Below are 132,053 nucleotides of genomic sequence, written 5' to 3' on the forward strand. Positions count from 1 at the left end.
GTGTCTGCCCTCTGATGCCCCCTCGCAATACCTACCGTCTTATTTGGGTTTCTGCTACCTTGGGCGTGGGATATCTCTTCACAGCTGCTCCAAGAAAGCGCAGCCGCTGCACCTTACCTTTGATGAGGGGTAGCTCCTCAAGGCCGCCCCTCCTGACCTTGAACGTGGAGAAGCTCCTCTCGGCCCTCCTGCGCCCGCTCAGCCACCTCGTATTGGACCTGGGGCAGCTCCTCTCGGCCGCTGGCCCTGGCCTCAGGCGTGGGGTAGCTCCTCACGGCTACCCTTCTTTGCCTGGTCGGTTGTGCAGGGCCGGCATCTCTCGCGTCTGAGGCGCCGGGGCGGGGCCGGCGTCTCTCGCGTCTGAGGCGCCGGGGCGGGGCCGGCGTCTCTCGCGTCTGAGGCGCCGGGGCGGGGCCGGCGTCTCTCGCGTCTGAGGCGCCGGGGCGGGGCCGGCGTCTCTCGCGTCAGTGCCGCGGGGGCGGGGCCGGCGTCTCTCGCGTCAGCGCCGCGGGGGCGGGGCCGGCGTCTCTCGCGTCAGCGCCGTGGGGGCGGGGCCGGCGTCTCTCGCGTCTGCGCCGCAAAGAGGTTCGGCCGTTAGGTGCTACCCCACGCCCGAGGCGGGTTTTGGGAACAAAGTCTTCTCTGATTCTCCTGAAGGAAGAGATGGATTGGAGGTATGATGTGACTTCAGTCATAGAGGGCTGTGCAGTTACTCCAAGAATCAATCCCCTTCCAGGACCTCCCTGTTTGTATTATAGATCTACCCTTTCTCATTTGTGGTTGAGCCCTGTGAGTCTCAAACTGGTGTCTCAAGCAGGTGTCTTGATGGTTAACTTAGGTCCAAGAGAAGCCAGAGCAGAACATTCCTTAGCTCTACTCAGGGTTGCATCAGGGAGTTGGATCTAAGATTTTCTGGTCTTGACAGAGGTACAGGTATTTTAGCACAACCCATTTCTTGTCCCTCTGTCCCATTTGTGAAGGAGTTTCATGTCAATGACTTATCAGGTCATTTAACTTCCTTGTTTGAACTGCTTTGATGTTTCCCTCTGTTTACAACATGAGATTTGAAATTGGCAAACAAGGACCATTGCAATTTAGCTGTAACTATTGTTACCGTTGTTGTTAAAGTTAAAATATATATATATAGTTATAACTTTTTTATTATATTGAAGTATAACTGATTAAAAATGTTGTGATAGTTTCAGATGGGCAGCAAAGAAGTCAAGCTATGCATCTACCCATATCCATTCTTCCCCAAAGTCCCTTCCCATCCAGGCTGCCACATGATATTGAGCAGAGTTTCCTGTGCTAAAGAGTAGGTCCATATTTTATATTTTTAGTCATTTCCCCACTATTTCTTACAGAAGTCCTTGTGTCACAGTTGGATTGAATTGCTTAGACACACAGTGGAATATTGTATATTTCGGTGGGGTGAATAATTTTACCCTCTGAAATGCAGACAAAAACACTGTGAATTGATGACTACCAGTGGGAGAGTTCAGCCCTGTGGAGTGAGGATCCCAGGAGATTAACTTAATCATGCAGAAGGGAGATAACTTATGAAATGTTCTCTTTGCTTTCTTTCTTTCCTTTTCTTTTTTTGTAGCCTCTCCTGTCATTGTTTCCCCCAGCTCAAAATATTTTCTCATAGAATTCTTGAAGATGGTATTAGTGCATTGTAACAGAACTCATCGGTTGCCAGTCCATATTCCCTTTGTATTTTCTCCTCCTTTCCACTTCAGTGCAATTGCAAGCTTCTACATTTGTTTTCCTGAGAGTTTTTTCATAACTGGGAAACCTGCTTTGGCTGCCCATTTTTCTTTCTTCCAGGCTGGAAGTTAATAACCTCCACACTTCCTGAAACCCTCAACTATGGACAGATTGGAATTGGAGTTTCAGTATCCCAGCTCCTTTAGCAAAATATTTGGATAAGTCTGGAATGTCTAATTGCCTACCTTGGGATCCTCCAGAGGGATTAGCTACATTTGCTCCCAATGGGAGTTGCTTTGACTATTTACCCTTTGTTGGAAGACTTCTCTTCCTTATTTGACTTTTCTCTATCAGTCTTCCCTTCATTACCTAAATGAACTCTGCATTTGAATCATTGTCTCAGGATTTATTTTTGGGGAGACCAATAAAGACATAGGGGCTGGTATATTTGGTCTAGCCACCATTTGTGACACTTTTAGATAATCAAGTTTGTATCCAGTTTCAAACAAATTAAAATTTTTTCCCATTAAGCTTTTTAACAGCTTAAAAATTGATATTGTCAGGTGGGTGCTATTTGTTATAATGGTTCCTTTAAGAGTACTATCATCAAACAGATTAATCATTATAAAAAAATGTTTAACTCAGTCACAGAAAGGAATGATGTACTGAAATACGCTACAACTTGGGCGACTTTGAGAACTTTATGCTTAGTAAAGGAAGGCAGTCACAGAAAGTCACATGTTGTATGATTTCTTCATATGGGCCGTCCAGAGTAGGCAAAGCCATAGAGACAGGGAGCAGATTAGTGGCTGCCAGGCAATGTAGGGGGGTGAGAATGGGAAGTGACTTACTGTAACGGATATAAGGTGTTATTCTGGGGTTATGAACAAGCTTTGAAATTACAGAAGAGTGGTGACTGCACCATACTGTGAATGCACTGCTGCTGCTGCTAAGTCACTTCAGTCGTGTCCGACTCTGTGTGACCCCATAGACGGAAGCCCACCAGGCTCCCCCATCCCTGGGATTCTCCAGGCAAGAACACTGGAGTGGGTTGCCATTTCCTTCTCCCATGTGTGAAAGTGAAGTCGCTCAGTCGTGTCCGACCCTTAGCGACCCCATAGACCGCAGCCTACCAGGCTCCTCCATCCATGGGATTTTCTAGGCAATAGTACTGGAGTGGCTTGCCATTGCCTTCTCCGGTGAATGCACTAAATGCCACTAAATTGTATACTTTAAGATGGCTGATTATAAGTTAAATGAATTTTGCCTCAATTAAAAACATTAGATCCTAAAATTAATCTAAAAATAAGAGTACTATCATCAAAACACCACCTATCTGCAGTCAGGCCTTTTTACTGTGGAAGATGGAACATGCACATAGATTTTCCAGGTAAAGGAATAATGGATTCATGTGACAGGTCACTGATTTTTTTCTCTTAATTGGTTATTAGCAATAAGCTTTCTTATAAGAGAAGTTTCAGAAGATAGTATTCCACTGAAGACACAGCTTGATTAACACACCCCTTGTGAGCATAATGCTGTTGCCTCTTCTCTTAGAGAGCCCAAAAGATTGCTGTATGACTCAGTGGCGGATGTCTGAAGTATAGAACCATTTTCTCGTAGAGCATGTGCAGTAGAGATTACTTCATTCTGTAGCCAAGCCATTTGGTTTCTGAAGAGCTTTCAAGTTGTGTTTTTATAGACCATTTTCCTAGAATGTCTATACCACTGGTTAATTCAATACTATAAATGATTACAGAATGATATCACTATTTTTTTCATACTCCTGTCTGGGGTCAGATTACCCATCATCATTTTCTGGTTTTAAATCCTGATGGACAGGGAGGCCTGGCGTGCTGTGATTCATGGGGTCGCGGAGAGTCGGACACGACTGAGCGACTGAACTGAACTGAACTGAATGGTTGGTTGGAGGAGCCTGGCGGGCTATACTCCATGGGGTTGCAAAGAGTTGGACACTGCTGAGCACACACACCCACATGGTTAGTTTGAGTAAATCTTTTCCTCGTTTTCTTCATTCTTTTTTCCCCTTTCCCCTTCCCTTTCCCTTTCTCTGTTTCCCTCCTTCCCCCTCTTGTTCTCTTCCTCCCTCCCTGTCCCTCTTTCTCTTCTTCCTCACTGACTCACTTTCTCCCCTCTTTTTGTGCCTTCTTCCATGCTCTGTGGGCTTCCCTTTTGGCTCAACTGGTAAGGAATCTGCCTGCAATGTGGGAGACCTGGGTTCAATCCCTGGATTGGGAAGATCCCCTGGAGAAGGGAAAGGCTACCCACTCTAGTATTCTGTCCTGGAAAATTTCATGAACTGTATGGTCCATGATGTGGCAAAGAGTTGGACATGACTGAGAGACTTTCACTTCCACTTCCCATGCTGTGTGCTTAGTTGCTCAGTATCCTAATCTTTGTGACCCCATGGACTGTAGCCTATCAGGCTCCTCTGTCCATGGGGATTCTCCAAGCCAGAATACTGGAGAGGGTTGCCATGCTCTCCCCCAGGGGATCTTCCCAATCCAGGGATCGAATCCCCGTCTCCCTCATGGCAGGCAGATTCTTTACTGTGTGAGCCACCAGGGAAGCCCAAGAATACTGAAGTGGGTAGCTTATACCTTCTGCAGGGGATCTTCCCGATCCAGGAATGGAACCAGGGTCTTCTGCATTGCAGGTGGATTATTTACCAGCTGAGCTACCAGGGAAGCCTTCCTTCTTCCAAACATACATACATAATATATATTTATACATATTTTCTTTATGCATACATCTGTTGATGGACATTTAAGTTGTTTTCATATCTTAGCTATTGAGAACAGAGCTACAATGAACACGGTAGTGCAGATGTCTCTTCAAGGTATTGATTTCAATTTCTTTGGATTAGTAGTCAGAAGAGGGATTCTTGGATCATATGGTACTTGTAGTTTTAATTATTTGAGGAAGCTTTGGATTGCCTGTTGATAGTCCTATCTTTTGTTTATCACTTTATCTCCATCCAGTGATTAAAAGGAAGTTAATTTATAAATAAACTTAATAAGTAAATAAGTTTAATGAGTAAATGAGCTTAATAAGTAAAACACTCTCTTTTTAGATTTGTTGAATTTTGAGTTAAAGACTGCCCATAAACCCCTCTGGTGTAACTACTCCTTCATTCCCTCCCTAAGCAAAAATAGAGAATAATCTTTATAAAAATAAATGCTGATTGTTTAGGATTTAACAGTAATTAGAACAGCTTGTGGATTTTAGAAATGTTAGGTTTAATTTTACCTTTTACATAGAGGGGGCTGAGGCTCAGAGGATTTTAATCACTTTCTGACAATGCACAGCCAGTAAAAGACAAAACTGGAATTCAAATCTCGATCATGGGTGTTTGGGTCCATTGCTCTTTGAGCCTGTGTCAATGAGTTGTTGGGGCAATGACTGCATTCTTGTGTGTTGCCTGCACAGTTCACAACATATTTATCAATATTCAGTCCAACACTCTGTCCTTCTCTGGCTTCTTTTCTCACTTCTGCTTCATTTCCTTTCACACAACTGAGTGGTACTGGCTCTCTCTTTCTATGCTAATGACTCGTTCCTGAACATCTGCTGCACTATCCCAGCACGGGTGGCTCTGCGTATTCCAGTATTCTTGTGTTTGCTCATTCATGTCCTTATGTGCTTAGTTTTCATTTCTCCCTAACATTATTTATCACTTTCTTTGTGACATGGACCCACCGATGTTCTGTCCTGTACCCTCATTCCAGTCATAAATTACATATTTCATTCCTTGAGTTCTACTTCTAGGAGTTCAGTTAAAATGCAGAAAATAATCACATCATGATATTGGTATATTCTGTAGTGAAATCAGTCTCAAACCCTGTAATCTCTAACCTACTCAACAATAATCTGGATCTTACAGATCTTTATGGAATGAGAATTAATCAGAGCTCATGAATTGTCTTTGGATAGCCTGTAGCTAAGGCCACTTTTTTCTGTTGTATGGGAAAATAACCTCTTTTGACAATCCAAACTGACTTATTTTTATTCTTTATAAATCTCTAGTTATTAGTACAAGGAAAAATATTCAGTATGTGTAATAAAATTTTAGTAAAGATACTATAAGCACAAAATGAAATGGTAGAGAAAAATATTTGCAATGCACTTGACAGGTAAAGTGTTAATATCTAAAATAAAATATTTTTTTTGAGCAAAATATGAAAAATTAAAAATGGATAAAGACGTTAACAAGCAAAAAGTAGAGAAAATCCACTGGCCAATGTCATAAGGAAAAAAATGCTCAACTATCACTAGTAAAAGAAGTGGACTGTGTTTTAACCCACCAAACTGGCAAAATTTAAGGTAATTTTATTAGCTCCTAAGGGTGAATGGGTACTTATAGTGAAAACGTCATTGTGCATATCCTTGAGTGAAAGCAGTCTAACAATATCTAAATATTAAGTGTACTGATCTTTGATCCAAAAATATCAATACATTCCTAGAAATCTATCTTATAAAAATAAAGGTATAAGTAGTTTAGAATAAGGGCTTCCCTGGTGGCTCAGATGGTAAAGAACCTGCACGCAATGCGGCAGACCTGGGTTGGATCCCTGGATTGGGAAGATACCCTGGAGGAGGGCATGGCAACCCACTCCAGTATTCTTGCACGGAGAATCCCCATGGACAGAGGAGCCTGGCAAGCTACAGTCCATGGGGGTCACAAAGAGTCATGTGATTGTGTGTATAAGCATACAATTGCATGTGCATTAAGATTAATATGGAAGGATACACATTAGATTATTCATATTGATTATTTAGTTGTGAGGTAATTGTGGACAGAAGTAGGGAAAGAATAAAGGTAACAAGAGAGGAAAAGATCATGTACATGTACACCCATGTACACCCATGGCTGATCCATGTCAATATATGGCAAAAACCTCTACAATATTGTAATTAGCCTCCAATAAAAATAAATTAATTTTTAAAAATTAAGAAAAAATGAAGATGACGTGCAGAGAGGCAGCTTGTCTGTTGTGATCATATATGTAAAATTATATGTGTGTATGTTTACAATCATATGTATGTAAATCATATGCATTAATGCAAATTTTATACTCTGTCTATGTTATCCATATGCACATAAATACATCTAAAGAGATGAATAACTAAAATGTAATGATATGGAACCCTGGACAGTGGAATTGAGGTGACTGAAATATATTTATACTTTACTATTTAAAAAATGTTTAAAATGCCATAAGTGCTGGAGAGGATGTGGAGAAAAGGAAAAAGCTCTTGCACTGTTGGTGGGAGTTTAAACTGATACCACCACTGTGGAAGACAGTATGGAGATTCCTCTAAAAACTAGAAATAAAACCACCATATGACCCAGCAACCCTACTCCTAGGCATATACCCTAAGGAAACCAAAATTGAAAAGACACATGTATCCCATATGTAGTAAACAGTGCTGCTCATTGCAGCACTATTTATGATAGCTAGAACATGGAAGCAACCTAGATGTCCACTGACAGTTGAATGGATGAAGTTATGGTACATATACACAATGGAATATTACTCAGCCATAAAAAGGAACTCAAATGTGTCAGTTCTGATGAGGTGGATGAACTTAGAACCTATGATGGAGACTGAAGTGAGCCATAAAGAGAATTGAACACATATATACAGAATCTAAAAAAATGGTACTGAAGAATTTGTTTACAGGGCAGCAGTAGAGAAACAGACATAGAGAATAGGCTTATGAACATGGGGAGAGGGGAGGAGAGGGTGAGATGCATGGAAAGAGTAACATGGAAACTTACATTACCTTAAGTAAAATAAATAGCCAATGGGAATTTGCTGAATGACTCAGGAAACCCAAACAGGGGCTCTGTGTCAACCTAGAAGGGTGAGATGGGGCAGGAGATGGGAGGGAGTTTCAAAGGGGAGAGGATATATGTATACCTATGACTGATTCATGCTGAGGTTTGACAGAAAACAAGAAAATTCTGTAAAGAAATTATCCTTCAATTAAAAAATACATTAAAAATGTTTAAAATAAACAAGTATTATGTAAATAAGAAAGAGAATTAGGATATTTATTATCAAACAATTCCGTTCCGTTCCATCGCTCAGTCGTGTCCGACTCTTTGCAACCCTGTGGACTGTAGCCTACCAGGGTTCTCCGTCCACGGGATTCTCCAGGCAAGAATACTGGAGTGGGTTACCGTTTCCTTCTCCAGGGGATCTTCCCGACCCAGGGATCGAACCCGGGTCTCCCGCATTGGAGGCAGATGCTTTAACCTCTGAGCCAAATCAAACAATTACTATGTTACAAATGCATTTGAGATAAAATGCTGAATGTAAGCTGCTGTGCAAAGAGCTGAAGCAATTTTCAGCTTCCTTGCTTCCTACCCTCAGGGAAACCATATACTATACTGTTATTATATCATATTTTATATGATAAAATAATTACTTTGTCATATAATACAGTCAGATTTCTTTTGCTTGTAGTAGCAGTAAACTGTAAACCATGAGACAGGTTTTCTTTAAGCGATTCAGAGACCCTTTCTATGAATGTCTATCAGGGACACACATGATCTTTACCTTTGCCCTGTAGTCCATGAGCTATAGTTATCTGTGTGAAATACTTCATTCTCCTGCTATCTCACCACTTACCTTTCCATTGTTTGCATATACTGTTCCCCAGTTGACTCCTGTAACAACTAATCTCTCTTTTGGTCATAGCACATCTCACAGTTTTAATTTTTTCTCGTCCTACACTGTCAACTCCTTGAGGGACTGAAATGTGACTTACTGACTTATCTGATTTATTTCCTAGATATATACTTGACATATTACAAGTATTCACTAAATGCTTTTAATGAATTAGTGAACAATAAGGAATGCAAATGTAATAGCCCTGAAACTAGACCAATTAACACTTTACATGCTTGCTAAGTCGTTTCAGTTGTGTCCGACTCTTTGAGACCTTGTGAACTGTACCCACCAGGGACAGGCTCCTTTGTCCATGGGATTCTCCAGGCAAGAATACTGGAGTGAGTTGCCATGCCCTCCTCCAGAGGATCTTCCACACCCAGGGATTGAACCCAGGTCTCCCAGGTCTCCTACATTGGCAGGCGGGCTCTTTACCATTAGAGCCACCTGGTGGGACTAGGTGAACACTTTAACAAACACTTTAACAAACTTTACTTTCTCCCGCACATCTTCAGCTGTTGTTCAGTTGCTCAGTTGTGTCTGACTCTGTGACCCCACGGACTGCAGCATGCCGAGATTTCCTGTCCATCAGCATCTCCCGGAGCTTGCTCAACCTCATGTCCATTGAGTCAGTGATGCCACCCAACCATCTCATCCTCTGTCATCCCCTTCTCCTCCCGCCTTCCATCTTTCCCAGCATCAGGGTCTTCTTCAATGAGTTAGTTCTTCGCATCAGGTGGCCAAAGTATTGGAGCTTCAGCTGCAGCATCAGTCCTTCCAATGAATATCAGGAGTGATTTCCTTTTGAATTGAATGGTTGGATCTCCTTGCAGTCCAAGGGACTCTCAAGAGTCTTCTCCAACACCACAGTTCAAAAGAATCAATTCTTTTTCACTCAGCCTTCCTTATGGTCCAAATCTCACTTCCATACATGACAACTAGGAAAACCATAGCCTTGACTAGATGGACCTTTGTTGGTGAAGTAATGTCTCTGCTTTCTAATATGCTGTTTAGGTTTGTCATAGCTTTTCTTACAAGGAGCAAGTGTCTTTTAATTTCATGGCTGCACCATCTGCAGTGATTTTGGAGTCCCCCAAAATAGTCTGTCACAATTTCCATTGTTTCCCCATCTATTTCCCATGAAGTGATGGGACCAGATGCCATGATCTTCTTTTTTTGAATGTTGAGGTTTTTTTTTTTTTTCTTTTTTTATTTTTTCAAAAACAATTTTAGGAATCTTTACTTAAAAACAACCTTATCTTAAAGTGGAGTAACTTTGGTTTTACGAGCAGCAAGCAAAGTACAGAAGCAAAAATACATTACAGGAGCATTAAGTTCTACATTAGGTCACAGCGTCTAATCTGAAATCACACCCATAATATAATTTTTCAGGATATCTGGGAAATAGTTATTTCCCAGGATGTCTGAACCATAGCTACTCTATTTTGACTTTTAATTGTAAAAAAAAAAAAATTTTAATAGCCAAAGCAGATTTCACCATTAATGATGTCAGTGTTTTTCTAGGTATGAGAAGATGCAAGAATTGGAACTCATAAAACCTTTTTTCTGAAAAGATCTAACTATCTGAAGGCCTGTTCTGCTGAATGTTGAGTTTTAAGTAATCTTTTTCGCTGCTGTCTTTCACTTTAATCAAGAGGCTCTTTAGTTCTTCTTAGCTTTCTGCCATAAGGGTGGTGTCATCTTCATATCTGAGGTTATTGACATTTCTCCCTGCAATCTTGATTTCAGCTTGTGCTTCATCCAGCCTGGCATTTTGCATGATGTATTCTGCACATAAGTTATATAAGCAGGGTGACAATATACAGCCTTGACATACTCCTTTCCCAATTTTGAAATTGGAAAACATCTTCAGAGAACAAAACAATTTCCCATATTTTCTCTCCAGAACCAAGAAGTCTGAATGAAATGATGTTTGTGGGTTTTTGGATCCCGGCTCCTTTGTTTGCATTGGAAACAGCCTGTGCCTTGCCATAGATTCCCCAAGAAACCCAGGAATTGTGGGCGACTGTTTCTTAGGCTCCAGTTCTCATAAAACTTACCAGTAGAGCTATCATTATTATCTATAAAATTTTGTTTCAAAGATACCAAAGAGTGAAAATAAGTCTTTCTTCCTTCTTCAAGACATCCTCTTGTCAAATGTAACCATGGTTAGGTTTCTTATTTATCCTATGAAAGATATTCCTTTTTTTAAACCACAAGGACAAATTAATAATCTCATCAATAAATGACAACTTACATACTATGCATCATTTATTCACTTAATAACAAATATAAGTTGGAGGTAGTTCCGTATCTGTATATCTAAAATTCTCCCATTTAAGAAATGCTGCATCATATTCCATTGCATGAATGTCATACATATTGAAATATGTCTCAATAAATAGGCATTTGAGTGGTTTCTAAAAATGCATTTCTCACATATGTATGATTATATGTGTAGATTGTGTATCTAGGAGTGAGTACAATTGCTGGGATAATGGATATGTGAATTTTAAATTTTCTGAAATTGTTTGCAATGGCCTAAGTAGAAGTTGCACCAGTTTAGACTTTTATCAGTAATGCATGCTTTCCCCTCTTAGATGAAAGAATATTTGATGGTTGTACACCAGAAGGCCAAACCCTTCAATATTTTCTTATAGTTTATTATATATTTCTCTCTTTATGAGTAGAATGAGAAGTATAAAGAAGATTTTTCTAAACATTTTAAAGTTATTACCAGAGCAAATCACTCAAATTTTCCATTCTTCAGCTTTTTAATCTGCAGAATGAGGGAGTTGGATAAAGTCTCTGAGTCCTTTCTCCTAAAATTTTGGGAAAAGTACGAATAGCCATGATGAATAGGTTCAACAATAGGATGAACAATTCTCGAAGTGTTCAGTTTCAGTTCAGTTCAGCCACTCAGTCATGTCCTACTCTTTGCAACCCCATGGACTGCAGCATGCCAGGCCTCCCTGTCTATCACCAACTCCTGGAGTTTACTCAACTTACGTACATTGAGTTGGTACTCACTATTTACTTAAGATTTTTTAACCTGGAAAAGTATAAAGATAGCCCAGTTGCCCAAAGATTTCCCCTTTTGTTTTTTGACCAAGTTTCTTATTTTTGTATTTCCAGAAATTTCTGCAGGGCATATTTTGTATCTTTGTTCCTCAGACTATAGATCACAGGATTAATGAGTGGGGTTCCCACTGAATAAAACAGAGTCACAAGCTTCTGTATTCCAGCATCATGCTCAGATGTTGGGCTCAGATACATGACCATCACTGAGCCATGGAAGAGTGAGACCACAGCCAGATGAGACCCACAGGTAGAGAAAGCTTCCCTTGTCCAGCTGCTGAAGGGACTTTAATACAGCCCTCAAGACCAGAGCATAGGACCCCATGATGCAGAGGAAAGGAATAAATAAGAGGAGAGAACTTATGACTGCCCAAAAATTCCATTACTGAGGTTCTCGCACAGGTGAGTGCTAGAAGAGGACCTGGGTCACACAGGAAGTGGTCAATGATCCTGGATCCACAGAAGGACATTTGGGAGATGATGATGATGGGGACTGGGAACCAGAGGAAACCAAGTGCCCAGCAGCTGATCACAAGATTGGTGCAGAGACGTCCAGTCATGAGAGTGGAGTAATGTAGAGGCCAGCAGACGGCAAGGTATGGATCAAATGCCATAATAGCCAAGAAAAAACATTCTGTAGAACCCAAGGAGAAGAAAAAGTAGAACTGGAGAAAGCACCCAGAGAAGGAGATGAGCTTGTTGTGAGAGAGGAAGTTGGCCAACATGTTGGGGACAGTGGAGGTGACATACCAGATCTCCAGGAAGGAGAAGTTGGCCAGCAGGGTGTACATGGGGGTGTGGAGTCTCTGATCCCAGCACACAGCACAGATGATCGAACCGTTGCCCATGAGGGTCAGGAGGTAGACAGCAGAGAAGAGCACAAAGAGGAGAATCTTCCCCTCCCTGGGGCAAGGGAAGCCCAGGAGGATGAAGCCAGTGATGGTGCTGGAGGTGTTGGGGGTGTTGGATATTTTCATGAGTCTGCGAGCTGTGAAAGGTCATAATTACTGAATATCCCCGGAATAGCAGAGGAGCTTCATTTTCTTTGTCCCAACATGAAGCTGAGATTTATTTACTTGTTGTTAATTCATTATAATTGAGTGTTTACGTTTAAATATTGGGGATACAGTAATGAACACAAGAGATTAATACCCATACCTCATGGAGCTTATCCCAGTAGGAGAATGCAATGTGTAATTCTCCTTTTGAATTAAATACATTGAGTTATTGTTCTTCTTGGCAAACTGCTTCTTAAGGGTAGGCTGAAGTTACTGCTATGTCAAACAGTAGTGTCATGGTGATGACTGGGGGTGTACATGATCTTTGCATTTGGAAGGGTTTCCATAATTTCCTTATAATAAGTGGAAAACTGCATTTCCTATGTACTCCTTGAGTTGTCACCTAATGTAGCTGCTTGTAGGCAGGTACCTTGTTGGATCATGTGATTTTGAAGCAGGAAAACATGTGTGACTTTTGATGCCATTTAAAAGTTGACATTTGGCTATCTTCCAGCCTAACTTGTTGATTCATTCTCTCTAGTATCATTATCTGACAATTTCATAAGTAAATCAGTCAACTTTGATGGGGAAAATTTCCTGAAAAAATAGCATCAAGAAAGAGGTCATCTAAATAGATTTCTTGAATAATAAAATTAATATATCAATAATATGACCATGTTGAAAGAGTTCTGTCTATTCTCTGAGATAAAAATGCAGTGCTGTGCACAGCACTTTGGAACCCATTCTTCTCAGTCAAAATGAGTATTACTTGATTCTCAGGTCAAGGGGTACTCACTCATGTGTTCAATAAGAACTCCCATGATTCTGTCTATTTCTGTCTTAATGTGCATTACCTCAATGCCTTGCTGGCTTCAGCTAGAGTGAGATTGGGAGGGGAGAAGATGACTGCATTATGAGTTCCAGCGTCTATATGCTTTTGCTCAGCTTGTAAATTTATCTGTCATCTCATGCAGCTCAATTTCAAAAAACATACAACCCAATCAAAACATGGGGAGAAGACTTATACAGAAATTTCTCCGAAGAGGACATACAATATGGCCAACCAACACATGAAAAATGCTTAACATTGCTCACTATTACAGAAATGCAAATCAAAACTACAATGAGGTATCCCCTTACACCAGTCAGAATGATCATCATCAAAAAATCTACGAACAGTAAATTCTGGAGAAGGTGTGGAGAAAAGGGAACCCCCGTACACTGTTGGTGGGAATGTAAATTGATATAGTCACTATCGAGAACAGTATGGAAGTTCCTTAAAAAACCAAAATTAGAGCTACCGTATGACCCAGCAATCCCTCTCTTGGGCATATACCAGGAGAAAACCATAATTCAAAAAGATACATTGCACCTCAATGTTCATTGCTGCACTATTTACAATAGCCAGGACATGGAAGCAACCTAAATGTCCATTGATGGGTGAATGGATAAAGAAGCTGTGTTACAATGGAAAATTACTCAGCCATAAAAAGGAGCAAAATTGTACCATTTGCAGATACATGGATGGATTTAGAGACTGTTGCACGTAGTGAAGTAAATCATAAAGATAAAAACAAATATTATATCAATTTTATGTGAAATTCTGAAAAATGATACCAATGAACTTGTTTGCAAAGCAGAAATAGAGATACAGACATAGAAAACAAATACTGAGAAGGGGAAGGAGGAGTTGGGATGAACCGAGAGATTACACTTCTATGGATAAACTAGGTAACTAATGAGAACCTACTGTATAGCATAGGGGACTCTACTCAGTGCTCTGTGGTGACCTAGATGGGAAGGAAATCCAAAAAGGATATATGTATAACTATAGCTGATTCACTTTGCTGAAGTGAATGCTGAATTAAAACTTTCAATTAAAACTTTGTTTTAATAGCACATCTCTCTTTCTACTATCCTTTGTACACAGTTCAGCTGTAGTTATGTTTATTTCTAAAATACGCCTTGAGCCCTGATGCATCTGCTTCTCTCTTTCCCCAGCACCCTAATAGTTTAAGTTACCCATATTGTTTCTCTAAATTACTGCAAAGGTCTCCCAAATGATTTCTCTGATTCCTGCCTTTGCTTCTATACAATCAGTTCTCTACACAGCAGACAGACTGACCTTTAAAGAGTGTAAATAAGATCATGCAATTTCCTTACGCAAAAACATCCCACAACTCAACCTAGAATAAAATCTTTCCCTTTTATGATACATGGGCCCCTGAGTGATCTGGCTTCCACCTATTTTACCATTTTCTTCCCTTTTCCCTTTTCTGATCTGTCTTTTCCTATTCCCCCTTCTTCATTTACACAGGCTTTCTTTGTATCCTGCAATACACAACTTCTTTACTGACTGGGTTCTTTGCTTTAAATGTTCTCTTCTCCTGGAAATGTATCTGGAGCCAATTTTTCACTTTCCAGCCTAATTATTCTGTTCTTCTGAACACCTTATGTAAGTATCTCTGTCATTCTTTTGTTTGTAAATTCCTATCAAATTCTAAAATTATTTTGTTTCTTATGTGTGTATCTTTGCCAGCCAAATGAGGGCAAGAACCTTGTCTGTTGGGTTCATTGTTTTATTAAAATTGTGGCACAAAATAGTTTTAATTGTTTTATTAATTGCTTTTTTTCAAAATTATTTTTCTGATTATAAAGTTTGGTTATTATTGAAATTTTAGAAAATGTATGCATTATAATGAAGAGAATAAAAGCTTCCTTAACAATATCTATACATAAAACATATTTTGGAAGAAATAGATTCCAAGCCTGAAAACAATAGAGTTCTGTTTCCTACAGTGGAGTGGAGTCCTGGTGTCCTCACTGACTTCTCTCAGCAGCCAGCCCGGACGATTCCCCTGAGAGCACAGTCCTTTCCTTGCTGGCCTGGACAGGCTACTCCATTCAGAAGCACAGCTTCCAGAACTGGACCACCTGAGTCTGAATCCTACCTCCACCACATTATAGCCATGGATGCTAGACCAAGTAGTAACCTCTCCATGGTTTGGTGTCCTTTTCTGTAAGTTGAAGTGAATACAACTACAGAGGGCATTTTGAAGACTACAGAAAGAATAGTTTTAAAATGCCTAGCAATATATATATATATATATATATATACACACACACACATATATATCCTATTGTTTAAACTTTTTCAAAAGCCCCAAAGCTAAGTGTATTTATCCACTACTGATGAGTGGCAGGCAATTATGTTATGCTAGAAATTGTACTGAATTTGGATACAAGAGCCCAGGATTTGAATTCCAACACCTAAACATTGCATTGTCGTGGCCAATTCTATAAGCCAGTAATTTTTTGACTCTTAGTTTCCTCAGATGTCAGATGGAGATGATAACACCTTCCCCAGAGGGTTGTTATGAAAACTATTGAATGGAATAATAAATTGACAAGGTGGAAGCAGCTTCTCAATATCTGACATGTGGTAAATATTAGATGTTTTGGGTAAAACTGTGGTGGAGTTAACAGGAGACATTTTTCTCCAGAGATGTAGATTCTCCATCTATATTTTAATATTTTTCTCTTCGAAAAAGTGAATTACCAGACACGATGGCCATGAAATGGTGTCACATGGTCAGATATGTGGCTATGAAGGGACCCTGCTGACTGGAAGTTGGTACTTGCCAGCTGCCTCTATAAAGATTACCTCATGACCATTGCAAGCTGCTGACCTTCAACACCCCCTGAAAGAAGTTCAGGGTGAAAATCAGGAATGAGGCACCTGTGCTCTGAAAAAAACAGAAAAACAAAAACTGGCAGAACAGGCCATCAGATAGTCAGATCTTTTCAGAAAAAGGTTTTATGAGTTCCAATTCTTGCATCTCCTCATACCTAGAAAAACACTGATGTCATTAATGGTGAAATCTGCTTGGGCTATTAAAAAAAATTTTTTTTTACAATTAAAAGTCAGAGTAGCTATGGTTCAGACATCCTGGGAAATAACTATTTCCCAGATATCCTGAAAAATGATATTATGGGTGTGATTTCAGATTAGACGCTGTGACCTAATGTAGAACTTAATGCTCCTGTAAATGCATTGGAAGGACTGATGCTGAAGCTGAAACTGCAATACTTTGGCCACCTCATGTGACAAGTTGACTCACTGGAAAAGACTCTGATGCTGGGAAAGGTTAGGGGCGGGAGGAGAAGGGGATGACAGAGAATGAGATGGCTGGATGGCATCACCGACTCTGTGGACATGAGTTTGAGTGTACTCCGGGAGTTGGTGATGGACAGGGAGGCCTGGCGTGCTGTGATTCATGGGGTCGCGGAGAGTTGGACACGACTGAGTAACTGAACTGAATTGAATGCATTTTTGCTTCTGTACTTTGCTCACTGCTCGTAAAACCAAAGTTACTCCATTTTAAGATAAGTTTGTTTTTAAGTAAAGATTCCTAAAATTGTTTTTGAAAAAAAAACAAAAAACTGAATCACCTTCTTTCCTGAAGTAAGAAAGGGATTCTCAACTGAAGCTTCTCAGTTTTTTACAGACTTTTCTGAGTAGAAGCAGTTGTCTTTGTAGTAACCAGCTGGGAGAGAAGGTGTGAAGAGTAGGTTGGATGGGGATCAGTGAAGGTATGTGCTTTAGGATCCATGGATGATAAGCACAGCTTGTCTCGTCCTCCTTGAGGAATCATTTACTCGAGAAGGATTGTGCCAGGAGACAGGTCTATGCTAGTTCTTCCCGTGTTCACTTCCTATCTCCTCTGGAGACAGTGGTGCCTTCATTATTGCTTTTATTTTCCCCAGTGATGGAGGAAGTAATATCTTTTCCTTAGTTTTAGTCTCTTAGAGATGGCCAGAGATTCAGTCGACAGGTTCATCAGTCACTCACCAAATCTGTTCAGAACACTTCTCATATGATCAGGGGAGATTCTGTCAAACAAAACCCAAGCCAAGGTGTTCGTCTTGCTGGAGTTTGGTCTTTGGTCTTCTAATAAGTTGTCAACTGTGGGTGCTGGGGACAGGTGCTTGTCTTGCTATCGGACAGAGGAGACTGGTTTTAGGGAGTAACGAAGCTGTGCAATCCCTGTTTCCCCCAGACTATCATGGCCTTTTTCTGTAGAAAAAATAGAAATCTTGTGTTGACTCTGATAAGCATTTATCATTTAGAAAGAGTTACTTACAGTTTCAAATAAGAAAATTTAATTTTGAATAAAAATTTTTTCCCAAGAATTGACTTTGCTTTTAAAAGTCTGTTTTAGAACTTTGAGGTTTTCACCAATTACTAACACAAAAAGGCTCATTTTATTTTAAAAAATGATCAATATCTAAACTTGATTGGATCATGGACCAGAAAAATAAAATCTCTCTTCACCTTTTGCTATAAAAGATATGAGCAGTATAATTTGGGAAATTACAGAATAAGGTCTTTATATTGCATAATGGTATTATAGCAGCATAGATTTCTTAACTTTGATAATTATACGAGGTTATGTGAGAAAATATTTTTAACTCTAGAAAATACACACTAAACCATTTAGGTAAGTTGTCTTCAGCTTGTACTTAATAGGTATATATAGAGAGACAGTCAGACATATTGACAGAGAGAGGGTAATAGATATAAAAGGACACAGAGAGACTGTAAGAAATTGTGGTAAAATTTTAATGATTTGAAATCCGTATGAAGGGCATATAGACATTTTGTACGTTACTGTTATTGCAACTTTTCTGCAAAGCTGAAGTTTTGTTTGATAATAAAAAACAATAAAAATAATCAGCTCACTTTTATTTATCAAATGTGCCTTTTCCTCCCCTGGTTCTCAAGGTCTTATTTGGAAGCAGTTAGTCTTTTTAAACATCTGCAAACAAAATACAATTTTTCTTATGATTTAGCTGGGTCCTAAAGAAGATAACAAAAAGAAGAAAAATTTCCAAAAATATAGAGAAAGGTTTTAGGGAGTTATTTCAGCAGTAGTAACATATTAGCAAGTAAAGGTTATTCTGCTTTTTGCTGCATATCTTTTGTGGCTTACACCTGACTGAATATATGACTCCCAGAAATCCATCACTGAATATTTACTATGTATGTGCCACTCCTCTGGATTGTGAATGAATACGAAAATTGGAAAAACAGAGAAATGCAAAGAACATTAAAACTTGTCCTCATTTATCATGGGAATTTAACATGAATATTTCAGAAGAAAAAATACGAAAAAGTGCCACAGATATTTTATACAGTTATTAATGATAAGAACTTGGAGCGCTAAAGAACATTGACCATGGGATAGGAAATGAACTATATCTTTTTTTTTTTTGTAATTAATTAATTTTTTATTGGAGGCAAATTATTTTACAATATTATATTGGTTGGTTTTGCCATACATTGACATGAATTCGCCCCGGGTTTACATAAGTTCCCCCTCCTGAACCCCCCTCCCACCTCCCTCCTCCCTTTATCCTCCCTCTGGGTCATCCCCGCATGCCAGCCCCGAGCATCCTATAACATGCATTGACCCTGAACTAGTGATTCATTTCACATATGACAACATATGTGTTTCAATGCCATTCTCCCAAATCATCCCACCCTCACCCTCTCCCACAGAGTCCCAAAGACTGATCTATACATCTGTGTCTCTTTTGCTGTCTCGTATACAGGGTTATCATTTGCATCTTTCTAAATTCCATATATATGCGTTAGTATGCTGTATTGGTGTTTTTCTTTCTGGCTTACTTCACTCTGTATAATAGGCTCCAGTTTCATCCACCTCATTAGAACTGATTCAAATGTATTCTTTTTAATGGCTGAATAATACTCCATTGTGTATATGTACCAAAGCTTTCTTATCCATTCGTCTGCAGATGGACATCTAGGTTGCTTCCATGTCCTGGCTATTATAAACAGTGCTGCAGTGAACATTGGAGTACATGTGTCTCTTTCAATTCTGGTTTCCTCGGTGTGTATGCCCAGGAGTGCGATTGCTGGATCATATGGCAGTTCTATTTCCAGTTTTTTGAGGAATCTCCACACTGTTCTCCATAGTGGCTCTACTAGTTTGCATTCCCACCAACAGTGTAAGAGGGTTCCTTTCTCTCCACATCCTCTCCAGCATTTATTGCATGTAGACTTTTGGATAGCAGCCATTCTGACTGGCGTGAAATGGTATCTCATTGTGGTTTTGATTTGCATCTCTCTGATTATGAGGGATGTTGAGCATTTTTTCATGTGTTTGTTAGCCATCTGTATGTCTTCTTTGGAGAAATGTCTGTTTAGTTCTTTGGCCCATTTTTTGATTGGGTCATTTATTTTTCTGGAATTGAGCTGCAGGAGCTGCTTGTATATTTTGGAGATTAATTCTTTATCAGTTGCTTCATTTGCTATTATTTTCTCCCATTCTGAAGGCTGTCTTTTCACCTTGCTTAGAGTTTCCTTTGCTGTGCAGAAGCTTTTGATTTTAATTAGGTCCCATTTATTTTTTCTTTTATTTCCAATATTCTGGGAGGTGGGTCATGGAGGATCCTGCTGTGATTTATGTTGGAGAGTGTTTTGCCTACGTTCTCCTCTAGGAGTTTTATAGTTTCTGGTCTTACAGTTAGCTCTCTAATCCATTTTGAGTTTATTTTTGTGTATGGTGTTAGGAAGTGTTCTAGTTTCATTCTTTTACAAGTGGCTGACCAGTTTTCCCAGCACCACTTGTTAAAGAGACTGTCTTTTCTCCATTGTATATTCTTGCCTCCTTTGTCAAAGATGAGGTGTCCATAGGTGCGTGGATTTATCTCTGGGCTTTCTATTTTGTTCCATTGATCTATATTTCTGTCTTTATGCCAGTACCATACTGTCTTGATGACTGTGGCTTTGTAGTAGAGCCTGAAGTCCGGCAGGTTAATTCCCCCAGTTCCATTTTTCTTCCTCAAGATTGCTTTGGCTATTCGAGGTTTTTTGTATTTCCATACAAATTGTGAGATTATTTGTACATAGAAAACTATGAAACACTACTGAAAGCAATCAAAGAGGACACTAATAGATGGAGAAATATACCATGCTCATGGATTGGAAGAATAAATATTGTAAAAATGAGTATACTACCCAAAGTAATTTATACATTCAATGCAATCCCTATCAAGCTACCAACGATATTTTTCACAGAATTAGAACTAATAATCTCACAATTTGTATGGAAATGAACTATATCTTAGATATAAAGGTCCATTAGTATCCAAAACATATTTCATATGACTCTTTTCACTGAAGTAAAATGCAAAAGCTTCTTCAGTTTATACTTTGTGATATTTCTTTAGAATTATTTTCCATATCTTCTCAAATATGTTTATATGTATATACTTAAGTATGCATCTATCCATATTTATAAATAAACAGGGTTGTAAATTGTGATTTGTATTAAATTTTGCAGACCTATTTACTTTATTCTAGAAATTCATTTGTACTTATGAGAAATATCAATTTAAATAGTAGTGAAGTGTAAACTGTGGCCAACTCTGTAGGGACATATTAATTCAGAACTAGAAAGTATGCAATATGATTGATAACAGTCTTCAGTTTGAAATGTTGCTAGCATGATTTCACCTTCCTTTATACATTATCAGTTGATGCATGATTTCACCTTCCTTTATACATTATCAGTTGATATATCAAAGTTGAGAAACTTCCCCTCTTCTGCATGGTACCAGTGAAACTGACTGATGAGAAGCTGGATGGGCTAACGGACCTCTTCCCTTCTGTCCAATACTAAGGGCTCACTTTTCTATCTTCAACTCCGGCTCCCATTCCCTCAGGGTACCTTGTGGCTGTCTTTTAATTTAATTCAGAGAAAATTAACAAAATACAGTTTTGAAGTTACAAATATTAGTTTTGTTAGAAAAAATAAGGGACAAATGGTTAGTGAGGTTTTATATAGACGAGCATCCTTAAGATATGCTAGTTCTTTTAAACTGGGAAACTGAGCTAGATTTATCATTATCATTATTTACAAAATAACTTACTGGAGATTCAAAGTATTCTTTATATACTATTACATATCTTCCTTGACCTGAAATAGGTTTACATCCTAATAAAACCTTTAAAATTGAAAATATGATAAATAAATGCTCTAAAATTTTTCAGTTTTTTAATTGGAGGAAAATTGGTTTACAATGTTGTGTTGGTTTCTGCAGTACAGCAACACGAATCAGCCATAATTATACATATATCTCCTCCCTCTTGAGCCTTAAAAATGCATTTCTTACACCTAACTTACCGAATATCACAGTTTAGCCTAGTTTACCTTAAATGTTCCAAGAACATGTATTAGCTTACTTTTGGGCTAAAGTCATCTGACATAAAGCTTATTTCATCATAAAATTGCTGAATTTTCATAATATTATTGTTGATTTATTGAGTACTGTATAGAAAATGATAAACACAATGGCTGCATGGGTACTGAATGCTATAAGTGTATAGGTTGTTTACCCTCATGATCATGTGACTGACTGGAAGCTGTGGCTCAAAGCTGAACCTAGCATTGTGAGAGAGTATCATACTACTTATCAACAGGCCAGAAAAATATAAAAATTCAAAGTATGGTTTTTACCAAATGTGTATTATTTTCTCACAACTGTAAAGTTGAAAACTGGTTAAATAGTAAGTTGGGGACTATCTGTACTTGGTATTGAAACATTTGAAAATAAAGCATACAATTGGGGAAAAAAAAAACCCAAAATAGAAAAAAAAAAAAAGACCTCCAAAACCTCCATATTACTAAACGTTGCCATTTCAAATATTTTGAAATGCTTCCCTTTATATTTTTTTCTAAAGACCAGATTTTAATTTTTCTGCACATGTGTCATATTGTATTTATAATAGTATGCTATACTTATTAAGTTTTTATCAACCATTTACCCAAACAATAATAGTTGGATATTATTTCAGCTTTAGAGGCACATGGAGAATTTTTCCTGCTTTTAAACAATATATGTAAGTCTGCTATGACAAATAAATAGTGATGATGAATATGAGTTTGGACTCAGAGAGACCTGATTGAATCCCTGCTTTCCTAGTTACTATTAAACTGTATTACTGGTAAATTGTTACCTATTCTCTCCAGGCCTTAGTTTTCTACTCTGTAAAGCATGTAAAATGGTAATGGCTCATATAATGCAATGAGGATTAAAAGAGAGATTGTATACAAAATGCTTAGCTCGGGAGCTCACATGTGATAACCTAACATTAAGAGATGCCATAGCATAACACTTTATAGTATGGTTTTTGGAGTCATAGCTGGTTCCAACACTCATTAACTGTTCAGGCAACTTGCTTATTCAATCTAGACTTTAGTTCCCTCCCTCATCTATAAAATGAAGATATGAATGGTATGCTTGAGGCTGTACATTACTTGAATGGCTAAAGTGGAAGTTCATTTTAGGTACATTGAGAGTTAGCTAGTGTAGCTATCGTGACTTTTAAAATTACTTCACAACTTTTAAGTCCAACATATAGGACAATTTGCTTTCGAAAGCCAAGACCATTTCCTATTCCGGTTTCATCACTTGGTTCTACTTTTTTCCCCAGAACAACTGCCCAGTTCTACTTTGTCATGGAAAATGATCAGCCCTTGGCCATCTGCCGCTCACTGAAATACTTCATTCTCATGAAAGATCTGAGGTAGGTTGATGTGTCTTTTTTGGCTCATTGATTTACTGAAGCACTCAAGTGTTATTTTCTTTCTAAGTGACATGGTCTTGTAGGTTGAGTTCCCTGGAAACAAATACTAATAATAAATATCGTAATATTTGTACTGTGATGGCATCTGAAGATTGAGTTTTATATTTTAATACCTCTATCCCAATGATGTGCTTCTCTATTTCTATTTGTCTTTTTTTGGGCCTTTTTTTGATTTATTTATTTTTAATTAAAGGATAATTGCTTTATAGTATTGCTTTGGTTTCTACCAGTCATCAGCATGAATCAGCCATTTTTCTATCTATATCTGTTTGATGAATTGTGAATTATATTCCATCTTGAAATTGTATTTATTTCAATTAAGGATGCTCACTAATATATTAATAGGTTTGGCCAATTATAAGTCATGATGGGTGGTAAATGCTACATGGACATCTATTTGAGGAATACTTCTATTCTGTATATTGTAGTATACTAGTAAATAGATAGTGGTCTGGGAATGGTTATATGCATTTTTTGGAACTTGCCATGATTTCTTACCCCTTCATACTCATGGGTTTTTATCCGTGCTTTCCTTTACCTGCTCCCATAGCAACTTAAAATTCCCTTGTTTATAGAACATCTTGCTTCATTTACTACTTGTTCATGATACCCAGAAGAGAAGGAAATGTGTCTTACTTGCTTCTGTATATGGCTTGTCCCTTCCAGTTCAGTGCCTAACATATTGAATGTGTTTGTTTTAGTGAATAAGTGACTATGGAGGAAGATGATACAACAATTATTTTAAAAAAGCTGCTTTCAATTTTTCATAGTTTATTACTCTCCTAGGTCCTCAGAAGAGGAAGACATTTCTTTCTTTGTTCTGGCTGAACAAAAGAATTTTAGTGAGATGACATGAAGAGGTTGTCAGTTTCTTTTTTTTTTTTTTTAATTTTCCTCTGAGAAACAGTCTTCTTTTTAGTTTCTCAAAGAATCACAGAATTATAAAAAAATGTCACTTTGGTTCCAATTTCATAGTAAAATAGTTTCAAATTTTATATTTAGATAATAATAATAAATGTTGTTTAAATGAAATACATGCATATGGAAAAATTTAAAATATACAAAGGCTTGTATGTACAGAGAAAATGTTTCCTTCTCTCCCTGTCCCTAGATACCCAGTTCTGTTTCTCAAAAGCATCACTGTTCTTAGTTTCTTCTTTCAGAGATACACAATGTGTTTATGAACATAAATATGTAGATATTTATGTAATCTTTCTTCATATGAAAGATGGCCCAAGACAGATCTCTTTCATCTCACTTTTTCTTTAACTTTGAGGGTACTTTTATATCAACATGTACAGATCTTCATTTTTAACAGTTATATAGTATATTCCACCCTACGTATATACAATAATTTATCTAATTAGTCCTTAATTAATGGGATTTGGATTGTTCCAATCTTTTACCATTAGAAACAGTAGTCAATATTCTTGTACACATGTCATTTTTCTTATTTGTGAGTATACTCCTCAGATAAATACCTAAGAGTGGAATTGCTGAGTCAGAGGAAATGCCCTTTAAATTCTGATAGTTATTTCCTCGGTGTGTATGCCCAGGAGTGCAATTGCTGGGTTGTATGGCAGTTCTATTTCCAGTTTTTTGTGGGAGAGGGCGAGGGTGGGATGATTTGGGAGAATGGCATTGAAACGTGTATATTATTGTATGTGAAATGAATCACCAGTCCAGGTTCGATGCATGGTATAGGATGCTCGGGGCTGGTGTACTGGGATGAACCAGAGGGATGGGATGGGGAGGGAGGTGGGAGGGGGGTTCAAGATGGGGAACGTATGTACACCCGGGGCAGATTCATATCAATGTATGACAAAACCAATACAATATTGTAAAGCAATTAGACTTCAATTAAAATAAATAAATTTAAAAAAATAAATTCTGATAGTTTTTTGGCAAAATGTCCTCCATAGGTGTTGTACCAATTTATGCTCTACCAGTAAGGGAAGAGATTGCTGTTTTTCTCAACATTATTTTTGATCTCTGTCAATTTGGGGGGAAAAGAGATATATTTATTATAGCTTTCTTTGTACTTCTCTAATTCTGAACAAAATAGAATGTCTTTTTAGATATTTAAAAACCTTTCCTTTGTTATTTACTTTTTTTCATTTATTTATGACTTTTTATTTTGCTGATGCTATTTTTCATATTGACCTGAAGATATATACAATATTAAAATTGATGTTATCATGATAGATGTTTTAGAATACAAAAATAAAAGCACTACCAGAAAAGTAAAGAGTTTGCTGGTGTTGGAAGAGTAATAGGAGACAAGTTTTGCCCCAGGATTGTACAATTTGTAAGAGCAAATACAAAAAAAAAAAAAAAAAAAAGAGGTGTAAGTATCCATGCTGAAGATAAAGGAAGAAACTTTCCCCTCTTCCTGTTTTCAGAACTCTTACTTTAGAAAACTTGTACTTGTTTCTCTGTCATTGAAATGAGTGTAAAATTTAAAAGTTTTAAATTTTTGACAGGTTTTTCAGCACCCTTGCCAGATTTATGACCTAGGAATGTCTTTGTCAAGGACCTGGGAAGACTCTCTGAAATGTAATAATCAAGATAGAAAGGCCCCAATCTTCCATTTCCTGTGGGAAGATAGGCGCATAACATTGGTGGCCTAATTTCCAAGTTGAAAACTACCTCTTGTTATATAGAAATGTCTTTTCTTCTTCGTGTGAAGCCAATTAGCAAACACAGATGGCCAGTCCAATTACCAGGTGAATCTAGGATGAATTGACTATGTGTGATAAAATGGTCGAGTCTTTTTGAGGATTAGTTTTTATCTTGAGAACCTGTATGTAATGGGTTGTATTTGCTTGACTATAAAAGGATAAAATTTCTTTCAGTCTTTGCCGTTTCTCAGTGGGTTGCCTGAGATGCCCATAGTCTCCTGCTTTAATGTTTATTCAATAATCAGTGAGTTCAGTTCAGTTGCTCAGTCATGCCTGACTCTTTGTGACCCCAGGGACTGAAGCATGCCAGGCTTCCCTGTTCCTCACCAACTCCCTGAACTTGCTGCAACTCATGCCCATCGGGTCAGTGATGCCATTCAACCATCTCATCCTCTGTCGTCCCCTTCTCCTCCTGCCTTCAATCTTTCTCAGCATCAGGGTCTTTTTCAATGGGTCAGTTCTTCACATCAGGTGGCCAAAGTATTGGAGCTTCAGTCCGGCCAATGAATATTCAGGGCTGATTTCCTTTAGGATTGACTGGTTTGATCTCTTTGCAGTCCAAGGGACTCTCAAGAATCTTCTCCAACACCACAGTTCAAAAGCATCAATTCTTCTACTCTCAGCTTTCTTTATGGTCCCACTCTCACACCCATAGATAATAAATAATAAAACTGCTTTATTCTCTTCCACCACTGTGGAGAGGTTTTCTAGATTGGCAGGAAATTTATATTTAATTATATTTCCCAGCAAACTAAGCTCAGTTTTTCAATCTATGGCTCTATCATTTGCAAAACTGGGGCTATGCAGTACATCTTTGAGATGGCTTATAGTCCTAAAGTCAGTTAGTCTTCTTTTTAACCAAGAAATTAAAAACAGCTTCTGTCCCCCCAAATATTTTAAATCAAGACCCTTACTTTTATGTTCCTAATAATTTCTTCATAGCATGTTTCATATCTTTGTTTCTCAGACTATATATTACAGGATTAATGAGTGGAGTAACTACAGAATAAAACAAAGTCACTATCTTCTGCATTCCAGCATCATGTTCAGATGTTGGGCTCACATACATGACCATCACTGATCCATAAAAAAGAGAAACCACAGTCAGATGGGACCCACAGGTGGAGAAAGCTTTTCTTCGTCCAGCTGCTGAAGGGACCTTCAGCACAGTTTGTAGGACAGAGCATAGGACACCATGATGAAGAGAAAGGGGGTAAATAAGAGGAGAGAACTTAAGGTAGAGCTAGTTAACTCTATTATAGGGACTCTAGTGCAGGTGAGGGCCAACAAGGGACCTGGGTCACACAGGAAGTGGTCAATGATCCTGGACCCACAGAAGGACATTTGGGAGATGATGATGATGGGGACTGGGAACCAGAGGAAACCAAGTGCCCAGCAGCTGATCACAAGATTGGTGCAGAGACGTCCAGTCATGAGAGTGGAGTAAGGTAGAGGGCAGCAGATGGCAAGGTATCGATCAAATGCCATAATAGCCAAGAAAAAACATTCTGTAGAACCCAAGAAGAAAAAGTAGAACTGGAGAAAGCACCCAGAGAAGGAGATGAGCTTGTTGTCAGAGAGGAAGTTGGCCAACATGTTGGGGACAGTGGAGGTGACATACCAGATCTCCAGGAAGGAGAAGTTGGCCAGCGGGATATACATGGGGGTGTGGAGTCTCTGATCCCAGCACACAGCACAGATGATCGAACCGTTGCCCATGAGAGTCAGGAGGTAGACAGCAGAGAAGAGCACAAAGAGGAGAATCTTCCCCTCCCTGGGGCAAGGGAATCCCAGGAGGATGAAGCCAGTGATGGTGCTGGAGGTGTTGGGGGTGTTGTAGATTTTCATGAGTCTGGGAGCTGTGAAAACAAAATCATATTATTGAATAATTGTAAAGACAGGTGAGAACCCAGATACGAATTGAAGCCACTCTGGGGAATGAAATAGACATTTATGTATCAATAGTTACTGTTTTAGCCTAATCCTGAATTACTGTCCTAGTTTAACAGTTGGATTATAAAAACACAATTTAATGAATATCAGTATATATAGAGATATTTACTTATTGTGAAATATATGGAAACATGTTCAACATTTAAATTTTTATATATAAAATTCTGCAGTAACTATCACTGATGTTGAGAAATAGAGGATCACCTGTACCCTAGAATCTCCTCTTATGCTCCATTCCAATAAGAGGATGACTATCCTCTGCCTCTTAGCCCCTTCAATTGTTAACACTCTCCTTTCCTAATGGTAATCACCTCCCTATTTTTCTTTAATAGCTAAGTATGCATTCTGAAACATTTTTTTTTAGTTTTGCTTGTTTTTTATTTTACATAATTGAAATCACAGTATATGTAGTATTTGGACGGCTTCTTTTGTTCAACAGTAAGGTTTTTTACATTCGTGTTATTCAGTTCAGTTCAGTTCAGTTCAGTCGCTCAGTCGTGTCCGACTCTCCGCGACCCCACGAATCACAGCACGCCAGGCCTCCCTGTCCATCATCAACTCCCGGAGCACACTCAAACTCATGTCCACAGAGTCGGTGATGCCATCCAGCCATCTCATTCTCCGTCGTCCCCTTCTCCTCCCGCCCCCAACCTTTCCCAGCATCAGAGTCCTTTCCAGTGAGTCAACTCGTCTCATGAGGTGGCCAAAGTATTGGAGTTTCAGCTTCAGCATCAGTCCCTCCAATGAACATCCAGGATTGATCTCCTTTAGAATGGACTGGTTGGATCTCCTTGCAGTATAAGGGACTCTCAAGAGTCTTCTCCAACACCACAGTTCAAAAGCATCGATTCTTCGGCGATCAGCTTTCTTCACAGTCCAACTCTCACATCCATACATGACCACGGGAAAAACCATTGCCTTGACTAGACGGACCTTGGTCGGCAAAGCAATGTCTCTGCTTTTTAATATACTATCAAGGTTGGTCATAACTCTCCTTCCAAGGAGCAAGCGTCTTTTAATTACAGTCATCTATAGTGGTCCATTTACACTCCGCTGTACTCTATGAATAAACCACCACTTATTAAACCATTGTACTATAGATGACTATTTTGGCTATTTCTAGTTTGGGCTGTTAGGAGTAATGGTACTATGAATACAGTTCTCTTTTCCTGGTTCACACATGCATGCATTTCTGTAGGCTGGATCATAAGGGCATGTGTATCTTTACCTTCAGTAGATAAGTTCAGCAGTGTCCCATCATTGTTGCACTATTTATCACTCTACTGATAGCATGTGAAAGCCCCAGTTGTCGACATGCTTTTCTGATGGTGAGGTCTCTATTGACCAGAGCCTAGGGAGTGAGCTATATGCTGCATTTTAGTGACCTCTCTCTTTTAGTTTTGTCATATAAGACTGCGTAGTTGTCTTCCTGGCAGTATTGCTTTTTTCAGAGTAGGAGCTTATATCAGAAATCTTTTACTTTCAAGGGAAAGTATTCCGGAAATTATAAAGAAAACTGTCTTCAAATTTGGTTTAGGAGACCATTTTAATGCATGTAATTTACAGCAATCTTTATCTTATATGAGTTTTGAGTCTTGTGCTCAGCCTTATGATTTAAAGAAATAACCTTCTAAAAGGTTATTTTTATGTGTGTTAATCACTTTATCATCTCAGATATTTTCAGCACTTTAAATAGCTTAGTTAATGTTGAAGAACTTACTTTTTCGGTTATAGTCTATTTCATTGTTACATCTCTTCTTTTACCCCTCACAGCCAATTCATTAGCAGGATTCTTCTGTTTCTAAAGTATGGCTTGTATCATGCACTCCTTTGTCTTAACTGCTGTCTCTCAAGTTCAAATTACCATCCTTTCTTCCTTAGACTTCTGCAGCAGCATTCTAACACAGCTTGCTTCTACTTTTGCCCTTCTATCCTCCATTTTCTAAGCAGCAACCGAGTACTCCTTGAAAAATGGAAAAACTGATCATGTTACACTTTTAAGTAAAACTTATCCCTCTCAGCAATTCTGTGCCAAGAAGTCTTACAGAGCTGTTACAGAAAACAGGAAGGTGTTCTAGAAAACAGGAATTACCATCACCATTTTATGCTCAATCTAACATATTTAATTAGCTTGTATCACTATTCACTTTTCATTACTGAGCTCCTCTGTACAGAAGACTGATGATGTTACCTGCCTCAAGTCTGAGCTGAAACTGTCAACAAAATTCCCCAAACCAATCAACCAAACAAACAGCAAAAGACCAATAAACTCACCCTGCATCAATTACAGAGGGTACTGTGAACATGGGTGGAGTGATGTCTGTGTATTTGTACCCTGGCCATTTGGACTGAGTTAATTAACAACAATCGCCTTGTTTTCTTCGTTTACTTGTTAAATTAGTCAACCCTGGAAAAACTGAGATAAAGTATGTCTAAATGAACCAGGCCATGCCGTACACATTACAAGGAAGACATTCACCAATATTTTAATTTTCCCTCAAAACTCAGGACAGTAGAAGCCTTGGTACCCATTTGTTGGCTGTCTCTCTAGAACCCACCCAGAGATGTTTCATGTGTGTGTGCTCAGTTGCTCTGTCATGCCCAACTCTTTGCGACCCCATGGACTTCACCCTGCCAGGCTCCTCTGTCCATGGAAATTTCCAGGCAAGACTATTGGAGTGGGTTGCCATTTCCTTCTCCAGGAGATCTTCCCAACCATGACAACTCAATTCACTTCCTTAGTTTGTACAGTTTCAGTGAGGGGCTGTAACATTGGATAATCTGTTTCTGGAAGACACTTAAAAATAAGGATAATTTTCCAGAGTAGGATGACAGGTAGGGAGCTGTATACGATAGAAAAAATATTGAATTTAGAATTATTTAAATTATTATTTAGAATTATTTGTCATAAGAAATTAATACTCAGCTCTTATAAGCACACAGTTATGCCTTCTTTAAAGGACTGTTACAAAGATAACTGAATGAGATGAATTCCTGTGGAAGTACTTTGACTGTTGCCTGACCAGTAAGAGTTTAAGTGATATTGGTTGTATGCATATGACCGTAATAATTCAAAGAGAGCTGTGGGTAAAAACCAGTAGATTATGATTTTTTGCTCTCCTAAACACTGCATAATCTTGTTACCTGGATCAGCAAAGGGAATTCTAACCTGGAGCTTCTCAAAAGTTTATTTTTTATTCTCTTAGAAGAGATAGTCTTCTTAACAATAACCAGAGAGGAGGAAAGAGCTGGAAATGGTTGTGGTAAAAATTCTTGAATATGTTTGCTGAGGGATGGAGGGGTTATAAGCAGAGACTGCCAGGAAGTAAGTCCTGTTTTTCCTGATCCTTGAGGATCCATTTATTGATGCTAAAGGAAAACAATGTCAAGAGACATCGCTATGCTTGTTATTCACTTCCCTTGGGATGTTCCTTAATTTCAGTGTTTTTATTTTCTATGCGGTTGAAATGATGTCTTTTTCCTTCTTTAAAATTCTTACAGATAGAAGGAAATGTTAACAAATCAACTGGTTGCTTGATTAATTAATCAACCAGTATATCTAACTCTAACTCCCCTAAGTGTGCATACCATGTGGCCAATGAAGACTTTAAAAAACTTGAAGGCAATAAATGCAGCCCCAGAGGTCCACAAATGATTTGACTAGACCTCAAAGTTATTACAAGCTGTTCTGACACTCTCAGCTAGGTCATGTTATTCTGTTATTGGACACATACATGAAACAAAACAAAGCTACTTTATAATTTTGTCTAAGGATAAAAAAAACAACGTCACTGTGCCAGTCATAAAATACCAAATATCCTCCTCTCTTGGCTAAAATGAGTGTCTACTACTTAAAAAAAAAAAGCCAATTACAGCTTTAATCTCCTTCTTCTCTGCCCTCTATATAGATAAAATCTTATCTAGATACCTAGTCTTAGAATGGCCCTTGCATAGACAACATACAATCTGGAGCAGACCATCACTTCCTTAGATCCTCCCTCAAATCAGTCAACCAAAGCACCAATCATATAATAGATTATTTTTTAATTGAAGTGTAATTGATTTACAATACTGCTATTAGTTTTAGATGTATAGCAAAGTGATTCAGTTATGTATACATGTATATATATGTACATATATATAAGATTTTTCCATTTTTTTCAGATTTTTTTCCATTATAAGTTATCATAAGATATTGAATATTGCTCTTTATGTTGTACAGTAACCCCTTTGGTAACCATAAGTTTGTTTTCTATGTCTGTGAAGCTATTTATATTTTAGAGGTAAGTTCAATTGTATAATCTTTTAGATTCCATATATAAATGATAAATGGTATTTGTCTTTCTCTTTCTTACTTAGTATGATGATGTCTAGATCCATCTATGTTGCTGCAAATGGTATTATTTCATTGTTTTTATGTCTGAGTAGCAAAGAGTCGGACACGACTGGGTGACTGAACTGAACTGAACTGAATATTCTGTTGTATACATGTATCACATCTTTATCCAGTCATCTGTCAATGGACATTTAAGTTGTTTCCATTGTCTTGGCTGTTGTAAATAGTGCTTCTATGACTATTGGGCTGCATATATCTTTTCAAGTTAGGGTTTTCTCCAGATATATGCCCAGGAGTGGGATCACTGGATCATATGGTAAGTCTATGTTTAGTTTTTTTAAGGAATTTCCATACTGTTCTCCAGAGTGACTGCACCAATTTAGATTCTCACCAACAGTGTAGGAGGCTTCCTTTTTTCCCCAACTTCTCCAGCATTTATTGTTTGTAAACTTTTTGATGGTGGCCACTCTGACCAGTGTGAGGTTAAGGTCAGACTTTTGGATTAAGGCAGATAGATTATCAGAAAGCAGATATTTGGACCTCAGTTCTTAGATCTGGAAAGAATTGCTTCCTCTGAGCTATATTTCTGTATAATGCCTTTGAATCTTATTAATAAATGCTATAAGAAGCAGCTGTGTTTAACTATATGTATATACGTCAGATATTTTGGGGAACCACTGTTCAGTGTATCTCATTCTCCCTCATATGAATCATCTTGAAAGAAATTATAGAACTAGGAGTCAGTAATTTAGTTTTCCTTGTAAACAGATTTGTTTCTTCTTACAATTAGTGAAAATCATATGACAGATAATGTTTCTCCATTCTCTACTTCATTTTTTGAATCAAAGAAACATAGAGAATCATAACAACACTTGAAAAAACTTCAAACTGAAGATCCTTTCTGGTGATTTCCCACTTTATTTAAAGGGAGCTCATAACACTTTTACAGGCTTGACTTAATGTCAGCATTTATCCTATTATCCGCAAATCATCATCCTGTTTTTCCTTTTTAAATTAATATTTTCCTTATTCTTTCTTTTAGTGCACTTTAATACTTCAAATTCTTAAAGAAAAAAGTGGAATGTAGCATAATAAAGGAACATATAAATAGACATGTAAGTAAATAGGTAGTTTCAATATAAGAAGAGCTTATGAAGACATGGATTTTTCTAAGGAGAGCTTTTTTAGCCTTCCTCTTAGTATATTGTATTGAGCAGCCTTCCCCAGGAGTTCATATAAAAGCTTTTTATTGTGGGCTAGAAGTTTCTAAATGATTTGATGCTGCCCACTACTCCAGCCTCTTATGTCATTTTCCTTCCAGGTAGCAAAATCAACTTTTCTTATTCTTTGAAAATCACAAGCTTCTACCTGTACTTACATGGGTGTTTATTGTCCTAGATCTTTGCATGATATATTATCTGAGTTTGAAATATCACTTCCTAACAAAGACATTCTCTAACCATTTAGATCTAAACTGTGCCCTATCCTACCCCAACAATTTCTGTATTCATACTCCCATTTATTCCTATTTTTGGTGTTTCAAGGATAGCATCTTTTTTTGGTTGGAGTTCCCTGTGCTGTACAGTGAGTACTTATTAGGTATCTATTTTATATACTGTAGTGTGTATATGTCAATCCCAATCTCTCAATTTATCCCTTCCCTCTTTCCTCTCTGGTAATCCTAGGATTGTAATTCTATTCTGTTTTGTAAATAAGTTCATTTGTACCATTAAAAAAAATTCCACATACAAGTGATATCCTATGATATTTGTCTTTCTTTGTCTGACTTACTTCACTCAGTATGACTTCACTCGAGGACCATCTATGTTGCTGCAAATGGCATGATTTCATTTTTTTTTTATGGTTGAGTAACATTCTATTGTGTATGTGTACCACATCTTCTTTATGCATTCACCCATCAATGTACATTTAGGTGGCTCCATGTCCTGGCTATTGTAAAAGTTCTGTAGTGAACATTGGGGTTCATGTATCTTTTCAAATTATGGTTTTCTCTGGATATATGCCCAGGAGTGGGGTTGGTGGATCATATGATAGCTCTGCTGCTGCTGCTGCTGCTAAGTCGCTTCAGTCGTGTTCGACTCTGTGCAACCCCATAGACAGCAGCCCACCAGGCTCCCCCGTCCCTGGGATTCTCCAGGCAAGAACACTGCTCTATTTTATTATAAAACTTGTAGAGGAACACATAGGCAGAATGTTCTCTGACATAAATCACTTTGACCTACCTACTAGAGTAGTGAAGATAAAAATAAACATATGGGACCTAATTAAACTTAAAAGCTCCTGTACAACAAAGCAAACCATAAACAAAACAAAAAGACAACCCACAGAAAGGGAGAAAATGTTTGCAAATGAAGTGGCTGGCAAGGGATTATCTCCAAAATATACAAGCAAATCATGTAGCTCAGTAACAACTACAACAAAAAATCCAACAAATAACCCAATCAAAAAATGGACAGGAGATGTAAATAGATATTTTTCCAAAGAAGACATACAAATGACCATAAAGCACATGGAAAGATGCTCAACATCACTAATTATTAGAGAAATTCAAATCAAAACTACAATGAGGCATCATCTCAACAGATCATAATCCTCATCAAAAAAGTCTATAAACAATAAATGCTGGAGAGGGTTTGGAGAAAAAGGAACCCTTCTACACTGTTGGTGGGAATGTAAACTGGTACAGCTACTCTGGAGAACAATATGGAGGTTAATTAAAAAACTAAAAGTAGAGTTCTCATTTATTCCTTTTGTTTTATTGAGATATATAATTGATATAAAATATTAATTTCAGGAGTCTAATTGTAGTTAGTATCAATTACCACATATAGTTACAAATTTTTCAAACTACTGGAATTAGTAGTTATAAGCAATGAGATTTATGTGTTCAGCTTCTTATTATCTATCCCCTTCGCTATAATGTAAGCTTCACAAAGGCAGGGACTTGATCTTCTGCATTCAGATAGAGATAAATGTTTACTGAATGCCTGAATGAAATGCATCAACCCCAGAGGACAACTTGACTAATTTATTTATGACCAAATAGTTGAGCCAAATCACATACACCTGTCTCATATCTCAGACTCACTGGCTTTTACTCTCTGTCTGCTTTTACCTATTTTGAGCTGTGTGCTCAACCCAAACTTCCTTCTCTTAAAACTAACCCCAGAGTATTGATATATTGTCACTACATGCTAATCTTTTAAAATGTGAGCCTATTTCTAGATATCTTAATTATTTTTCACAGGTAGGAAAAGGTAAGACTGTAATATATTTCTTATTCTATAAATGGAGAATTTGGGAATAGAGGCAGGAGAAGCTTCCACTGCTGATGTCATGAGTGTTTGAATCACCTGTACTACTCACCATAACTTGCTTCACTTTCCTAACCAATTATTGTAAGATTTTTATTTCTCACTATATGTCATGTATTTTTTTTTAAATAGTGGCTCTGTAAGGTCAGTGTGTGAACTGGTGCTGATCTAGGTACACCAGAATCACATTAATATGGGAATTTCTGGGGTTAATTTTATATTCTGAATTAGGGGATTTGGAGAAAAACCTGGGAATCTATTCTTTTAAAGAGGTCTCTAAATAACTATAACATATAACTTAAGATCATTATTAATTTTTTGGATATTAATTACATAAAAATTTTGGCTCATTTGTGATAGAGACCAAATGTAAGAATATGCACACAATAGAGGAGAGTGATCTCAGATAAAGGGAAAGTAGTTACTGGCAGTCAGGAGAGGAGAAGAGTTTAAAGTTCAGATTCAGGTCATTTAATTCAAATTACTGTCTATCAAGTCCTGTTTTGAAGGTCAGGTCTGGTTTAATTGGTTGTACTATTGTCCATATTGTCTAGACAGAAGTAGATGAATTTGGGTCTGTATTTCTAGGTGCCAGTAAGTAGAGATCTACTTTTTAAGTTGGAATAGATTTTTTTGATGGTCATCATCAAAAATCTCTGCAGATAATAAATGTTGGAGAGGGTGTGGAGAAAAGGAAACCCTTGTACACTGTTGGTGGGAATGTAAACTGGCTCAGCCACTATGGAGAACAGAATGAAGGAAAAAATAAATATTATGATCTTGGTCCACTCATGAGCTCTTGTTTGCTTTGGCCAGTTTTTGTAAACATCTGAATTTTTCTCAAGGCAGTCTTCATGTCCTTGTTCCCGCTGTAGATCAGCAGGTTTACAAGTGGAGTCACTGATGAGTACAGCAAGGTTACAATCTTCTGTATCCCAGCTGGATTTCCAGGGGTTGGGCTGATGTACATCATCATGATGGTTCCATAGAACAGAGATACCACAGCCAGGTGGGAACCACAAGTGGAGAAGGCCTTACGTCTGCCAGCAGCTGAAGGGACATGCAACACTGCTCTGAGAACCAGGGTGTAAGACCCAAGAATGAAAAAGAAGGTGATAAAGATTATAAGAGAGCTCAATATAGAATAGGAAAGCTCAATTCCAGGGGCAGGGATGCAGGACAGGGCCAGAAGGGGACCAGGGTCACAGACAAAATGGTCAATGGTATTGGGGCCACAAAAGGGGAGTTGGGTGATGAAATAGATAGGGACTGGATAGCAGAGGAAGGCTGTTACCCAGCAGAGGCCCACCAAGTTCATGGAGAGATGGCTGCTCATGATGGTAAGATAGTGGAGAAGTCGGCAGATGGCCAAGTATCGATCAAAGCCATGAGGGGTGGTAAGAAGGTCTCAGTAATGCCCATGGAGAAGAAGAAGTAGAACTGGAGGAAGCAGGCAGCGAAAGAGATGGTTTTGGTCTCAGACAGGAAGTTCCTTAACATATTGGGAACAGTGGTGTTGATGTAACACATCTCCAGGAACGAGAAGTTGGCCAACAGAGTGTACATGGGAGTGTGGAGTCTGTGATCCAGCTTCACTGCAAAGACAGTGGCCCCATTCCCCATCAGTGTCAGGATGTAGGACGCAGAGAAGAGCACAAAGAGGAGGACTCGAGCCTCTAGAGCAGGGAAAGCTCAGGAGTATGAATTCAGTCACTGTGCTGACTCCTGACACATTCATGGCTTCCTAAGAGGTGGAGAGGAAAAAATGACAGCCACAGAGATGACCTTACTCTCTAATCTTCAGGAATATTTCCTTTCAGAGATCTGTAAGTCCCTCAGATTCTATTACTGTATTAATAATGTAAATACGCTGCTGAAGACGGTCAAACTTCAGAATGCTCGATATGAAAAAGCTTTGAATTTTGGACTTTCTCATTCCTCTTTCAGTATTTTCTTAGACCCAGCAAAACTCCAAAAAAGCAGTTTGGAGAAGATTAATGACAGTACTTGCAAATATAAATTGGTATTTTATATTTGTATCTATAGAATAAGATATGTAGACCCTTAATATTAGACATAGAATTTCAATTCTGTGTTTATTTGGTATTAGAGTCATAATACTAGGTAGGCATCACAAGAGGAGGAGAAATGTAACAAACAATGCAATGACATTCTGTGCATTTCACTTTTATTCTGGATCAATGTTAGAATTATAAATGTCAGCCTCCTAAGGTGTTCTGAAAACCCAGACAAGAAATGTCATGTGCCATTGTTTCTTCAGTGTTCAGAATGGTTTTTTAACTCACAAAAATATGGAAAGTCTAGACATCTACATAATAGTCCTTTTACTTGCTGTTTTAATACTTCTGTAAAATCTTGGTTTAGGTTGAAATCAGGAAAACTATAGAAGATCTGATATATCACAGACTTTTGAGATTTTTGCACGAGATGTCATGATTCTTAGAAAACTTGCTATTCTTCTAGTTTATGTTTAGATGCAGAGGATCATAAATATCAGATACCCATAAACAGAGACCTCTAGGAACCAAGGACAGTGATGGGAGTCTTAAGTGCCCTCTGGACATGGATTCCTCAGAGGAATTCTACTCTCTCCTCTTGTCCCCATCCAATTACAGATGTGGAAGGTTAGAGTTGTTTTGGTAAATTGATTAATCATCTTTGTTAAAGCTTCTTTCTCTGACTCTGAGTGAGACTTAGTCTTGAACACTGTGTGACTTCTATGGTGAGAGAAGCAAAACAAAGCCACTGAAATCACCTGAGATTCTGTTGCCAGTCATTTGGTCTTAATTTATTAATTTATTTTCTGGATCACTTCTGTTATTGAGAGACAGTTATCATTTGTATGAAAATGACCCAAGTGACGTGATTGAGTGAGGATACTTATTCAGGAAAATATAAGTGCAGAATACAAACCTAGAAACCTTCAATAACAGTATTCTAGCTGAGAATATTTATTCACATATTCATGATAAAATGTAATACTTTCCAGATCACATAATGTTATAGCTTTAAGGATGATCTTGATGATTGCAATTAGTGACATAACAGATAAGAGGAAAAGTTTTTCGTATCACACTTCACTGTAAGTTTCCTCTTTAGTCTGTAAATAGATCATATATGGCAGAGCAAAGCTGTGAATAATTCCTCTGTAGGAGAAACTGAGAGTTACCCAGAAGCCACAGTAACCATGAGGAAAGAGAAAACAGCAAGAAATATTTGGTCCTGATGTGGGTGGGGATTCCATTGACTTTGTAAACCATATGGGAGTGAACTCAGCAATTTGGACTGTTCAGTCATCACCTTGCTCTTCCTCCTTGAAGAGGCAGTGGACCATCATTTTCTCTGTGGCAGAGCCAAACACAGCTAAAAATAGGGAAGGCTTAAGTTTTTTTTTTTTCCTGCCCTGTTCCTCATAGCTGCTTTGTCAGTTATTTCCAGATGTCACTTTGCTAACATCTTTGTTCCCCCAAAGACCTGGTTTTGACTGGGTACAACTAACTCCTGGTTAATAAGAACAGAATTTATACACACTGAAGCTCTTACCTTGTTCTTATCTCCCTCATTTCTCTGATTCCCAGACTTCTTAGCTGCAGGGATGAATCTGCTTAAATTAATTTATAAACCTGAGATTCTATTATTTTCATGACACACAAAAGAAGGCAGAGCTAAAATGAACATCTAAGAGTTGTCTTATATTACCTCTTCTGAACCTGTCTTCTTGTAGAACTCAAGGGTCTGACTTATCTTCTGTTTCTGCTGCAGCAAAAGGCATGTAAGATGGAGGGCATGGCTTGTTTGGCAGCCAGGGGCCCAGAGAGCTCGTTAACCTTGCTAGACACTGATACTGGTTTGGAAAGAACCTGGCATATTTGCTGAAAAACAGAGACTTATCTGAAGCCTATGTTTTATTTCTCCTAAGGGATATAGTCTCCTATGAATTCTAAAACTGAGTATTTATGAGGGAAGATTATTAATCATATCCCAAATGTTCCCTTCCATTGGGAGTCCTTCTTTGGCCCTTTGGGACCCTGTTTCTCCAATAGTGGATGATCATCTCATGTTATTTTTAGAGCAGATGTTTATTTTGTCCTTTGGTCTGGTTACCTTTGTGATGGTGCAAACACTCAGCATCATCAGTTTAGCTAAAGTATGATGTTTTTGTTTATCTTTTATTCCTTTACATTCAATTTTATTCCTTTTTTGAGTCTGTCTGCAAGTTTTGAACTCTCTTATGTGTTAATATCAGAGTTGCCTTATGATAGTTCTTTCTTTTTCCTATGGATTCACTCTGGCTTGAAAATATTATTTCATTTCGTTCTTTGGTAAAAGGCTCTCTCTTCTGGGTTGAGCTCTGTGCTTTTAGCCTGATAGTAATAAGTAAAATATCATTTCATGGTGAACAGGGCCCAGGAAACTGTGGTACAAGTGGTGAAATGCCAAACTTTTAGAAGATTCATCTCCTTCTAGTCCTTTAAACTATGTCTCTAAAAGTTGACATGACTGTTGAAATTGCCTTGCTTCTTTTAGAGATGACCTAAACTTCTGAACCCCTTTGTTTTTATTACTTGCATGTGTGTGCATATGCATATAGGTATGTATGAATTTAGATCAGATATTTACTTTTTATTTTTAATATTGGTTTGGAACAGTCTCTAATGAGATGGACTCTTGCTAACAATTTACTAATAACTACATATCATTTGAGTGAACTCTGGGAGTTGGTGATGGACAGGGAGGCCTGGCGTGCTGTGATTCATGGGGTCGCAAAGAGTCAGACATGACTGAGCGACTGAACTGACTGACTCACTGACTGACATCATTTACTGACAAAAAGAGGTTTTTCTGGGGAGGGGGATATTACTTTACCTTGCTCATTTTCTCAGCATCATTTCTGTAAGGTAGAAGTGTTTTTGTCTTTTAAATGGTAACATCACTTCTTCCATCATGAAAATTGATATCTAAGGATGCCTGGTCATCAAGTTTTTTAGAATGGTTTATTTATTAAAATGTTTGCAATCAGAGAAGAAAAATAAAAGGAATCTAGATTGGAAAAGAAAAAACTCTCACTGTTTGCAGATGACATGATCCTCTACATAGAAAACCCTAAAGACTCCACCAGAAAATTACTACAGCTAATCAATGAGTATGGTAAAGTTGCGGGATATAAAATCAACACACAGAAATCCCTTGCATTCCTATACACTAACAATGAGAAAACAGAAAGAGAAATTAAGGAAACAATTCCATTCATCATTGCAATGAAAAGAATAAAATACTTAGGAATGAATCTACTTAAAGAAACAAAAGACCTATATATAGAAAACTCTAAAACACTGATGTAAGAAATCAAAGATGACACAAATAGATGGAGAAATATACCATGTTCATGGATTGGAAGAATCAATATAGTGAAAATGAGTATAATACCCAAAGCAATCTATAAATTCAATGCAGTCCCTATCAAACTACCAACAATATTTTTCATAGAACTAGAACAAATTATTTCACAATTTGTATGAAAATACAAAAAACCTAGAATAGCCAAAGCAATCTTTAGAAACAAGTATGGAATTGGAGGAATCAACCTGCCTGACTTCAGACTATAGTACAAAGGTATAGTCATCAAGACACTATCGTACTGGCACAAAGACAGAAGTATAGATCAATGGAACAAAAATAAAATCCATGCACCTATGGACACCTTATCTTTTAGAAAGGAGGCAAGAATATCCAATGGAGAAAAGACAATCTCTTATTTTTATTTTTATTGGAGGCTAATTATTTTACAATATTATATTGGTTGGTTTTGCCATACATTGACATGAATCCGACCCGGGTGTACGTGAGCTCCCCCTCCCGAACCCCCCTCCCACCTCCCTCCTCCCCTTATCCTCCCTCTGGTCATCCCCGCATACCAGCCCCGAGCATCCTGTAACATGCATCGACCCTGAACTGGCGATTCGTTTCACATAAGATAATATACATGTTTCAATGCCATTCTCCCAAACCATCCCACCCTCACCCTCTCCCACAGAGTCCCAAAGACTAGAAAAGACAATCTCTTTAAAAAGTGGTGCTGGTAAAACTGGTCAACCACTTGTAAAAGAATGAAACTAGAATACTTTCTAAAACCATACACAAAAATAAACTCAAAATGGATTAAAGATCTAAACGTAGGTCATAAACTATAAAACTCCTAGAGGAAAACATAGGCAAAACACCCTCCAACATAAATCACAGCAGGATCCTCTATGACCCACCTCCCAGAGTAATGGAAATAAAAGCAAAAATAAGCAAATGAGACCTAATTAAACTTAAAAGCTTTTGCACAACGAAGGAAACTTTAATCAAGGTGAAAAGACAGCCTTCAGAATGGGAGAAAATAATAGCAAATGAAGCAACTGACAAAGAATTGACCTCAAAAATATACAAGCAACTCCCACAGCTCAATTCCCAAAAAATAAATGATCCAGTCAAAAAATGGGCTAAAGAACTAAACAGACATTTCTCCAAAGAAGACATCAGTTCAGTTCAGTTCAGTTCAGTCACTCAGTCATGTCCGACTCTTTGCGGCCCATGAATCACAGCACGCCAGGCCTCCCTGTCCATCACCAACTCCCGGAGTTCACTCAAACTCATGTCCATCGAGTCGGTGATGCCATCCATCCATCTCATTCTCTGTTGTCCCCTTCTCCTCCCGCCCCCAATCTCTCCCAGCATAAGAGTCTTTTCCAGTGAGTCAACTCCAGTGGTCGCATGAGGTGGCCAAAGTATTGGAGTTTCAGCTTTAGCGTCAGTCCTTCCAATGAACACCCAGGATTGATCTCCTCTAGAATGCACTGGTTGGATCTCCTTGCAGTCCAAGGGACTCTCAAGAGTCTTCTCCAGCACCACAGTTCAAAAGCATCAGTTCTTCGACGACCAGCTTTCTTCACAGTCCAACTTTCACATCCATACATGACCACGGGAAAAACCATAGCATTGACTAGACGGACCTTTGTTGGCAAAGCAGTGTGTCTGCTTTTTAATATGCTATCTAGGTTGGTCATAACTTTCCTTCCAAAGAGTAAGCGTCTTTTAATTTCATGGCTGCAGTCAGCATCTGCAGTGATTTTGGAGCCCCCCAAAATAAAGTCTGACACTGCTTCCACTGTTTCACCATCTATATCCCATGAAGTGATGGGACCAGATGCCATGATCTTTGTTTTCTGAATGTTGAGCTTCAAGCCAATCTTTTCACTCTCCTCTTTCACTTTCATCAAGAGGCTTTTGAGTTCCTCTTCACTTTCTGCCATAAGGGTGGTGTCATCTGCATATCTGAGGTTATTGATATTTCTCCCAGCAGTCTTGATTCCAGCTTGTGCTTCTTCATACAGATGGCTAAAAAACACATGAAAAGATGCTCAACGTGACTCATAATCAGAGAAATGCATATCAAAACCACAATGAGGTACCATCTCATGCTGGTCAGAATGGCTGCTATCAAAAAGTCTACAAACAAATGCTGGAGAGGGTGAGGAGAAAAAGGAACCCTCTTATACTCTTGGTGAGAATGCAAACTCGTATAGCCACTATGGAGCACAGTGTGGAGATTCCTTAAAAAACTGGAAATAGAACTCCCATACGACCCAGCAATCCCACTGCTGGGCATACACACTGAGGAAACCAGAATTGAAAGAGACTCGTGTACCCCAATGTTCATCACAGCACTGTGTGCAATAGCTAGGACATGGAAGCAACCTAGATGTCCATCTGCAGACAAATGGATAAGAAAGCTGTGGTACATATACATAATGGAATATTATTCAGCTATTAAAAAGAATGCATTTGAATCATTTCTAATGAGTTGGATGAAACTGGAACCTATTATACAGAGTGAAGTAAGTCAGAAAGGAAAACACCAGTAGAGTATATTAGCGCATATATATGGAATTTAGAAAGATGGTAATGATAACCCTATATGCGAGACAGCAAAAGAGACACAGTTGTAAAGAACAGACTGTTGGACTCTGTGGGAGAAGGGTTTGATGATTTGAGAGAATAGCATTGAAACATGTATATTATCATATGTGAAATAGATCTCTAGTCCAGGTTTGATGCGTGGGACAGGGTGCTCAGGGCTGGTGCACTGGGATGACCCAGAGGGATGGGTTAGAGAGGGAGGAAGGAGGGGGTTTCAGGATATGGAACACATGTACACCCATGGCTGAATCTTGTGAATGTATGGCAAAAAGCACCATAATATTGTAAAGTAATTAGCTTCCAATTAAAATAAATAAATAAATTTTAAAAATGTTTGGTGTTTGAGGGTACAAAGAATTTTTTGACATTAATATCTGACAAAATTATGATTAGGAACAAAGAATTTCTTTAACTATCATAAGATGAAATGTGATGTTTCTGATATTTGAACTGAAATCACAGAATTTAATCGGAGTGAGTTGAGGAACACTTGAGCTTTAATATATCTATATCTCTAAATATATAGTAAAGTTCTCCCTCCTGTACAATCATGATCTGACCACTAAGCAAACCAAGCAGACTTCAGTAACTACACGTAACAGGTGATAGAGATTTCACAGAATTAGTAAAAAAAAAAAGTCAAATAAATAGCAGAAACATAAGCAACAAAAACCATAACCACAACAAAACTTGGAGAAGTGGGGGGAATTTGATGTTCAGAGTTTTCACTTTATATTATTTAAAACATCCCATTTTAAATAAGAGAGACACATGCAAGACATACAAAGAAATCATATGGCCCATATACAGGAAAAAACATCAGTCCAAATGTGGGTCTTACTAGGTAAATAATTTAAATGATCTTTTATAAACAAGCTCAAAGAATTAAAGAAACTTGTCTAAAGAATTAAATAAAATTATGAGAATTATGTTTCACCAGATAGAAAACATCAAGAAAGATACGTGAATTATAAAATATATCAGATGGAAACTGTTGAAAAGTACAGTAACTGAAATAAAAATTCAATACAGGGGTTCAACCCTGTATTTGAATTGGTAGAAGCAAGATTCAGCAAACTTGAAAATAGGTTAATTAAGATTATCCAATCTGAAGTGAAAGTGAAAGGGAAGTATCTCAGTCGTGTTCGACTCTTTGCGACCCTGTGGATTGTAGCCTACCAGGCTCCTCCCTCCATGGAATTCTCCGGGCAAGAATACTGGAGTGGGTTGTCAATTCCTTCTTCAAATCTGAAGAATAGAAGCCAAAGAAATGAAGAAAAATGATCAATTAAAGAAAGCTGTAGGACACCATCAAGCATACCAACATATAATGGGAATTCAAGAAGTAGAAAAGAGATAAAAAGATGGTGAAAGAATCTTCGAAGAAGTAATAGGTGAATACATGAGAGAGTCAATTTTTAGGTAGGTTGATAAAGAGTCCAGGGCCCTCGAGGAGGAGAATGGGGTCTGGGGCTTTCAAGGAGGAGAAAAGTGAAAACTTTTTTTTCTACATTCTTTCTTTTAGCCACATAAAACGTTTTTTCTTTAAGCCCTGAGCTAATGGCTCAAGGGTATTTTTTTCTCCAGTTCAGTCGCTCAGTCGTGTCTGACTCTTTGCAACCCCATGAATCACAGCACCCCAGGCCTCCCTGTCCATCACCAACTCCCAGAATTCACTCAAACTCATGTCCATCGAGTTGGTGATGCCATCCAGCCATCTCATTCTCTCTCTTCCCCTTCTCCTCCTGCCCCCAGTCCCTCCCAGCATCAGGGTCTTTCCCAATGAGTCAACTCTTCACATGAGGTGGCCAAAGTATTGGAGTTTCAGCTTTAGCATCAGCCCTTCCAATGAACACCCAGGACTGATCTCCTTTAGAATGGACTGGTTGGATCTCCTTGCAGTCCAAGGGACTCCCAAGAGTCTTCTCTAATACCACAGTTCAAAAGCATCAATTCTTAGGCGCTCAGCTTTCTTCAGAGTCCAGCTCTCACATCCATACATGACCACTGGAAAAACCATAGCCTTGACTAGACAGACCTTGGTTGGCAAAGTAATGTCTCTGCTTTTTAATATGCTATCTGCTGCTGCTGCTGCTGCTGCTAAGTCACTTCAGTCTTGTCCGACTCTGTGTGACCCCATAGACGGAAGCCCACCAGGCTCCCCCTTCCCTGGGATTCTCCAGGCAAGAACACTGGAGTGGGTTGCCATTTCCTTCTCCAATGTGTGAAAGTGAAAAGTGAAAGTGAAGTCGCTCAGTCGTGTCCGACCCTTAGCGACCCCACGGACTGCAGCCTACCAGGCTCCTCCATGCTATCTAGGTTGGTCATAACTTTCCTTCCAAAGAGTAAGCGTCGTTTAATTTCATGGCTGCAGTCAGCATCCGCAGTGATTTTGGAGCCCCCCAAAATAGTCTGACACTGTTTCCACTGTTTCCCCATCTATCTCCCATGAAGTGATGGGACCAGATGCCATGATCTCAGTTTTCTGAATGTTGAGCTTTAAGCCAACTTTTTCACTCTCCTCTTTCACTTTCATCAAGAGTCTTTTTAGTTCCTCTTCACTTTCTGCCCTAAGTTTTTCTCTAAATTCTGTACTAATGATTATATAACAACAATGTATCTCACTTGAGGACATGTTTCTCCTTCTTAGCAGGGAACCATCTAACTAATCCTGTTATCTTGTGTGGGAGTGTGTCTGGTAAGACCTTTCTACTGTTAGTTCCTTTTTTTTTTTTTTTTTGCTTTTTTTCTACTGTTCGTTCTAATCTGGTTAATTTAAGATGTATGTTGTGGGAGTGGATCAGGTAAAGGTATATATGACCTTGATAAGACTAGCTAGTTGGGGCTCTCTCCATCCCCCTACTGATGTCTGCGTCAGAAGTTTTCTGTGTCCTTTCTTACTGTAATAAAATTTCTGCCACTCAAAAGCTTTGAGTAATCAAGCCTGGTCCCTGATCCTGAAGCTAAATCTTTTTCTTCAGAGATCACGGAACTGTCCACTGTAAGCTATCGTACACACCAATTTGATGACATTAATCAACACATCCAAGAAGCTTAAGAAATAACAACTTCTTTCATATCTGTTAGCATTTTATTTTTATATTTAACTTCTATGTGTGCCTGCTCAAGTACTTTTAAAAGTCAAACTCCATCTATATTCATCAAAAATATTGACCTGTAATTTTCTTTTTTTTTTTTGTAGTGTTTTTATATGGCTTTGGTGTCAGGGTAATGGTGGCCTCATAGAATGAATTTTGGAATGTTAGCGCCTCTTTAATTTTTTTTGGAATAGTTTGAGGGGATAGATATTAGTTCTTTTTTAATATTTTGTAGAATTCCCCAGTGAATCCCTCTGGTCTTGCATTGTTGCTTGCTGGGAGTTTTGGGTTTTTTTTAACAAATTCAATTTAACTTGTGATCAGTCTGTTCAAATTGTCTGTTTCTTCTTCACTCAGTCTTGTCAGGCTGTATGTTTCTAGAAATTTGTCCATTTCTCCTAGGTTGTCTATAATCATTAGCATATAACTGTTCACAGCATTATCTTTTGATTTTTTTGTTTCTCTGTGGCATTTGTTGTCATATCTCCTCCTTCATTTCTTATTTTATTTAGGGCCTCTCTTTTTTCTTCTTGGTGAGCCTGGATAAAGTTTTATAAATTTTGCTTATATTTTTCAAAAAACCCAATTCTGTATTTCATTGATATTTTCTATTTTACTATTTTATTTATTTCCTCTCTGATCTTTATTATTCCCTTCATTCTGCTGACTTTGGGCTTTATATTCTTCTTTTTCTAATTCTTTTAGGTGGTAGCTTAGATTGTTTACTTGATATTTTTCTTGTTTCTTTAGGAAAGCCTATATTGCTATAAACTTCCCTCTTAGAACTGCTTTTGATATAGCCCATTAATTTTGGAAAGTTGTGTTTCCATTTTGACTTGTCCTGAGGTATTTTCTGACTTCCTCTTTGATTTCATCATTATCCCATTCAATTTTTAGTAGCGTTTTGCTTAGGCTACATGTGTTTGTTCTTTTCCCATTTTTCTCCTTGTCGTCAATTTCTAGTTTCATATTGCTGTGGTCAGAAGAAAAACTTGATAAAATTCCTATCTTGTATTTGTTGAAGATTATTTTGTAACCTAGTATGTGATCTGTACTAAAGAATATTCCATGTGCATTTGAAAAGAATGTGCATTTTGCTGTTTTGGGATGTATTGTCCTACAGACATTAATTAAGTCCAACAGGCCTATTGTGTCGTTTAAGACCCCTTATTGATTTTCTATCTGGAATATCTGTCTATTGATGTCAGTGGGGTGTTACTATTATTGTACTATTGTCAATATCTGCTTTTATGTCTGTTAGTATTTGATTTGTATATTTAGACGTTATTGTATTGGGTATGTATATGTTAGCAAGTGTACTATCCTCTTCTTGTATTGATCCCTTTATCATTATACTTTTCTTTTTAACATTTTTTTTAAACTTAACTTTTAAAAATTGATGTGTAGGTGATTTACCATGTTGTGCCAATCTCCGCTGTACAGCAGAGTGACTCAGTTATACACAAACAGGATTTTTAAATATTCTTTTCCATTATGGTTTACCCATTATGGTTTCTATTGAAGCTAGTTCTCTGTGTTATACAGTAAGACCTTTTTTTAATCCATTCTCTATATAACAGCTTATATTTGTTAATTCCAAGTCCTTCCCTCCCTCACCTCTTTCCTCCTTGACAAATATAAGACTATTCTCTATGTCTGTGAGTCCTTTCTGTTTTGTCAAGTTCATTTTTGCCATATTTTAGATTCCACATATAAGGGATATCATATAGTATTTGTCTTTCTCTTTCTGAATTCTTCACTTAGTATGATCATTTCTAGCTCTATCCATGTTGCTGCAAGTGGTATATAATGCCCTTCTTTGTCTTTTGTTGTAGCCTTCCTTTTAAAGTTTTTGTCTGATACAAGTATTGTTACTCTTGCCTTCTCTTCTTTTCTATTTGCATGAAATATTTTTCTTATTCCTTCCCTTTCACTCTGTGTGTGTCTTTGGCCCTGAATGGAGTCTCTTATAAGCAGCATATTGAAGGGTCTTGTTTTGTTCCATCAGCCACTCAATGTCTTTCATCAGAGTATCAAACCAAATGCAACAATGTGTAAAAAGGTTCATGCACCATGGTCAAGTTGGGTTTATTCACAAAGGGTTACAGAGATGGTTCAACATATGCAAATCAGTCAATGTGACAAAACACATTAACAAAAGGAAAGATAAAAATCACACGATCTTCTCAAAAGACACATAAAAACACTGACAAAATTCTGCATCTATTCATGATAAAACTCTGATAAAAGTGGCTATATATCGCAATATAATAAAGGTCATTTATGAAAAACCCACAGCTAACATAATATCTAGTGGTGAAAAGCTGAGCCTTCCTGCTAAATTCAGGAAAAGAAAAGAATGCCCACTTTCATCACTTCTGTTTAATAGTTTTGGAAGTCCTAGCTACAGTAAAAAGATAAGAAATAGAAAGAAAACAATATTGTAAAGTAATTAGCCTCCAATTAAAAATAATAAATTAATTTAAAAAAAAGAAAAGAAATAAAACATCTAAATTGGAAAGGAAGATATAAAAATGTAACTATTTGCAGATGACATGATATTTCATCAGTTCAGTTCAGTTGCTCAGTCGTGTCCGACTCTTTGCGACCCCATGAATCACAGCATGCCAGGCCTCCCTGTCCATTACCAACTCCCGGAGTTCACTCAAGCTCATGTCCATCGAGTCGGTGATGCCATCCAGCCATGTCATTCTCTGTCGTCCCCGTCTCCTCCCACCCACAATCCTTCCTAGCATCAGATTCTTTTCCAGTGAGTCAACTCGTCGCATGAGGTGGCCAAAGTATTGGAGCTTCAGCTTCAGCATCAGTCATTCCAGTGAACACCCAGGATTGATCTCCTTTAGAATGGACTGGTTGGATCTCCTTGCAGTCCAAGGGACTCTCAAGAGTCTTCTCCAGCACCACAGTTCAAAAGCATCAATTCTTTGGCGATCAGCTTTCTTCACAGTCCAACTCTCACATCCATACATGACCACGGGAAAAACCATAGCCTTGACTAGACGGACCTTGGTTGGCAAAGTAATGTCTCTGCTTTTTAATATGCTATCTACGTTGGTCATAACTCTCCCTCCAGGAATAAGCGTCTTTTAATTTCATGGCTACAATCAGCATCTGCAGTGATTTTGGAGCCCCCAAAAATAAAGTCTGACGCTGTTTCCACTGTTTCCCCATCTATTTCCCATGAAGTGTTATTCCATAAATAACCCTAAAGGCTCTACCCAGAAACTTACAGCTGATAAATGATTTCAGTAAGGTTGCAGGATATAATACACAGAAATATATTGAATTTATATACACTAAAAATGAACTATCAGGAAGAGAAAGTACAAAACAATCCCTTTTAAAATTGCATCAACACTCCCCCGAAACACTAGGAATATATTTAATCAAGGAGATAAAAGGCCTATACTCTGAAAACTATAGAACATTAGTGAAGGAAACTGAATATAATACAAATAAATGGAAAAATATCCCATGCTCTTGGATTGGAAGAATTGATACGGTTAAAATGGTCATACCACCCAAAGCAATCTACAGATTTAATGCAACTTCTATCAAAATACCCATGACATTATTCATAGAAGTAAAACAAATAATTATAAAATTCATATGGTGCTTCAAAAGACCCTGAATTGCCAAAGCAATCTTGAGAGAAAAGAACAAACCTGGAAGTATAACCCTCCCAGACTTCAGTCTATACTACAAAGCTACAGTAATCAAAATGGCATATTATTGGCAGCAGAAAATAGACACATAGATGAACAGAACAGACTAGAAAGCCCAAAAATGAACTTGCACACCAGCTGTCAATTAACCTATGACAAAGGAAGCAAGAATATACAATGGATTGGCTGTTTAACAAGTGGTGCTGGGAAAACTGGAAAGCCACCTATAAAAGAGGGAGATTAGAACATTCTCTCATACAATATGCAAAAATAAACTAAAAATGGTTTAAAATCTAAAAGTAAGAATGGAAACCATAAAACTCAAGGAAGAAAACGTAGGCAGAATGGTGATGTAAATTGTAGCAGTATTTTCCTGGCTCAATCTCTTAAGGCAGAAGAAATAAAAGCAAAAATAAACAAATGGGGGAAAAACAAATGGTACTGTGCGGACAGGAAAGCAATATTGCTAACGTGCATCACTCCAAAGGCTAGTACAATGCCAGAATACTTTTTCATATTTTTTTTCCTATGCATTTATTTTGTTGTTGGTTTAGTCATTAAGTCATGTCTGACTCTTTGACACCATGGACTGTAGTCTGCCAGACTCCTCTGTCCATGGGATTCTCTAGGCAAGAATACTGGAGTGGGTTCCCATCTCCTTCTCCAGGGGATCCTCCCAACCCAGGAATCAAACCCAAGTCTCCTGCATTGCAGGCAGATTCTTTACTGACTGAGCTATGAGGGAAGCCCGTTTTCTATGAATAATCTCTTCATAAAAGCATGTACAAATCATTCAAAAGAGATTGACCTATCCTGGTTATAACCTTTTTTTTTTTTTTTTTGGCAAAGCAATGATTGTTATATTTGGGTTATAACATGTCTTATTAAAGGTATAACCCTCCCAGACTTCAGTATGTACTACAAAGCTACAGTGGTCAAAACAGCATATTATTGGCACAAGAATAGATACATAGATTAATTGGAACAGAATAGAAAGCCCAGAAATAAACCCACACACCTTGGTCAATTAACTATGACAAAGGAGGCAAGACTATACAGTGGATAAAAAAACTGGTTGTTCAACAAGTGGTGCGAGTAAAACTGGACAGCCACCTGTAAAAGAGTGATTCAGTTTGACAGATTTGCACTAAAGTGGCTTTTGACAAGAAAAGGGGTGTGTATATGTGTGGTCTCACTCTGTGTTATCACGGAATTTTGTTGTTGTTGTTATTTAGACACTAAGTCATGTCCAACTCTTGTGACTCTATGGACTGTAGCCATGCTCCTCTGTCCATAGGATTTTCCAGACAAAAATGGAGTGGGTTGCCATTTCCTTCTCCAGGGGATCTTCTGAATCCAGAGACTGAACCTATGTCTCCTGCATTGGCAGGTGAATTCTTTACCCCTGAGCCGCCTGGGAAGCCGATTAAAGAGTCTAGAAATTCCTAAATTTGAGGGTTCTTAACCCTTTCTGTATATTACAGTATCCTGTGGGACTTTTCAAAATACCCGTGCCTTGCTCCTAATACCCCTATTTCAGAGTCAATTAGTTGAGAACCACTGCTCGGTTGGAGGTAGATGTCAATAGAAAGTGTTACATGTGGTTGTGATTATTGTGAGCCTTTTCAGAGATCAATGATATTTCCAACTTTAATTTACATAGTCCCAGTTTTAGGAACCTCCTACAACTTTCTTCAGAGCATCTTTCATTTCTTTATTCCGGAGGCTATAGATCATGGGGTTGAAAAAGGGGGTCAAAACTGAGTAGAACAAAGTTGTGAACTTCTGCATGCCCTCTGCTTGTCCTGACCCTGGACTCACATATGTCATCATGACAGAACTATAGAACAGAAACACAACAGCCAGGTGTGAAGAGCAGGTGGAGAAGGCCTTCTTCCGGCCAGCCACTGAAGGCACCTGCATTACAACCCTCAGCACCAGGGTGTAGGATCCAGTAGTGTAGAAAAAGGTGGCAAAGATAAGGAGGGAGCTCATGGTACCACATATGAGAACAGTCCCTGGGACTGGGACACATGCTGAAGCCAGGGCCAACAGAGGACCCAGGTCACACAGAAAGTCATCAATCACATTTGGGCCACAAAATGGTAGCCGAGTAACAAGTATCACTGGGATCAGAAACCAGAGGAAACCGTACACCCAGCAAAAGATGACCAGGCTGCTACAGAACTTAGTAGTCATGACGGTGGGGTAGTGCAGAGGGCGGCAAATTGCCAGGAAACGGTCATAGGCCATGATGGAGAGAAATAAGCATTCTGTTGTGCCCAGTGAGAAGAAGAAGTACAACTGGAGGAGACACCGAGCAAAGGAGATGGTTTTGGTTTGGGAGAAGAAGTTGGCCAGCATATTGGGCACATCAGAGTTGACATAGCAGATCTCCAGGAAGGAGAAGTTGGCCAGCAGGAAGTACATTGGGGTGTGGAGCCGGTGGTCCCAGCGCACTGCACACACGATTGCCACATTTCCAAGGAGGGTCATGATGTAAGTTATAAAGAATATGGAAAAGAGGAAGATCTCTATTTCCCAGCGGCAAGGGAAGCCCAAGAGGAGGAACTCACTCACAACGTGGGAAATATTTCTGACCTTTGACATCATCATTTCTGTCCATTCTGTGAGGATTGGAGCAGAAATTACAAAGAGAATTATGTCTCCTGGTTCCTCCCCAGGAGATGAGCATATTTTCCTGAGCATAAGGGAGGGGACTAGATCAATAGTTTCTATTTTTGATTGGGCAGTCCAACAATACAGTTGTTGAGTGTACTCCTCTATATATGACTATTCGCTTTTAAACTATCAACAAAGCACTGTCAATAAATATAGTAAATATTGGTAAAGATTTTGAAAAAAAAGTGTTTTTAGAATTAAAATAAAAGTAGAATTTCAGATATTTACTTTCTGCATCTCTCATTGGGTTGCCTGGTGCACTGAACTTTGGAGAACATTGGTCTAGACAGTACAGATGGGTATCTGCATGCGTGCTAAGTCACTTTAGTCGTGTCTGACTCCACCAGGCTCCCCCGTCCATGGGATTCTCCAGGCAAGAACACTGGAGTGGGTCGCCATTTTCTTCCCCATAAGGGTGTCTGGCTAATGCTAAATTAATATACAAATTTTGACATGGGCAATTTAATTGTAAAAAACTAGAATTGACAGATTTACTGAACAAAAGAGTGTTATCAACTAAGTGCCTTAAAGGAGAGAACTTGAGGCTACCCCTCATACTGTGTTGCTGACACAGAGCGCAATGGTATAATCTCTTTTGCTCTAGGAACTCATGCAGGCTTAAATTCTTTGACTTTTTTGGGCAGTAACTTTATACTTTTGACTTCTATTGAATTTTTATTATACGAAAGTCCTTAAAGTTTTATTCACAGAACTTAAAACAAGAGTGGCCCCATTTAGTGGTTGTGTTATTGAGTTTTTGAAGTGAGGGAGGTTAATTACTGAATTTCACAAAGTGTTTCATTGAATGAGATCTTAAGACCTTCAAATATTAACTTCCATTTGTATTTTTATTCCCTGTGAATTTGATAAAATTTCTCATGATTTTCACCTGTGTGTTTGGTTAGAATATGTAGAACATTAAAAATTGCTTTTTTAGAGAACTTAAAACTTTTTCTAGGTTAACACATATTATTCTAAACAATTGGGAATAGATGGCTAAGCTCAAAACAGATAAACAGCACAAAAATGGTGAAAATGACTTTGTATCTGAAAAACTTTCTGGCATAATAAACAAATCTGGCATTAATAAACAAAGGGCTTATTTAAAATTTTAAAAGTAGCTTTTAAAACTGATGCCCTTGTTCAGTTTCAGTTTTTAAAACATTTTCTTCCTTTCTTTAGCATTCTTCAGAGACACCAATAGTGATTTTGAAATCACATCTGTAAATTCTTTCTGTACCCAGGGATATAATTTGCTTAGGTCTGAAAATATAAGTTTATTTAAAATTATTAAGTGCTATTTTACTTTATTTTCTTGTCAGTTCTCTTTTATACATTTTTCTTCTTTCTTTTGAAAGGAGATCAATCCTTAGAGCTGTCCATATTCTAATTTAGATTGATTGTCCTTGATGTTTTCTCTCCAGAGGGCAGCAGATGGCCTAGTCTTTTTCTTTCATCTCATAAACTTGCAAACAAGGAGACCACAATGCTATAGGCTGGTATGGAAAGACGTTCTTGTTTAGTGAGCTTTAGTGAAAAGCTCACTAAATTTCTCATAGAAAAACATCCCTTGCTTTTAATCACTTTATTTCACTTGTTTCTCTGTTTCTTTCTCTCTCTTCATTTCTTTTTTTCTTAGAATTACTTCTAAGATGACAAGATGACCTGAGATTTTTGTTGCTGGAAAATTTAAGAACTGTCTACAATACAGTCTTATATAGTTTCAGTATGTGGATAATAAAGGAAAATATTTCTTAACATATTTTTATTAAAACATTTTAGAATAATAGCATTAACTTTTTGATTGCTATCCATCATGAACCTTAGTTCATTTTCTATCAACTGCCACTTTGTTAGCATAAACTGAGTGTGCTAGCTACAGTCTTTTCAGGCTTAGCTCCTAAATTTAGCTTTATAAGCTAATCACTAAACTAAAGAATTTAAAAATTCAATACAAGTTTGCTTAGTGTCTACTGCATTCTTGTATACTAAGCAAGGGGTGTTTTGGAACATATATTTATATTCATTCATGGTGCAATACTGTTTTCAGTAAAATTAAGAGGCACTTTAAGTTAATATAAGTTTCAGTGTAAATTGTGGTAGTTAAATCTATAACTCCACATTTCCAGATAAAGGTCACTCATTTAAATATGAAATACATAATTTTGATTTTTCAGATTAACAAAAATGAATAATCATGATACCAGAGTTGATAAAGGTGCAATGAAATGACACTTAGAAAAACTGTTGGAGAGTATATTAACTTGTACATGTTTTTTCTGGCTGGCAATTTAGAAATACTCAGAGCTTTTAAAGCATTTATACCCATTAAATAAGAATTAGAGGTGTAGAAAAAATTCATACAGTGCATAAGAATTTTTAGGAATCATGTTAAAATACAGATTCTGACTCAGAAGGAGTGGACGGGGTTTGGGATTCTAAATTTCTAATAAGTAATAAGGTAATGTTAATTCTTTGAGTAGTAAAAATTTATAAAGTCCTCCATACTTTATAGAGTTCTTTGCGTAGCAAGAGTTTATGTAGTTCTTTATATATACTTCTTTAGAAAAAGTAAATAATACTGAGTAAAAGTAAAAAATTTCTGGAAAAAATGAAATTAATAGTGGTAAGTTTTTCAAGATCAGATGACAGGTTGCATACTTTTCTTAGTTATACATGTCTGTGTTTCTTAAAATTTCTATAAATAACATACATTACTTTTATAAACTTAAAAGACAAACATTAAAAATTATTATTCTTGAAGGCACTTTTCTGAATCTTCCACTTACCCTAACCAATTTTTGTGACCTTTGCTATTTCTGGAATGTTACAAGTTGCTAGGAAGCCCATTATTTATGTCATATGTGACTTACCATGCAGGATATAATTTCTCACTTTCTTGCTACTTGGGTTTAAAGTCAATGAAGTAAGTCTCTGTGCCAAGGTTGAGGAGAAAGGGAAGAGTGCCAGCGGGGCATCCTAAAGGCTGTATTTTACTTTAAGTGGCCAATGCCATTTCATAAACCTAGGACACGGATTAGAAGTTAAGTTTAAAAAAATCAAATGCAACATCATGAGAAATGATAGCCATTAGCTTCTGGAGAGAATTCGTGTTATTAGTCTTTTCCCATTTGAAGGAAGCATACCTTATCCTCAATCAGGTAATACTTTTCTTCCTTGAGAAAGAAAGAAAAAAAAAACAGGAAAATGATACCATTTTCCATTTTGGGTTTTAATTTTCTTCAAAATTTTAAGGAGAATATTGTAGTTTAGAATAAAAGTCAAAAAAATCATGATGATATTAGACAGGATTAAATAAAGGCAATATACTTATTTTTCTTTTCTTTCACCTTTACAGTTGATAAAATTGAATGTAATGGTTTCTTTTTCAACCAGACAGGTAGAAAGATACTTTCTCCAACTCACATTTCCACTGTCAAAATATAACACATATTTTTCTCTGTCCCATGTTCATGAATATGCCCTTTGTTGAAGGAATTGATTCAGGCACTTACTAGAATAAGAAACAGTGTCTGCAGATAAGCCTTTCCTCTGCTCTTCACTTCCCTTGGATCTCAGAGTTCTCTCCCTTGTGTTTTCACTTCCAGAGCATTTGGGGAAATATTTTTCTGTTTTTTGGAAGTTGAAAAAGATGTGTTTCCCCTGCTCCCCATCCAGCAGTAGTAAGGATGAAAGCTTGAATTTTCCACTTGTCCCCAGTGAAACTGTTGCTGGGCCAAAGCCAGTTTCCCTAAAGGGGCTCTTTGCTGAGATTCCCTCAGCTGGGATGGTCATTACCCCAGGGACTCATCTTTTGTTAAGGTTGTTTCAAACATCTGATACTCCTTTTCTCATAATGGACCAATGATTCCACTCTATCAGTTGATGCTATGCATTTGCCATATAATTTTGAGCTTCTTTGATTAAAGGGACAGTTATTTTTTTATTTTTTAACTCATTACATGGGTTCAAAAGCCTATCCATGCCTGTAGCTACCCTTGTACTTTGGCATACAAATATAGCAGTTAATATTTACTGAAGACTTGTTACATGTCAGGCAGTAAGATGAGTAAATTTATGAGTAATTTCATTTAATCCCTTCCCAATCTGATAGGTTAGATATACTATTATTTTTACTTATAGGGAAGCTATTGAAGCTTATGTTAATTAAATAATTTGTAACATTTAATAAATGGGGATGACAATATCTGAATTCAGTTCTCTCTGAGAGTGAAGCCTGAGTTCTTAAATAGTAAACTATTTACCTTCCATCTTTACCTGTCAAAGATGGGAAACAATTGCTATTGATATCTTATGCTAGATACTGTGACAAATTCTTATATTTAACTCATTTTATTTAATCCTTACAACACCCTGTGTGCTGGGTATCACTGTTGCAATTTTTTAAAATTCTGATTATCAAGGTAACTTGTGTTTAAACAAAAATTTGGAAGAGTCAGAAAAATTAAGGGAGCTAAAAAATTACTCACAATTTTTTCAAGCACAGATAATTCAAGTTAAAACTTGGCTTATTCCCTCTGGTCTTTTTTGTTGTAAAAATTTATACATATGAGGTCATACAGCACTTAGTATTCTGCTTACATTTATAGCCTGCATTTTTCCATGTAAGTAAAACTCTCTTAAATACTATTAAAGCTGCATAATACTGAGTGTTGTTTTAATATCATTTCCCTAGGGTTTTTAGGCTATTTAAAATGTTCTGGTCTTAAAATAATGCAATAAAAATCACTGGGCTTAAATTTTTGTTTAATATTAGAACATTTCCCTAGAGTAGACTACTTAAAGGAAAATTACAATGTCAAAAATATATATATATAATTCTCAGAAGTAGACTTGTTAGATTAGATATATTCTCAGAAGTAGACTTGCTAGATAAGATGGTAGTTCTATTTTTAACTTTTTGAGTAACCTTCATACTGTTTTCCATAATGGCATACCAATTTACACTCTTACCAAGAGTGGACAAAGGTCCCTTTTTCTACATCTTTAATAAGCAATTGTTATCTCTTGTCTTTTTTGATGCTAGCCATTCTAACAGGTGTGAGGTGATATCTCATTGTGGTTTTGATTTATATTTCTCTATGATTAGTGATTTTGAGTAACTTTTCATGTACCTGTTGGCCATTCATAAATCTTTGGGAAAATGCCTATTCAGCTTCTTTGTCCAGTTTTTAATTGGATTGTTTGTTTTTTCCTCTTGAGTTCATGAGTTCTTTATACATTTTGGATATTAACCCCTTATGGAGACCCCAGTTCAATTTCTGGGTCAGCAAGATCTGCTGGAGAAGGGATAGGCTATCCACTCCAGTATTCTTGGGCTTCCGTGTGGCTCAGCTGGTAAAGAATCCATCCGCATTGCAGAAGACCTGGGTTGGGAAGATCCCCTGGAGAAGGGAAATGCTACCCAATCCAGTATTCTGGCCTGGAGAATTCCATGGACTGTATAGTCCGTCGGGTCGCAAAGAATTGGACACGACTGAGCAACTTTCACTCACTATCAGATACATGGTTTGCAAATATTTTTTCCCATTCCATAGGTTGTCTTTTCATTTTGTTGATTGCTACTTTTGTTGTGCAGAAACTTTTAAGTCTGATATCATACCTCATGTTTGTCTTTGATTTTGTTGCTTATACTTTAGGTGTCATAGCTGAAAAGTCATTGCCAAGATCCATGTCAAGAAGCTTTTGTTTTCTTCTAGGGTTTTTATGGCTTCAGGACTTATGTTTAAATATTCAATCCATTTTTAGTTAATCTTTGTGATAAGTGTAGGATAGGGGTCTAGTTTCATTCTTTTATATGTGACTATCCAATTTTCTCAAATTTTTGTTGAAGAGATTGCCTTTTTTCCACTGAGCATTCTTGACTCCCTTGTCAAATATTAAATGGCAACCCACTCCAGTATTCTTACCTGGAGAATCCCATGGATGGAGGAGCCTGGTGGGCTACAGTCCATGGGGTTGCAAAGAGTTGGACACAACTGAGTGACTTCACTCACTCACTCACTCACTCATGGATTTATTTCTGGATTCTCCATGCTGTTCTGTTGGTCAATGTGTTTGTTTTTAATGCCAATATTGTACTCTTTTGATTACTATAGCTTTGCAATATAGTTTCAAATCAGGAAGTTTGATGCCTCCAGCTGTGTTCTTCCTTCTTAAGACTGCTTTGGTGCCTTTTGTGGTTCCATACAAGTTTTAGAATTGATTTTTCTATTTCTGTGAAAAGTACCATTGGAATTTTGAGAGATTTCATTGAGTCTGCAAATTGGCCTCCCAAGTGGCTCAGTGGTAAAGAACCTACCTGCCAAAGCAGAAGAAACAGAAGATGCAGGTTTGATCTCTGTGTCAGGAAGATCCCCTGGAGAAGGCAATGGCAACCCATTCCAGTATTCTTGTCTGGATGATCCCATGGACAGAGGAGCCTATGGTCTATGGGGCTGCAAAGAGTCAGACATGACTGAGCACACATGCCTTGGTTGAATAGATTGCTCTGGTGAGTATGAACATTTCAACAATATTACTTCTTCTGATCCATGAACATGGACCCATGGAATATTTTTCTATTTACTTGTGCCTTCTTCAATTTCTTTCATCATTATCTTATATTGATACATCAGTCTTTATTAAGAAGCCAAAAATAATTGAACAGCTGTGGTACCATGATATTCTTTTACCCTAAAAATCAACAACCAGATGCCAGTCACCAAAAGATGAGAAAAAGGAAGAAAGAAGAAGGGGTGCTGGTTATGGAATATGTGACCCCTTTCCATTGTTCATGTATTTATAATTTATCTGTTGTGATAACAGTTAAAAAACAAGTTACTTTCAAGTTTGTGATGCTCACAGGGAAATTGATCTGACCAAACTGTATCCATTCTCATCTAGAGCAGTTGTTCTCAGAAGAACTTTACTATAGATAAAGTGAAGCTTTTTTAGGATCAGAATATTCCTCAACAAGTCTGAGATGTCACAGGAATATACTTCCAGTAAGTCAGAGATTGTGCATCCAAATTGCTTTCTTTTCAAGACTCATTAAAAAAAATTTTTGTGTACCCTAGAGGGCAATCAGGACATCTCCCAGTGTTTCTTTTGTGTGGGTCCTCAGGAGAAAGAAAACACATTAAGGGGAGGGGAGAAAAAAGGGATGGATTTTCCTTAAATAATAATCCTGTCAAAGCCAGAAGTGATTGAATGCTAGGAATGTATGCCTTCTTCTGCAGACAGGACCCTTGAATTCTAGTGGAGGTTGGACATACCTCATCAGAGTGAGTGTGAATGAATCCCTCCTTTTATTCTGTCTTCCACACAACAGATTGATATTATTTATGTATTAAATGAATGAATAGATGTCTTGAGGTGGTCAGTTAATTGAGAATTTCAGTGCATGGTATTTTATCAGTGCAAGGTGGCCAGATGGGGCAAGGCCCTAGGGTTTTTTTCTTTGATAAAATTACCGTGAAAATGAACATTTCTCTTTGAAATAATCCTAACATACAGGGAAATCCACTATGGAAAAATTTTTCAAATGTCTCAGACTTCAGGTTTTATTGTCTTAAAAGTTCCTAAACCAGTTTTAGTCATTTGCATTGTGAATAACTCCTTGAAAGATCTCATTATTTAATATCTCCTCTGATTGTATAATTATTCTCCTAGTAGTAGAATTTCCACATGATTACTTTCTATGCCATAGATCCCCTCCAAATTCATTCCATCATTCCAAGTGCTTCCCACCCTTTCCAAATCACCTTGCTGTTTTTACTTGTAATCATATCCAGGCCACAATCACCTCAGTGATCAGTATTGTATTATTGTAGCACCATGTCCTGTCTATTGTCACCTTTATTAAAAGTGCTCATTCAAGTGAATGCTGAAAAAGATGAAAAGGTTCGGGTTGGAGGAGAGGAGGGTGGTCCATGTTACTAGCTCTTATTCATTCTAGATTGGAAAGGGAGGGAAGCCAAGAGGGAATGAAGGAAGAATCCTATAGCAGGCAGAGGAGGGAACAGACTTCCTGAATACTCTGTCTTTCTTTAACTATCAAATATTTTAAAAACCTGGATTATTTGAAGCTGTTCTCTGGGTGAAGAAAGCTTTATCAATCCAGACTAAAGGGATGCAACTCCAGTTCTACTCTCCTAGCTTTAACATATACAAGGCAGTAAAGGATAAAGTTATGCCTGGACTTCTAAACTTTAACTAAAATGGAAATTTTCCTCATAGTGGTTTTTTTCAAGCAACCCATAAATGTCTGTTTAACAAATCTGTAGCTGAACCGCTTTGTGGAAGGTACTAAAAGAATAATGACCAATAGGTTGCGGATCAGAGAAACAGAAGCATTGTATAGATAATTATCAAAAGGGGTTTAATTCAAAAGGTAAGGAATTATTAAAGTGATTATTTCAGTGAGCAAATTTCATGCGCTATTTGGGAATTCGAGTATATTTTTGAGAGATTCATTCTGAGTTATATATGATGCGATTTTAAGGCATTTTTTCCATTATAAGTTAACACCATAGAAGTGCATTGAACTCATATAATTTGTTAGATTGAATACTCAGAGATAAGAATGTGTATGGAAGCTATATTTTAGGTTCAAACAGATACTTTTAAAGGAAGAATCAGATCAACGGGCTCATGTTTTGCTTATGATAACTAGGGCAATAAGTGGAGCTCACACTAAACATTTATTTACTCTAGGCTAGGTGCTTTAAGAATATGTTACATTTAATGTTTCATTAATTTCCATGGTGGATATTGTTACTCTGATTTTTAAAAATTTATTTATTTTTACTTGGAGGATAAATTTTCAATATTGTGCTAGTTTCTCCCATATATCAACATGAATCAGCCATAGGGGACATATGTCCCCTCCCTCCTGAAATTTCCTCCCACCTACCACCCCATTCCACCCCCTCTAGGTTGTCACAGAGCACCAGGTTTGAGCTCCCTGTGTCATACAACAAATTCCCACTGGCTATCTATTTTACATATGGTAATGTGCATGTTTAGTCAAGGCAATGGTTTTTCCCGTGGTCATGTATGGATGTGAGAGTTGGACTGTGAAGAAGGCTAACCGCCAAAGAATCGATGCTTTTAAACTGTGGTGTTGGAGAAGACTCTTGAGAGTCCCTTATACTGCAAGGAGATCCAACCAGTCCATTCTAGAGGAGATCAATCCTGGATGTTCATTGGAGGGACTGATGCTAAAGCTGAAACTGCAATACTTTGGCCACCTCATGCGACGAGTTGACTCACTGGAAAAGACTGTGATGCTGGGAAAGGTTGGGGGTGGGAGGAGAAGGGGACGACGGAGAATGAGATGGCTGGATGGCATCACCGACTCTGTGGACATGAGTTTGAGTGAACTCCGGGAGTTGGTGATGGACAGGGAGGCCTGGCGTGCTGTGATTCATGGGGTCGCGGAGAGTCGGACACGACTGAGCAACTGAACTGAACTGAACTGAACTGAATGTGCATGTTTCAGTGCTACTCTCTCAATTTGTCCTACCATCTCCTTCACCCGTTGTGTTCATAAGTCTGTTCTCTATGTCTGTGTCTGTATTGCTGCCCTGAAAATAGGTTCATCAGTACCATCTTTCTAATTCCATATACATCCATCAATATATGATATTTGCTTTATGATTTACTTCACTCTGTATAATAGGCTCTAGGTTCACCCACTTCATTAGAATTGACTCAAATGCAATTTATGGCTAAGTAATACTTTGGCCACCTCATGCGAAGAGTTGACTTACTGGAAAAGACTCTGATGCTGGGAGGGATTGGGGGCAGGAGGAGAGGGGACAACAGAGAATGAGATGGCTGGATGGCATCACCGACTCGATGGACATGAGTTTGAGTGAACTCCGGGAGTTGGTGATGGACAGGGAGGCCTGGCGTGCTGTGATTCATGGGGTCGCAAAGAGTCGGACACAACTGAGTGACTGAACCAAACTGAACTGAACTGAATAGTCCATTGTCTGCACGCTCAGAGCCGGCATCACGTCATTGTAGGGGACTGGAATGCAAAAGTAGGAAGTCAAGAAACACCTGGAGTAACAGGCAAATTTGGCCTTGGAGCATGGAATGAAGCAGGGCAAAGGCTAATAGAGTTTTGCCAAGAGAACGCACTGGTCATAGCAAACACCCTCTTTCAACAACACAAGAGAAGACTCTACACATGGACATCACCAGATGGTCAACACCGAAATCAGATTGATTATATTCTCTGCACCCAAAGATGGAGAAGCTCTATACAGTTAGTAAAAGCAAGACCAGGAGCTGACTATGGCTCAGATCATGAACTCCTTATTGCCAAATTCAGACTTAAATTGAAGAAAATAGGGAAAACCACTAGACCATTCAGATATGACCTCAATCAAATCCCTTATGATTATACAGTGGAAGTGAGAAATAGATTTAAGGGACTAGATCTGATAGAGTGCCTGGTGAACTATGGACGGAGGTTCGTGACATTGTACAGGAGACAGGGACCAAGACCATCCCCATGGAAAAGAAATGCAAAAAGGCAAAATGGCTGTCTGAGGAGGTCTTACAAATAGCTGTAAAAAGAAGAGAAGCGAAAAGCAAAGGAGAAAAGGAAAGATAGGCATCTGAATGCAGAGTTCCAAAGAATAGCAAGGAGAGATAAGAAAGCCTTCCTCAGTGATCAGTGCAAAGAATTAGAGGAAAACAACAGAATAGGAAAGACAAGAGATCTCTTCAAGAAAATTAGAGATACCAAGGGAACATTTCATGCCAAGATGGGTTCGATAAAGGACAGAAATGGTATGGACCTAACAGAAGCAGAAGATATTAAGAAGAGGTGGCAAGAATACACAGAACTGTACAAAAAAGATATTCACGACCATAATCACGATGGTGTGATCACTGACCTAGAGCCAGACATCTTGGAATGTGAAGTCAAGTGGGCCTTAGAGAGCATCACTATGAACAAAGCTAGTGGAGGTGATGGAATTCAAGTTGAGCTATTTCAACACCTGAAAGATGATGCTGTGAAAGTGCTGCACTCAATATGCCAGCAAATTTGGAAAACTCAGCAGTGGCCACAGGACTGGAAAAGGTCAGTCTTCATTCCAATCCCAAAGAAAGGCAATGCCAAAGAGTGCTCAAACTACCGCACAGTTTCACTCATCTCACATGCTAGTAAAGTCATGCTCAAAATTCTCCAAGCCAAGCTTCAGCAATACGTGAACCGTGAACGTCACGTTCACGTGATGTTCAAGCTGGTTTTAGAAAAGGCAGAGGCAGCAGAGATCAAATTGCCAACATCCGCTGGATCATGGAAAAAGCAAGAGAGTTCCAGAAAAACATCTATTTCTGCTTCATTGATTATGCCAAAGCCTTTGACTGTGTGGATCACAACAAACTGTGGAAAATTCTGAAAGAGATAGGAGTACCCAACCACCTGACCTGCCTCTTGAGAAACCTGTATGCAGGTCAGGAAGCAACGGTTAGAATTGACCATGGAACAACAGACTGGTTCCACATAGGAAAAGGAGTACGTCAAGGATGTATATTGTCACCTTGCTTATTTAACTTATTTGCAGAGTTCATCATGAGGAACGCTGGGCTGGAAGAAGCACAAGCTGGAATCAAGTTTTCTGGGAGGAATATTAATAACCTCAGATATGCAGATGACACCACCCTTATGGCAGAAAGTGAAGAGGAACTCAAAAGCCTCTTGATGAATGTGAAATAGGAGAGTGAAAAAGTTGGCTTAAAGCTCAACATTCAGAAAACTGAGATCATGGCATCTGGTCCCATCACTTCATGGGAAATAGATGGAAAAACAGTGGAAACAGTGTCAGACTTTATTTTTTTGGGCGCCAAAATCACTGCAGATGCTGACTGCAGCCATGAAATTAAAAGACGCTTATTCCTGGAAGGAGAGTTATGACCAACCTAGATAGCATATTAAAAGCAGAGACATTACTTTGCCAACCAATGTCCATCTAGTCAAGGCTATGGTTTTTCTGGTGGTCATGTATGGATGTGAGAGTTGGACTGTGAAGAAAGCTGATTGCCGAAGAATTGATGCTTTTGGACTGTGGTGTTAGAGAAGACTCTTGGGAGTCACTTAGACTGCAAGGAGATCCAACCAGTCCATTCTCAAGGAGATCAGTCCTGGGTATTCATTGGAATGACTGATGCTGAAGCTGAAGCTCCAATACTTTGACCACCTCATGGGAAGAGTTGACTCACTGGAAAAGACTCTGATACTGGGAGGGATTGGGGGCAGGAGGAGAATGGGACGGCAGAGAGGAGATGGCTGGATGGCATCACCAACTTGATGGACGTGAGTTTGAGTGAACTCCGGGAGTTGGTGATGGACAGGGAGGCCTGGCATGCTATAATTCATGGGGTCACAAAGAGTCGGAAACAACTGAGCGACTGAACTGAATAGTCCATTGTATATATAGGATTAATCTCCAAAATATACAAAGCAGCTCATGCAGTTCAATACCAGAAAAACAAACAACCCAATCAAAAAGTGAGCAGAAGACCTAAACAGACATTTCTCCAAAGAAGATATACAGATGGCTAATACACATATGAAAAGATGTTCAACATCACTTATTAATAGAGAAATGCACATGAAAACTACAATAAGGTATCACCTAACCGCAGTCAGATTGACCATCATCAAAAAATCTACAAACATTAAATCCTGGAGAGAGTGTGAAGAAAAGGGAACTCTCTTGCATTGTTAATGGGAATGTAATTTGATACATGGAGAACAGTATGGAGATTCTTTAAATAACTAGGAATAAAAATAACTACCATAAGACCCAAGAATCCCACCACTGAGCATATACTTTGAGGAAACCGCAACTGAAAAAGACATATGTACCCCAGTGTTCATCGCAACACTATTTACAGTAATACATGGAAGCAACCTAGATATTACTCTGATTTTGCAGATGCAGATATTGAAGCAGAGAGAGAGAAAGAGAGAGTCACTTGTCCCAGGTTATAAATACTGTTTTTAAAAGATCCAGGACTTCATTATAGCCCTCTTGAATTCTGATTCTTTATTCTTTTTTTAAAATTAAACTGTGATACAACTTACATTGCCTTCTTAAACAGTCACTCTGACTTTGCACTTCGGAAGCATTAAAATGTTGAGCCCTTCCTTTATTTATTATTATTGTTTTTAAACTAAACCCTATGTATTTAAAATGAAAATTGAGGGAAAATAGTATAAATTAATAAGGAAAGAAAAATAAGTGGATTGAAAATCTATTCTAACTAAAAGCTAAAGTATATGATATGATTTTTAAAAATAGTAGACTAGCAAATTTTGCAAATGGAACTGAAAGTGCATAGCAAATGTGAATGAAGGGCACTCCACAGAGGATAATTGGAATTAAATTAAAACAATTTAAATATTTTAAAGCACATGCTATATTCCTTAATTTAGACTGGGAATTGTTGAATTAACCTCCAGTTATTTATGAGCTCTCTTTCATTTTATATCCCTGTGCTTCCCTGGTGGCTCAGTCGGTAAAGAAACAGTGTAATGCAGGAGACCTGGGTTCATTCCCTGGGTTGGGAAGATCCCCTGGAGGAGGGCATGGCAATCCCCTCCAGTGTTCTTGCCTGGAGAATCCCTAAGGACAGAGGAGCCTGTTAGGCTGCAGTCCATGGGGTTGCAAAGAGTTGGACATAACTGACCGATTAAGCACAGCACAGCCTCTAACTTAGTAGTGTAACCTCCATATTTTGCTTTCTTTGTTGTCAATTCATAGCTTCTGAAAAACCTCTAGGTTCAAACTTTCACTTATATACCCATATAAGTGAAAGTGAAAGTTGCTCAGTCGTGTCCGACTCTTTGTGACCCCATGGACTGTAGTCCATGGAATTCTCCAGGCCAGAATACTGGAGTGGATAGCCTAAACCTTCTCCAGAGGATCTTCCTGATCCAGGAATTGAACCGGGGTCTCCTGCATTACAGGCAGATTTGTTAACAACTGAGCTATCATGGAAGTCCGTACTTATATAACATAACAGTACTTTTTAAAGCAAGGTGTACTTTTCACATCAGAATCAATTGGGAATATAAGTTTTTTAAAAATGGAAACATAAATAAATTAGTGTATTTATTTGATTTACCAAGAGTCTATAGTATTTTAGTTAAATAGGGAGGAGAGCTTATGGACCTTGTAGTGATTATCAAAACGATAGATAATCCACGTCCAGCTTAATGGTAGCAGTGACAGTTAATGACTACATTTCTGAAGCTTATTAGTGCTACTTGAGTTAAACAAAGGTGGCCAGTTAAGGTGTTTAATGATTCATTTCTATCTCTATTTTTCTTACAGGCTAAAATTGGAAGAAAATGTTCTAGAAGAACTATTTAAAGTGAAGTAATATTTAAGTAATATTATCAATGGTGCTATTCTGTTTTATATCAATGTTATTTTGAGAAAAATTATTCATATTGACTAAATACTGATATTCCAGTTTATTCTCTACTTATAATGCCACTTACTTCCAATGAGAAATTGAGGCATGAAAAACTGAATAAAACAGACCCTTAACATGCACTTCTGTTTATGTCTGTGCACATTACAGGTTAGAGGAAAATGCATGTTTTGCATAACAAGAGTGTCACTGCTCCCTTTCATGAATTCGTCCTGCTGGGTTTCTTGTGTAGCCAAGAAATAGAGATTCTCCTTTTTGTTTTATTCTCCATCATCTACCTCTTGACCTTGTTGGGCAGCAGTGCTATTATCTGTGCTGTGTGGTGGGACCAGCAACGCCACACTCCCATGTATATTTTATTGGCCAACTTCTCATTCCCGGAGATCTGCTACATCCATTCCAATGTGCCCAGCATGTTGTTCAACTTCCTATCCAAGACCAAGACCATCTCCTATCATGGCTGTATCCTACAGTTCCACATCTTCCTCTCTCTTTGTGCCACAGAACTCTTCTTCCTGGCCCTTATGGCATTTGACAGGTATGTTGCCATCTGCCGTCCATTGCACTACCCAACCATAATGACCAGGAAAGTCTGTGGAACCCTTGTGTCTGCTTCCTGGGTGGGTGGATTCTTATGGTTAGTTACACCTGCTGCTCTTATCTCCCAAGTTCCGTTCTGTGGTTCAAATGTCATTGATCACTCCCTCTGTGATCTTGGGGCGATGCTGGCCATATCATGTGTCCCTGTCCCCAGGACAGCTCTGACTTGCAGCACTTTCAGTGCTGGGGTCACATTCGTCACTTGGTTCCGCACTCTTGTGTCCTGCGCTCTGGGACTTCGAGCTGTGGCTCAGGTCCCCAAAGGCTCACGTGGGAGAAGAGCTTCTCCACACGCACCTCCCACCTGACAGTTGTGTTCCTTCTCACGGCTCAGTCTCAATGCTGTGTGTAAGCCCAGGGGAGCCGGTCAGCCGGGGCTGCAGAAGTTCCTGACCATGTTGTGCTCAAGTGCAACTCCACTTTTAAATCCTCTGATCTGCAGCGTCAGGAATGAGGAGATGAAGGTTGCTCTGAAGAAAATTATGGGTAAACTTTAGAAATAACTCCTGAATGGGACACTTTGGTGAGCTAAAGTTCCTTTTCAGGACTGTTGTAAAGACTCAAGGAAAACTATACTTAAAAGTAATAAATGTTACTAGATCTAAAATAAATATTTCCAGAGGAGAATTTCTTAAAATTCAAAGTCTTTTCTATTATTTACTGATTGAGTGACTAGTTATTTATCTGTTTTCCTAATTTTAACTGGAGAAGACCAAGTTAAATCATATCCCCATTAAAGAGTGTTTGAGATTGAGTGAGTTAATATATGAAAACATTTGTAACAGTGCTTGGCACTCAATAAATATTTTATTATAATGTTGGTAATATATTATTATCAATAAAAATTGTACCAAAATTTATCCTTATTTATTGTTGCCAAGTATGAGTTTCAGCAGTTTCTTTTTTCCCAAACTTAAAAAATTATTATTTTTATTATTAAAGTATAGTTGATATGCAGTTTTATATTATTTTAGCTATACAAAGCAGTAATTCAATATTTTTATAGATAATGCTCAATTTAAAGTTATTGTAAAATAGCAACTATAGTTGCCTACGTTGTGCAATATGTCTTTGAAGCTTATTTATTTAATACATAATTGTTGGTATCTCTTAATCTCCTGTTGTGCCTGTCTGCCCTTCCTTCTCTCTATACTGGTAACCACTAGTTTGTTCTCTGTATCTGTGAGTCTGTTTCTGTTTTGTTATATTCATTTGCTTGTTTTTAGATTCCACATATAGGTGATAACATACAGTATTTGTCTCTCTCTGTCTGACTTATTAGACTGAGCATAATATCCTCCAGTCCATCCATGTTGTAGCAAATGGCAGGATTTCATTATTTTTTATGGTTGAGTAATATTCCATTAGGGAATCCCAGGTGGCTCAGTGCTAAAGGATCTTCCTGACAATGCAGGAGAAGTAGGAGATGCAGGCTGAGTGCCTGGGTTGGGAAAATCCCTTGGAGGAGGAAATGGCAACCCACTCCAATATTCTTGCCTGGAGAATCCTACAGACAGAGGAGCTTGGTGGGCTACAGTCCATAGGGTTGCAAAGAGTCAGACATGATTGATTGAACAAGCAGCATGAACACATTTTAGGTATATGTATATTCAGTGTTCTTGCATGGAGAATCCCAGGGACGGGGAAGCCTGGTGGGTTGCTGTCTGTGGGGTTGCACAGAGTCGGACACGACTGAAGCGACTTAGCAGCAGCAGTAGCATACATAGAATATTCATCTTCTTTATCCATTCATCTGTTGATAGACACTAAGGTTGCTTCCACATTTTGGCTACTGAAAAAATGCTGCTATGAACATTGGGTTGCGTATATCTTTTCTAATTAACATTTTCTTTTTCATCAAATATATACCAAGGAATGGAATTGTTGAAAGAGGAGAGTGAAAAAGTTGGCTTAAAGCTCAACATTCAGAAAACTGAGATCATGGCATCTGGTCCCATCACTTCATGGGAAATAGATGGCAAAACAGTGTCAGACTTTATTTTTTTGGGCGCCAAAATCACTGCAGATGCTGATTGCAGCCATGAAATTAAAAGACACTTATTCCTTGGAAGGAAAGTTATGACCAACCTAGATAGCATATTAAAAAACAGAGACATTACTTTGCCAACCAAGGTCCATCTAGTCAAGGCTATGGTTTTTCCCGTGGTCATGTATGGATGTGAGAGTTGGACTGTGAAGAAAGCTGATTGCCGAAGAATTGATGCTTTTGCACTGTGGTGTTGGAGAAGACTCTTGGGAGTCCCTTGGACTGCAAGGAGATCCAACCAGTCCATTCTAAAGGAGATCAGTCCTGGGTGTTCGTTGGAATGACTGATGCTGAAGCTGAAGCTCCAATACTTTGGCCATCTCATGCGACGAGTTGACTCACTGGAAAAGACTCTGATGCTGGGAGGGATTGGGGGCAGGAGGAGAAGGGGACGACAGAGGATGAGATGGCTGGATGGCATCACCGATTCGATGGACCTGAGTTTGAGTGAACTCCGGGAGTTGGTGATGGACAGGGAGGCCTGGTGTGCTGCCATTCATGGGGCCGCAGAGTCGGACAGGACTGAGCGACTGAACTGAACTGAACTGAACTGAACTGATGGTAGTTCTACTTTTTGTCAAAGTGTTTTCCAAATTTGTTGCACCAATTTACGTTCCCACCAACAGCACACAAATGTTCTTTTTGTCTATATGTTTGCCAACATTTTTGTTTCTAGACTTTTTGATGATGGCCATGTTGTTAAGCGTGAAAAGATGTCTCATTTGTGTTTTTGATTTGCCTTTCTCTGATGATTAGTGGTGCTGAGTACCTTTTCATCTGCCTGTTGGCCACCTAGATATCGTCTTGGAAAAATGACTATTCATGTCTTCTGTCCATTTTTAATCAGGTTGATGTTTTTTGAAATTGAGTTGTATGAGCTGTTTATATATTTTGGATTTTAATTGCTTTGTTGGTCTTAATCATTTGCAAATATTTTCTACCATACAGTAGGTTGTGTTTATCTTTTGTCAATGGTTTCCTTTGCTATACAAAAGTTTTATCTTTTATTAGGTCCTATTTATTTATTTTTGCTTTTGTTTCCTTTGCTGTAAGTCACAGATCCCAAAAAGATGCTTTTATGATTTATGGTAAGAGTGTTCTGCCTGTGTTTTCTTCTATGAATTTTACGGTTCTTATCTTTTAGATTATAATTCTTCTATTTTATATAAAGGAAAAGTGCCTATTTAAAACAAGTTTTGAACTTCAAAAGAAGTCTGCATAAGTGCAAATCAAGAGGAGAATTTTTTGGCTATACTCCCCTACATTTCCTTGTCTTATGAAAATAATAATAATAATTATCTGTTGGACAAAATTGATGAGGACTATCTTCTGGTTCTGCCTTAGCAAGAAGCTTTCACTCCAAATTTTTAAAAGAATATTTTTGGGGGGTTTTATGTGGATCAATGGCTACCCAGGTGGCACTAGTGGTAAAGAACCTGCCTGCCAGTGCAGGATATGTGAGAGACAAAGGTTCAATCCCTGGGTTGGGAAGATCCCCTAGAGAAGAAAATGGCAACTCACTACAATATACTTGCTGGAGAATCCCATGGAGAGAGGAGCCTAGCAGGCTACAGTCCATAGAGTTGCACAGTATTGGACATGACTGAAGCGATTAAGAGCCCATATGGACCAAATGAGAGATCATTTAAAAATATCTGTAAAGGGTTTGATCATATCAAAGTATGATCAAAAGATGAAAGCAACTCAAATGCTCATCAGTGGATGAATGAATGAAAAAAATGTGATATCATACAGTGTGATATTTATTCAACCTAATAAAGAGTAGAAATTCTGAAACATGCAAAAGCATTGATGGACCAATCACAAAACAACAAATACTGTGTGACTCCATTTATATAAGTTTCCTGGAGTAGTCAAACTGATAGAGACAGAAACTAGAATAGTGGTCACCACCAGCTTGGGGTAGGGAAATGGGGAATTAATGTTTAATGAATCTAGAGTTTCAGTTTTGGAAGAAAAAATTTATAGATTGAATGGTGGTAATTGTTGCTCAACAATGTGAATGTATTTAATGCCACAGAACTGTACACTTAAAAAATTAATTGTAATATGTCACATTATGTGTATCTTACCATAGTTAAAAATAACTTAAAATTGCAAGGCATAGTACCAGTGTCAATTTTTCTGTATTTTATTATTATTGATTCACACTTCCACTGTATACTTTTTCTGGCAGTCTCTGCAGCTGCAGCCTTGTCTGGGTGTGCATTTTATTTTCTTCCATGATGTTGCTGTTACAACTTTTTCTCAGTAGTAAAAACTACTAAGGGTAGGATGCATGCATGCATGCTAAGTTTCTTCAGGCATGTCCAACTGTTTGCAACCCTATGAACTGTAGCCTACCTGTCTCCTCTGTCCATGGGATTCTCCAGGCGAGAATACTGGAGTGGATTATCATGCCCTCCTCCACGGGATCTTCCTGATCCAGGGATTGAACCCATTTCTTTTATGTCTCCTGCATTGGCAGGAGGGTTCTTTACCACTAGTTTCACCTGGGAAGCCCAAAGGGTAGGATATTTCCCTTGAAATCATGACTACATCTCCACTCCCCAACTCTAATTGTGCTTTGTCCTTCAAGGTGCCCTTTTGTCATCAAAGAGTAAACCAAAAGGGCACCTTGGAGGACAGAGCAAGGAAGTCTCTCCCCTTCTTCCAAATGTAGATTTCCGCCTCAGGAATTTCTTTCACCCTTTGTGCACATAATTGTTAGACACTGTACTAACTGACCAGGAATAACTTTAAAGAAAGGAATAATTTTGCATCTGAGATAGGTATGTAAGGTCAAGTCCACCTGAGATGTGCAAACTCTTGACACCTGAAAGAATTTTCTCTGAGGCTGCCCAGTGTTACCCACTCTTCAGGTATCCCAGGCAGAGCCTGTGTTGAATCTCAGAAATACTTCCTACCTGAGCCAACTGGATTCACCCTCCTCCACTGTGAGCCACAGTTTTGATGTGTATGAGTTCAAGGAGGAAGAGAGCGCCTCCTCTGTTTCTATTCTCAGGACACGTAAGGCTAAAGCAGAGCTGTCCAATAGAAATAGGTGGGCCACACACGCAAACAACATGTATAAGGTACATTTTTCTAGTTACCACATTAAAAAGAAAGAGTAAATTTAATTTTAATAATCTATCAGCCTAAAACATCATTTCAACATGTAGTCAATATAAAATTATTAACCAGATATCTTGCATTCATTTTTTTCATCCTGCAAACTGGGGTGAATTTTATATACATTAACAGCATGTTTCAGCTTGGATTCACATTTCGGGTGCTCAGTAGCCACATACAGCTAGTGGTTATCATATTAGACAGTGTAGCTCTTGGCTTCCTGCATCCTCCTTTGTAATGAGAGTGGGTGGAAGTGTGGTAAATTAAGATTAGGAGGTTAGGAGCTTTCATAAGTAACTTTAGATAAATGACTTATTGTGTTTTCTTTACTCTCCCTTCCTCTTTGTCCTCTTCCTCTGAAGGGAGGCTGAAATTCAAAACATAACTTTTAGAGAAGAGAGAGGGATAAAAACCTTGAAGTGGCAAAAGAGACAAGGAGGGCTGCCAGTAAAGTCAGGTCAGGGCCACTTTGAGAAAAATAGCACAGTGGAATTGTATTGATGTTTCCCACAGTGATGGTTGTAGAAAGGGGTTGGTAGGGAGGGAGAAGAGGCTAACTTATTAGGAGATGGCAGAGTTTATGGCCCCCTCTTTAGTCTTGCTGATGGTGGTATATAGACCAGAGGATATGCCTTTTTATACAAAGAACTAAGAGGTCTAAATGTTCTAAGTAGTACATTTGACATTGAGATGCATAGGTGTTCTGGAGGAACTCTTGACTTGTGGGGCCACAGATGTGTTAACAATTCAATTTAAAAAACAATTGCTGAGAGAGAGGAATGCATAAGGTGCCAGAGCACAGAGCAGTGTTGGACTAAGAGCACAGGTTTGGGGGTGCAGGTGGGAAGTGCCAGAAAAGTGCTCACAGAGAAGCTGATGTTTCAGCTGAGTTTTGAATGATGAGTTGGAAGTTTTCTAGATAGAAGTCAGGGAATGATGGTGGTTGGTAATGTTACAAACAGTAAAAGAAGCATATAGAACATTCCTAATATATAACTGAATTACACAGTGAGTGTGGGGCTCCTGAAAGGAGATGAACTTAAACATGCAGGAATTTAGATTTGCTAAAGATGTTGAACTTGATCCCATAGGTGGGAAGGAAATATATAGCGATGGAAAGCAAAAGAGATGACAAGATTTGTATTTTAGAAAATCTGGCATCTTTAAGTTTAGGTATTGTTTTGTTTAATGCCATAAAACAGCTTCTTCTCTCACCAAGTATTTCATAAGCTATCAGATTAGCTTTAAGGAGAAGATGAATTCAAATTTATTTCATTATCTCAATCTTCTGAGAATTTCACAATTCCCCTTGAAAATACTGCTGATGTCTCAGAGTGTTACAGAGTCAAGTTAGTAACAGATCCAATGAGTTCTGAAGGATCATATACCCCTCATGTGTGTACATTGAAATAGCATGAGAATTGCCTTGGTTCTATAATGGCTTGTGAATAGTTAATACAGTTCCCCAGGTCTTTATTTGGGGGGATCACTAGCTCTGTGTTCTTGAGGATCTAGAATGTTTGAAAGGTAGCCATTGGGTCACCTTGGAGGAAAAGATAGACTTAAGGGTATGTTCATGTTCTCTCAGTTGACGTTGACATATATCATGACACTGGAGGCATGAAATAGTGTTGCTACACTTATTTATGAAGTCTGGTTTGAAGAAACAGGCTAGCAGCACAGTACACAGCTTTGGTGCTAAGAACAGAGGGAAAGGTAACGTTAATGAAGAAAGTCCTGGAACTTTTTGGAGGGCAGTGTGACCAAAATTTAAAATATATTCACTGTATGACTCAAAATTTTTGTTTTTCTGGATTTGTCTTTCATATACAGTTTCCTTAATTTCTCCCTGTTACGGTAAATTAGAAAGTTGAATGGAATTAGTCTGTACATATATACACTATGATACAGTTGTCGGCTTAAAAAATATAGCCACAACCTGAAAGGAGACAGTTATTTTATTTGGTGGGAATGTTTAGGACTCAGAGCTCAGGAGACAGGTAGGAGGGGAACAAAGGGAGCAGGCAGTTTGAAAGCATTCTATGTATGGGAAGAGGCAAGCCTCTGGGCTCACTGAATTCATTCCTTTCATATGCACCTCAGCTATCCCAGGCCAATCCTGCTTCCTTGTTCACCTTGCTTCTTGCATTTCCCCTGCCCCCAGCACCCCTACCCCCACCTCAGCAATCATTGTAAGGGTGGCAGCATTTTCTGGATTACAGTTTTAGGAACCCTTATTCACAGGGAGGCCTGGCATGCTGCAGTCCACGGAGTCACAAAGAGTCAGACACAACTGAACGACTGAACTGAACTGATTCACATTTTGAGGCCAGATTCACATTTTGAAGAAATAGGCTGTGACATTTCTTGTTTATTAACATGGCAGGAGATATTTTCATTTCACATAGTCAACCATGGATTGTTTTCTTTATATATTTATAAAACTATAAATATTTGATTCAGTCAGTTACATTTTGGTTCTCCAAACAAAGTTCTTTTGTAGTGGGTCGCTTGAAAGATGTTTATTTACTACTCATTTAAATCCCAAACAGATATTCCTACTCCACAGGAGACTGTTCTTCATGTGATGATTCTGGAACTTAGGTTTTTCCATCTTGGGCTTTGCCATCTTCAAAACTCAGCTTCTTGGGTCAACATGCTCAATCACATCAGAGATCGTCAAGGATTTTGTATGGGTAAGGCCTGAAGAATTGCACATCAGCTTTAAATACATCATAACAAGTAGAACTCAGTCTCATGAGCACACCTATGCTGCAAGGAAGGCTTTGAAAAAAAGCTGTTGAGTTGAAGAAGAGGAAATGGATTTGTTGCAGTCATACAATTAATGTCTCAACTTCTTGGTTGACCAATACCTATCTTGTTTGACCTATATGTGGAAACAAGGAGTTTTGTAAGGAATAGAGACAGCTCTGTGGGATAGGCTTGTGTGTGTGTGTGTGTGTGTGTGTGTGTGTGTGTGTGTGATTTCCTCAGTTCTGTCTCATCACAACAAAAACTTGAAGTGATGGACCAGCATTACAGCCTTCGGACAGACCGTGTCACAGCTCTTGGACAGATCAGTGTTACAGCTCAGTTTTATTTAGAAAATAAAGGAAAATACATCCTCGAGCTGTGATGGAATGCCGACCCAAAAGACGCGAAGAGGAGAGAGAGAGACCCCCAGTCCTTTGGCTCCTCTTTTTATATGTTTTTCTCCTCCCCCTGGGTCTGCCCTATGTAGATTGAGCTAGCCAGGAGTGCTGTTTGTTTTCCCTGAGGTCCTCACTCTGTTCCTTGGACCTTCCTTTGTTTGGAGGCCTTTCCCTTCTTTGTCTTTTAGCCACCACCCTTCTGGACTCCTTTTTCCTGTTTTAATACTTAACAGGCTCATTTTGGATTTAGTGGATGAGATCTTTAAATTGCATTTGGACCACAAGAATGGGAAACTCTAGGTCTAACAAAGGTTGAAGGTAATGGTACATACCATGTCAAAAACCTTTGTTAGCTAAGAAGTGATTTATAAAGTTAGGAGACACAGCTCTTGAGGGAGCAATAATGTGTGAGCCTAGAACATTTGGGTGTGTGTGTTTGCACGTACGTGTGTTTGCACGTGAGTCTACATATAAGCGTGTGCACACGCATGGGGTTTTTATCTCCAGTTTGATCATCACTGAAGATGAAACGTTCTTGAGTCTGTGTGATGCATATTAATTGCTTCCATTGCTCCTGGGGTTGAGATCTCCAGAGACAGGCTTCAGAGTCTGGAAGGAATAAATAATGAGAAGCAGAGAGATTTGTGGTATATTCTACTCTCTGAGTAAAACCTGAAAGGAATCTTTGTGAAGAAAGGTACCTGAAGATGTTTTACAAAGGAGTTGACACCTTGGACTGCTGGGAAGCATGAGGATAAATGTATATGGGCATATGGAACAGTCACTTATTTCCTGTGTCTTGATGTCCATTTTATTTTGTATATTAACATGAGAAAGCATAAATTTTCATGATTGCTTTCATTTACAAATACTGTTCCTATTACAAAAATCTTAATAGACGTGGAATTAACAATTTTTTTGTCAAATTGTCATTTTGTGTTTTACAAGTTGTCTTCAAAAGAACTGTATTTTTAGCAGACAGGAAAATGGAAACTTTTTTCTTGAAGGCTTGGGCAATAATTTAGATGTGTCTCTTGTCTTCTGTTCTCTTTCACACGGATGACAACATAGCAATTCAACACCCATTTTGTGTGGCTTGTGAGAGAAGAAAACTTTGTAAGTAGAAGCTAATTTACTTAATGAAATATGGAGATTCAAAAAAGAGTCAAAAGAAAATGGGATTGGGGAATCAAGTAGGATTCTTTACAGTCTAAGCCACCAGGAAAGCCCTCTGAGACATACCCAAAGGCAAAAACAGGAGTGTCTGTTCACTGTGTTGGTCTATGGGAACTGAAGGGCCCTTAGCATGTGTCTATTGTGCTGAGGGTGGCTGTTTGCTCTGAGGCATCCCAGGTGAGAGGACAATCAGAAGACTGCTAAAGAATATTACTGTGGAAAATGAAAAGTAAGATCTCTCTTTTCTGTCTTCCTCCTGTGTTCCTTGAACAATATTTAATTACCTCTGCTTATTTTAAAGACCAGGAGATTAGGTTTCTACCACTGCCCATCTCTTGAAACCAACCCTGGTATCTTTTTGCACATTTATTACCCATGGTCAGGTTCTTCACCCGTTCTCCTTGAGTTATCAAAACAGCTTTCTAATAATTTCTTGTTGATTTCATCAGCCTGTAATTGTCTGGTGAATTGTCTTGTGAATGCAGCTTCCATAAACTCTTGATCACTTTACTGTTCTACTAGAGCAGCTCCAGATTTCCACTGACAGCAAATTAAGCCCGAACGAGTCAGACTGGCAGTGAGTCCTCTGCTTTGAGGCCCTATCTTTGTACCTAATATCTGACTATACCTTTACAGATATTCTAACTTCCACTCTTTTGGATTGTTCTGTGAACATAATTTCTTGTATTCAAATCTTTTCATATTATATGCTATTGATATTCTACCTCCATCATTGCTCTTGGAAATGTGTTTTGCCAAGGTCCATCACCCTCTCAAAAGACTTTCTTTCTGTCTTTATTTTTTTTCAACTGAATATAATCGTCATGTCTCACATGATTCAGAAACCAGTACTCGAGAAAATAAGCGCCACACTCGGGGAGTTGGAGAACTCACATTTATTATGCTGGTGGGCCCAGAGGAATTAACACTCCAGGCTCTGAGCCCCAAACAAAGGGGTTGCAGAATTTTTATACACGAACAGGCCTGATTAAGTTGATTTGCAGGCTTGCGGGGGCTGGGCGATTGCAAAAAACAGGACAGGGGTGAGTGAGATAAGCGCCAGTTCCTAGTATTGTGAGTCCCCACTTTCTGAGACCTAAGTGATCCAGACTTTGCAAGGAGCAAGCTGAGTTACAGAGGCAGAAGAAGCAGGAGGTTATGTAAAATTTTAACTTTTCTTCTTCATTCCCTCTCTTGATGCTTCTATCACTCATTGCAGAAAGCATCATCTCATGTTTTGGTAGGACATTCAGAGTTCCCAGTCGTTTAGGGGGCTATATTGAGCTCTTAGCATTTGTAACTTTATGCATTCAATTTGAGGGGTTATGAACTGGGTAATATCATTGAGAATACAAGGGCCAAACCAGAGTGCCACAAACAGCATGAAAAGAGGACCTGTTAAAGGGAGAAGCCACGATGCCCAGCTCCAAATATTGTTCCAATTACCCCAGGAATTAGCTCGTTTCTCTCTCCTGTTTGTGATTTGTTCCCTTAGCTGTTGGGCGATGTCCCTATTTCTGACTGGTTTTCATAAAAGCAGCATTCTTCATTCAAAAAGAGGAATAGTCCTCCCTTTTCAACTGTCAGTAGGTCTAGCCCTCTCCTATCCTGTAAAACCACTTCAGCCAAGGAGTCTAGTTGGTCTTATAATGAAGAGCACAGCAATAATACCAATTAGGGATAGAGGCTAGGGTTGACAATGAAAATCCATTGATATTTTGCTAGCTGGATCCTCAAGCTTCTTTCCTGTGTTGACCCGCCAGCTGCTGGAGTGTGGCTGGAGCAAGGCTGAAGAATCCTCAAGCTCCTGCCGTGCATTGACTCGTCAGATTCCGGAGTGACCAGAGCAGGGCTCAGTGTCCTTCGTGGGTGAGGGCCGTTGTCTTTGGAACCGGACCTTCAGGAGGTTTTTGGGGTGCTGAATGCTTTCCAGGTGTCCTCATCACAGGAAGTAGTTGCCTTCTTGACTCTGGTGTGGTGGATCCAAGGGATGACACCTATAACTTTAACAGCAGTAGTGGTTGCCAGGAGAACCGTGTGAGGGCCTTTTCAAACTGGCTGAAGTGTTTGTTTTTTTTTTTTTTTGTCCTAATCTTTAACCCATACCTCATATCCTGGCTGATAGAATGAACCCAATTGCCCAAAGGAATGGGTGTCCTTTCTAAGGTTTCTCCGGCGATATGGAGAAGACTTTTCCAGGGCCTGGAGGTATCAGGACACCTCAGTTCAGCTAGTTGCTGATGGTCTTCCTTGAGTTGTTTATCACTGGGGGTGGTCTCCCATATAAGATCTCAAAAGGAGAATAGCATGAGGACCTAGGGGTGCATTTACGGAGGGAGATGAGAGTGCACAGAATGATAAGGCAGCTTGTTCTAGCCTTGTCTTGGTGTTGGCCGGGGGATATTCTTGTTGCACTACTACTTGGAAAAACAAACTTAACAAGAAAGCTAAAGATATATGACCCAAAGATTAATAGATGTAGGAAAGCTGCTGAGGGGCTAGCCAGGAGAACCAGGTCCAGACACTGATTCATGAAATTAGTGTTTCTCTAGGTATGAGAAGATGCAAGAATTTGTACTCATAAAAATCTTTACCTGAAAACACCTGATAATCTGAAAGCTTGTTTTTTTATTTTACCCCCAGAGCACAGAATGCCTTATTTTGGCATCTCCACCCTGAACTGTCAAGGTGGTGCTGAAGGTCAGCATCTTGTAATGGTCATGATTTAATCTTTGTAGGGGCAACTGGCAAGGGCCAACTTTCAGTCAGCAGGACCTCTTCATAGCCACATATTTGACCAGGTTTTGGGGGGCATTTCATGGTCATTGTGTCCTGCAGTGCTGGGAAGGCTCATTCCCAGGTCGAGCAAAGATTCCATTGACAGGCCACTCAGTGTGTTGTCACTAGACCAGGCCTTGTAAGTGGCAAAAACCTGTGGACCATACCTGTCTTACTAGCCTCTTGGTCCAGGAAAATATTTCCTCTTGTTGTTTCTTCTCATATCTAGAGCTACATTGTTACAATTATTGATCTCATATGGAACTGCATATCAGCATTTTATCACAGGCTCAGTCACACATTTGGTAACAAGAAATAATCTTCTGAAGCAAGCTACATAGACAATAATATAGCTATCAGTTATTAGTAAAGTCACAAGGAAGAATTGAAGTCAAGAACTTTCACTGGGTATAGCCTGATATACTCCAGGTCATCTGACTCAGTTAAATGATTATATCCGAATGTTAATCTCCTGGTTGTACATCATGGAGCATCTGACCTTTATCTAAAGATTAGTTACTGAGATAAGCTTTAGAAACAATCTTAGAGTCCTTAATTAAGCTTTTAAGCAATATAACATAACAAGGAACTATCTCAGAAGTGTCTTAGTCAGCACAGACCTTAATTAACAAAACTGAAACATAATTTTTTCTTTTTTTGGAGAACTCATTGTGAGGGCATTAACACTGTAGTCAGGAAAGGCTTTAACCCATCAGATAAAAATGAGGTCTGTCAGGGAGCCGGGAAAAGCCACATGGCCACGTTGGATTCCCATAGCCCTGGTTGTTTGATTTTTAGCTGTTGTTTAACCATTTTTAATTTCCTGATTTAGGAGCAGATTATTGCCATGTTTTAAGGACATCAAGATAGCAAAATCTAACCGTGAGGGTTTTTTTTTGTTTTTGTTTTTTTTGGTAGAAGCAGAATGAGCTTTGTTTAGAAGTAGCATAATCTTAAATATGTTTATTTACTTTACCAAAGTAACAAAAAGATTTTGAAAACAAATGTAAATCACTTAAAGGCAAAGAAATTCATAATCTGTTATCAAAAGGAGCATTCTAAGAAAACTTAGAGAAGACCAAATTCCAGTCTGGTACCAGCTTATTGTTAATAACAAAATTTGTTTATCTGCTTAATCTTAGAAAGTCTTTTCCATAAATTTTGAAGAACTAGCAGTATTCTTCTAAAAGCATGAGAGTAAAACCATAGAAGGAATGTTTAAAATCTGACTCTATTGCAATTGACAAAGAAACCTGGTTGTAACACTTTAATATGATAACTAGAATTATAATTGACCATATTTTATCAGGGCATATCAAATCTAGATGAATTTCACATAATTTTAGGATATCTTATTAGCAACATCAACCATACAATATAACCTGAAAAGCTTTATCACCTCTTCAGCAGTACTTCTCATGCAATTGGACATGTCCAGTGAACCCAGGTAGCTTAATAGCTCTCTGGGATGTCTCAGGGGCCCTCTGAAGCACCCCAAAGTTAGCTGGAAGTCAAGTTATTTAGGAAGTTTTGTCGATAAATGTCAAAAAGGTTTATAACACTCAGTCAGGTATGATCATATAAGTCACTGTGAAATAATAATTATTTACTTAGCCAAAAGTAACAAAAGATTTCAAAGGTAAATATAGAACAGATCAATTAAGAGATAAAGAAACTTGAATCTACTATTAAAACAGTTTAACATCTGAAGAAAGTTTGTCCCCTTAACAGAGAGAAAGGCCAAATTCAAATTTTGTACCACCTTACTTTAAACTCATTTAGGTAAATTTAATGAAATTTATTTTAGTTAGTCAGTCCTAACCACGCACAAAACTTTTTTTCAGGGTCCACTTTCCACAAACTTTTTAATCACTTTCTGTAACAGCCACCTGTTAAGTCAGACCTACTTTCTCTTCCCTTTATAAAATATAATTTTATTTTTTATGCTGTCTTTATTAAAAACACATATCCTACTTTCCTTATTATATTAGCAAACAAATGTTAATACTAGATGTTTAATATTGAATACTTCCCAGTTCATTTGAATCTGAAATTTATTTACGTTAATTTTTCTTATATTTAGAATTGTTTGATTTGTTAGCGCTTACTTTTCTTTAGGCCAATTAAATCAGAACTCACTTACAACTTCAACAATACTCTCAGAAAAAAATACACTGAGATATACATAAATTCAGACAGACAGAGATCTTTGTTTTCTGTTTGAGATTTAAAATATTTCTTTGACCCCTTTTTTTTCTTTGTTTGAAGTTCTAATTTGTCCAAGGCTGAAGTCTCAGGCAAAGTTGGCTGTGTATTTCAGGCTTTTTCCTAGGCAGGCCTTTTAACAAGCTAGTTGTTTTTAATTGCATATGCAAAAAGAATTGGTTTTGCAGTTTCCAAAAAGAAAAATTTCTCTCACTCTGTTCAGTTAGCAATCACGCACTCACAATCATTCAGCAGCTATCACAATGCCTCCCTTCTCCCGAGTCCCCAGGTTTCCTTAACTGTTGCTCCCTTCCTGGGAGATCTAACGAGGTGATCAGTATCCTCTTTTACCTGTTGGGGTAGGACCAAGGAGGTGATCAGTCTCCTCTTTTACCCATTGGGGTAGGATCCCAGTTCATGGGGACATTACCGGGGCCTTACTTGATCCTGTGGCCATTCCTGGTGAGCTGGTCCGTCCCTCCAATGAGTCCAGTCAGGGCTTGGCCGTCCGGAGAGTCGGAACACCGGTCCGAAAGAGAACCTGGAATACTGTCAGGTGGCATGCCCCCTTGTTAGTCTCGGGGTTCCTTTGCTCCAGCCCAGTGGAACCACCAGTCCTGTGGCTCAAGGGGCCCTTGTGGTTGGAATCTTGCTGAGGCCTCCAGAAATGGTGCAGAAACCAGTACTCGAGAAACCAAGCACCATATTCGGAGAGTTGGAGAACTCAGGTTTATTATGGCGGTGGGCCCAGAGGAGTTAACACGCCAAGCTCTGAGCTCCAAAAATGGGGTTGCAGAGCTTTTATACATGAACAGGCATGATTAAGCGGGTTTGTGGGTTTGTGGGGGCTGGGTGATTGCAAATAGCAGGACCAGGGTGAGTGAGATAAGCTCCAGTTCCTAGTATTGTGAGTCTCCACTTTCTGAGACCTACGTGATCCAGACTTTGCAAGGAGGAAGCTGAGTTACAGATGCAGAAGGAACAGGAGGTTATGTAAAATTTCAACTTTTCCTCTTCAACATGACCACAAAAATTTTCTTATGTCCCATTATACTGTTAACTATGTCAGCAGCAGCACTACAACATAGGTGGAGTGCTGCTAACATCCAGTCCATATTCCGTATTAGCTCCCCATGAAGTTGCCACACATAAACACACAGTCTAAGCAAATTTTCCTTGCTGTGCAAATGAGATTCCAAGGTAAATTCCCTTGTCATTGTAGTGCTTGCCTGCTCAGTTGTGTGCGACTCTTTGTGACCTCATGGATTATAGCCTGCCAGGCTCCTCTGACCATAGGATTTTTCAGGCAAGAATACTGGAATAGGTTGCCATTTCCTCCTTCAGGGGATCTTCCTGACCCAGGGATTGGATGCACGTCTCCTGCGTCGACAGGAGAATTCTTTACCCACTGAGCCACCTGGAAATTCCCTTAGATCTCTTCTAATCAGATTCAAACTCCCTCTATATAGAAATTCTAGAGCCCCTAATGTATTGTTTGAAGTTGTTTTGAGCAAAATATGTCTGACATAGCTTCCGAAGAGTAGGGACTTTGCTTTTTTGTTCATTCTTTCCCTATCTCCTAGAACAGTGTCTGGCAATAGTATGTGCAAAATAAATATTTGTTGAATAAACAAGGAAGGAAGGAGAAAAAGAGGAAAGAAAAACTCACTTTTCCAGAGGGAAAATAGAAATATAAAAAACCCCGTATGTTTATGGAAAAGAAACATTTCTGTTCACCAAAAATTGGAAAAAATATAGATATTTCTGTGATGCTCATCGTCTCTTGTCACTTCCACAGGTCCGATGAATGAGGACCTTGGAGACTAATACCTCTGGGTCTGTGAGTGAGTTCATTCTCCTGGGCTTCCCCTGCCTCAGAGACATCCAGATCCTCCTCTTTGTGCTCTTCTCCATCATCTATTTTCTGATCCTTATGGGGAACGCAGCCATCATCTGTGCTGTATGGTCAAGCCGGAAGCTCCATACACCCATGTACATCCTTCTGGCTAACTTCTCCTTCCTGGAGATCTGCTATGTCAGTTCTGATGTGCCCAAAATGTTGGCCAACATCATCTCCCAGACCAAGAGCATCTCCTACGCTGGCTGCCTGCTCCAGTTCTACTTCTTCTTCTCCATGTGTGCGGCTGAGTGTTTATTTCTGTCAGTGATGTCTTTTGATCGATTTCTTGCCATCTGTAGACCTTTGCATTATCCTATCATTATGACCCACCGCTTGTGTGTGTTTTTAGTGGTCTTCTGCTGGGCAGGTGGCTTTCTCTGGTTATTGACCCCTTTGATTCTAATATCTCAAGTGCCCTTTTGTGGTCCAAACACTGTTGACCATTTTCTCTGTGATCTGGCACCTTTGCTGGCACTGTCCTGTGCTCCAGTAACTGGAATTAGGCTGATTTGTGGTATCGTGAGCTCTCTAATCATCCTCCTCACCTTCCTGTACATTCTTGGCACTTACTTTTGTGTCCTTAGTGTGGTGCTACAGATGTCCTCAGGCTCAGGAAGGCAGAAGGCTTTCTCTACTTGTGCCTCCCACCTTGCTGTGGTATCCCTCTTCTATGGCTCAGTGATAGTGATGTATGTTAGCCCAAGTTCTGGCGAATATCCAGGGATACAGAAATTTGTGACCTTGTTCTATGCTTTGGCAACCCCTTTCTTTAATCCCCTGATCTACAGCTTCCGGAACAAAGATATGGAAGAAGCACTAAAAAATCTTTTGAGTGTTTTACTGAAGGAAATCTTTAAAGGCTCCAAAAGTCGAATTTAACATAATGCATAATTCATGTTTAGGAGGATGCAAGATCATGAGATGAATGAGATTATGTTTTTTTCCTTTCATTTTATTTTCATATATTGGGAAGATGGCTTTGAAAAGTCCATCAGACCCATGATTTAACTCTTAGGAAGTTATTATTCATGGTCCAGATATGTTTGTACCTTAGATATAGTTGTTTTGAACAATTTAATAAGATTTTCACATATTTCTCTTTTGGTATACATTACATTTTGCTGGGGCTTCCCTGGTGGCTCAGAGGTTAAAGCGTCTGCCTCCAATGCGGGAGACCCGGGTTCGATCCCTGGGTCGGGAAGATCCCCTGGAGAAGGAAATGGTAACCCACTCCAGTATTCTTGCCTGGAGAATCCCATGGACGGAGAAGCCTGGTAGGATACAGTCCACGGGGTCGCAAAGAGTTGGACACGACTGAGCGACGGAACGGAACGGAACATTTTGCTGACTTATCTCAACATCCTCAAATTCTGCCTTCATCAAAGCCGGTTCGATTTTTTAGAGCATAGCAAATGCTAAAGTATTGCAATCATATGAATATTTAGCCAGTAATCCTTCAGATAACCAGATTACCAGATTTTTAAACAAAATGCTCAATATCAGAAAAAATTTAGCAGAGTTTCTTTTGTGTATCCCATTATTTTAAGTGTTGTTTTGGGCACCAAGAAGGGTCCTCAGTAAGATTATGTTGTCTTGATCGACTCTCCACATTTTGCCAATACTGTCACTTTAGGAGGCAGGTCCTTGTCTTCCATATGCAGATACGTGAAGATTAGTTCATATTCAGTGTAAGCCAGAGGTGTAGACTTTGTCGGATCACTACAAACCAGCACACAGTGCGCTTATATTCTTTTTTTAAAATTTATTTTAATTGGAGGTTAATTACAATATTGTGGTGGTTTTTGCCATACATTCATGAGAATCAGCCATGGGTTTACATGTGTTCCCCATCCTGAACCCCCTACCACCTCCCTCCCCATCCCATCCCTCAGGGCCATTCCAGTGCACCAGCCCTGAGCACCCTGTCCCACGCATCGAACCTGGACTAGAGATCTATTTCACATATGATAATATACATGTTTCATGCTATTCTCTCAAATCCTCCCACCGTCGCCTTCTCCCACAGAGTCTAAAAGTCTGTTCTTTATATCTGTCTCTTTTGCTGTCTTGCATATAGGGTTATCATAACCATCTTTCTAAATTCCATAAATATGTGGTAATAGACTTTATTGGTGTGTTTTTTTTCTGACTTACATCACTCTGTATAATAGGCTCCAGTTTCATTCACTTCATTAGAACTGATTCAAATGCATTCTTTTTAATAGCTGAGTAATATTCCCTTATGTATATGTACCACAGCTTTCTTATCCATTTGTCTGCTGATGGACGTCTAGGTTGGATATTGTAAACAGTTCTGTGATGAACATTGGGGTACACGAGTCTCTTTCAATTCTGGGTTCCTCAGTGTGTATGCCCAGCAGTGGGATTGCTGGGTTGTATGGGAGTTCTATTTCCAGTTTTTTAAGGAATCTCCACACTGTGCTCCATAGTGGCTGTACGAGTTTGCATTCCCACCAACGGTGTAAGAGGGTTCCTTTTTCTCTGCACCCTCTCCACCATTTATTGTTTGTAGACTTTTTGATAGCAGCCATTCTGACCGGCATGAGATGGTACCTCATGGTGGTTTTGATTTGCATTTCTCTGATAATGAGTGATGGTGAGCATCTTTTCATGTGTTTGTTAGCCATCTGTATGTCTTCTTTGGAGAAATGTCTGTTTCGTTCTTTGGCCCACTTTTTGATTGGGTCGCTTATTTTTCTGGAATTGAGCTGTGGGAGTTGCTTGTATATTTTTGAGATTAATTCTTTGTCCGTTGCTTCGTTTGCTATTATTTTCTCCCATTTTGAAGGCTGTCTTTTCACCTTGCTTATAGCTTCTTTCATTGTGCAAAAGCTTTTAAGTCTAATTAGGTCCTATTTGTTTATTTTTGCTTTTATTTCCATTACTCTGGGAGGTGGATCATTGAGGATCCTGCTATGATTTACGTAGAGAGTGTTTTGCCTATGTTTTCCTCTAGAGTTTTATGGTTTCTGGTCTTACATTTGGATCTTTAAATCCATTTTGAGTTTATTTTTGTGTATGGTATTAGAAAGTGTTCTAGTTTCATTCTTATATAAGTGGTTGACCAGTTTTCCCAGCAGCACTTGGTAAAGAGATTGTCTTTTCTCCTTTGGATATACTTGCCTCCTTTGTCAAAGAAAAAGTGTCCGTAGGTGTGTGGATTTATCTCTGGGCTTTCTATTTTGTTCCATTGATCTATATTTCTGTCTTTGCTGTGCACTTATTTTCATGTAGTTCTCTACAAACTTCTCTGAGTCCCTCAGAGGTATTTTCTACTAATTTCTTGTTTTCTAAAATAGGAACTTAATTTACAATATTGCACTTCATGAGGAAACCTTAGGCTAAAATTTTGTTATGGAATAGCTTCAGCACTAACTTTGATTTCAAACTTAATCAAACATCAGAAAACTCCTGCTGGATATTTTTGCATGAAGATGCATTTCAAGTTAGATGTCTAATCCTAAAGTTTTAATCTTTTAGATTAGCTCTAGTCATACTTATTTGTCACCGACTCGATGGACATGAGTTTGAGTGAACTCTGGGAGTTGGTGATGGACAGGGAGGCCTGGCGTGCTGTGATTCATGGGGTCGCAGAGAGTCGGATACGACTGAGCGACTGAACCGAACTGAACTGAACTGAATACTATTTGTCAGTGCTCCACTGAGCTATAGCTTGAACTGAAAGTCTTAACATTTAGTTTTTTGAAATTGAAGTATAATTTTGTTACAATGTTGTGTTAGTTTCTGCTGTATAGGGAAGTGCATCAGCTATATGTATACATATGTCCCCTTCTTGGATCTCACAAAATGAAATAGTGTGGTGTTTACCAAGAATAAGTGTAGACCAGTAGAATATAATATATGACTTAAATATGTCTGATTATTAAAGAGATTTTAATATAAAATATAAATGTTTTTCATTTTGGTGAGAAAGTTCTGAAAAAAATCTTAACAATCAACAAGGAATCTAGTTCTAATTTTCTGTGAGTGTTGTTTTTCAAAAGGCACCTCTAATTTAACCATCTTAATCAAGGGAGTATATAAATACAGTCAGCCCTCTGTATTTGTAGTTTCTGAATCTGTGGATTCAAGGAACTAAGGATCAAAAATACTAAAAAAAAAAAAATGCCAGAAATTTCCAAAAAGAAAAACGAATTTGTTGTGCACAAGCAACTCTTTTCATGACATATACATTGTGTTTATAACTACTTACATAACGTTTACATTGTATTAGGTATTATAAATAACCTAGAGATGCATTGGAGAAGGAAATGGCAACCCACTCCAGTGTTCTTGCCTGGAGAATCCCAGGGACAGGGGAGCCTGGTGGGCTTCCGACTACGGGGTCACACAGAGTCGGACACGACTGAAGTGACAGCAGCAGCAGCAGAGATGGGTTAAAGTACACAGGATGTGCTTAGGTTACATGCAAATACGATGCCATTTAATGTAAGGATATCGAGCATTCTCAGGTTTTAATATCTGTTTAGGTTCCTGATATTCTTTCTCTTTCGTGATTTTCTCGCAAATACAAATAAGAGTAAAGACATCACCTTGGGAGAGGATGAGTGAGTGGAGTACTTTGAGAATGCAGGAAAATATATCCTTGTAACATAAATAATCTTTCCTGTTATTAAGAAGAAGATAGAATTGACAAGCTTGACAACTTATCTCAAAAAAAGAGGGAACAATTTCTGTCCACTGCCCTACTTAATAAGTAGAAATCTTGCCCATGATTTTTACATTATACATCTCATATTTAAACTGTTCTCTTACACAAAAGTTGGGCTTTTCTGCTGGCTCAGCAGTAAAGAATCTGCCTGCAACGCAGAAGACACAAGAAACGCGGGTTCAGTCCCTGATTTGGGAAGATTCCCTGCAATAGGACATGACAACCAACTTCAGTATTAATGCTGAGAAAAGCCCATGTACAGAGAAGCCTGGCAGGTTACGGTCCATGGGGCCATAAAGACTCGGACACAACTGAAGTGACTGAGCACGGCACATACACAAAAGTTAGATTTAATTAGCAGTATCCGAATTTTCAGTGAAGGTGATGCTTCCATGGGAAAACCTGGAATTAAAATGTAAAGATTTATGTACGTATTTATATATACCAGAGGAATCTGCTTTGTTGTGTCATGACAGAATAAGACCAACCTATATAAGAATTACGTACATTAAACAGAATTTCTCATACTGTCAAGACCATGACTAGTTTCACTAAATAAAATATAGAAATATACACTTAAAAATGGATGAATAAATATCCAAGTGGAGATTTATAAGTAGACAATTTTATATGCAAGTCCAGAAGTATGAGTTGAAGTTGCAAGTGGAGGTAAAAACCTAAGAAGTATCAACATAATGAAATGGCAACATAATCAACATGAATGGCATTTTAAGCTGTTAGATTCTTTGAGATCTGTCTGAACCAGTGCTGAGACACAAGGTGAACCACAAACAACACATATGTAGTTTTTAATATTTATTAGCCACATAAACAATGATTGAAAGAAATAGGTGAAATTAATTTTGATAATATATTTTAACTCAGTTTATCCCAAAGAGTATCATTTAAATTTATAATCAATTTAAACATTGTTAATGAAACATTTACATTCTTTTATTATACTAAGTCTTCAAAATTGGTGTGTGATTTTACAATTATTACATTCTGCATTAGGATTAGTTACATTTCAAGTGGTCAATAGCCACATGTGGGTTATGGCTGTTGTACTTGACAGTGTATGTATACATAGAGAAAACTGAGGTCTAATTAAGGAGCCCAAAAGTTGTTGAGGTTAAACAAGTAAGTGAATTGTCATTTTTCAGAATACAGTTTCTTTGCTTAGAAGGAATAATTGTCCTCTTATTTCACTGGTTTTCCTATTTTAAATCCCAATTTTGGTGGCAAAACCCCCCACTGAGTACACTGTATTCTGGAAGGAGTTCTCTCACACATCCGTGTACCACCTCCTTGGAGAAAGTCTTTCCTGAAGAACTGTATCTTCAACTTCATTGCCCTAATTTGTTCCAAACTGACAGAAGACCCTGCAAGAGCTGAGTGAAAGTCCTCTCTCAGACATCGCTTTTTAGGTGAAAATTGGAAGTGGTCGGAGAGTCAGTAATTTGTGGAGCAATACTTAGGTACAATCCAATTTATTGTTCTTGCTGTTCAGTCTCTCAGTCATGTCCGACTCTTTGCGACCCCATAGACTGCAGCACGCCAGTCTTCCCTGTCCACCACCAACTCCCAGAGCTTGCTCAGTCATGTCCATTGAGTCAGTGATGCCATCCAACCATCTCATCCTTTGTCACCCCCTTTTCCTGCCTTCAATCTTTCCCAGCATCAGGGACTTTCCCAATAAGTTGGCTCTTCGCATCAGGTGGCCAAAGTATTGGAGTTTCAGCTTCAGCTTCAGTCCTTCCAATGAATATTCCAATTTATATACTCTTTCAAAACCAACATTTTATATGTAAATGCACCGAAAATATCTGGATATATACCCACCAAACTGAACACATTCCTGTGGAGAGAAGTAGGTGTGTAGAGGTGTGGAACTGTGAGGATTTTCATTATTTTGTTCTGTTTTGCTTTTTATGATGAAAAATGTTGACTATAAAATATATCATTTGTATAAGTTTTATTTTGTGTATGTAAGTTTTTGAAATATAGAGAAAATGAAATATAATTCATTCCAATGTAGCTAAATAAGCCCTGGTTATTGAAAAATTTATGTATCTAACATTTAGGGCAAAACCAAATATATTTAATTTCATATTGAATATCTTTTTCAGACATCATGAAAACCTAGATGTAAGGGAAGATCTTAACTATTTAGTTGATTGTGGCCCACTAACCTTCAGGCTAAAACTTTTTGACTCAAAGTGAAAGAGTAAATGAAGAATCTGCTTTATCCCTTCCTTGCCAGTTTTAAGAAAGGCTTGGGGGCAGCCTTAAATCTCACTGCAGTTAATAGAGACTTTCTCAGATGATGGACAGTTTCCTCCCCTTTAGTTGAACTTCCGTCTCTCAGAACTCCAGAGTGTAGTAATAACTTATAAACTTCATATTAAGTTCTAACAGCACTCATTGTGAGATAGACAAGCCCTCAACTACTCACAGTGAAGTTTCTTTCCTCTTACTCATCCTGCTGTGACTTCCATGCTGTTACATCGGTGGATTATTTAGCTAAATCCTAATTTACGGAACTTCTAAAGAGAACATAACCCAGGCATATCATAGGGGAGTTGAAATGAATGTGTAGTTATAGTTGGTATTTTTCTTTTGCTTTTGTTACCTAGTATCTCAGTAGAGACTTGGAGCTCTTTGTATCTTTATATAACTGGAGTTTTTATTTCTAGGTATTAACTCTCCCAGCCTCTGAGGCAGCTATAGTAGAGAGATGTACTCTTGGTTGCACCAAGCAGGTACAACTACATCAGATTTTGGGTCAAAATAGTGACGCAGGAAGGAGAAATGGGATGGTAGGAGATAACAATATTGAAATATTGGGGAAAAAATAGCACTGAAGCAGTTAGCACACTTATTGCAGGAAAGACAAATTCCTAGTGCAGAATTGGCAGGATTTTAGTGCACTGCAGGAGGATTCTTTAGCATCTGAGGCAGATTCAGTATAGGCAACACTGTGCCATCTGGCGGCTCATGGCAGTAGGCATGGCTGTAGGGATAGCGATTTCTCCTCAGACCAGTTCCACAGGATGGTTTGCACATTCATCTTTGATTCTGCGCTTCATCTGTGAGTCTTTCACTTTCACTGATTCTGTGACATTCCTTATATCCCATCAATAAATCTTCCCCATTGTCATGCTTAATCAGCCAAAGTCAGCTTCTGTTGTAAGCAAGTAAGAAACCTGTTATAATTACATCATAGTAGATTTGCCGTAGAAAGGTGCAGTCTCAGTAATCTGCAGAGAGCAAAAAGAAACTAAACCCTTCTGGATTGGTTGGTGCCTGGAATTCTCCTCTGATTTTACGGTGATCCAGCAGCCTCACTACTTAGCATATTCTGCTGCTGCTGCTGCTGCGTCACTTCAGTCGTGTCCGACTCTGTGTGACCCCATAGACAGAAGCCCACCAGGGTCCCCCGTCCCCGGGATTCTCCAGGCAAGAACACTGGAGTGGGTTGCCACAGAAAATATTCCCCAAAGTCAGAATAACTTGGAAGAGGGCTTTAAAGCCCTCTTTACTTGTTGTGTGTAAGTAAGAACCCTGTTTTCTACATAAAAACAGAAAACAAATTGAGGTCTGGTTTGGATTGCACATTGTCAGTCAAATCATAAGCTTTTTCTTCACTATATAGGAGAAAATTTACAAACCAACCCCTCCCCCAGAAAAAGAAGTTTTGTGCTACAGTTTAAAATATGATACATATTGTTGAACACATGAAACTTACATAATGTTATAAACCAATGTTGCCTCAATCAATTTTTAATTAAAAAAATAAGATATGAACAATTCAGAGTACAGGCGGATGATCAGGTCAAGCTGAAAAATTTATATCAAGTGCTGACTGCCTTGAAGTAGCTTATATTTAATTGGCAGAGTCTGTTTTCTGGTTTCTCATGCTTCTTTTCTGTTAACAGTAAATGTTCCTCTACTTAAAGCTTGGAAGGTGCAGAAACGCAGTTTTGAGTAAGAATACTTAATGATTTGGCACATGTAAATGTGTGCTTGCCTTTGTACTCTCTTCAAAGTTGGACCAAGAATATTCCTTAAGAAGAAACCATATAAATTCCTATTTTAATTTGCTACATACTGTGTGTAGCTCATCAGTTTTAGGTAGTAAGGAAAACACAAGTGAAAAACACTACTGTTTCAGTGACAGATATTGAGTCCTTGATCTTATATATTAAGTGATTGGCTTTTTTCGTGAGCATAGTGAGTTGGTGCTATTTCTCAATTATAGACAACCTTATAATTGGAAAAGCAAAATAGTTGATAAATTTAAAGTGCATAAAACTATTAGGATAAAATCCAAGACACAATTTGGAAGTATGAGCCTTAGTTTTATATATACCAACTTGATTATATTAGTTTTAGGACTACAAAAAAAATCTTTAAAACATCAATTTATATTAATACATTGGTGAATAAAAACTCCATGAAACTTTGCTGCAATAGACCTTTGGAACTGTGGGTATTTTATTTTGAGATAGGATGAGGGTTTTTTGGTGTGTGTAATGAATCATACTTTCATGAGATTAAGAAGTCAAATACTCAGACATGCCCAGAAAAGAATTTTTTTAAATGAGAGAAATTCTGAAATCTTGAGAGAATAATAATGTAAAAATGTATATCATGTCTCTGTATTTTTAGAAAATTCTGATGTACAGAGGACTTTCCTCAGTGCATCTTTCATATCTTTGTTCCGGAGGCTGTAGATCAGAGGATTAAAGAATGGGGTTGCCATGCAGTAAAACAGGGGCACAAATTTCTGTGTCCCAGGATGGCTTCTGGAGCCTGGACTCACGTACATCACCATAACTGAGCCACAGAACAAGGAAACCACCAAGAAATGGGAGGCACGTGTAGAAAAAGCTTTGTTCCTGCCTGAGCCAGCTGGGACCCGAAGTACAGCTCGCAAAACTAAGGTATAGGACCCAAGAATGTAGAGGAAACTGATGAAAATGATAAGCGAGCTTACAGTGGCACAAGTTAGAGTAGTTTTTGGAACGGGGGCACAGGACAGTGCCAACAATGGTCCCAGGTCACAGAAAAAATGGTCAATGACATTAGGGCCACAGAAAGGCACCCGGGACATAAGAACTGCAGGCATCAGTATTGATAAAAAGCCACCTGCCCATCAGAAAACCACTAATCGGGCACAGAGTTGATAGGTCATGATGGTGGGGTAATGCAGAGGTCGACAGATGGCAAGGAACCGATCAAAGGACATCGCAGATAGAAAGTAGCCCTCAGCTGCACACATGGAGAAGAAGAAGTAGAACTGGAGCAGGCAGCCAGCATAGGAGATGCTCTTGGTCTGGGAGATGATGTTGGCCAACATTTTGGGCACATCAGAACTGACATAGCAGATCTCCAGGAAGGAGAAGTTAGCCAGGAGGATGTACATGGGTGTATGGAGCTTCCGGCTTGACCACACAGCACAGATGATGGCTGCATTCCCAAGGAGGGTCAGGAGGTAGATGAGGGAGAATATGACAGAGAGGAGGATCTGGATCTCCCTGCGGCCGGGGAAGCCCAGGAGAATGAACTCACTCACAGACCCAGAGATATTACTGGCTTCTGAGAGGTGCATTCTTCTGATCTATGAAGGGAATGATCATTAGATTAGCCATTTCTTTCTCTTGAAAAGTCATTTTTTTAATTTTCTGACTTCTGTTTATTCCTTTAATGCACTTTTGTGAAAGGGCTCCATATGGTTCTGATTTTAACTCATTTCCCAATGATCTAGCTTAGTCCAATGAGAGCAGAGTTCTGAGAACCCCAGCCAATATGTTACTGTATGCTCCCACAGCGCCCACTGTAACAGTCTCCATTTTTTTCAGAGTACAAATTTCACTGACATCATATAACATGGAGTCCAGATTGTTTTCTATGTTTGCATTTACCTTAATTCTTCCTTGATGTAAAGTTCCATAAGATACACCCTCATACATCCATGTAATTTCTTTTCTCCTCATTGCAAAGAAAATTTTATTTAGAATTTTGGAAAATTCTAAGAAAAATCAAAGTTCAAATTAATATGGTAACACGTGGTAACTAGAGTTATTGTGGTGATCATTTTGTAGTGTATGAAAATACTGAATCATGATCCTGTACACCTAAAACTAATATAATATTGCAAGTCTATTTTATTTCAATTAAAAAAATGGCCTGGCAATATTCATAGCAGAAAAGTGGAATTCAAGGCTTGTCTTCAATAAGACAAAGAGAATCATTTTATATGAATAAGAGGTAAAAGATGAATGAAAAAATATTAAAGCTTGTCATGTTGTAAAAAAGTAATAAATTACTATGAAGTTGAATTAGGTCAGTACAAAAAGAGTACCTTACTATGTTGTCAGTTAACATTTTCTCAGGATATCTATCCTGGATGGCTCTGTTAACGGAAGCAGGGTGCTGAAGACATTGCCACAAATTCCATTTTAGACAGTACCTATTAGTTTCTTAGAGCTGGTATTTAACTTCTACTTGCTGAGCCAACAGCTAAACTGATACAGAGAAAAAAGGACCTTCGTTGGCTTCTCTTCTTTAATTAGGAGATCCTGGCTCTCAAATAGAAAAACAGCAAGAGGCAGATGGAGAAAACTTGTCTCTTTGCTTAGATGGCTGCAAAAGTATATTGTGCATGTACTACAGCTTTTCCTCCTTGACCCAAATTCTGATTTATGATAAAGAAGAGTTTTAGCAAGGCTACTAACTAAAGCTGGAAATCACCATCTTTGACCTGCCCTGCGTCCTAATTTTTGGCACTTTTATGAAAGTGAAAGTCACTCAGTCGTGTCCAACTCTTTGTGACGCCATGGACATCCATGGAATTCTCCAGGCCAGAATACTGGAACGGGTAGCCTTTCCCTTTTCCAGGGGATCCTCCCAACCCAGGGATTGAACCCAGGTTTCTGGCATTGCAGTCGGATTCTTTACCAGCTGAGCCACAAGGAAAGCGCAAGAATACTGGAGTGGGTAGCCTATCCCTTCCCCAGTGGATCTTACAGACCCAGGAATCGAACTGGGGTCTCCTGCATTGCAGGCGGGTTCTTTACCAACTGAGCTATCAGGGAAGCCCTCTGACTTGAACCAATTTCTGAACATTTTTTAAAAATTTGACGTCTAAGGTAGTGAGCAAAGAGCACCCGCTGTTATGTATGAAGCATTTATTGTGACCATCACTTAACATTCATTATCTCAATAAATTCTCCTCCCTCTGCTTTCCAGTTCTAGAGCCTTAAGAAAAAACACCTTCACATTTCTAAATGTAGCGCTGAATTTTACTGTCACTCTGAGCACGTTGATTCTAAAATCCAACTTTTTCCCCTACACAGATGTCAGCTATGTATGTATTAGCTGTGTTTCCTTATTGTTTTTTATTCAATTTGTTCATCTGCCACTTGCCTATATCAAATTTCCACTTGTGCATGTGGAGGACTAGCCTCAGGAAAGCTGTGTTAGTGATTGAGGCTATATACCATAGGAAAAGATTATTTACATATTTCTCACTGTCTCTCTCTATAGGATACATCAGATACATCACTAAGATGGTGAGGCGGGTATCTTCCAAACTAGCAGCTTCCATCAAATGCCAAAGGGAGATCAAGTATAAAAAGAGTTTTGTGTTCATTCAGAAAGACCAACAGATGGATGAGTTGAAATGAACTATAAGCTATACATCCCAGGTGATGGGCTCATTGGAGAAAACTTTGACTGGAAATTCAGTGATTGGAAGGGATGATATGATGCTTTAAATCAGAAGTAGACAAGCTAAATTTTCAATATTGGATATTTAGCTAAAATATGTGTAGTAAGAGCCATCACACTTTTTACTGTGACCATAATTTTACTTATACAGTTGAACTGGCTATGGTGGGTAAATAGAGTTGAACTGACTGTGGTGGGTAAGATTGTGTGTAAACAGGGCAAAGAAACTTGATAAAGAAAGGAAAATAGTGGAATGAAGGTGCGTTGCAGGGGTGTTATATTTTAATGGGAAATCCCCCTTCACTCACAGTCAGAATCAGTGTAAACCCACCTCAAAATTAAGGTAAGGATAAGAGTATTTGAGGAGGAGTCTTTGATGTTTTAACATAGGCTCTTGAATGAGCAGACGTTAATCAGAATTCGAAGTAAGAAAAAGGAAAATGTCATCAGAAAGAAAGAGAAAGAAACAACAAATTTTCTTTCAAATTTTTATCTGTAATACGGCTTGGTACTCTCATGAATGTCTTCCTTCCTTTCCTGATTAAAAACTCCTCTGTTCCTGCCTCACTGTTCTAAGTTCAATTCACCCAGGGCCCTTCTCTCCCTGCCTTGGGTCACTGTGGACTCTACCTGAGACTATATGTTGATTTTTCCTTTCACTGCAAATACAGGAATTCTTCAGTCTTAATTACACTTAATGAAAATAAATATCGATTACTTACAAAAGTTTTATCTCCTTTGAAGTGATATGAAGCTCATTAGCTTCTATCATTTCTTTACCTGAAAAATAATGCCAAACAGAGAAGTGTCAGCTCAAAATTTCCTGATGGGATTTTTGAACAATTGTATGCTGGACAGATGTGATTCTACCAGGAATAATAAAGATTTTGTAAAAAGTTATATATCAGTTGATATATTACCTTGTTTATCATATGAAATATATTTATAAATAAAAATCCAAAGGACCGTTCACAGCCCTCTTTCTGTAGCAATAATACACACAGTGGACATTGCAGCAGGCAGTTGAGGGGCTACCACTGTGCCCTCTTAAAGATCCTAGATGAAGAATTTGGGGGTCCTGGTGACACTCTGCCACACTTTGAGCCTCACAAAGGATTCTCTTTAACTGCAAAAAAAGAATAAAATGCCAAGAAACTCTCTGTTTTACTATGTATACCTTTCTGGCCACATACTGTCCCTAGAGGCCATCCCTCAGGAGCAGCAGGGACAATCAGAGGGCATCATTCAATCCCCAAGTGTGTTTTACTTTCAGTGTTGTGCTCAAAGCTGAAAAGGCCTTCCTGAATCCATCGGTGAGATTGTCACCTAGTAATGGCCCCTCTAATTTGCTGCTCACCTGACACCCACAGACAGGCTCTGGATTTAAAACCAGCTCCATATTGGATATCACCAGTTGCTTTAAGGCTCCCAGAGCTCCCCTGTTCGCATATGTGTTTCTTCAAATGACATTGAAAGTTCACTTTAATAAATTCCCAGATCCTGAGTATCTTCCTGTGGGAGCATGCTCGGTTGCCCAGTTGTCTGACTCTTTATGATCCTGTGCACTATAGCCCACCAGTCTCCTCTGTCTGTGGGATTTTCCCAGCAAGAATACTGGAGTGGGTTGCTATATCCTCTTCCAGGGAATCTTTCTGACCCAGGGATCGAACTTGTATCTTGCATCTCCTGCATTGGCAGGCAGATTCTTTACCACTGAGCCACTGAGGAAGCCCAAGTCTCTTCCCTATGACCCACTAAAAAGGTAACCTCCCTGCCTATCTTTATCAGTCTGTACAGCAGTGTTAAAAGTTGGTCTGCATTCCCTGAGTAGACTTTTGGTGGCAGGAACTGATTCCCAGTGAAATTGTACAGTGGCTTTCAATCCTCATGAGAATAAGAAAACCTAGGGTCTCACTTGTTCAGAGCCTCCTATCATACCCTCAACCACAAGGATTTTATGTCTTCTTATGTTTTCCAATTATCTTCTCCTGTCTCAATGGATATAAACACTCTACCCGGTTTTTATTGTGTTTAGGTGATAGTACCTGCTATTTGCTGATTACTATGCCAGCAGATTTCATATGTGTTATCTATTATATATGTGTGCATGCTCAGTTATAAGTCATGTCCGACTCTTTGTGACCCCATGGACTGTACCTGGCTGGGTTCCTCTATCCATGGAATTCCCCAGGCAAGAATACTGGAGTGGGTTGTCCTTTCCTCCTCCAGGTTATCTTCCCAACCCAGGGATTGAACCTGGGTCTCCTGCATTGCAGGCAGATTCTTTACCACTGAGCCATGTGGGAAGTCCTATCAAATACTTGTAAATCTCATTAAACTCTTTTGAATACTGTCTTATCCTTTTAAAATGATTGAACAGAAGCCCACAGAGGGTAAGAGTTTATATTTGGCTCTAACTCAACTTGGTTTATCTTTTCTACATATAGGGTGACTGGAGTGAAAAGTTATATCTAATCTTCCCATGGCTTCTACCTGTTATTCTTTCCTGGTCATTGTTATGTCTTTCTATCCCTCTGGGAAAATTCTATTAATCTTGTTATTTTGGCTTCTTGGCTTCCTTAAGTAGTTTCACTTCAAACATTATATTTGAGAAGGCTGTTCAGAATCTGGTTTATGGCTTAACATCTTATTTTATCTTGATACAACAAATTTGTCTGAAAAATGATTGCTATTGTGAACAAAGATTTGTTTAAAATAGTTATTGCCCATAAGCAGCTTTCAAGGTAATGAGCTACTTTGGCAAAAGTTCCAGCAAAAATCCCATTCAAGGACAGAACTTTAATTCTTTTTTATTCTTTGCTGTGTAAGCAGACACAGAGTAGTCTTGACAATGAGGTGCATTTGAATTCTCGGTAATACTGTTCCTGCCTGAAAACTCCCATGGACAGAGGAGCCTAGCAGGCTATAATCCATAGGGTCGCAAAGAGTTGAACACAACTGAGTATGAGCTTGCAGTGCCTCCCAGCAAGGTAGGGGTCAGACCAGATTCAGATGTTACTTCTGTTCGACTCTCTATTTCTTGTGCTAGACTCCATCTTTCTTCTCCAAGCTTTAGTTATTTTAGCACAGAGATACCAGGTGTCCAAAACCAGGCAGAAAGTCTCTAATCCAAGCTGACAAAGGCAGCAATATTGGAAGTAGCCCACTCACTCTGTTTGATGTTCACTAGTTCCAGCAGAAAGCAACCTGGGGGAAAGATAATTCTGAGTTAATAGTGACCAGGTCCTTTTACTGTAGCCCTGCTTCCTGTTGCTTCTTCTAGTAATGACTTAGAAGGATTTTCCATTGGAAGCACCAGTGATGTATCTGCAAGTCATAGAATCACTTATACTCTCACATTGTGTTTGGAGACTCATCTTTAAACTCCTCCCTCAGTGACTTGCTTATAAAAACTTCTTTTCATTCTTTGTTGCTTTGATGATGACTGTCTAACCTTTTCAAACATTTTGTTACTGATAATGTATATTGTCAGTATTTCATTAGCATGTAACCTTCCAAATCAGTTCTTTTCCTTTTTAACTCCAGAAACACCTCAGAAACCAATCCTCTCAGATAGGTCAATTGCCTCAAGAAAGAAAGCCATCCTGGTTCCGGGCAAATTGGACCTTCCCAGGCACTCTTTTTGTTCCAGGCAGGATATTGTGGAAGGTAGGCAGCTAAGCCCCAAGGACTGTGTTGAACCAGGTTCAGCTTTGGGCAATATGGCCCAGGATACCAGGTCCCTCTCTTGGCACAGCCTTCCCCAGGCCATACATTAGGACTCTTAGTGTTGCTGTGTTCCTTGTGAATTTGGGCAGAAGAGAGAAGTGGCCAAATACATATACTTGTCACTTTATACTTGACTTTAGATCGATGATATCCAAACTGTTGGAGATGATATCTGTTCTGTTCTGTTCCGTCGCTCAGTCGTGTCCGACTCTTTGCGACCCCATGGACTGTAGCCTACCAGGCTTTTCCGTCCGTGGGATTCTCCAGGCAAGAATACTGGAGTGGGTTACCGTTTCCTTCTCCAGGGGATCTTCCCGACCCAGGGATTGAACCCGGGTCTCCCGCATTGGAGGCAGACGCTTTAACCTCTGAGCCACCAGGGAAGCCCCATAGGTAGTGCTTAATTTCACCATTCTGCTTCATTTGTTCTCGCCAAACATGTCCTGTACATTAAATAATGAATTTTCAAATGAAAGCGAATTTAACTAATTCTGAGAATTTTCTGGTCTTTTGAGAGTCTCCCATGCAACTTTGATATGACTGCTAATCTCAGACAAGAGGTGGAATCCCTGACTCAGAAGAAGTTGGGCAGAAATAGAATTTTAATAGGCTTGAAAGCAGGCACCTGGCACTGGCTCGGAGAGACTCCAATTATGTAAAAAATGCGTTACACCCATATCTTTCCTCACTCCCTCCACTGTTCCACCCACTTCATATTGTCTTTAGAGCACTGTTTTGTGATTTTCTTTTTCTCCTCTTGGTTTCTTCCCAAATGCTGATTGATTTAATCAGTTGATGGACATGAGTTTAGGTAAACTCCGGGAGTTGGTGATGGACAGGGAGGCCTGGCGTGCTGTGATGTATGGAATCGCAAAGAGTCGGACACCACTGAGTGACTGAACTGAACTGAGGAACATAATCATTTTATGGTTACAGCGTAATATAAGTAGTTCTCTCTTGTTGGACATTTAGATTGCTTTGCAAGTTTTTTCTATTACAAACTATTCTGTGATGATGTTCTCTTACAGTGAATTAGTATAAGTGTATTAGCTGATCAAAATGTATATATAATTTTAAGACTTTTCTTTGCCATATTGCTAGATTGCTTTCTAAAAGTGTTGCCCTAACTTAGTCTAACCAGCAGATAGTGAGAATGCTCATTTTCCTCACATTTGAAACACACACACACATACAGCTTATTATAATTCTGTCTAAAAATTACCATTATGAATATTTTAAAGTAATGTGTCATTATTTTAATGTGTATTTATTTAATTAGTAATTTGGTTGAGTCTAAGAAGTGTTTTTTATCATTTTGCCTTTTTTTCCTTTTCATTTATATATATAACATTTTTCTAATCATGTGTTCATTTTTCTTGATTTAAAATAATTTCTTATAGCATATTTATATTTTCCATTTTTGATGTTTTACCTATTCAATACATGTGCATAGCAATTTTTTGAACCAAAGCTATTTTTTATGTAGTCACATATGCACTCTTTCTCTTAGTGGTTTATACTTTGGTTTTATGCTTAGGAATATATTCACATCTTGAGATTACATATTGATAACATATATGATGTAGAATTGAAAGATGTCTGTTTTTGTGAACAGAAAATGTGTGCAATTATCAACAGGGAAACACAACCAGTCTCCAGTACTTGTAGCAATTTCAGAAAGGATAAATTTCAGAAGGATAAACCCCTTCTCCATAAAGGAAGGGGTTAGTGTAATCAACTTGCCATCAAGTGGCTGGCTCTAGTGACTTCTGAGACACTCTGAGGCAGAAATTTGAAAGATATGTGGTGGTTTTGAAGTGGGACACTGTTCAGTTCAATTCAGTTCAGTTCGGTCGCTCAGTCGTGTCCGACTCTTTGCGACCCCATGAATCACAGCACACCAGGCCTCTCTGTCCATCACCAACTCCCGGAGTTCACTCAAACTCATGTCCACAGAGTCGGTGATGCCATCCAGCCATCTCATTCTCTGTCGTCCCCTTCTCCTTCCTCCCGCCCCCAACCTTTCCCAGCATCAGGGTCTTTTCCGGTGAGTCAACTCATCGCATGAGGTGGCCAAAGTATTGCAGTTTCAACTTTAGCATCAGTCCTTCCAATGAACACCCAGGATTGATCTCCTTTAGAATGGACTGGTTGGATCTCCTTGCAGTCCAAGGGACTCTCAAGAGTCTTCTCCAACACCACAGTTCAAAAACATCAATTCTTCGGCGATCAGCTTTCTTCACAGTCCAATTCTCACATCCATACATGACCATGGGAAAAACCATAGCCTTGACTAGACGGACCTTTGTTGGCAAAGGAATGTCTCTGCTTTGTAATATGCTATCTAGGTTGGTCATAACTTTCCTTCCAAGGAGTAAGCGTCTTTTAATTTCATGGCTGCAGTCAGCATCTACAGTGATTTTGGAGCCTCCAAAAATAAAGTCTGACACTGTTTCCACCGTTTTCCCATCTATTTCCCATGAAGTGATGGGACCAGATGCCACGATCTTTATTTTCTGAATGTTGAGCTTCAAGCCAACCTTTTCACTCTCCTCTTTCACTTTCATCAAGAGGCTTTTGAGTTCCTCTTCACTTTCTGCCATAAGGGTAGTGTCATGTGCATATCTGAGGTTATTGATATTTCTCCCAGTATGAGTTAAAATTCATGTAGAACTATTCAGTACAACTGTAGCTGAAAAAGAAGCTTACCAAAAGTATCTGCTACAATAAACATCTGGCTCCATTACCATTTACTAGTGTGATATTTGGGAAATTCCTGAACCTCACTAAAACTGTTAATTTTCTAATTTTTTAACATAGTGTTGGTAATAACTTGCTCCAGAAGGTTGTTATATGTATAAAATAAATGCATATTATATGTATATAATAAATGAAGTGACTGTTCTCAAATTACTCAGTGTGATAACAGTTCCATCAGGTGATTTGGGAGAAAATAAAGTTATTTTGTCAAAATTGGATAAAATTCCATTTCAGTACATGATTTTTGGAGATTTATAATACTTACAATGTTTTGAAGACTTCATGAATTTGCTTACTTTGGTGTAACCCTTTACTTGCTTTATTTAAGAATGGCACTTAAAAAAGCTGAGCAGACAGTTTTTCTCCTTTCCTATTAACTTCACATGGATTATTCCTAGAAAAGCATGTTGGTAAATTTGGAGATAGTTTACATAAGTGGTTTAGCTCAGGATCAGCACTGATAAATTCTTAGAAATAGTAGGACATGTAATTGAAATAAAGGAAGTAGCCTGCAAGGCTGACCTCTGTATGAGAGGAGGTAAGAATTTATTTTATGATTTGGAATGAATGTCCAAATGGTGAGACTGGTCCAGATGGTGAGATTGAGGGAAGCATCTGAGGGAAGTGGTAAAACAAGAGATTGTTTATTGAGTAGATAGACTTTGCTTGTATCCTTGTAAATAATCTCCTAAAATAAACTAGACAAATTTGAAGTTTAGATTTCACTATATCCTTAATTCATAAAGTCCTGAATTAAGCAAAAGTTACTAAAAAACTTGAATTTTATTTCGTTTTAATTAATTAATTAATTTCATTCCATTTTAAGTGTCAGCAGCCTGAATTACGAGGTGTTTCTGATATGTAAAGTGTGAGATGCAAAAAGCCTAGTTAATTATTATCGCAAAATCGGTTACAAATGCAGAAACCACACACCTTTGGAAGCAACAGTACATTTTATTCACTACACATTCTCATCTCTTTTCCCTATCTGCTTTAAGAAAGCTAGATGACTGTAGGGTGAGCAAACCATAAGCACCCAGAAGGAAATAATAGTTAAAATAATCAGGGAAACAGCATCTTATGTTAAAGATATTTTGGATGATGTTCTTAATTAAGCATTTTTACTTAGGTAGATAATTTGTCCAGGCAATTGTTCACCCATTCAGTCCACTTTGTGAAATAGGACAGAAAAAACTTGCTATAGAACCCCCAGAAATTCTGACCGTCCTTGTCCAGACAACCTCAGATTCTTGGTTCTTTCTTAAAGGAAGTCCAATTACAGTTGTACTTCACTTTGTGGAATAGATGATTTTCTGAAGGCTATAAATGTGGCTCCCTAAATTACACTTTATTTCTCTGTTATATTCTTAGAATCATCTTTAAAAAATACGTGCTAGTGGTGAAAATAAAATGCATAAACAAACCAACATTTGTAACTATATATTTTAAAAAGATCTTTAGACACATTTTAGATAATACTTAATATGTCACATGGCAAAAATACCGAAATAAAATATGGTCCTACAGCATGTCAATTGACACTGGATTTGCAGCAAAGAGAGAAGTCCTGACTAATGCCCTTTACATTTAGCATATATCTTAACTTTATTGAATAAACACGAGCCACTAAGTTCCTAATTCTTATTTTGAGTACTTTCTGACTTACTACTTAATATGCACCTAAGGCTGTTTGTTTCTTTACGATCCTTAGAGTAGAAACAGGAATTATTCTTTGGAAGAGAGTAAAAAGATCACACCTGTACGGCTGTACTTTTTTCATACGGTAATCCTTACATTCTGTGGCTACCAGTGGAGAAGATGTTGCAGTGTAAATACCAAAACAAGTTTATGAATCCTCTTGAATCCTTATATGTTGCTTCAATTCTGAAACACAAAGCAGATTTATACTTCCTTTTAGAAGCTTGGTTATGATGACAAGTTCAATTTTCTTAAGACAATTTTATTTCTTAAAAATGACTAATCCGCTTTGCAGGCATGGTGCGCTGCAGTTGCATGCTGTTCAGAAAGTATGGAAACTTCATTGATAACCTGAGACTCTTCACCAAGGGAGGAAGTGGTGGAATGGGCTACCCTCGTTTAGGTGGAGAAGGTGGAAAAGGTGGTGACGTCTGGATTGTAGCCCATAACAAAATGACTTTAAAACAACTTAAGGATAAATATCCTCAGAAACGGTTTGTGGCTGGAGAAGGAGCAAACAGTCGAGTTAGTGCACTGAAAGGCTCCAAAGGGAAAGACTGTGAAATTCCTGTCCCTGTGGGTGTTTCAGTAACTGATGACAGTGGTAACGTTATAGATTCCCAAATGCTGGAAAATCCTCTTTGCTAAGTAAGATTTCTTATGCAAAACCTGCAATTGCAGATTATGCATTTACAACAATAAAGCCTGAACTCGGAAAAATTATATATAGTGATCTCAAACAGATATCAGTAGCTGATCTTCCTGGTTTAATAGAAGGAGCACATATGAACAAAGGAATGGGCCACAAATTCCTCAAGCATATAGAAAGAACTAAACAACTGCTTTTTGTTGTTGATATTTCTGGATTTCAGCTTTCTTCCCAAACTCATTACAGAACTGCTTTTGAAACCATAATACTGCTTTCAAAAGAGTTAGAGTTGTACAAAGAGGAACTTCAGACAAAATCTGCACTCTTAGCAGTAAATAAAATGGACTTGCCAGATGCACAGGATAAGTTCCATGTACTGATGAACCAACTCCAGAATCCTAAAGAATTTTTGCATTTATTTGAAAAACACATGATTCCAGAGAGGACTGTGGAATTCCAACACATCATCCCCATCTCTGCAGTTACTGGAGAAGGAATCGATGAACTAAAGAACTGTGTAAGGAAATCTCTGGATGAACACGCCAACCAGGAAAATGATGCATATCATAAGAAGCAGTTGCTTAATCTACATATTTCCAATACAATATCTTATAGTGAGCCACCATCAAAGAATGCTGTTTCTAGTCCTAGAATGGATGTAACTTAAATATATGAAAAGTGATACTGAAATTGTGTTCATTTGAAAGCTCTTTGACATTTTTTAGAATGTTGGTTGTTACTAACCTGCTGTATATACCATCATTCAAGAACCATATTTTTAAAGATGTTTTGTAGTTAAGTTTGTCAACAGATAAAAAAATAACCAAGGGTTAAAAATGACAGTTTATAATGTTATGGCCATCCACGTGTAATAACATCCTATAGTATTCTATCTGTATGTCTCTGCTGCTGCTGCTGAATCACTTCAGTCGTATCCGACTCTGTGTGACCCCATAGACGGAAGCCCACCCGGCCCTGGGATTCTCCAGGCAAGAACACTGGAGTGGGTTGCCATTTCCTTCTCCAATGTGTGAAAGTGAAAGTGAAGTCGCTCAGTCGTGTCCGACCCTTAGCGACCCCATGGACTGCAGCCTACCAGGCTCCTCTATCCATGGGATTTTCTAGGCAAGAGTACTGGAGTGGCTCTAGTGAGATAATTTTTAAGATTATAAAACAGGGTTCCTTATGAGCAACTAGGTTTTATTTGTTTGTTTTTGAGTTTCTCATTACCTGGTTCTCCTAAATTTGTAATAGTTCTTTTTTTTTTTTTTTGAACAACCTCAAACTCCTGATTTTGAACATATTCACTTATAATAAAGATCACTGATAATCAGCAAAAAAAAAAAAAAAAAGACTAATCCATCATGTAGTGGGTGACTTTTATGATAATAGTAGGCTTTATTGTAATAGTTCCTTAACCAAAATTATTATTAAATTTTCTAGAAAACCATCCTGTTCGTGTCTTATTCAGATAGCTTGTGTTGCAACTTAGTTCACTATGACTTCTGATTTATGTTTTAAGAACAGATATTTCAGCCCAAAAGACTTTCCTTAGAGCAGCCTTCATCTCACTGTTCCTGAGGCTATAAATTAGAGGATTGCAGAGGGGTGTTATTACAGAATAAAATAAGGTCACAATTTTTTGCACTTTCACTGGGTGTCCTGATCCAGGACTAACATATATCACCATAACAGAGCAAAAAAACAGAATTACCACAGCCAGATGAGAAGCACCAGTGGAGAAAGCCTTGCGTTTGCTGGCTTCTGAGGGCATCCTTACCACAGCCAGAATCACCAGCACATAGAAGCAAAGGAGGAAGAGAAAGGTGCCAGTCATGAAAACAGCATTGAAAGTAGAGTAAATGAGTTGTGTGGTGCTGTCTTCAGAACAGGACAGCATCATCAATGGGACAGGATCACACATAAAGTGGTCGATGATATTTGGGTTGCAAAAGGGCAACTGTGAAATGAGAACAACAGGGGTTAGGAAGAGAATGAACCCACAGGATCACCCAAAGATGATGATGGCAGTGTAGAGCTCTTTAGTCATGATGCGTGGGTAATGCAGAGGATGGCAGATGGCAAGATACCTGTCAAAGGCCATGATGCAAAGGTAGAAGCCCTCGTCACACCCAAAAGAGAACAAGTAGGACTGTGCAAAACAGCTCACGAAGGAGATGGACTTGCTTGAGGATAGAAAGTTGGCCAACATATTAGGGATGGTTGTGGTGACATAACATATTTCCAGGAAAGAGAAATTCCCCAAGAAGATGTACATGGGCGTGTGAAGGCGCTGATCCCACCGCACATCTGTGTTCCACATCAGGGTCGGGATATAGGCTACTGAAAAGAGCCCGAAGTAGAGGAGCTGCATTTCTGGGCTTGAGGGAAAGCCCAGCCCAGGAGGATTAAGTGGATAACAAAGTGGGTGGTTTCTCTGCTGGACATATTCATTGGTCTGGAAGACATGGGATGACAGAAGTTACTTAACTTTAACACAGTATACTGATTCTTCCTGAAAAATCCTAGTTTCGTTACCAGTTTGGGTAGATTAAGTAATAAACAATGAGTTTTATTTTAAAGCACCCAAATGGTGATCATCATAACCTATTGCCCAAGAGTATGATTTCATTTGATGATGTTGTTTAATCACGTAGTCATGTCTGACTTTTTTGCTAGCTCATGGACTGTAGCCCACCAGGCTCCTCTGTCCATGGGATTTCCCAGACAAGAATACCGGAATGGGTTGTCATTTCCTTTTCCAGGGGTTCTTCCTGCATTGGCAGGTGGATTCTTTACCACTGAGCCACCAGGGAAGCCCTTCATTTTGATAGGATGCAAATAATCATATAAATAAGAACATGGTTTGGCACAATCATTAAACTAGATTGGGATATTGGATAACACTTAAGTGTAAAATTTGTAATTCAGAGTAAGTCACTTAACTTTCTGTGTGTTTTACCATAAAAAAGAATAGTACACACAAACCAGCATATGTGGAATTTCTAAAATATTATGTAAAACTAATTTTTTGTAATTAGTGATATTGATAATAATAGCAAATGAAATTTCAGAAGGTTCTATCTCACTGAGATAACAAAGAAAGAATACAGGGAATATTTCTTTTTGTGCTTGTTTATGATATTGTTAAGTAATGATGAAAAGGGCCTCTCTGGTACCAGCACAGGTGGTATATTATATGACTGTACTAAACACGTTTGGCGTATAAGAAATGTGTTTTCTCTGTCCGGCCTGTTGGATTCAGCTCCACAGCACGAGAAGAGCCCTAACCTTTGGCACCTGAATACTGAAAATTTTGATATACTCTCTAGTGAACTTGAGAACTAGATATGCCACTTGGGGCAACGGACCTTAAGGAGAGCAACGACTCAGAGTGACTGATGGACCTTAAGGAGAGCAACTACTCGGAGTGACTGCCCTGTTGAATGTGACTAGACTTGGCCCATTTTGCTGCAAAATAGTTGTGACATAGAGAAAAGATTTTGATTTGTGTGCATGGCATTTCCATTATTTTCATAGCTGCTTTCTATGTTTGGTCTCGTTTTCTCTTTTTTATGCATAACCTCTGAAACATTTTTATACTCATTCTAGGCATCTTCTATTGAGACAATCTTGAGACATGGAATATCTTTCTTAACCATTCTTGCTCCCCTCTTCCCCTAGTTTGTAATTATCGAATCAAAGCTTCATGTCTTGCTTTCTTAGAAGCCTACTGTTGGCTATCATATTTGGAACCTAAAGTGAAAGCACTGCTATTTATGTATTCTCATTGCTCATGGGGCTATATAGATTTTATCAGGTCTGAATGCAAGCTGGTAGCCAATCTGTTTGTTTCTCATAGCAATCACATTATATCAGGGGGCGCACAAGTGCTTCTGTGTGTGTGTGTATTTTGTCATCAAAGACAGTCTTCTTTGATCTATTGCAATTGTGAAGCAAGATTTGTAAAAGAAGATTATTTAAGATTTTTATCATGAATAATTGTATGATTTTTCTCAATTGAAGCTTTTGTACAGTAGCTGAGAGAGAATAAATGTCATCTTGTCTAGAAACTCAAGCTATGGAGCTAGTGAATCTTGGCTTGTCACTATAAATGAGAGGGCCTTTTACTTAAGAACATATAAATTGTACTTACACACATACAGTGAATAAAAATATGCAGAAAAAAGAGAAAAAGCATAACATTAAGAGGCAATTCATATGAATAAGCTTCAAAATTACCCTTAGATGTCCACAAATTATTCTGCTGCTTTTATTGAAGAAAAAGCTCAGCTAACACACATCATAGTGGTAGCTTCATAACTCATTTGACTGAATTTTTAAAACTCATTTAATTTTTGTCTTTTATATTGCAATGTGTGTCTTGATACCTTGAAACCCTGTTTGATGATATTGAAATTCCTCATTTTTACTAACAAGGACTTCCCCGATGGCTCAGCAGTAAGGAATCTGTCTGCAATGCAGGAGACACAAGAGATGTGTGTTCAGTCCCTGGGCTGAGAAGATCTCTAGCAGGAGGAAATGCCAACCCACTCCAGTATTCTCACCTGGAAAATCCCAAGGACAGAGGAGCCTGGTAGGCTACAGTCTATTGTATTGCAAAGACTCAGAGATGACTGAGTGACTGAGCCTGCAGTGCAATGGCACCCTAACAGTGGCCAGTCAAATCAATGTCAATACTCACCCTGTTTGGGTCTCCTGTTACAGTATTTCTTGGGAATACTAACTGTATAAAGTCACAATCCAAAGGATATCCTACAAATGCAAGAAACAGGAAGCATACAGATGCTGAATGGTGTTTTATCACTTAAGGAAGATACACAAAATTAGTGAGCTTGAGGGCAATATGTGGGTTGGAGAGCTGTGATATCAGAGTGGAATCAGAGATTTGTCATATTATTTCTACTGAACAAAAAACAAAATTCATTATAATATTGGTAATAAATCCACTTCCAGTAATTTACCGTTATACATTTTAAAAATAAAATCCCCAAGTCTCTCTGTAAACAATACCCATTAGTATTTTAAAGGAATCAGAAAATTAGGTGTATTTCCCAAAGCTCAGGAAAATAATAGAAAGTTGATATTTTAAAATTCTCTGTCTGAATTTTATTGTAGTCAGATATTTACATTTAGAACAAGAAGTAAACACTTGTCAGCAAATCCATGTATGCAAAAATCTCAGCATTTGAAATAGGGCATGCAAAACTTTAACTCACTCCTTGGATGTGTGCCAAGAAGAAAAGTCAGAGAGGGGAAATAAAATATTCCCATAGCATGTGAGGGACTTCTGATGAGATGGCCGATCCAGTTTGTAACCTGTCATGAGAAGCAAAGAGTGAATTTTAAAAGAGTTTTTCCTCCCCAGCCTCAAGGGTCATATTTAGATGAAAGCCCAGATGAAGGTGTTGTCTAAATTCATTTCCTTGCATCATGGCCTTTTGAGATTTGGGAGCCATGCCCTGATATTTTGCAAGTATTTGTTCAGCAGATGGGTTTTGAATTGTCTTTATTTACAATGAAATCCAAGTCCTGCTGTTCCTTGAGGAATAGCGCACTTGCGGAGTAAGTTCTTATCTTCTCTTGAGCTTCCACTAATCAGGTTTTGCAAAAGTTTCCTGGGGAATAATTAAATAATAGCAGTGTTTGCTGTAATAGTTACAATAAAAAGATGTACCATTTGACTCTCTTTCTCTTTTGAAGAAAGAGAAAAACAAATTTTCCTCACTAATATTCTCAGATTTTTTGTTTAGAGACATTTCAGCTGTTATTTTATAATAGTCATTGGAAAGTTGCATTTTCAGGGCTAAGACTGGTATAGGGTTATTCAAGTAAGCAATTGTTTATTAAGTGCTGAACAGGCAGTAAGGATACAGCCTGTTTTTAAAAACAGAAAAAAAATTTCCTGCCTACCTAGAACAATTCAATTGAGGTTGGGGAGCAACAGAAACTAAACAAAATCAGTAAGTGAATAACTGAAATATTAACTTTTTCTTTTCATTCAAGAAAAATGAAACATGGAAGTGGGACGGATTATAAATGGAGTAGTGCTGAGGCAAGCACAACAGGTAGGGATTAAAAGTGGTCCACGTGCAGTTTGGGAAAAAGAAACTAGAGACAGAATTAAAGTTTTAAAGATGGGACTGGGGGGCACTTTGGGGCCTCATCACTTTTATTTAGTGTCTTGGCAAGCAGAAAGTATCTGTTGTGTTACAACGATGTCATTCTCCTGTGTCCCCAGTCACGTTTCCCGTTTATTGATTACTTTAAGCTGTCTTTGTTATTTTCTTGTACAAGGGTTATCACCTAGCTGGAGGTCATAGACCCGCATATACCTTAGGAAAACATCTTAGTGTGTGCACAAGCAGTGTTCTGAACTTGCGCTGACCCAGCGTTCCAAGTTCCACACTATGTTTTTCCTTAGCTTAGCGGGGTATGACGACCCCAACTAATCAACCCAATGTACTTTTATTTGGGTTATGCTGTATTGCTATATTTAGCTTTTATTCTTTTCCCATGGTGAGTTTCTCATGGCTTAGCCAGAGCAACAGTTGGTTGACTATTAACCCCTGCGGGGTAGGACTTGTAATTTTAAATATGGTTTAAAAGAAAGCCTATCAGAGAACTTAACATTTGAGCAGAAGCTTGAAAAAAATGTGGGAAAAATCCAAGAGGAGATTGAGAGAGTTTTCAGACAGAAGAAACAGCTAATGCCAGGAAGAAGAAAAGGAGTACATTTAGCATGTCAGAGGAAGAGCAGTGAGGGCAGTGTGCTGGAGTAGCATAAACTGGAGAGATGACCACTTTCTAGCACCCAGTTCTATTGTCTCTATTTCATCTTTATGCACTTCTGTACTTCACTGTACTCTTTAAGGGCTTCCCAGGTGGTGATAATGGTAAAGAACCCACCTGCCAATGAAGGAGACATAAGAGACGTGGGTTCGATCCCATGAATGTGGGTTCCCTCCAGGGAAGACCCCCCTGGATGAGGGCATGGCAACCCACTCCTGTTTTCTTGCCTAGAGAATCCCATGGATAGAGGAACCTGGCAGGCTACAGTCCATAGGGTTGCAAAGAGTTGGACACTACCAAAACAACTTAGCATGCACGTACTCTTTAAATTCTTTTTCAGATTTATTGAGATATAATTGACATATTACAATGTATGAGTTTAAGGTGTCAGTCAGTTCAGTCGCTCAGCCGTGTCCAACTCCTTGCGACCCCATGAACTGCAGCACACCAGGCCTCCCTGTCCATCACCAACTCCCGAAGTCCACCCAAACCCATGTCCATCGAGTCAGTGATGCCATCCAACCATCTCATCCTCTGTTGTCCGCTTCTCCTCCTGCCCTTAATCTTTCCCAGCATCAGGGTCTTTTCAAATGAGTCAGCCCTTCGCATGAGGCGGCCAAAGTATTGGAGTTTCAGCTTTAGCATCAGTCCTTCAAATGAATACCCAGGGCTAATCTCCTTTAGGATGGACTGGTTGGATGTCCTTGCAGTCCAAGGGACTCTGAAGAGTCTTCTCCAACACCACAGTTCAAAAGCATCAATTTTTCGGTGCTCAGATTTCTTTATAGTCCAACTCTCACATCCATACGTGACCACTGGAAAAACCATAGCCTTAACTAGATGGACCTTTGTTGGCAAAGTAATGTCTCTGCTTTTTAATATACAGTGTATTAATTTGATACACTTATAAACTGCAAAATGATTACCTCCATAACATTAGCTAACACCTCCATCCACTCACATAATTACTGTTTTTCTTTGGTGGCCAGAACATTGAAGATCTTCTCTATCAGCAAATTTAAGTATATAATTCAAATTGTTGACAATAATCACTATGATGTACATTAGATTCTTGAGTTTAACTTTTTAAGATTTTAAATGGAAGTGATATAATGCAGTATTTGTCTTTGACTTACTTCACAAAGCACAATACCCTCAAGGTCCATCTGTGATGCTACAAATGGCTAGACTTCTTTCTTTCTCATGGCTGAATGATATTCTACCATATGTATATATATCATATCTTCTTTATCCCTTGGTCTGTAGATGGACAATTAGATGTTTCCATTCTTGGCTATTGTCAAAATTGCTGCAATGAACGTGGAGGTTCAGATATCTCTTGGAGATAATGATTTCATTTTCTTTGAATATATACTCAGAAGTGGGGCTGCTGGATCATATGATATCTGTATTTTTAATTTTTTGAGGAACCTCCACACTGTTTTCCATAGTGGCTGTACCACTTTGCATTCCACTAATAGTGCACAGGGATTCTTTTTTCTCCACATCCTTCCAAACACTTGTTATCTTTTGTCTTTTTGATGATAGCTGTTCTAATAGGTGTGAGATGATATTTCTTGGTTTTGGTTTGTGTTTTCCCTGATTATTAGTGATGTTGAGCACCTTTTTATGTATCAGTTGACCATTTTTATACCTTTCTTGAAAATACATCTATAAATATCTATTTAAAATTTGTTACTTTTTTTCTTGAGTCACATGAGTTCCTTTTATATTTTAGATATTATCAGGTATATGGTTGGCAAATATTTTCTTCTATCACATAGGCTGCCTTTTCATTTTGTTAATTTTTCTTCACAGTACAGAAGCTTTTATTTTAGATGTAGTCCCACTTGTTTATTTTTGCTTTTGCTGCTTTGCACAGCATTGGCAGACCAATGTCAAGGAACTTATTTCCCGTGTTGTCTTCTATGTTTTACAGTTTCAGGAATATCAGGTCACATGTGTATATATATATGTGACCAACCTAGACAGCATATTAAAAAGCAGAGACACTACTTTGTCAACAAAGGTCCATCTAGTTAAGGCTTTGATTTTTCCAGTAGTCATGTATGGATGTGAGAGTTGGACCATAAAGAAAGCTGAGCTCCGAAAAATTGATGCTTTTGAACTATGGTATTGGAGGAGACTCTTGAGAGTCCCTTGGACTGCAAGGAGATCCAACCAGTCCATCCTAAAGGAAATCAGTCCTAAATGTTCATTGGAAGGACTGATGTTGAAGCTGAAACTTCAATACTTTGGCCACCTAATGCGAAGAGCTGACTCATTTGAAAAGACCCTGGTGCTGGGAAAGATTGAAGGCAGGAGGAGAAGGAGATGACAGAGGATGGGATGGTTGGATGGCATCATCAGGAGTTGGTGATGGACAGGGAGGCATGGCGTGCTGCAGTCCATGGGGTCTCAAAGAATTGGACATGACTGTGCAACTGAACTGATCTGAATTGATATATATAAATCCATTTCAAGTTGATTTTTATACATGGAATAATAAAAGTTTTTTGCATGTGGGTATTCAGTTTTTCAACCCCATTCATCGAAGAATACTCTTGCCTGGAAAATCCCATGGATGGAGGAGCCTGGGAGGCTGCAGTCCATGGGGTCGCAAAGAGTCGAACACGACTGTGCGACTTAACTTTCCTTTTCCTTTCATTGAAGAGACTATCTTTTTCCCATTATATATTCCTGGTGCCCTTGTCCTAGATTAGATGACATTATATGCATACATCCCACCAGTCTCCTGGGGAGGCAGAACTGCTCCCACACTGTGCCAGGGCGGAGGAGGAGCCAAATGAAAGGTTACTTTAGGATCATATCCAGGACAGTGGTTGAATTAATCTTCTGTGCCAGATGTTGTATTTTTGTCTTTTTTTTTCTTTTATGAAAAATTTTTATTGGAGTATAGTTGCTTTGCAATGTTGTGTTAGTTTCTACTATACAACAAAGTGAATCAACTCTACATGTACAAATATCCCCTCTTAACAGGTTTTCCTTCCTGTTTAGGTCACCAGAAAGCACCGAGTAGAGTTCCTTGAGCTGTATAGAAGTTCTCGTTTGTGTGTGCATGCTCAGTTACTTAATCATGTCCAATTCTTTGTGACCCCATGGACTGTAGCCCACCAGGCTCTTCTGTCTATGGAATTTTCCAGGCAAGAATACAGGAGCGGGTTGCCATTTCCTACTTCAAAGGATCTTCCTGACCTAGGGATTGAACACACATCTCCTGCGTCTCCTGTGTTGGCAGGTAGATTCTTTACCACTGAGCCACCTGAGAAGCCTAGGTTTTCTATTATATACATAGGATCAGTAATGTATCATGTAGTTATGTACAGATGTGAGAGATGGACCGTAAAGAAGGCCGAGTGCCAAATATCTGAAGCTTTTGAATTGTGGTACTGGAGAAGACTTGAGAGTCCCTTGGACTGCAGGGAGATCAAACCAGTCAATCCTAAAGGAAATCAACCCTAAATATTCATTGGAAGGACTGATACTGAAGCTGAAGCTCTGATGTTTTGACCACCTGATACCAAGAGCCAGCTCATTTGGAAAAGACCCTGATGCTAGGAAAGATTGAAGGCAGAAGGAGAAGGGGGCAGCAGAGGATGAGAGATGGTTAGAGAGCATCACCAATTCAATGGACATGAATTTGAGCAAGCTCTGGGAGAGAGTGGAGGACAGAGGACTCTGGTTTGCTACAGTCCATGGGGTCACAAAAAGTCAGACCTGAGTTAGTGACTGAACAATGACAGAAACCAAAACAGATCGGGATGCTGAACCCTGGACGAGGGGCCTCTGAGTGGACTTGGATGACACTGAAAACCTTCCATTTCTGGCATCCGGTCTCCTTCCTATGGAATGAAACATGATCCCATGTCTGAGGATATTATCTTTCCTTCAAATCCTATTAAAGAACAGACTCCTTTTTATTTGAGAACCAGTTTGCTCACTTGTTTTAAGTTTATCATTTTGAAGTTTTTGTTGTTCAGTCACTCAGTTGTGTTTGACTGTTTGCGACCATGGACTGTATCATGCCAGGCTTTCCTGTCCTTCACTATCTCCTGGAATTTTCTCAAACTCATATTCATTGAGTTGATGATGCCCTCCAACTATCTCATCCTCTGTCGTCCCCTTCTCCTCACGCCCTCAATACTGAAGTCATTCTGTTTCTGCCTTGTTGTGCATTTCATCTGGTAATGCAATTTCAGTTTTCCTCTTTAGGTACAGGGAATTTAAAATCTTAATTTGTTGTTGTTGTTCAGTTGCTAATCCTCTGATTCAATCCAAACTCACTAAATTTTGTCATGTTATCTGAAAAATAATAGGAAACAGAGTAGCTAAAATGGCTCTGGCATGACTTTCAAGAAAATATTTCCAGTATTCTCTTGGAAGGCCAAGCAAACTGTATGTGAATTTGTAAAAGAATGTCGTGTTATTGTTTATACTTCTTTTTCTATAAGTGGATATATGTCTATGTATCACAGATCCACTTTACAAAAGCTAACACAATACTGTATATCAACTATACTCCAGTAAAAACTAATTAAAAAAGAAACATTTATAATGGGATTAAAAGTGAATAAAATTATTTTTAATTAAAAACAACAAAATTATTTTTAATTAAAAATGTTTATAGATAAAATAATAACATTCATGGTCTCTTGTTAGCAACATTTACAACAAAGTGAACAGTGAATCAGGATAGTCAAAGGGTTCTCACATATACTTAAACTTTCTAAATAGTCATAGGTATCCAAGATTTTGGATTCCTAGTGCAGCATTGATACAGGTTGGTCTTCACAGAAGATCCTCTTTAGCTGTTATACAAAAATGGATAGAGGGTTTCCCTGGTGGCTCAGTGGTAAGGAATCCACCTGCCAGTGACATGGGTTTGATCCCTGATTCAGGAAGATCTCATCTGCTTTGGAGCAACTCAGTCCATGTGCCACAACTATTCAGCCTGTGCTCTTGAAGGTGGGAGCCACAACAAGAGAGGCCACTACAGTGAGAAGCCCGCACTAGAGCGTAGTCCCTGCTTGCGGCAACTAGACAAAAGTCTATGAAGCAATGAAGACCCAGCACAGCCAAAGCTAAATAAATAAATATAATTTTTAAAAAATGGAGTAGAGTCCAGAAACTCTCTCTTCCTTTTATTTTGCATTGCTTTCTGGCCCAATATTGTCCCTGGAGGTTGCCTCTCAGGAGCAGCAGGGACAAGCACGGTAAATAATTCAATCCCCAAATGTGTTTTACTTTCTGTGTTGAGCTCAAAGCTGAAAAAGCCTTCCTGAATCCATTGGTGAGACTGTCACCTAGCAATGGCCCTTCTAGTTTGCTGCTCACCTGACATCTCCAGACTCTATACATGGACATTACCAGCTGGTCAATACTGAAATCAAATTGATTATATTCTTTGCAGCCAAAGATGGAAAAGTTCTATACCGTCAGCACAAACAAGACTGGGAGCCGACTGTCGCTCAGACCGTGGACTCCTTATTGCCACAATCAGACTCAAATTGAAGAAAATAGGGGAAAGCACCAGACCATTCAGGGATGACCTAAATCAAATCCCTTATGATTATACAGTAGAAGTGACAAACAGAGTCAAGGGATTAGATCTGATAGAGTGCCTGAAGAACTATGGACAGAGGTTTGCAACATTGTACAGGAGACAGGGATCAAGACCACCCCCAGTGATGCTGGGAAAGACTAAGGGCAAAAGGAGAAGGAGGCAGAGAGTGAGATGGTTAGACAGCATCACTGGCTCAACGGACATGAATTTGAGCAAATTTCAGGAGACAGCGGAGGACACAGTAGCCTGTCGTGCTACAGTCCATGGGTTTACAAAGAGTTGGACATGACTTAGTGACTGAACAACAACGGCAGCAACAAGCAGGGTGTAACACTCCCAATGTTTACACTGCCTCCCCAGTACTCAGTGTGCTTGACTCTAATTTTAGCCACACCAGGTGTGCACGCCACTGCATGTATACCAGGTGTGCAGTGCTATGTCCTGTGGCTTTTTCTTTTAGCTAATAACTGATTACATTATTTTTGCTCATTTTGTTTTAAATTTTCTAGTCACTGAGTTTTGAGTTCTATTTGTGTTACAGATACAAGTTTTTTCAAATTTATAATTTGAAAATGTTTTCTTCCAATCTGCAGCTTTTCTTTGATTAATAATGTCTTTCAAAGATGAAACTTAATTTATCACTTTTTTTTTTTTTATGGATCTTGTTTTTGGTGTCATCTCTAGGAAACTTTGCTTAACCAAGGTCAAACAGATTTTGTCCAAGTTTAACAGATTTATGTTTTGATCTATTTTTAGTTAATTCTTTATATGGTGTGAGGTAGGGATCAAAACTCATAGTCTTGCATATGGATATCTATGGATATTACCCAGGTACTATGTTTTCAGCACCATTTGTCAAGAAGATTATCCTTTCTCTTCTAAACTGGCTTTGTAAGTTAACTGTCCTATATGTGTGGATATGTTTCTGGGATTGCTTGATTGACCCATGATATCTGCCTTTTGGTTATAATATATCCTTTTGCTGATATCGTTTCGCTTGCTCATTTAAATAGTCCCCCAGTAATAGAGCCCACCATTTTATTGGACATACCTAAGTATACCTGAAATGCACTTGGAAGTCGATGAAATTTGCACTCAAACTTGAGTGCAAAATTTCCAAAGGTATTTTTGAAATATTGAGATGAAAAACTATGTATTCTGTAGCCTTCCTAATTCAATCCAATGTATTCGAATCCATCCCTAGAAGCTATTTTTGCACATGTATGGGGCTGTAGAGTCTGGGGAGTATGTGAGTGGTATATGCAGGCTATCCTAAAAGATCATTATAGGAGGCAAAGGGAACATTAGAGAAAATAGGTGGGGGAAATCTTATGCCAACTGTTAAAATATTTCAAGATTTTTAATATTTACATTAAGATAAATAAGCAAATTATTATAAAACACAAAAATTCGGAGAACATTTCAACATGCTTATTTTGCCAGATACAATGAGATACTAGGAATAAACAGAAGAAATTTCTAGAACCATCCTGTCTTTTGTTTTTCATCACCATAGGGTGACTGGTTGTATTTTATTCAGTGTATTGTACATGTGGGTGTGAATAAGATGGAACTTGTCTCAAACAGAAATGAGCAAAGAATATACGTTGTCAACTTGTCTAAAACATGTTTCATGTTCTGACTCATTTTTCTTTGTATTGGCATTTCAAGATATTTTGGTTTTTGTTTTTATAATTTGACGATTATAAAAATCTTGGTAACTGAAGTCAAACCTCATGAGAATAATATAAACAACTGTAATGGAGAGTGAAAAGATGATACTAGCAATCAGCACTGCAATATTTCTTGTCAGAGTTCTGTATCACTTAGAATAGTCACAAATACCACATTAACTTGACTTTTTGACCTTTAGTCTTTGGTGGAAGAATTTCTTTTGAGAATCAATTTCTCTCTCTTTGCCTATGATTTCTTTGCAATTAATTAATAACCATACTTCGATATGATTATCTTAGAGTGGTATCAGTTCAGTTCAGTGGCTCAGTCGTGTCCGACTCTCCGAGAGGAGGATAATTATGCAACTATTTATTAATCTATGGGTTCAGTGAAGTTTAAAGACTTGATGTTCGAATCTTATGGAATGGAACCCCCTTTTCCAGAGGGAAATGAACATATCCATGCACTTATGTCATTTAAAATAAATCAACACAGGTTCGTAGAGGCACCTCCTATTCTAGGCATGGTCAGGTACAGGGAAGAGGAGCAAGAGAGATCCCCAACTCAGCCTGAATACACTGAGAATGAAGGTGAGAGGCTAAGGGGCTTCTCTGGTGGCTCGGTGGGAAAGACTCTGCCTGCCAGTGCAGGGGACCTGGGTTTGATTCCTGTCTGGGAAGATCCCACACGCCACGAAGCAGCTAAGCCCCTGAGCCACAACAACTGAGCCCACACAGCACAACGACTGAAGCCCACACGCCCTCGAGCTCGTGCTCCACAACAAGCCCACGCACTGCGGACAGAGTAACTTCTGTGCCACAACGAGAGAAAAGCGTGCCCAGCAATGAAGACGCAGAACAGCCAAAATATAAATATGATTATACAAATTAAAAAATTAATGGGAAAATAATTTTTTAAAAGATGAAAACCTAAGATGGAAGTGAAAATGTCAGCTAGAATTAAGGATACACTTCGGCTGAAAGTGAACATACTGAAAAAACATGCAGAAAATGCTAAAGATTTCACGAAAATATCTAGTAAAACTAATAAACTTAGCAGTTCATTTGCAGAATACAAAACCAGAATACACATATTACTTGTACTTCTGTACACTAACAATTAACAATCTAAAAAAGAAATCAGGAGAACAATTTCATTTACAAGAGTATCAAAAATAATAAAGTATGGAAAAACTTAACTAAAGACATGAAAGACTTGCACACTGAAAACTACAAAATGTTATTGAAAGAAATTAAGGAAGACATAAATGGAACGATATCCCATGTTTACGAATTGGAAGACTTAATATGTTAACATGTCCATATTACACAAAGCTATCTACATTTTAATGCAATACCTATCAAAATCCCCTATTCTTTCAGAAATAGAAGAAATTAGTCTAAAATGTATATATGTAACCACACAGAACCTTCAATAACCAAAGCAATCTTGAGAAAGAAAAACAAAGTTGAAGGCCTCACTTTTTTTCTTAAATCAAGTTTCCTTGTTATGCTAGGTAAAAAATCTGAAGTCCTTAAATGTCCAGAAATAATCCTCCCAAATGTCTGTTTTAATTCATTCTCAGTGGTAGGGCTTTCAGTGTCTCAGTGGCCTGAGGGATCCTTCCATATCTACAGCTTGGATTTCTGTCACTGACATTGGCCTGGTCTCTCAGGATCTTGGCTGTTCTATCAGTTTATTATGCCCACAATTTAAAAAATCTCAAAAGCAAGCCAGTCCCCACTCCGAGAATAATGAAACTGGGCACAATTTCATTCCCAGAATCCAGTACAGAAATTATCAAAGAACATAGCAGAAACTCAATGGCATTGGAAAGAAAGATAAAGTCTCTTTGATTTTAGCCTCACTAGGATGTCCATCAGTCTGTGCCATTTATCTGAAATTCCTGACCTGCAGACTTAGACCCAGGAGGACTTTTCTGGCCTAAGGTTGATTGGTCGCTATGAATTTGCCGTGTGCAGTGCACAGCCCTGAGCACCTATCACGCATAGACTCTTGAGCTATCCTTCCTCTCTGATGGTCTTGTTCACCCTGCAGTACTGACCTGATTATGGGTTCTATCCAGTAACATTTTACCTCCAGTTATGATGTGTAGATTCTATGGTCCTATGGCATGATAGCCATTTTCACTGCCTCTGGCTATGGAACTGCATAGACCAAAGAAGCCTGCCTTTTAGAGAACAGTTCTTTTTCCACGGTAACTGACAAATTCCATGTCAGCTTGGATCCACATGTAAAGGGATTAACTTGAGCCTATGGTAACCATACGTGTCAATGCTGACAAGTTCTGTAAAATATACTTTCCTTACAACTACGTCTTTGCCTCAGTCAAGCCTGCTTGGGAAAAAACTACCTGAAGAGTAAGCCAAGGTGAGCAGCTGCCTGAGTATTTCCTGCCCTGTAAACTTCTGCCCACCCCAAAGTTAAGAGCCGGGTAAAGTTCTCTGTATACTAAAGACCCTCCAGGCGCCCTATTCATTCTGCTCCAGGCATTCGCTCAGCCACCTGCAATTCCCTAGGGCCCCTTTTCTTTATGCCAGACCTTTCCTTAAGTGGCTTGACAGAAACAGCCACTCTCTCATGCAATAAACTGCAGCCAACTGCAGAGTCTTATTGTTGGTGTAGTGGGTTGATGATGACCCCCGAAAGGATATATTCATGTTCTAATTCTACTGTTACCTCACTTGGAAAAAAGGTCTTTGCAAGTTTCATTAAGGATCTTGAGATGGGATTCCCATCCTGTATTAATCAGATGGGTTCTTAATATGATGACAATTGTTCTTATTAAACAAGAAGGGCAGAGGGCAGTTTGGACCAGATGAAAGAAAAATACAGACATACACCGGGAGTGAAAACAGAGACTGAGTGATGGGGCCTCAAGCCAAGGAAGCTGCTAACCACGGAAGCTCAGAGAGACAAGGAGTGCACCTCGTCTCAAGAGACCAGGAGACGCCATTAGGGAGTGCAGCCCTACTGACACCTTGAAATCAGACTTTTGACCTCTAGAACTGTGGGATGGTACATTTGTATCATGTTAAGCCTCCAAGTTTATGCTGATTTGTTACAGCAGGTACTGGAAATTAACACAGCACACATTAAACCTTTTCTCGACTTCTGCAGTTAACTGCATAAGCCTAAGTATTTTCAAATAGCCAAAGGTCCCAACATCCCACCACACATTAAAGACCAAGGCACAAGACTACCTTGCATGGAAGCACCGAAACATTCCCATGTGGACATTTTCCTCTCCAAAAAGTCTGCTCCTTTCTTTTTATTTCTCAGTGTTTCCAGGTAACACACCAAATGATGCATTTGTGCAAGTACAACAGATACAACACCTTAATGACATCTAGGTGGAGATCAATCCTGGGTGTTCATTGGAAGGACTGATGCTAAAGCTGAAACTCCAATTCTTTGGCCACCTCATGCGACGAGTTGACTCACTGGAAAAGAGTCTGAGGCTAGGAAGGATTGGGGGTGGGAGGAGACGGGGACGACAGAGAATGAGATGGCTGGATGGCATCACCGACTCGATGGACATGAGTTTGAGTGAACTCTGGGAGTTGGTGATGGACAGGGAGGCCTGGCGTGCTGTGATTCATGGGGTCGCAAAGAGTCGGACACGACTGAGTGACTGAACTGAACTGAATGGAGTTAATTAAGAAACAAGATGAAAGAGCGAAGATGGAGGTCCAAATATTCCTGGTACTGATCTAACCCTGGCTTCGACTCCAGTTTGAATGAAATGATCCCATAACTGAACCCCAGAAATTACTAGTCCATAACTGAACTAGTAATACACAGGATGACAGAAACAGAAGATACCAACTCTCACTCTCAAGGGAGAGAACAGAGTTAGTTAAGACAAACATGCCCACTTAATTCTTTTCAAGCTTCCTATATAAGTCACTTGATCACCCTGGGGTGGAGTAAGTAAAGAAGCAGGGCTGAAATTACCCTAAGATCTCTCTTGACAGGATTGAAACATCAAGATGGGAAAAAGACCATTCCCTCACTCCCCACCACCACCACCCCCAGCATTAAAAAATAATAACCTACACTTACAATGTAAAACAAATCAGAAACTTCTTTAGTTCTGATTCACTCTTAGTATTACTAATACCTAATCAGGAGTCTTGTGCAAAAACATCTTGATTAGTTGCTAATAAAACTCTTTAGAGGCAGAGTCTCCATATGCCTCAAAGGAAAGATGTAGACCTCTTATGTGTCAAGATTTTCTCACCAAAAATCACACAATGTCTTTACTATTCCAGCCAAGTGTAGCCTAGCCCTACCCTCATTCCTGCTTTACTTGGATAAGCAAAAAATATATAGATGGAAATAAAGAAGAGATATCAGGTACAAATACATAAAATAGTGGGTAAAACATTATAAGTGGAGTCAAGTACCACCACCATTCACTACAGTAGAAGTGAACATTCAGCACCAACAGTAATGTTTTTTCCTGTAATGTCTGGAAAGTCATAATAAATCATATGTACCTACCTTTTCAAATTTGTTCAAATCTCATTTTTATATTAACTACTGCATGCCAAGTAACATGCTAAGGCTGCATCAACAGATGAAGAAAAGGTAGTCCCGGCCCCAAGGAATGTTGCCCAGAAGAAGCCCGAGATATGTAAAAAATCCAACTTTGTGTAAACAAGTGCAACAATCAGGTATGCAAAAGTGTAATGGAAGCAAAAAGGAAAGTGATCACAACACTAAAGAGAAGACAGCACAAAAGAGATAATATGTAAACTGAGTTTTGACTCAGAAATGAAGCAGGTTTTCCAGGTGCCCAATAGGGAGGAGAGAATTCTTCGAGAAGGGAAAAGCATAATTCAAGAGAGTGAATTGTTCATATACTCCTAGAAGAGAAGCAGGGAGCAGCAGAAGAAATACTTGGATATAGGCATCATGAATATTTGTATGTTTCATTTTGGCAAAACCATTCTAATGGAAATTTTGAAGATCAACTCTAGAGGGGATAAACAGAACTAGTAATTACTGCAGGAAATACTAGAACCAATTTCTACTATAATCTACCAAAAAGAAACAAAACTGTTTCAATGACAACACAGTATCACAGAAAGGGCTTGGGGTGTGTGTGTGTGTGTGTGTGTCTGTGTGTGTGTGTGTGTACAGTTTAGTTCAGTTCAGTCACTCAGTCGTGTGTGTGTGTGTGTATTCAGTTCAGTTCAGTCACTCAGTCGTGTGTGTGTGTGTGTGTGTGTGTGTGTATTCAGTTTAGTTCAGTTCAGTCACTCAGTCGTGTCCGACTCTTTGTGACCCCATGAACCGTAACACATCAGGCCTCCCTGTCCATCATCAACTCCCGGAGTTTACCCAAACTCATATCCATTGAGTTGGTGATGCCATCTAACCATCTCATCCTCTGTCATCCCCTTCTCCTCCTGCCTTCAATCTTCCCCAACATCAGGGGCTTTTCAAATGAGTCAGCTCTTTGCATCAAGTGGCCAAAATATTGGAGTTTCAGCTTCAACATCAGTCCTTCCAATGAGCACCAAGACTGATTGCCTTTAGGAGGGACTGGTTGGAGTTTAGTGTATTAGGTGTCACTTAAAATTTTGACTCCACAATGTACTTGCTTTAGGATCTTGAACAAGACTCATAACTTCAGCGAGTCTCAGTATAGTGAGAGTATGTGATCACCTACATCTGTACCTGCACTGCAATCTTAATGTAAACTCAAGTTCCAGTCCAAGCCTAGGTTCTCTGTGACTCCTCCTCTGGTTAATTCAAAAGCTATCTCTCTCTTCTTCATTTGGCTTCTTTATGGAAATATCATAAGAATGTCTATGACTTCTTGGTGTCTTTTGCTGTCGTCTGTTTTTTAAATTGAAGTCTAGTTGATTTACAATGCCATGTTTGTTTCAGGTATACAGTTCAGTGATTAAATATACATCCTTTATCAGATTCTTTTCCATTAATAAGTTATTATAAAATATTGAGCATAGCTCCCTGTGCTATACAATAGATCCTTACAGGTTATCTGTTCTATGCCTTCTTTGAAATATTGTAGCACTTGTTGTCTGTATCATTTACATGTTTCAATTACGTTATGACTGAAAACAAAAAATTTATATTTGCCCATGCCCTGGCCCATACTTTAAAAATGTGTTCATTGATTTCCTATTCATTGGCTACATTTTAGACACTGTGTTAGCTGGTGGTTCCAGAAGTTAGTAAAATATAGATGTTCCTGATCAGAAGGTCAGGTCTTTGTGGGAAAACAAACAAAAATAAACAATCCGTGTCTCAAACAGCTGTTTACTTCCCAAAGAGAACACGCCTAGTTGGTACAGTAAATACATGGATCACAAATAAATGTATCAATAGTTATTTGGTGTTAATAACTTCAGATAACTGCTTTTCTCTTTTGAAGAAATGATGACACTGTTTCACCAGGAGCTCAATACCCCTCTGAGACTGAGGGCTTCACTTCCACTTCCATCCTGACTCACCACAGTGCTTTCTTATATGAAAATATACAAGTCCATCCATACTCCCTATTAAAAGGATTATCTAGCATGACTTTCTGACAGCATGAAGAAAAACTCAAGAGGTTCAGCATTTTAGTTCTGAGATGCATCCAGAAGTTCAGATGCTCTAATTCAACTTGCTTGACTGGAAAATGGATCTGTAAATCTCACAAGATCAGATGATCTTTTAAGAATTTCAAAACTTCCTGCTGCTGCTGCTGCTTCACTTCAGTCGTGTCCGACTCTGTGTGACCCCATAGACGGAAGCCCACCAGGGTCCCCCGTCCCTGGGATTCTCCAGGCAAGAACACTGGAGTGGGTTGCCGCTACTAATTAGAAATTCTAGAAGAATAGCTTCTTTTAAAATACACTGATAATATGCTTTACAGCTTAATATCCAGCAGCCTATGTTTCCGTTAAGTGAGCTTCGGGAAAGAAGAAAACTTGTGGTTTAGTTGCATTTACTTTGGAGCCTCTGGTCAAAACATCTACTTCTGTGCTCAGCCATCTTTTCATTTTTAAAATAGGGGCAACTCTAAAAACATGGTTACAGAGATGGTGCACAGCTTCATGTGTCATTGTCTTCATTTGTTTAGAATACCAATAAAATCGAAGCTATCACTGCAAAGAGTGGGATGTTATTTGGTGTCACCTACGGAGAAGGCAATGGCAAGCCACTCCAGTACTATTGCCTAGAAAATCCCATGGATGGAGGAGCCTGGTAGGCTGCAGTCCGTGGGGTCGCTAAGGGTCGGACACGACTGAGCGACTTCACTTTCACTTTTCACTTTCACACATTGGAGAAGGAAATGGCAACCCACTCCAGTGTTCTTGCCTGGAGAGTCCCAGGGACGGGGGAGCCTGGTGGGCTTCCGTCTATGGGGTCACACAGAGTCGGACACGACTGAAGTGACTTAGCAGCAGCAGCAGTGCAACTCTGTGGAAATAAAGAAAAGGAAAGGGGTCTAGAATAACTACAATTTTCCTGAGAACACAATTGTTTTATGGTAAATCTGGGACAAGATTCCTGATCTCTTTGACCCACTCCATGCTTCTTTCACTGGGATCTGAACAACCCAGAGGAATAAATGTGCTGTGTTCTATGTAACTGGTGCAGGACTTGGCAAGATTGGAATTGTAACACTATGTATGAAGAGTTATCTGGAAATTCTTAAAAATAAGTGAGATCCAGCCCAGGTATATAGAACACTATGTTTTATGAAAATTCTGTGGAATGAACAGAACTGGTAACTGAAGTGTGTGTGCTGTGCTGCAGTTTCAAGTAGGTAGGGTGAATTCTTGTTTTCTGGCACCTTGAAGATTTCACTCCATTATACACATGAAAATGAAATTAACATTTGAACTGTGCTAGTGCTAAGTCGGTTCAGTCCTGTCTGACTTGGTGACCCTATGGACTGTAGCCTGCCAGGTTCCTCTGTCCATGGGATTTTCCTGGCAAGAATATCGGAATGGGTTGCCACTTCCTTCTCCAGGGGATCTTCCCAACCCAGGGATTGAAACCAGGTCTCCTGCATAGAAAGCAGATTCTTTACCATCTGAGCTACCAGAGAAGCCCTAGTAGCTCAGATTTGAACTTGGTCATATTTAATTCTGCATGGTCTTTTAAGTCAGAAAAATATTCCATGTATCAGTTAAGTTGCGATTTATTTTTATCTTGATTTTTTTTTGAGTAAGATTTGTTTTATTTTCTCTTATAAAGATTAAAAATATAAGGGTGTGTAATGGTGTGATTCATGGGGTAGCAAAGAGTCGGACACGACTGAGCGACTGAACTGAACTGAATGGTGTTTTAGTCACTGTCATTCTCCCTCTGACCTGACCCTCTCCCCATAAACAAAAATATCCCCCATCCTTAGAAGAAGCCTGTTCTCAATTACTTGTAGATTCAGAGATGATGGTTCCTTTTGCTTTTTACAAATGTGATTGGGACCATACCATCCATGCTGGGGTCTTGAGTTCTTCCACCCAAGAAAGATCTTGATCTTGATCTTGAATTTCTAAAAGTCTTTCCAAACAGAAAACAGAGGTTAGAAATGGTATGTGGGAGGCTTTCCAAGAAGAAATAAGCTCATTTCATTCAGCACAAAAATGAACATCCAAACTCTTCACTGCTGAAAGTGTCCAAAGCTGCTAGCTTCATCTTGTAGTTAAGGCATCTGAAAGAATCATGCTCAAGGACTCCTAATCACCCAGATATCCCATATCCGACTCAGTAGGTATAATTATCCATTATGGGTATTTTTCTGAGTGACAGAGAACAATATCCTGGCTGAACATCCCTCTGCCATGACACAGAGATGATGGTCTCAAGCTATCTTGAAGGTGTTAGAGCCCTCTTTATCCATTACTAATATTAACAGAGGACAAAACTTAATACTCTCTTTGCTCTGTATTTGTTAAATCACTTCTTGCCTTCATTAAAATGGATGGCCCATAATTGAGTCGGTAGTATGTGTATCACTGGAAGCTGAACACATGTTTGTTGGTTTTATTAATGTCATAGATTTCTAGGGAGGGTCTACTCAAAAACTAAGTCTAGTTTCACAGACACAAATAAATTATGATATAATTTTGAACAAATTCAGCCTCATCATAAAGGAAAGATACTGATACTTACTATAACCCTGCCCTTGAGGGGCTCTTGTAAAGCACTAAATAAAGTAATAGAGGCATGCACACATGCATAGATTTTCAGTGATATCTGTGCACACTTAAAAAGAACTCTACACAATATATTATAAAAATCTTGATGCTGTGTGTCCCTAGTTGCCAGCTCTCTACACCCGGGGCAGATTCATGTCAATGTATGGCAAAACCAACCAATATAATATTGTCAAATAAAAAAAAAAAAACTATCTAAATTAACAAGACCTTATCTATTAGGATAGCTATCAGAGTATTCCAAATTCTACTTCTTGTAGTACCCTGTCCCAACCATTTTCCTTCCTCTTTTCATTAGCCCTCAATCCAGAAGCCCTGGAGATTTGTTCATTAATTTGTGTACCTATTTAGTGATGTGGCCAATTTCTTAATCCCTTATCAAATTTCAGGCACCATTCTTCAGTATGTTTTGTAGGGTGATGACACAGCAGTGATCAACACAGATGAATATACCCTCTCTCCAATTGAGGGGGCAGACAAAAATAAACAAGCAAATATAAAAATATATAAGTATAAATATGTAAATAAAAATTACATAGATGCATAGAATAACTAGTATATCAGGTAAGTGCTAGGGAAAAAATAGAAAGCATGGTAGGGAGATGGAGATGGCTGATAGAAGGCACCTGCCACTTGAAATTAAGTAATAAATGAAGGCTTTATGGGGAAGATAAAATGTATCAAGGAATTTAAGGTGGTTGTGGAAGGGAGCAAGGTGCATATCTGGGGAATGAATATTCCCAGCAGAAGGAACAGTCAGATGGCAAGAGGAGGAGGCAAGAATGTGCCTAGAGTATTCAAGGACAGAAAAGGTGTCAGCGCGTGGGAAATAGAGTGAGCAAAGCAGAGAGGAGAAGGAACAAGTCAGGAAGAAACAGAGGCCCAGATTTCTAGGCCTGTGGAGGCACTCTGAGGACTTTGCTTTTTAAGTCACTGAAGAGATCTGAGCAATACGACCCGATTTACGTTTTAACAGGATCTCTCTGAATGCCCTGTTGATTAGAAACTGCAAGAGAGTAAGGACAAGCTCCGGAAGACCAAGAGTTGACTCAAAGACATGATTTACTCAAAAACGCACCTCTTATTCAGTGACAATGTAGAGCAGGGACTGGCAAATAATTGCTCACAAATCACTGTGAGCTCAGCCTGTTCTTTTATGACTGCTGAGCTAATACTGAACCTCACATTTTGAAAGGCTGCTGAAGAAAGAGGAGGAGGAGAAGCTACAGAAACTGTATGCGGCCCACCGAGTCTAAGATACATATGTAAAACTCCAGAAAATGTTTTCCAACACCTGATGGAAATCATCGGGCTGGTAGTAGGTCCACAACAAAACTGGGAGGAGGAATCCATGAGTGAATTAGCTGCTGAAAATATTGTAAAGTGACAGGTGTCAAGAGACATTCACGGTTTCACCCTTAACCTTCAGAAATGGTGCTATTTTCATTGAGCTGTTGAAAAATATAATCTAACTTTCAAAACAACAAATCAGAAGGCATCTTCTCACATAAGCAAGGTCATAAATCACTGTCAAGTAAAACTGAAGTAGCAACAAATCAATAACCAAAAACATTTGTATGGACTTTTAAACTTTAGAAAGCATTTGCATCTTCATTATCTCAATTAATTCTCAAATAATCCATGAAATAGTTATTATTACTTTCCCATTAGAAATTTGGAGAAGGCAATGGCAACCCAATGGCAACCCACTCCAGTACTCTTGCCTGGGAAATCCCATGGACAGAGGAGCCTGGTAGGCTACAGTCCATGGGGTCACGAGGAGTCGGACGCGACTGAGCGACTTCACTTTCACTTTTCACTTTCATGCACTGGAGAAGGAAATGGCAACCCACTCCAGTATTCTTGCCTGGAGAATCCTAGGGACGGAGGAGCCTGGTGGGCTGCCAACTATGGGGTCGCACAGAGTCAGTACACAACTGACGCAACTTAGCAGCAGCAGAAGCATTAGAAATTACCACATACTAAGTCCTTAGTGATTGCCCAAGAAAAGCTGAAATCTTGAGTGTTACACCTATTAATGCCAAGGTTTCCCCCCCACCTCCCCCCCCCCCCCCGCATGGAAATGCTGGATGCTAGAACTGACAGGGATTTTCAGCTCAAGATGCAGACTAGAACACATATTTACTTTCTCTTCTTTCTGAAACCATATTTAAATAGCAGTGTAAAAATACCAAAATTAACAAGCCAATAAAAGCCAAGAGGTTGTGGAAGTCATCAACTACAGAAAGCTTTCAACATATTTCTAGAAGGCAAAAAATGAAACAGAGTGATGAGTAAAATAATTAAGGAAAGATTGTCCTAAGAAGGGTCAGCACAAAGCCAGTCAGCTTTTGGTGAATTCTGGTTTTAGTAAAGGGCAAGGAGACAAGAGGAACTGAAAAACAAGGAAATTAAAGTTATTTTAGGGAAAAAAGTTACTCGAATGAGCTCCAGAGACCACTCAGCCTGATGTCATATTAACTCATGGATTACAATGGATTGTTGGTAAGCAAGACAAGGAAACAGGGAAGAAACAAAAATCAAGAGGTTGTTCCTTACTGAACTCTTCTCAAACGAGATCAAGGAATTATGGTTAAATGCCACGGCTGTAAATCATTTCTGGTCCTAGAGAGGTCACATAGGGCTTATGACATTTCTCGCTTTTTTCAGACATAATTTAGGTCTGAGAAAAACCTTTTGTGTCCTCCAATCTCAAGTCTTATTGGGGATGGAAGTCCAAATTTACTCTGACATACTAGAAAAAGAATCTCAAGAGCAGAGGGCAAAACTAATTTATAATATATGAATTATGTCCAGTGTTATTTTAAATATATTTTAAATGAAAATATATAAATCAAGTTTCACTGATCAATACAATTCTGGGTTCTGAAACCTCTACATGTCACATGCCTAATGTGTAACCACATGTCAGCCCAGGAGAAGGAAAACACTCCAATGAAGTAAGCCAAAGAAACAAGATTTAAACTCAATAAAGCCATGTTAGACTAGGATTTTTCAGTTCTTTCCCATTCTTTTGAAGCTTCTACCTTGTGAATAATAACATGTTTCCCTTGTCCTAGACACACAAGAGTGCGTCTTCTCTCCTGGGCATAAGAATCTCTAGAATTATATATAGTA

The 132,053-nt window shown here is 38.6% G+C and overlaps 2 protein-coding genes and 7 pseudogenes across 4 annotated transcripts; 3 read left to right on the forward strand and 6 right to left on the reverse strand.

The window, feature by feature from the left end:
• Positions 1 to 11,246: 11,246 nt before the first annotated feature.
• LOC148776647 (olfactory receptor 11G2-like) lies at positions 11,247 to 83,043 on the reverse strand (annotated as a pseudogene). The gene is made up of 2 exons (XR_016038300.1): positions 82,903 to 83,043; positions 11,247 to 12,474 (listed from the first exon to the last, which is right to left on the reverse strand). The product of XR_016038300.1 is annotated as an olfactory receptor 11G2-like (transcript).
• On the reverse strand, positions 24,917 to 83,053 carry LOC148776648 (olfactory receptor 11G2-like; annotated as a pseudogene). The gene is made up of 2 exons (XR_016038299.1): positions 82,914 to 83,053; positions 24,917 to 27,699 (listed from the first exon to the last, which is right to left on the reverse strand). The product of XR_016038299.1 is annotated as an olfactory receptor 11G2-like (transcript).
• LOC148776649 (olfactory receptor 11H6-like) lies at positions 36,186 to 37,292 on the reverse strand (annotated as a pseudogene).
• On the reverse strand, positions 51,903 to 52,847 carry LOC129542140 (olfactory receptor 11H6-like). Its single transcript, XM_055404216.2, has one exon. The coding sequence runs from the start codon at positions 52,845 to 52,847 to the stop codon at positions 51,903 to 51,905; it is 945 nt and encodes a 314-aa protein (XP_055260191.2).
• Positions 67,544 to 68,479, forward strand: LOC148776650 (olfactory receptor 11G2-like; annotated as a pseudogene).
• A 1,226-nt stretch (positions 83,054 to 84,279) lies between the features above and the next one.
• On the forward strand, positions 84,280 to 85,251 carry LOC148776651 (olfactory receptor 11G2-like). Its single transcript, XM_088840361.1, has one exon. The coding sequence runs from the start codon at positions 84,280 to 84,282 to the stop codon at positions 85,249 to 85,251; it is 972 nt and encodes a 323-aa protein (XP_088696487.1).
• Positions 85,252 to 93,716: 8,465 nt separating this feature from the next.
• LOC148776652 (olfactory receptor 11H6-like) lies at positions 93,717 to 94,679 on the reverse strand (annotated as a pseudogene).
• Positions 94,680 to 105,283: 10,604 nt separating this feature from the next.
• On the forward strand, positions 105,284 to 106,815 carry LOC129543037 (GTP-binding protein 10 pseudogene; annotated as a pseudogene).
• Positions 106,816 to 107,027: 212 nt separating this feature from the next.
• On the reverse strand, positions 107,028 to 108,104 carry LOC148776653 (olfactory receptor 11G2-like; annotated as a pseudogene).
• Between the last annotated feature and the right edge of the window lie 23,949 nt (positions 108,105 to 132,053).

Source organism: Moschus berezovskii, chromosome 9 (assembly GCF_049115385.1).
Source record: "Moschus berezovskii isolate FMDL1 chromosome 9, NW_MosBer_1.0, whole genome shotgun sequence".
Taxonomy (NCBI): Eukaryota; Metazoa; Chordata; class Mammalia; order Artiodactyla; family Moschidae; genus Moschus; species Moschus berezovskii.

Coding starts and splice junctions, on each gene's coding strand:
- LOC129542140 (XM_055404216.2), bottom strand. CDS start 52,847: ATGATGATGTCAAAGGTCAGAAATATTTCCCACGTTGTGAGTGAGTTC.
- LOC148776651 (XM_088840361.1), top strand. CDS start 84,280: ATGAGGACCTTGGAGACTAATACCTCTGGGTCTGTGAGTGAGTTCATT.